The sequence below is a fragment of the Dendrobates tinctorius genome, unplaced genomic scaffold (genome assembly GCF_039654945.1).
Source record: "Dendrobates tinctorius isolate UK_male_01 unplaced genomic scaffold, ASM3965494v1 ptg000028l, whole genome shotgun sequence".
Classification (NCBI taxonomy): Eukaryota; Metazoa; Chordata; class Amphibia; order Anura; family Dendrobatidae; genus Dendrobates; species Dendrobates tinctorius.
Window position 1 is genome coordinate 73645114 of NW_027361696.1, and position 144179 is coordinate 73789292.

Below are 144179 nucleotides of genomic sequence, written 5' to 3' on the forward strand. Positions count from 1 at the left end.
TATACGCCAGTGGCCAATCAGATACTGGAAGCTGACTTCAGAGTATTTGTCATGTGATGGGTTGCGCATGGTAGTGATATCACTTGCCGGCTTCTGCGTCTGCTATGGAAAGGATGCCTCACATTGTGAGAATGGAGGAAGGTAAGAAGAACAATTTATGTTTTTTACATTTGTTGGAGAAGAGCTGCAGAACAGGGACATTATTACTGGAAGGGGCCCAGGATGGAGGATATTATACCAAGATAAAGGGCATTATATCAATATGGGGACATTATACCAGGTAGGGGCCCAGGATGAAGGACATTATAATAGGTTACGGGGGCATTTTACCAGGAAGGGGCCTAAGATGAAGGATATTATGCCTAGATGGGGAAATTATACCAGCATGGGGATATTATAGCAAAATGGAGGACATTACATCAGGATGGAAATATTGTACCAGGAAGGGACCCAAGAACAAGAAAATTGTTCCAGGATGATGCACATTATGGGTCATTATACCAGGATGGGGGACATTACACCAGGAAAGGGCCCAGGATGGAGGACATTATACTAGGATAGGGGGCATTATACCAGGAAGGGGCCTAAGATGAAGGATGTCATTCCAGAATGGAGGACATTATGCCAGGATGGGGGACATTATACAAAGATGGAGGACATTATATCAGGATGGGGACATTATACCAGGATGGAAGATATTATACCAGGAAGGGACCCAAGAAGAAGAAAATTGTTTCAAGATGATGCACATTATGGAACATTAACATTACACCAGGAAGGGGCCCAGGATAGAGGACGTTACACTAGGAAGGTAACCCAGAATGTGGTATATGATTACTGGAAGGGGCACCGAATGAGGGACATTATGTTGTTTATTCAGGATCTTTATGATTTGACTGTGAATATCATTATTCGTGGCAACAAAATTAATTTTCTTAAAGTCGGTATCATTTTCTGTATTTAATTGAAGCACTGAGAAAAGAAGGAAGAGAAAAGATCAATACAAGATCACAAGCATGCTAATCACATAGTGGCAGTCACGTGTGGAGAGTGAAACAGAGCACAATCCTAACACTTTGTCTGCTACACACTGTCAGGATTTCCAATGTTAGACTTTTTTAATTTTAGCTGCGAAAAACCCTTTCATGACCAAGTAATTGCTGTAAATTTTTTTGTCCTTGCATTCAAAAAATCATACCTTTTTTGTTTTTGCTAGCCAATGCTGCTGTGTGAGGACATCCTTCAATGGTATCATGTTCTGTAAATTACAATTTGTCTATTGCTCTTTATTTTCTTTTTTTCCTTTTTTTTATATAAATTATATATTTTTCTTGAGCCACGGGTTGTTAAATTAAACTTTTATTCAAAATAAATTCATCTTTTGATCACATTTACAAAGCTACGGACTACATAGAATTTCAAAGAATTATTGCCTTCAGTGTTACTGCAATTTCCAGCACAGCCTAGCCGACAAATTCCAAAGGCAGACCTACGGTAGCTTTGACCCCATTGATTGGGAAGGTCATGTGGCTGTTCATTACAACCATGCTCCCACTACAATCTTGTGAGGTCTATCCATCATAATGCAAAAACTTCACTCAATGATGTATACATCCTTCATTTATTGTTAAGGGGATAAGATGTTTATTCCATTCTAAAGCTGATGATCTATTGTGAAGATTGGCCATTTATCATAGATTGGTGGGGGTCCAACTCTCGTAATGCCTGCCGATCAGCTATTAGGATAGCATAAAATACCATAGCAGTTAAAAAAAATTTGCATTGCCGAAAGTTTGAGTGATTGCGTTGTTTGGTCCATCATAAAACTCAGCGCTGTCAGCAGCACATGGCCCCGAGAAAACAGTGGACATGCTTCCAATAACATGGTGCCATACTGGACACAGAACGATTGCTCTATTCCTATGATGTAAAAGTATATAGTCGATCAACACTTGTTAACAGGCTGGGACTGACCCATCTGAATGCATTTTGTGGATTGGTGTAGAGATGGGTCCCAATGAATATGATACTAATACCATTTCCAAGGAAAAGTCCTTTTAAAAAACTGTAGAAATCCCTTTAAAGAGATTTTTTTTTTTCATAAATCAATATTACATGTGAAAATAAGAAACTTCTTACCTTATTAGGCTGGGATCACACATGCAAGAAACACGGCCGAGTCTCGCATGTTAATACCCAGCACTGCCGCCGTCACTCGGGAGCGGAGAGTGCGGATCCATGTATTGCTATGCAGCCGCACGCTCCCTGCTGAGTGCCGGGTATTAAATAACATGCGAGACTTGGCCATGTTTCTTGCATGTGTGATCCTGGCCTTACAAAAATCCTCTTCTTTCTCCTCCCGGACTCATCGTTCATTCTCAAAATTCTCAGTTCATGGGTAAAATCTGCTTTCAGTGAAGACAGATTGTCCAATTACTGAGTTTTGAGATGACAGTTGGTGCTCGTAAACTTCTATGAAGAGGTGTAACTGTTATTTCAGGAGAAAGTCTGTGTCCTCCCTCCTCCATAAAGTTTCAAAAGCACCAACTGTTATCTTCACTAATGAGACAATCTGTCTTCACTGAAAGTGTATTTTGATAAGATATATTACCAAGTTGCTTATTTTCATGTGTACTATTTATTCATTAAATCAAAATTAAAATAATGGATACTCTTTGTAAGTGACTTTATCTGGCCCCTAGCTGGTTTGTCACTGCCATACTCTAGTTGATTGACTGGTCTCCACGTATGTATCAACTGGAGCGGGATGAAGGAGAAGCCAGTATGTCATCGTAGTCAGGTCTCTCCGTATAGTCCCCAGCCGGCTTTTCAAACTACCTGACTGCAATCACACAACCAGATTCTTCTTGACACTCATGGTTCAGGTAGTAGGAATCTAATGGCAGGTTCCCTTAAGGTTTTATCTGACTGTCCTCATCAGGTTTATAGATATATTAGTCAAAGGTGAGTAGCTTATTAGTGCCCTATTTCAATTCCTCCTTACCCCAGCCCCCAACACAAAGGGACAGTTGCCCTTAAGAATTTCTATAGCTTAGGGTTCCCTAACAAAGATCTTGTATGCAAATTGTAACCATGACAACCAAAGTTTGAAAAAATACACATCACAATATTTAACCCCTTAGGAACCGAGCCACTTTGTAGGTTAACTCCTTCACGACATGCGCCGTACTCCCCCCTTTGATGTGGGCTCCGGCGGTGAGCCCATATCTTTCCCGACACATGTCAGCTGTTTTGAACAGCTAACATGTGCCCGGAACAGCCGCGGGTGGAATCACGATCCACCCACGGCTATTAACCCGTTAAATGCGGCATTTAACACACGCTTCCGGCCATGGGGCCCGAAATCTGACCACCGGTGACCCCCAGTCACCAATGGGTTGGCATAACAACAGAGGTCTTCTGGAGACCTCTATGGCTGTCATAGCCAGATTTCTGTGAGCGCCGCCTGGTGGTCAGCGCTCTTAGCAAGTGAGTAATTCTACTACATGCAGGCGATCTGATCAACGTCTCTATGTAGCAGAGCCGATCAGGTTGTGGCAGCTTCTAGTCTCCCATTGAGACTATTGAAGCAAGCCAAAAGTAAAAAAATGGTTTTAAAAATATTTAAAAAAATAAAAAAAATAAAAGTTCAAATCATCCCCCTTTCGACCCATTCAAATAAAACAATAAAAAAAATCAAGCATGCACATATTTGGTATCACTGCATTCAGAATCGCCCAATATATCAGTATAAAAAAAGAATTAACCCAATCGCTAAACGGCGTAATGAGAAAAATGTAAAAACGCCAGAATTACTTTTTTTGGTCGCTACAACATTGCATTAAAATGCAATAATGGGCGATCAAAATATCTTATTTACACCAAAATGGTATCATTAAAAATGTCAGATCGGCGCGCCAAAAATAAGCCCTCACCCGATGTCACGATCCATGCTGGATTGTGACAGATAAAAGCACATGTAACTTTTTTTTTTTCTTTAAGCTGTTTGCTTAAAGTTAGTTTTGCCCCCGCTGGCCATTAGGGTCATTACACAGTGGTGTCTTTAGTTCTAGTTTTGCCCCCGGTTGTGGCTAGTATTATTACATGGGAATCACTAGCAGGTGTGATGGCTCTGGCTCTTGCCTATAAAGGAGAGTCAGGTGGTCTCACTCACTGTTGGTGATATTGGTCATTTCCAACCATCCTTGGTGGAGGAAGGAGCTAGAGAAGAGTTCCTTGCAGCTCAGACAGAGTCCTGGTGTGGAAGGAGCAACAGTGAGGAGTTCCTTACAGCTCTGACAGAGCTTTGGTGAAGTAGCAGCTATTCAGGAGGAAAGCTGCACTCAGGTGCTGGACTCTGTTGCTGGGAGCAATAGCAACAGAGCAAAGCTAAGTGGCTTTTCCCTGTTTGTAACTTTCCTTATGTGTGTTTTAGTGCAGTGGTGAGATTAGTTTCTGCACCGTCCAATTCATTAGAAAGGGATAGGTGCAGGGCGAGCTAGGGTTTTTAGGTATCCTGCTCATCGCCAGGTGCGGAACCTGCCTAGGGACGGTCAGGAGTGTAGAGACACTGACTCAGGGGAGTGCAGGAGGTCTCCACGTCCCTGTTCCGTATTGCAGGGCCCTCCATTGTATCGGTTTCCCTGGTGTTTCCCTTATCTCTGTAAATTCACCCTGCTGGAGGCGGTGTATTCAGATACACGTGTAACTACTGAAATTCGCCTGCTGGAGGAGGTGTATCCGGCTGCACGTTTCTTTGTTTAAATTCGCACTGCTGGAGGCGGTGTATCCAGGGCCACGGGTGTCATAGAAATTCGCCCTGCTGGAGGCGGAGTGTCCAGTCACCCGTGATATCACACCCGACCTGAGATCACTAAAAATGGCGATGCTACGAGTCTCGGAAAATGATGCAATTTTTTTTTTTTTTTTTACAAACTTTGGATTTTTTTCAACACTTAAATAAAAAAGAACCTAGAAATGTTTGGTGTCTATGAACTCGTAATGACCTGGAGAATCATAATGGCAGGTCAGTTTTAGCACTTGGTGAAGATGGTAAAAAAACAAAAAACCGTCGTGGAATTTTTGTAATTTCATTACACTTGGAATTTTTTTTCCTATTTTTGAATACACAATATAATAAAACCAATTGTGTCATTCAAAAGTACAACTCATCCCGCAAAGAAACAAGCCCTCCCATGGCCATATTGATGGAAAAATAAAAAAGTTATGGCTCTGGGGAGCAAAAAACAGAAACGCTTGGCTCCATCATGACGGGGTTAATGGCCGGGCCTCATTTTTTTAATGTGATATGAGATAATAACTCTGGAACACGTCAACGGATTCCACTGATTCTGAGATTGTTTTTTATGACATATTATACTTCATGATAGTGGTAAAATTTATTCGACATGACTTGCGTTAATTTGTGAAAAAAATCGGAAATTTGGCAAAAATTTTGAAATTTTCAAAATTTAATTTTTATGCCCCTACATCAGAGAGTTACGTCACACAAAATAGTTCATAAATAACATTTCCCACATGTCTACTTTACACCAGCATGATTTTTAGATATATTTTTGTTGTTGTTAGGAAGTTATAAGGGTTAAAAGTTGATCAGCAATTTCTCATTTTTACAACAAAATTAAAAAAAACAAAACACTTTTTTTTTTAGGGACCACCTCAAATTTGAATTGACTTTGAGGGGCCTATATCATAGAAAACACTCAAAAGTGACAGCATTCTAAAAACTTTGGTGTAATTTTTACCCATTTCCCAATGTGAAAATGTGTCGTGTGCCCAAACAGTGGTTTTCTCCCACATAGGGGGTATAATCAAGCTCAGGAGACATTTCACAACAAATTTTGCAATCCATTTTTTCCTGTTACTGTTGCGTAACTAAAACATTTTAGGTGTAAAGTAAATAGTTTATTACAAAAACTTAAATGTTCATTTTTATCTTCCACATTCCAAAAAGTCCTGTGAAGCACCTCTGAAGGGTTAATAAACTTCTTGACTGTGGTTTTGAGCACCTTGAGGTGTGCAGTTTTTAGAAAGATATCACTTTTGAGTATTTTCTATCATATAGACCCCGAAAAGTCACTTCAAATGTGATGTGGGTCCTAAACAAAACGGTGTTGTAAATTTTGTTGGAAAAATGAGGAATCGCTAGTTACATTTTAACCCTTATAACGTCCTAACGAGAAAAAAAAAATGTATGCTTCAAAAATTGTGCTGATGTAAAGTGGGCATGTGGGAAATGCTAGTCATTAACTATTTTGTGAGACATAACTCTGATTTAAGGGCATGAAAATTAAAACTTTGAAAATTGCCAAATTTTCACCAAATTTCCAATTTTTTCACAAGTAAACACAAGTCATGTTGAAGAAATTTTACCACTGTCGGGAAGGACAATATGTCAGGAAAAAACAGTCTAAGAATCAGTGGGATCCATTGAAGTGTTCCAGGGTTTATTACTACATAAAGTGACACTGGTCAGAATTGTAAAATTTTGCCCGGTCATGAAGGTGAAAACAGGCTCGGGGGTGAAGGGTTTAAATGAGAAAATTGCCAAGTTTGCTCATACTGTATACTGCTTCCAAAAGTTAATATTTTACAGATTCTAGAACTAGTGCGAATTTCCAGCTCAGTTTGCCTTTTAAATAGTATATACAGTACCTCTTTCAACCATTTGGCTCATTGCAGTTTTTAACACTAAATGGCATCTGTCCAGTAATTAGAATATGAAAGCGTTTCACATCACCTGCCATGGTTTGCTGCCTAATGTGAACTATTCCTATGTATTTCTCTAGCTGCACTCCCTTTCCTGATATAGATAGCTCAGGTTCATTTCAAATGAATTTATTCCATTTTGCTGCAGCCAAAGCTGAGAACATGTATCACATTTTCAGAGGTATTTGTAAACCAATACAAAATACAATGAATATTTTTGCTCCTGCGAATGTGAATATGGCTTTATGTGTTTCACTAGAAGTGTCTTTCTTTCACCTTTGTGACATCACAACGACCCAAAATGTGAACGCGCCCTACAAATGTCAGCATTATATAAATGGACGTGGTAGGCAACAACCAAGCATTGACTTCTCTTTCGTGTAGATAGATCCAGTTTACATGGTTTCAGGTATGGCACAAATGTTCCAATTCCTATGTCTTGAATGCCACTAACAAGTCCCCAAAAATAGTTAAACAGCACTTTTTTTCCCCTTATCTTTAACCATTGAGGGTTCATGTTATTTTTGTCTCCTTGCTCCATTTCCCCGTTTGCTTTGCTGTGCTGAAAAACATCATTGATTCCTATGAAGAAGTCTTCTATCTTTCCTTCCAGTTACAAGATGGACGCAGCGTTTGAGGTTATAACTTATAAATGTAAGCTGAGAAAAAAGTGCATGTCGTACAAAGTCATAATATTCAAGATAGTCCAGCTGTGAGAAAGCAATACAGCTGAGATCTTTACGGTGTTAGAGAAAGATCTAAAGATAAAGACATAGAAACCACAGATTAACGGGGGAAACACAATAAAGTTGTAAAAACACATACTTTGCAAAATGATGGGGTATATACCTTTATATAAATAATATTATACATCAATTATCTAAACATCTGCCAATAAATTTTATATTTTTTTTGTCCCTTTAAAGGGAACCTGTCACCCCCCCAGGGCGTTTTTAAGTAAAAGATCCACCTTCAGCAGCACTAAGGCTGCATTCTGTGAAGGTGGCTCTTCTGTTTCTGACCCCTAGTAACGCAGAAATATTGACTTTTTTAAATAGCTCCTCATACCTGTAATGCGTCCCATAGGTATGGTGTGTCCCCCTGTATCAGCCGTCTGCCAGCCGTCCATCATGCCCCTGTTGTGTCTGGGAGCCGCCTCCTCCTGTGTAGTATGCCTGAGCTGGGACAACTCTAGCTGCTTCTTCCCCATCCCCATCCCCCTCCTCCTCTTTCTTTTTCCTCCCTCAGCACCCAGGGTCTGATGAGCTGATCCTTCCAGTGACCTGCTTGTGTGCCGAGAGAGGAAAAAGAAAGAGGAGGGGATGGGGGAAGAAGCAGATAGAGTTGTCCCAGCACAGGCATACTACACAGGAGGAGGCGACGCCCAGACACAGGACAGAGGCATGATGGACGACTGGCAGACGGCTGATGCAGGGGGACACACCATACCTATGGGACGCATTACAGGTATGAGGAGCTATTTATAAAAGTCAATATTTTTGCGTTACTGGGGGTCAGAAACAGAAGAGCCTCCTTCACAGAATGCAGCCTTAGTGCTGCTGAAGGTGGCTCTTTTACTTAAAAACACCCTGGGGGGGTGACAGGTTCCCTTTAAGTGCCTCTAGATCTAAGAGGATTCTGGTCCTGAAATCCCCACCGATTGCTCAAGAGACCCCTGAGAAGTGTGAGGATTAGAAGATAACAGCTCACGGCTCCTGCCTGAGCACACACACTCCTGCCTGTGCATACACATTTCTGTGAGCATGCACACCTACCTGAGCGCACACACACACTTTTGGGAGCATACACTCCTGCCTGAACACACACATTTCTGTGAGCACGCACTACTGACCACACACACGTTTGAAAGCACACACTCGTTTCTGTGCACACACTCCTCCCTAACCATACACATTCCTACCTAAGCACACACCATTGCTTGAGAACACACACTTCTGTAAGTACACACTCCTGCCTTAGCAAGCACACTTCTGCATGCACACACTCCTGTCTGAGCATGCACCCTTCTGTGAGTACACACTCCTGCCTTATAAAGCACCCTCCTGTGAGCACACACTTCTACCTGAGCATGCACCCTTCTGCGAGCACACACTCCTGCCTGAGCACGCACTTCCGTGAGCACACACTCTTGCTTGTTAACACACTCCTCAAAGCACACACTCCTGCCGACCATACACACTTTTGAGAGCACACACTCCTACCTAAGCGCACACTCTTGAGAGCACACACTCCTACCTAAGTGGACACTCTTGAGAGCACACACTTCTGCAAACACACACTCCTGCCTGAGCATACACCCTTCTGCGAGCACACACTCCAGCCTGAGCACACGCACTTCTGAGAGCACACACTCTCCTACCTGAGCACACACTCCTGTTTAGTACACATTCACCCTCTTAGGTTACTTCAGAGCACTACTAAAGTTCAAGAATGTGAAGTCGAAATAATTCTAGAGACTTTTATTTGTTTCATCACAGTTTGAGTGGCCCAGAAGTTTAACCCCTTAATGTCTATGGACGTGCACAGTCCGTCATGGCAGGAGGTAACTTCCCGCACCAGGACGGACTGTGCACGTCATTCCTTTGAACTGTCACTGCGTGTAAACACGCAGTGACAGTTCAGTGCCGACAGCTGTCAGGCACGGCAAGGGGTGCAGGGACCCTTGCAGTCGGTCCCTTCACCCCAAGCGCTGTGATTGGTCAGTCAATCTGACCAACCAAACACAGCAACGATCGAGCAGGTGAGGCTGAAATTTCAGCATCTCCTGCCTGATCTCAGTGCCGGAGCTCAGCGCTGCAGTGGCTGAGCGTGCTGCACTGACAGTCAGGAGCGGCGCCCCCCGCTTTTAACCCCCTGAGTGCTGCGATCAAGCGCGATCGCAGCTTTCAGAGGGGGGAGGCAGAGGGTAGGGGGCTCCCTCTGCCTCAGGTCGGCGTCCCCGCGATGGAATCACGGGGCCCGACCTGTGCCATGATGACCTGGAGGTGTCATGACAACCTCCTGGTCATTCAGCTACAGAAAGCTGCTGAGACCATTCTCACAGCATGGTGTCAGCAGCTTTCAGCATAAGTATAATGCAATACAATGCTGGAGCATTGTAATATACCGAAAGTGAAAGTCCCATGAAAAGACAAGGTAAAAAAACATTTTTTAAAAATAAAAAAAATCCCCTAAAAATACACATTTTTATGTAAAAAAATAAAATAAACAAAAAAATACACGTTTGGTATTGCCGCGTCCGTAAAAATCCCATCTATAAAAGCATCACCCTAGTTAACCCCTTCAGTGAACGCTGCAAAAAAAACCCACAAAAAAGTAGCACATTATACCTTTTCTAAGCGGTATCATCATACCGCTTGGAAAAAATGCAATAACATGCAATCAAAAAGACGGATATAAATAAACATGGTACCACTGAAAACGTAATTTTGTCCCGCAAAAAAACGAGCCACCATACAGCTCCATCAGTGGAAAAATAAAAAATTTATAGCTCGCAGGATAAAGTGATGCAAAAATAATGATTTGTTCTATAAAAGTTTTTATTGTGTAAAAACCACCAAAACATAAATAAACGATATAAATGAGGTATCGTTGTAATCGTAGTGACCCGAATAATAAAGCTGCCATACTAATTTTACCATATGCGGAACGGAGGGGAAAAAAAACAACAACAAAACAATTCCTGAATTTTTAAGTTTTTGTTCATTCTGCCTCCACAAAAATCAGAATAGAAAGCGATCAAAAATCGTTATGTGCCCGAAAATGGTACCAATAAAAAAGTCAACTCGTCCCGCAAAAAACAAGCCCACACTTGACTCTGTCGGCCAGAATACGGAAAAATTATAGCTTTCAAAATACGGCGATGCAAAAATTTCTTACAAAAAATTCTTCCAAAAAAAAGCGTCTTTTAGTGTGTGACAGAAGCTAAACATGAATAAAGGATATAAATATGGTATTGCTGTAATCGTACCGACCCGAGGAATAAAGTCGCCATATCACTAATACCGCACGAGAAACGGCATTAAAAATAAAACCAATTCTTCACCTTTTGTGGATTTGTCCATTGTGCCTCCGAAGGATCGCAGTAAGGCGATCACAGTGGTTCCCCCCCACATATGGGGTATGAGCGTACTCAGGACAAATTTCACAACAACTTTTGGGGTCCTATTTCTCCTGTTACCATTGTGAAAATAAAAACTTGTGGGCAAAAATATCATTTTTGTGGAAAAAAAATGATTTTTATTTTCGCGGCTCTACGTTATAAACTTCTGTGAAGCACTTGGGTGTTCAAAGTGCTCACCATACATCTTGATAAGCTCCTTGGGGGGGGGGTCTAGTTTCCAAAATGGTGTCATTTGTGGGGAGTTTTGACTGTTTAGGCACATCAGGGTCTCTCCAAACGGGACATGGCGTCCAATCTCAATTCCAGCCAATTTTGCGTTGAAAAAGTCAAACAGCACTCCTTCCCTTCTGAGCTCTGCCATGCACCCACACAGTGGTTTACCCCCACATATGGGGTATCTGCGTACTCAGGACAAATTGCACAACAACTTTTGGGGTTCTTTTACTCTTGGGAAAAAAAAAATTGGGGATGAAAAGATCATTTTGTGGAAAGAATATGACTTTTTAATTTTACGCCTCTACGTTATAACCTTCTGTGAAGCCCTTGGGGGTTCAAAGTGCTCACCACACATTTAGATAAGATCCTTGGGGGGTCTAGTTTCCAAAATGGGGTCACTAAAGGGGGGTTTCCACTGTTTAGGTGCATCAGGGCCTCTCCAAATGCGACATGGCGTCCGCTCTCGATTCCAGCCAATTTGACATTCAAAATCTCAAATGATGCTCCGTCCCTTCCGAGCCCTGCCGTGCACCTAAAAATTGGTCTTCCTCCACCCATGGGGTATTGGTGTACTCAGGAGAAGTTGCACAACGAATATTGTGATTCATTTTCTCGTGAAACCCTTGACAAAATTAAAAAAAAATGTGTCCAAAGAAAAAAATTTTATGGAAAAAGAGTTAAATGTTAATTTTTTCCTTCCACATTGCTTCAATTCTTGTGAAGTACCTAAAGGGTTAATAATCATCTTGAATGTGGTTTTGAACAGCTTGAGGGGTGCAGTTTTTAGAATGGTGTCACCTTTGGGTATTTTCTGTCACATTGACCCCTCAAAGTGACTTCAGGTGGTGAGGTGGTCCCTAAAAAAATGGTTTTGTAAAAATGAGAAATCGCTGGTCAACTTTTAACCCTTATAACTTCCTAACAGAAAAAAATGTTGGTTCCAAAATTGTGCTGATATAAAATAGACAAGTGGGAAATGTTATTGATTAACTATTTTTTGTGACGTATGTCTCTGATTTAAGGGCATAAAAATTAAAAGTTTAAAAATTGAAAAATTTTAACATTTTTTGCCATATTTCATTTTTTTCATAAATAAATGCAAGTTATATTGAAGAAATTTTACCACTGTCATGAAGTACAATATGTCACGAAAAAACAATGTCAGAATCAGCGGGATCCGTTGAAGCGTTCCAGAGTTATAAGCACATAAAGTTACAGTGGTCTGATTTCAAAATTAAGGCCTGGTCATTAACCTACAAAATGGCTTGGTCGCTAAGGGGTTAAAAATATGTGGCTAGTATTTGTTAGAATTGGCTTTAAATTGTCTAACGTGGGTAAGACTATTTAGGCTGTCTTCCAATAATTGCTGGAATTTTGGACCATTTCTCAGTTGGGTTTGTAGGAGTCTTTGCTCACTTATGGTTTTTCTATTCTGCTCATACATTTTCTTTGGGATTGAGGTCAGGGCTTTATAACGGCCATTCCATTGCTTTCACTTTGATCTTAACCCCTTCCTGACCAGGCAATTTGCCACAACTTTTTTTATTTTTTGTCGACATCGTAAAATGGCACCATTCATCTTACGATTCAATGTACTGGAAAACGATAATAAAAATCCAAGTGCGGTGGGTGATATTACAAAAAATGCAATTACACAATTTTATCTTTGTATTTTGTTTTTTTTTCAACGTTTATTAAACTGACGTGGTAGTATGAATCTGCGTATTATCAGTTTGTAATATGGTACCAAACTTTAACATTTTTATTTACAGTTTATCAGTAATGAAAAATAATTCATAAAATCCAAGACCAGTAATATTCCATTTTTTGTCGATAGAGATGTGTGAGGTCTTGTTTTTTGCACCTGGAGCACATTTTAATTGGATAGATATGATATTGTGATAATTCCTTATTGCATTTTTTTTCTTGCGGTATTGCAGCGACTGAAAAAAACGCTGTTGTGGTGTTTTGATATTGTTTTCTTATTACACCATTTTCAGGTTACCGTAATTAACTTTATTTTTAAATAGATGAAAATTGTATTTTGTTACTGTTAAAGAGGTAAAAGTGCGGATGATTCAAACTTTTCTATTTTTAAATGTATTTTTTATACTTTTTTTTTTTAGTATTTACTGTACTTTGTATTCCCCTTAGGGAACTTGAACCTGAGATCATCCAATCACTTTTACCACAGTGTTGCCGTTTGTATTACAAATCATGGTCTCCTGTGAAGACCAGCTCCATGATCGCATTAATAGAAGAACAGTCATGACAGTCAAGATGGACTTAAGCAGGTTGCAAGCTGTTATGGTAACCCATCGTGGCTCCGGAATCAAGTTGCAGAGGGGATGATGGGCATTTAGAATAGAGTGGCCTCCCAGCCCTGCACTCCCCCTCTTGAATGACACAGCCATCATCTGAAGGCAATACAGTAGGCTCAGTTTCTGAGGCTCCTTCAAAGAAGGGGATCTCATATATGACGAAACAGTATGTCATATATTGGGAAAGGGTTAAACCATTTTGACATAACTTTGAAAGTATGCCTGGTGTCATTGTCTATTGGGAAGGCCAATTTGCTCCCAGGCATTACCGTAATTTTCTGGCCAATGTCTTTAGGTGTTGATTCAATATCTCTACAAAACTTAACTTCCTAATAATGCCATCTTTGTAAAGTGCACTAGTGTCCTCTGATGCACACTACCTCCAAATCGTAATGTCACCATGATTCTTCATGGTGGGCATGGTGTTATTTGACTTGCAAGCCTCTATCTTTTTATCTCAAAACTTGACAATGGTCATTATGGCCAAACAGTTTTATTGAGGGAAGCTGCTCATTGGAACAGGTGAAGGCCAGGTGGCTATAATTTTTGTATTTTTTTTTTTATACATGTTAAATATGCCTTGGGCAAGGGCATAATTATGGCGCTTGCAGAGGGTGCCACAGGACCCTTGCCAATGCTGGAGGGGGACCCAGCTACGGAATTGGCTATTTAAGCTAGATGTGCATCCAAGGACTCACATTCAGCTGACATGTAATGCAGCACAAAGACTTGCCAGCTTTATGAGGTGCAATACAAGCCGCTGGCCAATCAGAGGCCGGCAGCTGTCGGTATGCCTATCATAAATGGCACATGGCATTGACGTCATGTGCTTGCTGTTGCTTGCTTGCCTAAGTCATTGGCCGGTTTCTGCATTGGCTATTGATGAGGACACTGCACGTTGTGGGAGCTGGGGAAGGTAAGAAGAATAGTTTATTTCTTTTATCTTACATTTGTTGCTGAAGAGCCGCAGAACAGGGAAATTATTACTGGAAGGGATAAAGGATATAGGATATTATACCAGGATGGAGGACATTATAGCAGGAAAGGAGACATTATACCAGGAAAGGTCCCAGAATGGAGGGTATTATACATTGGGGGACATTATTACTTGAGGGGGCATAGGATGGAGGACATTAAACCAAAATGGGGGACATTATACCATGAAAGGGAGACATAACAGTGAGAGGTCTAGGATGGTGGATATTATACCAGGAACAGGCACAGGATGCAGGATATTATACTAGGAAAGGGCAAGGATTGGGGACATTATTACAGGACCGGGGGCATTATTACATGGGGGGTGAACATTTATGTCTTCGTAGGATCTTGACCACTATAAGGGCAAACACATCAGACAAAAATGCAGATGGAAGTCCAAGTCCAAATTTTGCAGAGGCCAATCGGACTCGTTACACCACTGACTTTGGAGTTGGCAGAGCATAATAATGTACATTGGATTCACAACTAATAAATATGATGCAAATTTAATTTTTTTGCCAAATTTGATTGAACTGTCCACTACTTGGACAACACCTTCTCATTCCCCATGCTTGGTCCCGATAAAATAAAAAAGCTTATACTCGCCTCCCATGCCAGCACCAATCCAGCGTTGTCTTTACTTGTGGTCCCGGGGATCCTGTATGGTTGTTGTGACACGTGAGCCCTGTGCCCAATCAGTACTGGCATCACTGTCATTGTACGAATTGAACATGAAGAGGAAGTCAGAGCTGCTGCTGCTCTCCAACTTCCTCTTCAAGTTCAATTCATATGAAAGTGGAGACAGTAATGCCAGCGCTGAATGGGCACCAGGGTCACGTGTCACAAGAACCAAAGGAGCGCCCAGGGACCGAGAGTGTCGACACCATTTGACCGGCGTCGGCATGGGAGGTGAGTATCGGCTTTTTTATTTTATCGAAGCCAAACATTTAGATCAGGAAGGGGTTATCCTAGTAGTGTACAACTATTTTAATCTGACTTCTAGCCAACATTTTGAGTAATTACCTTGACTTCGACTTTTCCAGCATGTTACAAATACCTATTAAAATCAGAGGACCAACATCAGTATATTTTATTAGATCTGATCCAGATGTATAATAAGTGCTCAATACTAGAGGCAAAACAAAACTTTAAAATGGTGAGAATTTGCAGAATAAAGAAATGCTCCAGGCCATCTGCACCTGTTTTATTTTAGGCCGGTTTCACATTTGCGTTAAAGGCCGCAGCGTCGGCTTGTGCACGGCCACCGCTAAGCCCCGCCCCCTGCTGCGCCTCCGCCGGTAGCTCCGCCTCCAGACGCATGACGCTGCATGCGTCATGCGTCCCCTATCTTTATCACTGAGGACGCAGGCGCCACCAAACGCATACTGTGCACGGCCTGCGTCCTCAGTGATAAAGATAGGGGACGCATGACGCATGCAGCGTCATGCGTCCGGAGGCGGAGCTACCGGCGGAGGCGCGACAGGGGCGGGGCTTAGCGGCGGCCGTGCGCAGGCCAACACTGCGGCCTTTAACGCAAATGTGAAACCGGCCTTACTATGCATTGTTAACCAACTGATCTTAGTAAAGAGATTTTCCAAATCATAGATATAACTGTACAGTACAAAGGTTCATAGACACATTACTGCACTGCATACATACATATACTGTTGTAATTTATGTTTGACCGGAGAGAGTTCCAAAGAACAAAGAGAAATCCAACTGTTGCACTAAAGAGGTAGCAACATATACATGGTCACTAGAGATGAGTGGATTGATCCGCAGAGGATCAAGTTTCAGTGAAATTTCCTGACATTTGCGGTTCCATGAATTCAAACACTTTGAGATTTCGTTTTCAGAAAAAAAACAAAAAACTTGACAAGCATCATTTCTCACATTGCGGAAGCATCAGGGAGCAGACAAATGTATTTTTAAGTGTGGTCGTGTAGACTTCCCCATAATGCCCTGCAGCTAAGATATCTAGCAGATTCTCACACCTTGTACAGTGGTGGTCAGTACCAGAGCCATCACAGATCAGCGGTTCCCAGTGGAGCACAGTTTGTACAGCAGAGTTGTTTTTTATCTCCAGAGTCACTGGGTAAGTTTCTCTATCCGGTGGAGTGTAAGCTCTCATGGTCACTGGGTCTTCTCTCTCTCTTGCCTGTAGAGTGTAAGCTCTTATGGTCAGTAGGGGCCTCTCTCTCTCTCCTGTAGAGTGTAAGCTCTTATGACCAGTGGGGTCCTCTCTCTACTGCACAGTGTAAGCTCTTATTGTCAGCGAAGTCCTCTCTCTCTCCTGTAGGGTGAAAGCTCGAATGAAAAGCGGGGACCTCGCTTGCTCTGTCTCCTATAGAGTGTAAGCTCTTATGGTCAGCAGGGTCCCCTCTCTCTCCTGTAGAGTGTAAGCTCTTATGGTCAGCAGGGTCCCCTCTCTCTCCTGTAGAGTGTAAGATCTTATGATCAGCAATATCCTCTCTCTCTCCTGTAGGGTGCAAGCTCTAATGAAAAGCGGGGTCCTCGCTCACTCTGTCTCCTATGTAGTGTAGGCTCTTATGGTCAGCAAGGTCCTCTCTCTCTCCTCACTCCTGTAGAGTGTAAGCTCTTATGGTCAGTGGGGTACTCTCTCTCACTCCTGTAGAGTGTAAGCTCGTATGGTCAGTAGGGTCCTCTCTCTTTATCTCTCTCACTTCTCCCCATGAGCAATTACCAGCATTCCAGTATTGAGGGTTGCAAAAATTATTAGCCGAAAATGAAATTTTGGGGAAAAATTCTGACTTCAAAAGATCGGCTCATCTCTAAAGATGTCCTTCGATTCTACTGAGAAACCAGTGTTTGAATTTATATGAAAATGAGGCTGAACATCTATTTGTATATTTTGAAGCCTCTTTCACTCCAGCTCTATTCCCTGCTCAGCATCTCCTGCTCCCGCTTTATGGACGTCTCCTTTGCCTAAAGTCACTAGGCATAGAGGTTTTCAGTTAGGCAGGAAAAGGCGGTATGGGTGAATAGAGCTGGAGTGACAGAGGCTTCAGATCTACCACAGATCTTCAGCCTCATTCATATCAATTCAATCACTGATTTGTCAAAACAGACGAAAGGACTGACCATGTAAAGGTATCAATGGACTTATCTTTAAAAGAGTTACATGCGCATACAAATAGTTTAGGGGGTGAAATCCTGAAGACAGATTCTTTTTAGGAAAATAGAGCGTAAAAGTGTATATTGACCATTTCTCTGTAAAGGGGAATTACATGGCAGAGGTGAGGGTGCCAGATGTCGGACCTCCACCGACTGGATATTAATTACCTATGCAGAAGTTAAGTCATCAAAATGGTGGAAAACCTCTTTAAGGGCCCTGTCACACATAGCGACGCACCAGCGATCCTGACAACGATATTACCTTGTCAGGATCGCTGGTGTGTCGCTACATGATCGCTGGTGAGCTGCCAAACAGGCAGCTTCACAAGCGATCAGCACCAGCGACACGCGGGTAACAAGCGACGCACGTCGCTTAGTTACCCACTGTGTACCTTAGTTACCAGCGCGCTGGCGCAGGGAGCTGGTAACCAAGGTACACATCGGGTTTCTAAGCAGCGCGCGGCACTAAGAATCCCGATGTGTACCTTGGTTACTAGCTCCCTGCACCAGCGCGCTGGTAACTAAGGTACACATCGGGTTTCTAAGCGCTGCATGCCGCTTAGAAACCCTCTGTTTACATTAGTTACCAGCTGCTGCTCGCTGGTCTCCCGCCTGCCACACGCAGCGATGCGTGCTGGCCAGCGGGAGACCAGTGATCAAAAAAATGTCCTGGCCATTCCAGGATGATCGGCGATACCCGGCAGGGGGGCCGATCGCTGGTAAGTGTCACACACAGCGTTCTCGCTGGTGAGATCGCTGTTGCATTGTAGGGTCGGTGGGCCAGGCTGGGGGGGGTCCCTCTTCTTACCGCGCAGAGACGAAACAGAGACAAGATGGAGGCAGATTCTGGGTGCAACAGGTCCAAGTTTATTTCACTTGCCGTCCGTCTGACGGCCTCAGAGCACACCGCACTTTCTTTACCTCACGGCCCTCCGTTTCCAGGGCCGCTTCTCACACACCGTACTCTGAACTGGGGACGCGTGTGCGTACACTGTCCCCTCTTCACTCGTCGACGCTCCTGACAGGTCCGTCACTGTGGCCGCCTTAGGCCCGTAAACCAACAGCGCTTCCACTGATCAGTCGTCGTGTCAAATATGGTGTCTCACACCCAGTGCCTCGTCCCTTCTGCGGTCCTTCCTGTCAGGACCACCCCCCTGACGTTCTCTCTCCTCAGTCCCCCTGGTTTAGATTCTCCTCACAGCACACAGACTGTCGCAGTCCTCCTGTCACTGGAGCTCCCCCTGGGGACTGGAACCTTCTGGAACCCTCCCTCAGTATTTATAACCAACCCGGTTCCTTGAAACTGTCACTCCGCCCCCCATGACCAACGGTTTCTAAAGCCCTAAGCTGTTGTCAAGTCCTTTGCTCACACTCCTCCCTGCCATCTAATGGTCAACCCAAGGTACTGCACGTCCACTACACTTTCCTAGTTGTTTCCCCACTGTAATAACTGACCCCTACCTACACTGTGCAAACCTTTCCTTCTTCACTCTGACTAGGCCGTCCGTCCGTCAGGTCACCTTCCCTACAGCATCACAAAACTTGTGACTCAGCAGCGATCTCGCTAGCGAGATCGCTATGTGTGACGGGCGCTTAAGTAAGGAATATAATTCAATTTACGGCTTACCATAATACTTACTACAAACAATGTGAGTAATCCGCTGAGTAACAACCAAGTATGAAGTCTTGAACTGGACTGTTTTGCTGGGTCAATGATATGATCAGAATTACCTAGAAAAAGAGTAGAAAATGACCATGTGTAGTATATGAGCAAAATGTAATTTTTTTTAATGTATTGCATTAGATACACTCCATTTTACAAAATAAAAGTTAAGAGATGAGGATAATTTATTATTTATAAGCATTGCATCTAAAGGTCCTGATTTCTCATTTGCAGTGATTTTTAAAGTTTTTCTGTCTTGTGATATTCACTGACGTTTATTGTGCAAAATTCACCAAAATGGTGCAAGCATTTCATAAATTAGCGCAAAGTAATACAAAACTTTTGCGACATTTTGAGCAAAATGCTATGTCTTTTTCAAAAGATGCAATTTTTTAAATACATGCGTAAAATCACTCCAGGATAGGAATGAGTGGGGAGCTGACATGGAGTTTGCACAAAAATGTTGTGACTTTTTAAAAAGTTGCAATTGAAAAATCCGCCCAAAACATCTGGAATTGTTAAACTCTGCCCACAAAGCGGGGGGAAAAAAAACAGGCAATAGAATATATATATGTAGAATAGCTTAAAAAAGGCAGAAATGGAATAATATTTTACAAAGGCACAAAGTACACAAAACTACACAAAAAAACCTGGCACAAAAGCAATGATGAATCAGAGCTAAAGTGTGGATTTTACAAATTGGATCCATTATTCCTTCGAATCATGTACCGTATATACTCGTGTATAAGCCGAGTTTCTCAGCACATTTTTTTGTGCTGAAAATGCCCCCTTGGCTTAAACACAAGTCAATAGTCCCAGAAAGCCAGCAGGGGGAGGTGGAGTGGCGGAGCAGCGGGTTACAGAGGCAGGAGAGTTGTGGCTACAGCCTGTGCCGCTGCTAAAGAGAAATGAATATTCATTTCTCTTATAGCGCGCACAGTGACAGCCGCAGCCGCCAGCTTCCAGAAGACATCCTACTCACCCTCCAGTATGCCCTGCATCTCATTGGTCCCGGCGCCCTTGCAGCATCTCGTTGTTGCCGGCTTCCTGCAGCTTTTCCTGTGCTGAGCGATCACGTGGCGCCACTCATTAAGATAATGAATATGCACGCGTCTCTACTCCCATAGGCATGGAGGGAATATTCATTACCTTAATGAGCAGTGCCACGTGATCGCTCGGCAGGAAGAGTTGCTGGAAACCGGGTTTTTTTTTGTAATAGGAATCATACATACAAGGACGGGTGGGGGGGGAGTCAAGCATACCAGGACAGCTATGTGGAGAGCCACGCATACCAAGGCAGCTATGGGGGGAGCCATACATACCAGGACAGCTATGGGGGAGCCACGCATACTAGGATAGCGACGGGGGGAGCCACCATACCAGGACAGTGATGGGGGAGCCACGCATACCAGGACAGCAATGGGGGGAGCCACCATATCAGGACAGCGACGGTGAGAGCCACGCATACCAGGAAAGCGACAGGGGGAGCCACGCATACCAGGACACTGGCGGGGGGAACCAAGCATACCAGGACAGGAAGGGGGAGCCATGCATACTAGGACAGGGATGAGGGGACAATGCATACCTGGCTTATACTCGAGTCAATAGGCTTACCAAGTTTTCCGTGGCAAAATTAAGTGCCACGGCTTATACTCAGGTCGGCTTATACTTGAGTATATACGGTACAAAGCTACTGCTCTCTCACTTCCTCCGAATGTATGGGATTTGTCGAAAGGCGGGGAGAGTGAAGCGACCGTTAATTGGCAGCAGGGATCACGTGACATAATAATGTCATGCAAGCCCCGGGAAAGCCAGACAAATTCATACAGGCTGTGACAGATGTCATTGGGTCCACAGGCTGCAGGGATCCAAATAAATACAGTAAAACATTGCAGTTGATTCCTGCGTGGATGACACTAATATCTATCTTTCAGAAGCTCTAGCAATAACAAGGTTCTATTTCTTTCTTAGCTATGGGTCTATATATATATATTTTCAATTTGAATTATTTTTTGCATTAGACAGTCAGCTACACCCAAAACGTATGGAGCATACCATTAATATTTAATGTAGAAGCTGTGTGATCTTCAATAGTACTTTTCATTGTACTGACGGGCTTATCTGCGGGAAAAAAATTGTATTTGCAATCATATATCCTTACAGTATATAAATTAAAGTAAAATGCCACATTGGTGTAAATGGTCACCAACATTTTAGCTTTACTATATGAAATATGTCTTAGACATTTGTTGCAACAAAGGGGGTGCCGCATGGGATTTTATCATATGACACTGCTGAAATCACCTTTTTCCCAAGGCACCAACATTTGTCTTTAAATAGAATTATAAAACACATGTGGGATCCCGAGTATTGCACATTTGATAATGTCCGTTTCCAGTCACATGACCGCAGCAGTCAATCACAAGCCTCAGTGGTCAGGTGACCCAAGATCAGCACATCATTTGTTCCTGTCCAAACAGAGACCACCAGAGCATACTTCACTGGAGTTATCAGGTTTAGAACCGGTGAGAATTGTTTTTTATATTAAACATCTTGTTGTATAGCAGAACGACCACTGCTGCTTTTTAGACACTGAAGCTGGCCAAGATTAGGAAGTAAAAATGAACTCCTGTGATCCTGGTCAGCTTCAGAACATTGCTTACACGCTCAGGGGCAGGCTGGGCCGGGTGGCAGGGAGGCACATGCCCCCCGGGCCGCTCCCCCAGCAGCTGTGCAGGGTCGGCCGCCTGATGGCCCTGCATAGTGAACTGCGTGCGGCCGACTGGCTGCTGTGCTGTGACACGGCCGTGCACATCACAGTCTGTCTCACTCTCACAAGTTGCGGCTGAGACATCAGCGTACTCTGAGTGGTACACTGATGTCAGCCCCGAGCTCCTGCTGGCCGCGGTCTGCGGCTTATGAGACAGACTGTGATGTGCACGCAGGCGGCACGTTGACGTCATTGTCTCGCGCCGCTCCAGTTCTCTACAGGCCAGAAGAGGACACGGAGGCCGCGGTGCCAGGAATCAAGATGAGGTGAGTATAAACTTTATTATTTTTTATATGAACGGACTGTGGGGCCATCATACTATATATATGGGGGGGAAACTTCGGCCATCCTACTATATATATGGGGGGGAAACTACGGCCATCCTACTATATATATGGGGGGGAAACTGCGGCAATCCTACTATATATATGGGGGGGAAACTGCGGCCATCCTACTATATATATGGGGGGGAAACTGCGGCCATCCTACTATATATATGGGGGGGAAACTGCGGCCATCCTACTATATATATCGGGGGGAAACTGCGGCCATCCTACTATATATATGGGGGGGAAACTGCGGCAATCCTACTATATATATGGGGGGGAAACTGCGGCCATCCTACTATATATATGGGGGGGAAACTGCGGCCATCCTACTATATATATGGGGGGGAAACTGCGGCCATCCTACTATATATACGGGGGGGAAACTGCGGCCATCCTACTATATATATGGGGGGGAAACTGAGGCCATCCTACTATATATATGGGGGGGAAACTGCGGCAATCCTACTATATATATGGGGGGAAACTGCGGCCATCCTACTATATATATATGGGGGGGAAACTGCGGCCATCCTTCTATATACATGGGGGCAACTGGGGCCATCCTAGTATATATATGGGGGGAAACTGCGGCCATCCTACTATATATAAGGGGGGGAAACTGCGGCCATCCTACTGTATATATGGGGGGGAAACTGCGGCCATCCTACTGTATATATGGGGGGGGAAACTGCGGCCATCCTACTGTATATATGGGGGGGAAACTGCGGCCATCCTACTGTATATATGGGTTGGAAACTGCGGCCATCCTACTGTATATATGGGAGGGAAACTGCGGCCATCCTACTGTATATATGGGGGGGAAACTGCGGCAATCCTACTGTACATATGGGTTGGAAACTGCAGCCATCCTACTGTATATATGGGGGGAAACTGCGACCATCCTACTGTATATATGGGGGGAAACTGCGACCATCCCACTGTATATATGGGGGGGAAACTGCGACCATCCCACTGTATATATGGGGGGGGAAACTGCGGCCATCCTACTGTATATATGGTGGGGGGAAAACTGCGGCCATCCTACTGTATATATGGGGGGGAAACTGCGGCCATCCTACTGTATATATGGGGGGGAAACTGCGGCCATCCTACTGTATATATGGGGGGGAAACTGCGGCCATCCTACTGTATATATGGGGGGGAAACTGCGGTCATCCTACTGTATATATGGGGGGGAACTGCGGCCATCCTACTGTACATATGGGGGGAAACTGCGGCCATCCTACTGTATATATAGGGGAAACTGCTGCCATCCTACTGTAAATATGGGGGGGAAAACTGCGGCCATCCTACTGTATATATGGGGGGGAAACTGCGGCCATCCTACTATATACAAGGGGGCAACTGGGGCCATCCTACTATATATATGGGGGGGAAACTGCGGCCATCCTACTGTATATATGGGGGTGAAACTGAGGCCATCCTACTGTATATATGAGGGGGAAATTGCGGCCATCCTACTGTATACATGGGGGGGAAATTGCGGCCATCCTACTGCATATATGGGGAGGAAACTGCGGCCATCCTACTGTATATATGGGGACTGGAGCCATCCTACTATGTATATGGTGTGGTACTGGGACCACCATACTGTATATATTGGGGCTGGGGTCATCATACTATATATATATGAGTGAACTGGGGCTATCATCCTTTATATGTAAGGAAACTGGGGTCATCCTACTATATATATATGAGGGAAATGGGGCCATCCTACTATATATATGGGGGAACTGGGGCCATCATACTATATTCAGGGGGGGTCTGAGACTATCATACTATATACAGGGGGGTCTGGGGCTATCATATTATATACATGGGGAACTGTGGCCATCCTACTATATATGTGGGGGAACTGGGGCCATCCTACTATATATGTGGGGGAACTGGGGCCATCCTACTATATATGTGGGGGAACTGGGGCCATCCTACTATATAGGTTGGGGAACTTGGGCCATCCTAATATATATGTGGGGGAACTGGGGCCATCATACTATATATATGGGAGAACTGGGGCCATCTTACTATATACATGGGGGAACTGGAGCCATTCTTTATATATGAACTGGGGTCATCATATATAGGGGGTGAGCTGGGGATATCTTTCTATATATATGGGGAGAACTGATGCCTTCACACTATATATATGGGGCTGTGGGGCCATCATACTTTATATATGAGGGAACTGGGGTCATCATACTTTATATATGAGGGAACTGGGGTCATCATACTATATATATGGGGGAACTGGGACCATCCTACTATATACATGGGGGCAACTGGGGCCACCAAACTATTTATTTGGTGCAGTGGGGACCTTTATACTATATATACAGGGCAGTGGGGCCATCATACTGTACAGTTGAAACCAGAAGTTCTCATACACTATATAAAAAGACACATATGACCTAAAACGGGAAAGATTTATTCTGATTTCATGTCAGATAGAGAAAAACATGCAGATTTGTGTTTTTATACAGTATATAGTGGATGTAAACTTCTGGTTTCAACTGTATATACAGTACATAGGGGGCAGTGGGGATTTCATACTACATACAGAGAGCAGTGGGGACCTTCATACTATATATCGGGGGCAGGGGGACCTTCATGCTGTATATAGGGGCAGTGGGGGCCATCATACTATATTTAGGGGCAATGGGAACATCTTATTTTATATAGGGGCTATGTAGCCATTTTACCATATATAAGGAGATCTGGGGTCCTCAATGTATAATAAAGGGCTTTGGGGACCATCGTATTGTGTTTTGTGGTATGTAGGGCCATCATTCTGTATATTCAGAGCTTTGTGGGCACTGAGAGGACATTATTTGTTATAAATGGGGACATTATTAGTTAGTGATAAGAGCACCCAGGTTCCATTATTTTTTCTTAGGGCTCGGTTCTGCTCCAATATCTCTGTAGTAAGCTTGGTTCTCCTCCCATATCTCTGTAGTAAGCTCCGTTCTGCTCCCATATCTCTGTAGTAAGCTCCGTTCTGCTCCCATAGCTCTATAGTAAGCTCCGTTTTGCTCCTATATTTCTGTAGTAAGCTCGGTTCTGCTCCCATATCTCTGTAGTAGGCTCGGATCTGCTCCCATATCTCTGCAGTAAGCTCTGTTCTGCTCCAATATCTCTGTAGTAAGCTCGGTTCTGTTTCCATATGTCTGGAGTAAGCTCGGTTCTGCTCCCATATCTCTGGAGTAAGCTTTGTTCTGCTCCCATATCTCTGTAGTAAGCTTGGTTCTGCTCCAAATCTCTGTAGGTAGCTAGGTTCTGCTCCCTTATCTTTGTAGTAAGCTTGTTTCTGCTCCCATACAGCTGTAGTAATCTCGGTTCTGCTCTCATATCTCAGTAGTAAGCTCGGTTTTGCGCCCATATATCTGTAGTATGCTCCTTTCTGCTCCCATATCTCTGGAGTATTCTCCATTCTGATCTATATCTCCGCAGTAAGCTTGGTTCTGCTCCCATATCTTTGTTGTAAGCTTAGTTCTGCTCCCATAGCTCTATAGTAAGCACCGTTCTGCTCCCATATCTCTGTAGTAAGCTCCGTTCTGCTCCTATATTTCTGTTGTAAGCTCAGTTCTGCTCCTATATCTCTGTAGTAAGCTCGGTTCTGCTCCTCTATCTCTGTAGTAAGCTCAGTTCTGCTTCCATATCTTTGTAGTAAGCTCTGTTCTGCTCCCATATCTCTGTAGTAAGCTCAATTCTGCTGCCATATCTCTGTAGTAAGCTCTTTTCTGCTCCCATATCTCTGTAGTAAGCTTGGTTCTGCTCCCATATCTCTGTAGTAAGCTCGGTTCTGCTCCCATATCTCTGTAGTAAGCTCGGTTCTGCTCCCATATCTCTGTAGTAAGCTCCGTTCTGCTCCCATATCTCTGTAGTAAGCTCGGTTCTGCTCCCATATCTTTGTAGTAAGCTTGGTTCAGCTCCCATATCTCTGTAGTAAGCTCGGTTCTGCTCCCATATCTCTGTAGTAAGCTCGGTTCAGCTCCCATATATCTGGAGTAAACTTGGTTCTGCTCCCATATCTCTGTAGTAAGCTTGATTCTGCTCCCTTATCTCTGTAGTAAGCTCGGTTCTGCTCCCATATCTTTGTAGTAAGCTTGGTTCTGCTCCCATTTCTCTGTAGTAAGCTAGGTTCTGCTCCCATAGCTCTGTAGTAAGCTTGGTTCTGCTCCCATATCTCTGTAGTAAGCTCGATTATGCTCCCATATCTCTGTAGTAAGCTTGGTTCTGTTCCCATAAGTAACAGTCCGTTTCCTTATCTACTTAACAATCTTGGTTCCGGTCTCGTGTCTATGTAGTCAGCTTGCTTCTGTTACAGTATCTATGTAGGCAGTAAGCTTGGTTCTGCTTCCATATATATGCGGCTAGCTCTGTTCTGTTCCCATATCTATGTACCACTCTGTTTTTAAAGTCTGTTTTCTCTGCTTCTTTAATGCAGCGGCCAAAGATAAGCAGGGCAAAAGCACCGAAACTGGAGGGCCACTGCCTTGTGATTGCCCCCCAGGCTGAAAAGTGCTAGCCAGCCCCTGTATACGCTCAACAAAAAGGAGCTTGTAAGTACTGTGCATGTTCTGCTGTCTAGCAGAAGTGATTGGTCTCCAAAGCAACCAGTTGTAAACAAAAGAAAAGTGTTGCTATCTCAGGAATGACTGAAAAATGTAACAAACAGTAAATTGCCGCTAGGTGACTGTTCATGAAACCCTTCTGACTCAGTATCCCAGCCGGCAACGAGCTGCTCAATCTTCGTGATGATATACACTAGATGGTTGAGACAAGAGCGCAATAGGGTCTTATCCGGGTAAAATGTATAAATAATAGGAGTAATTATACTCACCTTTTAAGAAAAAAAGTAAAGCCTGTATAATATGTCAGCCTGCTGCACGTCCAACGGCCCACAGCGGAACCGCAACAAAGTTACTTAGGAATAAATTCATGGACTTTGAGTGCGCTGCCAGACAAATTTCATGATCACACAAGGTTACAAAAGTTAACCCTTTAATCCCTACGCGTTTCGAAGCATAACACTTCTTCTTCAGGGGTTGACACATGAATACAAAGAGCTGTCATAGCATTCATACATCCTGAATTCAAATTTGGCGCCATGAAAGACACGAGGTGCGCCGCAAAGGTCAAAGATCACAGTAGTATATCAAAGTTAACTGTTCAAAACCGACAAGACTCTGGAGCCCTTATGGAGTGAACCATTCTTCTAGACAGCTGGGGCCAGCTGTCTAGAAGAATGGTTCACTCCATAAGGGCTCCAGAGTCTTGTCGGTTTTGAACAGTTAACTTTGATATACTACTGTGATCTTTGACCTTTGCGGCGCACCTCGTGTCTTTCATGGCGCCAAATTTGAATTCAGGATGTATGAATGCTATGACAGCTCTTTGTATTCATGTGTCAACCCCTGAAGAAGAAGTGTTATGCTTCGAAATGCGTAGGGATTAAAGGGTTAACTTTTGTAACCTTGTGTGATCATGAAATTTGTCTGGCAGCGCACTCAAAGTCCATGAATTTATTCCTAAGTAATCTTTGTGATGACTCACATGAACAACATGCCACTATGTTTTGTGTTCTTTTTGTTAACAAAAAAAAAAAAGGATAGGAGACGGTCGTTATGAAGAGGTCCAAAAAAAAATAAATAATAATTAATTTACAAGTAATAGCACACGTTTCGTAACTTCAGTTTCAAAATAATCTCTGTTCACACCCAGGCGATTGTCTCACCGGTCAGGGATGAGCAGGCAAAAATTTTGCCACAGCTTGTTTCATGCCCAATGCCGAAATTAAAAATTGCTCACAGGAACTTCACAAAATCCCAGATAACTCCATGAATGGTCTAACGCCGATCTCCCAGCATGACTGGACAAATTTTTATCACATTTTCGATAAAAAAAAAAAATAATAGAATAGGCAAAAGATTATACAACTCAACGAAAAAAAAAACATCACTGAATCCAGATGCAACGTTCCCCCACAATAGTTTGGCATAATGGCTCGGAAGAGAATATACACGTGATGGCAGAAGCCCGTACTACAAGCGCCCACAAAAAGACAATTTCTGATTTTTGGGGGGATTACCCCCTCATATTTCCATTGGATGTTCGGAATGGATCCTCATAAGAAAAATGGATATGCCGAGCTTGGCAATGATTGTGTCACTTACCTGTCTCGCACTTCACATGCAAGCAGTGCGTAAAGTTGCTTTCGATATTTGTTTTAAGTGCAGTGAGAGACTCATCTAGATTCCGTAAAACGCTGGACATGCTAACTGTTTTATTAGAACATGATAATGGAATCTGAAAAAGAGAATTTCACGTCAATCAATTTTAAATAAGTCACTGTAAGGCTGTGTGCCCACGATGATTTTTTGGTGAGTTTTGAAACAAATTTAACTAACCTTAATGGGTGCAGAAATGTTGCAACATCGAAAACTCACCAAAAACATCATCGTGGGAATAGAGACTTATAGCAACCTGGATACAAAAAATAGGTGGAAATTTAAGACAAATCTCAGCTGCTGTTTTTTTGCCATTTGGGGCACACTTTTTTATTTCAATAGACCAAAATGAATGGGACAACTAACAAAAAATATTATGTGTTTTTAAGGCTATGGTCCCACAATGAGCTTTTGGTATTTTCGAATAAATGCAAGTAACCTATTTTACTCAACGGATGCAGAAATGGTGCAAAAAATCCGCAACATCAAAAACTCATCGTGGGAACATAGCCTAATTACTTACTCAAGGCTGTCTCCTAACCAATGTAAAAAAATACAGCTTTATATAATAACTGATCACAATGTAAGATTTGATACCCATCAAAATGAATGGTTTCAATAAAAAAAAAAAAAAAAATAAGAAAAAAAAACCCTGTTTAAACTAAAGCTGCTCACAAGTATAAAAGTCGACAATAGTTTGGAAATGATACAAGAACAATCATTCGTGATGGAGCACTGAATTCTGTCAGCCAAAAATGTGATCTGTCATGTTGGATTTTTTTTGGTGCTGTCAACTGAAACTACAAATATATGGCATAAGTGGCCAAATGCCACTTAGTACAAGACTATACTATGAACGTTACATATAAATGCTTACAAGGGTTTAAAAAAACTGTGCATAACTCAATAGTACAAGCAAATATAAGCATTTTTGTAATATATGGTATCTGAGAAATTTGCTTCTTTTTGCACTTATGAGCCACTTCTCGCTTAGCCACCCCCTTGACTCTTGAACTCATCATCCATTCTGAAAACAAACACTCATCTTAGCCTTGGTAAAAGAAAAACAGTCTGCCAGAATAGTGAGGCATCAGATTTTCACTTTCTATTATATTCTATGCAGTGGAGGGGTGATGAGCACTTAGCACAGAGACAGAGCGGTAACACACAGGCAAATCGATCTGCAACTTCTAAAAATTTTACTTAAGTGCTGGATTCACGGCCACACAGCTCAGTATTTTTGTTCAAAGATTTCCATTCTGTTTCTGTCTGTTCGCTACAGAAAAAGAAGAACAGCAATCTATTTCGATATGGATCCTAGCAGCTAATCTCCACCCAATAGCTCAGAAACAACTGAAAATTAAGATAGATGCCGCAGATAAGAAAACTAGTGAAAAATGCAGGATGCAAGGCAGACAGGGGTGGCTTTAAAGGAAACATATCATTATGAAATGACATATTATTTGAATCTAGTTTTCTAATATCCACACCAAAAAATAACCTCGAAATGTTATAGTTTTTAAGCCTAGTTGAAATTAAATGGCATTAGTGATGAGCGAACGTGCTGGGATAAGGTGTTATCCAAACATGCTCGTGTGTCTTTGTGCTGTTAGACAGCTGCAACACATACAGGGATTGCGTGTTTGTTAGACATGCAGCTGCTTGGACTTAAACGTATGTTTCGAGCATGCCGAAGACCCTCGGTTAGCACACGAACATGCTCAGATAACACCTTATCCCAGCACGTTCACTCATCACTAAATGGCATGCATTTCCATGTGAGAAAGAATAGTGTGCTGGTGTCCCCCATTGTGACCTTCCCCGCAAAAATAGACACATACCTTAAATAAACATTCCTGAATGAAGTGAATTTCAATTTGTAAGTTTAAAATTATTTTGCTCAACTCGCGTCCTCCGGTCATCTGTCCCAGCTGGGAATTGATTAAAAACAATCTCAATAAGTGCTGGCAGTTTTGGTCCTGAAAATAAAATATAAAAGACGAGAAATGTAAAAGTTTTATAAAAGTTTTATCACTTTAAATTCAACCTGTCAGCAGGATTGTGCTTCGTAACCTACAGGCAGTGTCAGGTCAGCGCCGTTGTACTGATTACAATGATATCTGGTGATAAAATTCGTCTTGTGGTTGATTAATCTTTATTTGTAGCTTACAGTAAATGAGATTCTCATGCTCTGGGGCGGCCTGTGGGCGTGGTTGTGGGCTGAGTAGTGGGTGGGTTTGTGGGCGGGGCTTTATGTGGTGCTCTGCTTACATATCCATCATGGCTCATGACAGGTCACTGATCCCTCAGTGACAGGCCCCCTTTTTTACATACTGCATATCTTATTGTTTGAAAAAAAAAAATACATTCATCATTCAGGCACTGGTGGAGGCGCTTGAGCTGTATTCTCGTGCTTCGGGACAGAGCTGTGGGCGGCCTGTGGGCAGGGCTTTATGTTGACCTGCTCCCTATTTTACATACTGCATATCTTATTGTTTGTAAAAAAAAATTACATTCATCATGCAGGTGTCGGTTGCGGCGCCTGTTCTGTAGCATGACACAGTCTGTAATATCTAGATTTAAATTTGATTTTGTCATATAAATTTCTTCAGAAAAAAAATATATCTTAATCAAAATGGGGCCTAACTAAAATTTTTCTGGTGGTCTTGGAACAACCAATCGCTGCAATATTCCATTGTTAGCACCATTCCAAACAACATCCGTAACATGTGCCCTGCCTTGCAAAGTAGTCGGCTCAGACAATTGTCTTTGTGGACCAAAAGTCCCTTTTTCAATACATTCCTATTACCAATTGAGAAAGTGGCTTGTAGTGCAGATGCGGACCAGATGGCCATTGGTAAATTAACACCAGCACTTAGAATCACATAACAGACCATAAAAAAAGGACTAAGAGTCCGATTTATCACTTGGGATTTCCTGAAGTCACTTTTTTGCGCCAAAATAAAAACTGCTCTTTAATTTTATCTTTAACTGTTTTTTGCCCAACTGTTTAGCACCAAAATTTGCCAACTTTTAAAAGAGTAACACGTTTGTCTAAAAATATATCAAAATGAAAACTCCGCCTGAAACATTACTCCAGGCAGGAATTGGAGCTGAGATGCACAAAAAAAGGGACATTTGGTAAAAGTCGCATTTTATTAATCTGTCTAAAATAGCTGACTAAAAAGTTGTCAAGGAAAAATAAAAAGATTAAAAAAGAAAGACATCCTAATACAAAGGCCACTAATAAAAAGCAAATGACTGCAGAAAACTTGAGAAAAAGCAATGATAAATTGGGGCCATAAAGTGCAACATTTTTATTGGAGTGCTACTTTAAAGTGAACCTATAAGGAGACTCATGCAGGCAGCACGATTGCCGCCAGGTATATTTCTCTAAAGATCTGGTCGTGATTCATGGCCTAAGATGAGACTAGTCCAGCGTCGCTCAAGGCCAGTTTTGCCCACAGTTTTGCAGCAGATGATTGACAGGTCTCTCCTATGTGTGTACAAAGGTAAAGACTTATAAATCCCCCAAGGTGTGTGGAAGAAGTCAGCGGATTAGTCTCGTTTCCAGTTATGGTCCCCAGTAGAGTTGAGCGAATGTTTCAAAATTCCGTTCCGATTACGATCGGCGGTGAGTATTTTATTTACAGTATTCGCCGAATACAGCCAAACGTCTTTGGAGTCAATGGGAGTAGAAATGACAGCATGTATTCGGAATCGATCGTCAAACATAAATTCGGCACGAATAAGGTACCAATATGGCATGAATATGACCAATTCCGAACATATTTCCTCAACTCTAGTCCCCAGCCGGATTGTTACATTATATTTATAAATAATAATATACATGGCTGCGATTCATGCTCCATCTGTATGGACGTCTGAATGGTAATATGCACCTCCTTCTGCGAGCTGCATAAATCTTTCTACAGCTATCTAATCTTCCTGTCTAAATTTTTTGACACAGAAATCAGCAACAGAGATTTATGTTTCAGTCTTATGTTTGCCTTGCTAATCAGAGCTGGGTACAGGCACACTTTATGCCATGGGTCCTCAAACTAGGGCCCGCGGGCCACATGCGGCCCGCCAAGGACTTTTATCCGGCCCCCCGCCAGGCCGACATTGAACTCATGAACTGCCTGTGTGCCTGTGCAGGAAGAAGACTGAGATGAGCGGGCGCCTCTTCAGAGCAGTGGGGGACATAGGTGAGTACTTTTCTTTTTTTTTTTTTAACGCCGGGTCCTATTGGGGTCATTTACCTGCCTAATGGGGACATGTGCTGCCTAATGGGGACCTGTGCTGCCTAATGAGGACCTGTGCTGCCTATTGGGGACATTTACCTGCCTAATGGGGACATTTACCTGCCTAATGGGGACCTGTGCTGCCTATTGGGGACATTTACCTGCCTATTGGGGACATTTATCTGCCTAATGGGGACATCTACCTGCCTATTGGGGACCTGTGCTGCCTATTTGAGGACATTTACCTGCCTATTGGGGACATGTGCTGCCTAATGGAATGGGGACCTGTGCTGCCTATTGGGGACATTTACCTGCCTATTGGGGACATTTACCTGCCTATTGGGGACCCGTGCTGCCGAATGGGGACCTGTGCTGCCAATTGGAGACATTTACCTGCCAATTGGGGACCTGTGCTGCCTAATGGGGACATTTACCTGCCTATTGGGGACCTATGCTGCCTATTGGGGACATTTACCTGTCTATTGGGGACCTGTGCTGCCTATTGGGGACATTTACCTGCCTATTGGAGACGTATGCTGCCTATTGGGGACATTTACCTGCCTTTTAGGGACCAATGCTGCCTATTGGGGATTCTTGCACCACACCAGTCTGAGCCTGAGGTAAAAGTGGAGTTCCACCAATATGGGCACTGGTGAGGCTGCATTGATAGGCACTGATCAGGCTGCATTGATGGGCACTGATCAGACTGCATTGATGTGCACTGATCAGGCTGCGCTGATGGGCACTGATCAGGCTGCATTGATGGGCACTGATCAGGCTGCATTGATGGGCACTGATCAGGCTGCATTGATGTGCACTGATCAGGCTGCGCTGATGGGCACTGATCAGGCGGCATTGATGGGCACTGATCAGGCTGCATTGATGGGCACTGATCAGGCTGCATTGATGGGCACTGATCAGGCTGCATTGATGGGCACTGATCAGGCTGCATTGATGGGCACTGATCAGACTGCATTGATGTGCACTGATCAGGCTGCGCTGATGGGCACTGATCAGGCTGCATTGATGGGCACTGATCAGGCTGCATTGATGGGCACTGATCAGGCTGCATTGATGGGCGCTGATCAGGCTGCATTGATGGGCGCTGATCAGGCTGCATTGATGGGCGCTGATCAGGCTGCATTGATGTGCACTGATCAGGCTGCATTGATGGGCACTGATCAGGCTGCATTGATGGGCACTGATCAGGCTGCATTGATGGGCACTGATCAGGCTGCATTGATGGGCACTGATCAGGCTGCATTGATGGGCACTGATAAGGCTGCATTGATGGTCAGTGCAGTCTGTATGTCTCTGTGTGGGCAATTTTATTGCTGGTATATTGTTTTTGTAGCGCTGTATATATCTTGGTATTTTACTAATAGCAATTTTGAATCCCTAGGTAACAATGATATCAAGAAGAAAAAATTGACTCGAAGTGTGGGATATTCGAAGAACCCAAAAAATCGGTAAGTTTGATGATTTAACTTCATTTTAATATTGTATTTGTTCCTATTTTTGTTTTATTACTTCTAAATAAGATATGTGCAGTGTGCACAGGAATTTATTCATTATTTCTTTTTAAACTATATTCCGGCCCTCCAACGGTCCGAGGGACCCCCTGTTTAAAAAGTTTGAGGACCCCTGCTTTATGCATTCATTCTCCACTCCTTGAGATTCCAGGAAATGTACAGTTACTGACCAGAAGCTAAATATTGAGGCAGAGCACTTTATAGCTCTTTGCTAGATTACTAAAGACAAAATCACAGGGGTCTAGCACTGTTGGTCTTACTTGACTTTGGACTATAAGATGCATATACTTTTTAGCAAGATTTATTTTCTTGCTAAAAAGTGCATCTTACAGTTTGAAAATTATGGTAAAATGCAAAGTTACTGTCGCATAAAACTGTGTGTGGAAAATGAAAATGAAAGTAAAATATTTAAAGAGGTATCCCCATTTATGGACGGTGTTAAAAGGGACCACTGTCTGTATATATAGCATTACAAGTTGCGTATGCGCTGCAAATTTTGCTGCGGAAAGTTCTGAAGTTGGTATTTTCATTTGGTATTACCCTGTTTAGATGATTGGGACCAATTTTCAGTTACAACAACTTCTGCAATGGAATTTGCTTTGTGGAAATTTACCCGTGCATGTTACAAGCATGTAATGTGGGAAGTCAGGGATGATTTTAGAAATAAGTAGTAAACCGCCTCTCCCTGGTTGTAAAGCCCCAGAAGATGCCAGCGTATCCTATACAAATGGTTGGTATAATCCTGCAAAATGATGAGATATGCTGAGTACACCCAAGACTTGTCAACCATCTTGGGGTACGACTTGATCACCAGGACTCAACAGATATTGAACACTGTCCAACACTCTGCCCTTCAGGTGTGAAAGTAACGTTATACTTGGAGGGCAGCACAAGGCACTGAGCTTGGTGATTGGCTGCAGAGCTGTCGATGTCCTCGCCTATAGTCTAATTCATAGACTGTTACAGGAAAACAGCAGTGGTAAAACGTTAAGTTACAATACCTTTTCCTCTTCAGGAACCATCCTTGGCAAATCCACGTTATAGTAATTTGGTAAATAATCTGCCTTAAAAAAGCAAAAACAAAATAAATTATTGATTTTTTTCTATTTTATGAGGTATGCAAAAATATATTGCTAACACAATCTGTGTTATAATGGGGTCCGTTGTGTTATTCTATTACAACGTTTTATGAAATCTGGAATAAAGAACCCATTAAAAATAATCAAAATATTTAGAAATGGAAAATAATTCACAATCCTACATGTTTTGTCGGTGGATGTGGCCCCATTACCTCGTTGGTTACACCAACGGTCTGTCCGCCCATGGACGTGTTCATCTAATTAAACCCGTACACCCTATTCACCATTATTTTAGTGCATTTTATCGGGGGTTAGGGTGTGAGTTTGCTTTTTAGACATTTTTATAGTTGGACAAATTTATTATCTATTTTGCATCATTTTTTAACCGGTTTTTCAGCCCTTGTTATTTTTGGGTTTGCCGGACCATGCAGGCATTGTTTTAGATGTTTTGACTAATTCATTCTTTTTAGAAAGTCACAAAAATTTGGCGCAATTGCACAATCTAATTCTTTTTTTTTTTTGCACAATTAAAAACTAACATGTAACACTTTAAAGCTTAGTGAAAGGCTAAGTTCATACGAGTATATTAAAAAATCTTTTGGTTATCATCCCCAAAAAAATGGATATTTAATTTGTTTTGTCATCAATATGGCATTCATTTTTATGCATTAGCACTTATTAAAATCCAATTTTTTTTTTCGCACCCATAGATATGAATAAGTGAGTCTTATCCGATGTATGGAAGCAAATAGCACTTTTTTTTTACGTGGACTTTTAACTCTTTAAAAAAAATGGTCAACTGAACAGACCTATTGAATAACATTTGTGTGAACGCTGTCAATTTTTTAATAGGACCAAAAATACGATTCTATGAATATCAGTGACAGGACAGTGTCACATTTTATTCCAAACAGGTGCAAATAAAACAAAAGAGAAGAAAATATCCTTGCATTTGCACCAAATTAATCAAACACACTGAGCCATTTTGACGAGTTTGCTGCAAAATTTGCCAGTGTGATAAGAAAGACAACAAAAAAAAATTACTTAAAAATAATCTGCTAATTAAAAATCAGGATCAAGTAACCCCAACTTTGCTCAGTTGAAAACAAAAAGATAAAAATTACACAAAAGATCACACTATTAATGGTGCCATTTAGAAATCCCCAAAAGAGCTCACCAGTGTTTGGGTTTTCCGCATATATTCATCCGATATCGGATCGTTTTCAAAGATACAGCTGTTGCCAAGTTCCAACCAAATCACCAGCCAGAAAAATACAATATCCTACAAGAAACAGCAAGAATAAGAATGTAAAGGTTCTACAACTCTTCATAATTTATATTCAAAGGGTATGTGCACACAACAGCTTCTTCAGGTGATTCCGTTCTGTAGCCCTCCTGAAAAAAGCGCTAACGAAACGGTAAATAGAATGAACATATCCACTGCAATGTAAAAATGATTCGATAATGGTTTAACAGCCTTTTAACCACTTCACGCTTGTAAAGATGTGAAATTATTAAAAATAATGACTAGTTGATACATTTGAGCCCCAAAAAATAAGGCTGGTGGCTATAAAAAAAGAAACGAAGAGACACTAAGAAGACGCTACAGGAAAAACATTGTCAGTGTCTTCCTGTAGCGAAACTCGCTGGGTACTCTGGTATCTAAAAGATGTCATGTGCACATATCCTGAAAATAAAAATCATAAAAAATTTTCCATGATTAAATCTTTATCCTTGGTGTTTCAACATTGTAGCAAACTGTCTAACTTGTCAAACCTATCATTCAGTCACTGGTCTATAATAAATAATTGTGGTTAGAGATAAGCGAAGCAGCAAATCAATTCAAGGTAAATTGAATTTGCCTAAATTTTACCAAAAAATTAGCATTTTCCTTAATTTGAATTACTGTGATTTCCACTCAAAAAAATAGGCAAAAAGACTCACAAGGCCCTCAAACTTTTTAGACTACTGTTGACAGAACCTGCCAATATCGACTGGCTTGGTCAACAGTTTAATGTGTATTGGGACATCGGCCAAGTACTCGTCAGGGGAGATGTCAATATGACATGCCCCATTTTGGACTGCTGATTGCATTGTTCTCCCGGAGATAAGCTCCGCAACACAAGTCTAACTGAATCTGCCCCATAATCTTTTTACTGAGTTTTTGGAGCGCAAACTGAATGGAAACTCTAAGTTTTTGAAGTGAGTGTAGGTGTGTGCATGCAACGTCTTTGATAAGTGAATTCCAACTGGAATCTGTTTCAAAAAGTATCACAAAAAAAACTAATAATAATGCAGAGTAATCCAAAAACGACTTGCTGTGCATAAGTCATTTCCTCTAAAATTGCAATTCTGATGTATATTCAATGTCATATGAAAAAAAACGGATATTTACCTTTACCCTTAAAACATGACAATTAATCATATCTTCATAGCTGAATTTTGAGGCTGGAGGTGAAAAAGAAGGCCGTGATTTCCTGTAAGAGAATATTATTAGTTAATAAAAATGATTTAAAAAAATCTTCAAAATAATCAAATTCACATTTTTGGCTTTTGAAATTTAAAAATGGAATTCATTGTAAAATTACGTAGATTAGGATATTTGGGAACATTACACATTGCAAGCATGGACACTGGAAAGAACATAGTCACTGATCCCATTAGGCACACTTAAGGGCATGTCACACTAAGAGATATCGCTAGCAATATCGCTATAACTTGTGACGTCTGATACTTACCTCCGGCCGGCTCCCCCGCTGGTTATCGCTGATCGCGCGAGAACAGGCTGGACTGTTTCTCGTCGCCAGCTTCCTGCGGCGCTTCCTGCTGTGACGACGAGCGACGCGTGGAGCCGGGCGGGAGGACGTCAGGATCGCCTGGTGTGACAGGTAAGTAGCGATCCCCGTCCCTAGCGATGTCGCTGGTGAGATCTGCCTGTGTGGCAGCTCACTAGCGACCACTTAGCGATGCACCAGCGATCCTGACCGCGTCATATCGCTGGTCAGGATCGCTGGTACATCGCTAAGTGTGACAGTACCTTTAGGCTTTTCTCTAGAAACAAAGCCACTATTATTCATTGGTTGCCTCTTTTATTTGCAGCTCAGCTTCTTTCAAGTGCCACTGACCTTTATTCTAATATATAGTCCCTTCATACGAATGATAGTATCTTTGGCTTTACCAAACCCCTTAAAGATACTCCATGTACATGTACAGAAGATACGTAACACAAGCCTTATGGAGTGGCCTTAGGAGCTGAGTCTTCCTCCATTCACCAAAGATGCCAGCTATATTATTGTCAAGAGCGTATCAAGTCCCCATGGGAGACCTCTAGTTATAAGGTTACAACAGGTAATGAATCACAGGTTGTCAGGATCCTAGGACTTTCCGGTCTGTTTTGAATGAACTTTTGCCCTTGGTTAAGATGGAGTTTTCGGTCCTGTCGCATCACTTCCTCTTAGCTGCCCTTAGTTAAGATGGAGTTTTCGTTTACATCACTTCCTCCCCAGCTGCATAAAAACCCGCCCCTAAGCACAAGCAAATCGCTTGAGTACATTGATTCCTGGTGTGCTCCTGCCCTGCCACTCTCCCAGATCTTGTGACTCTGGAACAACCCTGCTTCCTTCTTGAAACTTCACCTCTCTGGACCTCTGGATACCGCTGGACTTCTGGCTACCGTACCCGGTTAGTGTTTGTGCCCACTGAAGGTCCCCTTACTGGATCTCCACCGGACTCATCATACCAGAGGCTCGCTACAACTGGACTTCTGTTTGCTATACTGGTTAGTAGCTGTTACCCGGTGCCCGCTGAACATTATCCTGCTGGACATTTGTTATACTCTGGACTTTGCCTGCAATACCCGGTTATATTCCGTACTCAGTGACTCTTAATAACTTACCATCCTTGCTGAACCTTTTGCTATGTGCTGCTGTATGTCTGTGCTCTGAACCCGTTACGTATTTCCACGTTTATTGTGCACAATTATATATAAATCACTTGCTTCACTAAGTGTGTCTCTGCCGTCATTGCCCTACGCCATTGAAGTCCTTATACCATACATAAGTATTATATTGGTTCTCTTTAGAGACTGTGATTCGTGTCCTATTTTAAATGGCTTTCCTTTCCACTACTGCTGAAATGGTTAACGACCTTTCCCATGCTGACTGGGAGAATAGAAGCTGCTGATATAATTTCCTCTCCCTACATATACTATCTCTGGGAGTGTCTTCCTTGCAGGTGAAAGAACCTTCTTCCTGGAAGTGTTGAACTGTGTACTGTTTGAGTTGGTGTAATAATGAGCAGGTGCTGCGTATATCTCCACGGAACAGACGGACCAACAGTTAAAGGGGAGTGTTGTGAATTCGCTTTCTGGCCTACCTCTGGTTACTAGTGAAGGTAGTGGAGCTGGTTATATTGACAGAGGGGTCGCGAGTTCTCTTTCCGGGCTCCCTCTGGTGGTTACAGGAGGTAATGGAGCTGATCTAATTAACAGAGGCCTGCCACCTGATAATGAGGATGACTGGAGATCTGGAGTTTTTGGCTGGATTTTTTCCTGCCTCCTGAGGTCTTAGTTTCCAGCTCAGTCCCTGCATGCTCAGCTAAGTGTTCTTTTGCTATTGTTCACATTTGATCTGGTTTTGTCTATTTCAGTTTTGTGTGGTCAGCCAGCTCCGGTTGGGCCTGTGCTGAATTTCCATCCTTATGTTACTGCTTGTGCCAGTTTGTTTTTGTCCTTTATTAGATTTGCCTCTGTTTGTCTAGTGACTTCAGTATTTTCTATCAGACGTGTTGGGCATTTTTTGAAGGTTTTTTTGCGTGACTGCAGACAGAGTCTTTCCTTTCCTGTCTAGTTAGTGTGGGCCCCATTGTTTGCTCAGTCTATTTTCCTACCTGCGTTTGTGTTTTCATCTTGTCTCACCGACAATATATGTCTGGGGGCTATATATTCCTTTGGAGTCTGCTCTGGGGCAGTTTAAATTTCCCTTTTCTTGCTTTAGGCTTATTTAGTTCTCCGGCTGTGTCGAGGCATCTAGGATCATCGTAGGTACGCTCCACGGCTACTGCTAGTTGTGTGGATAGGATCAGGGGTCTGCAATCCGCTTAGTTACCAACCTCTCTGGTTTTCTGTGGCTTAGCTTGGTCTTGCTTTCCTCCTCGGTGACCCAATCATAACAGGGGAGGTTTATTTACAAGGATTGATACTGACAAAATAACCATGCAGTATTGGTATAGTGAGAACAAGTACTGAAAACAGTCAAAAAGGCATAAACAGTATTGAACAATAATATAAGGCGTTTTCCTATGAAGGCACTTATCAGTCTGAAGGGGCTCTTGATTGAAGGGTCGAGCTTCTCCCATGTTGGCGCCGAATCACCAGCCGCGCTTGTCGTCTGAAGACTCTCTCTGTACTCTGTGGTCTTTCCAATCCTGCGCTGTGGTCTCAAGGGTTACTGCAGGAGGCAAAGGGGGTACTGGACCAATGGGGTCCCCTCTGCTCTGAGTCTTTTGTCTAAGCACAACAGCCTCTCCCAGGGGAAACAAGACAACGTCCATTGTTAGATCTCTCAGCAGGAGTCAGTGGCTCTGCACCAGCAGCGGGTACCAGAGCTATGCATGGGGGTCACGGTCCTTGCACGGATCACTGTCTCTACACAGGCTGCTGTCTTTGCAGTAGCTGCTGTCTCTGCACAGGCTGCTGTCTCTGTACTAGCTGCTGTCTTTGCACGAGCTGTTGTCTCTGCACTGGACACAGTCTTCACACAGGGGTCAGGCCACACCTCATCTGTCACTGCAGACTCCAGCTTCACGTAGTCACGGGCTCCGGTCTCTGCACTGGCCTCTGTCTCTATACAGGCCTCTGCCTCTGCACAGGTCTCAGTCTTTCCACAGAGATCAGGACGCACCTTTGCTGTCACTGCAGTACCCGGTCTCACGTACTCACGGTCTACAGTCTCTGTGCACGGTACCCCGGTCTATACCCAGTGAACGGGAGCTCTGTCTCTCTCTCCGTCTGCATCAGAATCCTCTCCTGACTGCTGCCCAGGCTGCTCTGAGGAAAGGAGCGCCCTTTTCCCGCCCTCTGCTCGGCACTCTTCCTGTACCCGGCTCTCCTTTTCTGTCCCCCCGGGGAACCTGCTGCCCTGCTCACTGGTTCCGGGCACAGAGCAAAGGAAGCAAACCCTTTCTTGTCCTCCTTATGCTTCACCCCCTTACATTGGGAGTAGTTGCTGGAGTGTTTCTTGTGCAGTTATTTTTGTGAGTATTTATCTCCTTATTCCTATTTAATTTGTTTATTCCCCTCTTTCCAGTCCCTCCTCTTTATTTTTGATGAGTGCTTTGTATGTTAGTGGTTTTCAGCTACCCCTGTCTGTCTTTGTGTCCTGTTTCCCTTACATTTCTGTCCCATGAATCATGGGGTGGGGAAGGGGACAGCTTAGGGTTTAAAAGGAGCATAATAAGTTTGGAGACCCAGGCCTCTCTACTATCAAGGGTACCCCTGGGACAGTGATAGTTAGGGTCCAAGTTCCAGGGACAGTTTTAGGCCACTTTACCTTACTTCAGACCATCACATTGTGACTATTATACAACTGACATCCGCTTATAACTGCTGTAGTCATGGCATCTAACCGCAGACAAAGAGGGGGGCTCTAAAATTCATGATAGACCTATACCTGTGCTAGAGATTAAAAAAAAATGTAATTTGTATGCAAATGAGGGGACTTCGGTGCACAATGGCCAAAAGTTCAGTGTATCATTACACTGCCTAATTTGCATTTTCTGAACCATCCTCAGCTTCTGATCAACAGTGCTCGCTTCCCAAAGCAAGCACTGTCAGAATTTTACCACCATGTGTACTCTACTTTGGTCCCTCTGCTCCTTACCGCCACTTATCATCACATCTTCTCATTGCTGCGGTGGGCATTGGTGTCCCTAATTGCTCACAGCACTTGTCCTGACATTTCACATGCTTGCACAGAATCCTACCCAGCCTCATCAGAGCCTAATGTCCCAGCCTAACATGAGGGAGAGATTTCAGTGCTCATAGCTGTGATCAGAAGATACGGAGGCACCTGTGTAACAAGGTGGCACATGGTTGTAGTTGCAGGCGAGTCCACTTAAAGCAGCAGTCCACAAACACCCCGGCCTCTTGCACATGAAACAGACAGGATAGATGCAACCCCAGACGATTTTCCTCTTCTCCACAGTCGCTGCAGTAAAGGAAATCAGGATCCAGGAACACAGTTATTATCCAACAGGAAAACTATTAATTTTGGAATAATCGAGGTAGGAAAAAAAGGTAGAAAAAAGTAGTTGCAGCAAATCTGATAAAACTTCCTGCTCTTTCCCTATTACTCTTCACCACCATATCAGCGGCAGCAATAGTTACAGTCACAGTCCTCAGTGACAGTCCACAGAAACAGTCCACAGGAACAGTTCCCAGTTTCTGGACACTTATAGTCCTTAGCGGGGCACCATGCAGTCCTGTGGCCACCTCACTGCCCGTGGGTCCAGGGCAGCAGTCTCTGTTCCCTCCAGGGGTCCAACAAGTTCCCGGTCGTTGCTGAACGCCTGCCCCAGGGCAAGCATGCCCGGGGCACTGACTGGAAGAAGAAGCTTCCTGCCACCTTTTTTGTCTGCTACTCCAGTCCAGACCTTAACTCTTTGCTATCCCTACGCTAATGCAATATAAACAATTTATTGGGAACTTCACACAAGAATACATTACAAACATAACACATCATAGCAAGACATTAAGACACAGGTACACCATCCGGGTACCGCACAAAGTGCACAGGATCAGCACCAAGGAGAGAGGGGAAGCAATGAGGTTCTCTGTCACCTCCTTAGAACTGGACGGGTGACGGTGACGAGCGGTGGGGTCGGAGAAAGGAGCGGTGAGGTGAATGTAAGGATTTCTTTAATTTTTTACATTTATTAAATTATGTGTTTGAAGCTTTCCCAGAGCATAATAAAGGACATTACTACAGTTGTGGCCAAAAGTATTGACACCCCTGCAAATCTGTCAGATAATACTGTTTCTTCCTGAAAATGATTGCAATCACAAATTCTTTGGTATTATTATCTTCATTTAATTTGTCTTAAATGAAAAAACACAAAAGTGAATGAAGCAAAAAGCAAACCAATGATCATTTCACACAAAACTCCAAAAATGGGCCAGACAAAAGTATTGGCACCCTCAGCCTAATACTTGGTTGCACAACCTTTAGCCAAAATAACTGCGACCAACCGCTTCCGGTAACCATCAATGAGTTTCTTACAATGCTCTGCTGGAATTTTAGACCATTCTTCTTTGTCAAACTGCTCCAGGTCCCTGATATTTGAAGGGTGCCTTCTCCAAACTGCCATTTTTAGATTTCTACACAGGTGTTCTATGGAATTCAGGTCTGGACTCATTGCTGGCCACCTTAGAAGTCTCCAGTGCTTTCTCTCAAACCATTTTCTAGTGCTGTTTGAAGTGTGTTTTGGGTCATTGTCCTGCTGGAAGACTCATGACCTCTGAGGGGAGACCCAGCTTTCTCACACTGGGCCCTACATTATGCTGCAAAATTTGTTGGTAGTCTTCAGACTTCATAATGCCATGCACACGGTCAAGCAGTCCAGTGCCAGAGGCAGCAAAGCAACCCCAAAACATCAGGGAACCTCCGCCATGTTTGACTGTAGGGACCGTGTTTTTTTTCTTTGAATGCCTCTTTTTTTCTCCTGTAAACTCTATGTTGATGCCTTTGCCCAAAAAGCTCTACTTTTGTCTCATCTGACCAGAGAACCTTCTTCCAAAACGTTTTAGGCTTTTTCAGGTAAGTTTTGGCAAACTCCAGCCTGGCTTTTTTATGTGTCGGGGTAAGAAGTGGGGTCTTCCTGGGTCTCCTGCCATACAGTCCCTTTTCATTCAGACGCCGACGGATAGTACGGGTTGACACTGTTGTACCCTCAGACTGCAGGGCAGCTTGAACTTGTTTGGATGTTAGTCGAGTGTTATGATGAGTCACCAAAGGAGGAAAAAACAAAATACAAGCTAAGGTTGGCAGCTATCGGATTGCAGACCCCTGGACCTATCCACAACAACTAGCAGTAGCCATGGGGGGTTCCTACGGTGCCCTAGACCCCTCGATCACAGCCGGAGAACTACATAGCCTAAAGACAGGGGAAAAACTAAACTGCCCCAGAGCAGACCCCAAAGCGATAGGCAGCCCCCAACATATAATGACGGTGAAGCAAGATGAAAACACTAACACAGATAGAAAGATAGGTTGAGCAAATGATGGGGCCCAAGCTAACTACATAGGATAGGAAAGCTGCTGTCTGCCATCCGCAAAAACCCTATCAAAATGAGCCAACCGACTGATAGGAAAATCAGGCCCTGAAGTCGCTATGCTTCAAAAGACTATACCAGCACTCAGGCATATTCTGAAGACAGAGCAAAAGATCAACAGATCAGAGACAAAAATGGAATTCAGCTCACCCCCGGCCGGGGATGGCAGAACTCCCAAAAAACAAGGCAAAACAAAAACAAAACTGAAGAGTACAAAGCAGAGCAGAAAAACTTAGCTTTGAGATGCAGGAATCAGACTGGTCTCCAAGAATCCAGCAGGAAAATCACCAGCAAAGAAGAAGGGCATCGGCAGACTTATATCCAGTCCTCAATTCCAGCCACCCAGTCATCATCTAGCTGCCCAGGTGTTTGGTAATCAGCCTCACTACCTTCCTTCACCAGAGGAGGGAGTTCATCAGACCTCAATGGTGAAGGGAAAAATGAACTCACAACAGTACCTCCCCCTTGAGGAGGGGTCACCGAACCCTCATCCATGCCACCAGGGCGATCCGGGTGAGCCCGATGAAAGGCACGCACCAATCTTTCGGCATGAATATCAGAGGCAGAGACCCAGGAATTATCCTCCTGACCATAACCCTTCCACTTAACCAAATACTGGAGTCTCCGTCTAGCCAGACGGGAATCCAGTATCTTCTCTACCTCATATTCCATGTTACCTTCAACCAATACAGGGTCCGGAGGTGCCACCCCAGGAACTACTGGTTCAACAAACCTCTTCAACAAGGACTTATGAAACACATTATGAATTTTAAATGTGACAGGAAGAGCCAACCGAAAAGAGACCGGATTAATAATCTCCAAAATCTTGTAAGGTCCAATAAATCTAGGCTTAAACTTAGGAGAAGCCACCTTCATAGCGATATTTTTGGATGACAACCAAACCATATCACCCACCTCAAACTGGGGACCAACGGTCCTACGCCGGTTGGAAAACCGCTGGGCCTTTTCCGGGGAGAGAGACAACTTATCCACTACTTGGTCCCAGATCTGGTGAATTCTCTCCACCACAGTGTCAACACCTGGGCAGGCAGAAGGCTCCACCTGCCCTGAAGAAAATCGAGGGTGAAAACCAAAGTTACAAAAAAAGGTGACATCAAAGTGGCAGAACTAGCTCTATTATTTAAAGCAAATTCGGCCAAGGGCAAAAATGAAACCCAATCATCCTGATCGGCAGAAATAAAACATCTCAAATACGACTCCAAAGTCTGGTTTGTTCTCTCCGTCTGCCCATTGGTCTGAGGGTGAAACGCAGAGGAGAAGGACAACTGAATTCCCAGCTTGGAACAGAAAGTCCTCCAAAATCTAGACACAAACTGAACTCCTCTGTCAGATACAATGTTCTCAGGAACCCCGTGCAAGCGAACCACCTGTTGCAAAAACAAGGGCACCAACTCAGAGGAAGATGTCAACTTAGGGAGTGGTACAAGATGGACCATCTTAGAGAATCTATCACAAATCACCCAAATAACAGTCATTCTCTGAGAGACAGGCATATCAAAGATAAAATCCATTGAAATATGGGTCCATGGCCTCCTGGGCACCGGCAAAGGCATCAACAAGCCACTAGAGCGAGAACAAGGTTTAGAGCAGGAGCAAGTCCCACAGGACTGCACAAAATTCCTGACATCATGAGACAAGGCGGGCCACCAAAAAGACCGACTCACCAGATCTCTAGTACCAAAAATACCTGGATGACCAGCCAATGCAGAGCAATGAACTTCAGACATCACTCTCTTCCTCCACTGGTCAGGAACATACAACTTTCCACTGGGACAATGCTCAGGTTTGTGTCCTCCTGAAACTCTTCCAGAGCACGTCTCAAATCGGGCGAGATGGCAGAAAGAACTACCCCCTCGCCTAAGATGGTAGCAGGCTTAGTCACAACAGGAGAATCAGCAAGGAAACTCCTAGAGAGGGCGTCTGCCTTGACATTCTTAGTGCCCGGAAGAAAAGAGACCACAAAATCAAAACGTGTGAAAAACAAGGCCCACCTAGCCTGTCTAGGATTCAAGCGCTTGGCCGACTCCAGGTAAATCAAATTCTTGTGGTCAGTAAGGACCACAACTTGGTGTTTGGCTCCCTCCAACCAATGTCTCCACTCCTCAAATGCCCATTTCATGGCCAACAGTTCCCGATTCCCCACATCATAGTTACGTTCGGATGGGGAGAACTTTCGGGAAAAGAAAGCACAAGGATTCATTTTAGATGTCACAGGATCTTTTTGGGACAACACCGCTCCAGCACCAATCTCAGAAGCGTCCACCTCCACCTGAAACGGGAGTGAGACATCAGGTTGCCGCAAAACCGGAGCAGAAGTGAATCTTCGCTTCAGCTCCTGAAAGGAAGAAACAGCCTCCGGAGACCAATTCAGCACATCAGCACCCTTCCTAGTCAAATCCGTCAATGGCTTGGCAATACCAAAAAAATTAGCTATAAATTTCCAATAAAAATTAGCAAAACCCAAAAACTTCTGGAGGGCCTTCAAAGAAGTGGGCTGAACACAATCATAAATGGCCTGCACCTTGGCCGGGTCCATTTCAATAGTTGACGGAGACAAAATAAATCCCAAAAGTGAAATCCTCTGTACCCCAAAAAGGCATTTCGATCCCTTGACATACAGGGAATTCTCCCTCAAAATCCGGAACACAGTCCGAACATGTTCCACATGAGAGTCCCAATTCTTGGAGAAGATCAAAATATCATCCAGATAGATAATCAAAAATTTATCCACAAAGTCTCGGAATATATCGTTCATGAAGCACTGGAAGACAGAAGGGGCATTAGTGAGCCTAAAAGGCATCACCAGGTACTCAAAATGTCCCTCCGGAGTATTAAACGCCATCTTCCATTCATCCCCATGCTTAATGCGAATAAGATTATACGCCCCCCTGAGGTCAAGCTTGGTAAACCAGCAAGCACCTTTAACTCTGGAGAATAGATCAGAAATCAAGGGTAACGGATACTGATATTTAACAGTAATTTTGTTGAGGGCATGATAGTCAATACAAGGCCTTAATGAACCATCCTTTTTAGCCACGAAAAAAAAAACAGCACCTAAGGGTGAAGAGGATGGTCTAATATGACCCTTCTCCAATGCCTCCTTAATATAGGATCGCATAGCCTCGTGCTCGGGTACAGATAAATTGAAAAGCCAACCCTTGGGGAATTTACACCCCGGGTTCAGCTCAATTGCACAGTCATAACTCCTATGAGGAGGCAAAGACGCAGACTCATTCTCACTAAATACATCATAAAAGTCAGCCAAATAGTCAGGAACTTCATGCGACTGGGGAGAGGTGGAGAAAACAGGAGCATCACTAAGGGCACACCGACAACCCCAACTCACCACAGACAAAGATTTCCAATCCAGAACTGGATTATGGATTTGCAACCAGGGAAACCCCAGAACAATGGTATCATGCAAATTATGCAACACCAAAAATCTGCAATTTTCTTGATGGTCTGGGGCGACCCGCATTACCACCTGGGTCCAAAACTGAGGTTTATTCTTCGCCAAAGGAGTAGCATCAATACCCCTCAAAGGGATAGGCGTCCGCAGAGGTGTCATAGGAAATCCACAACGTTTAGCAAAATCCAAGTCTATCAGGTTAAGAGCTGCTCCTGAATCCACAAAAGCCTTGGCGGAAAATGTGGACAGGGAGCAGATCAGAGTAATTGCCAGAAGAAACTTAGGTTGAACACCACCCACAGAAAACGTGTGTGCACAACATTTCTCTAGTTTAGGGCAGACAGAAATAATATGCGAGGCATCTCCACAAACAAACACAGCTTATTACGCCTTCTGAACTCCTGACGTTGCGCCCTAGACAAAACTCTATCACATTGCATAGGTTCAGACATTTGTTCAACAGGTGGCAACATCTCACGTAAACGCCGATCCACCTGAATGGCTAATGACATAGAATCGTCAAGACCAGAGGGAACAGGAAATCCCACCATAGTATCTTTTACAGTTTCTGACAAACCCTTCCAAAAGAGGGCTGCCAAGGCACCATCATTCCAGGTAGTAAGGACCTCCCACTTTCGGAATTTCTGACAGTACAACTCTGCCGAATCCCGACCCTGGTTTAATGCCAACAGGGTCTTTTCAGCCTGATCAATAGCATTAGGTTCATCATACAACAACCCCAAGGTTTGAAAAAATGCGTTCACATTATTCAGAATAGGATCATCAGGTTTCAAAGAAAACGCCCAATCCTGGGGATCGCCGCGCAGCAAAGAGATGACAATTTTAACCTGCTGCGCGGAGTTCCCCGACGAGTTAGGCTTCAAGGCAAAAAATAATTTACAATTATTCTTGAAATTCAAGAATTTAGACCGATCCCCAAAAAACACATCAGGAGTGGGAATCTTTGGTTCAGCAGCATGTGAATGAGCAAGATAGGCGGAAATTCCCCGCACTTCAGCAGCGAGCTGCTCCACACGATCAGACAATTGCTTCATCTCCATTGAGAGAAAAATTCCCCCTACGGCCTCAGAGATATAGAGGAAAAAATATGCACACAAAAAAAAAAAAAATTCTGACACTTTTTTTTTTTTTTTTTTTTTTACAATTCTCTCCTGCTATTGAGTACCCTAGGATCTGCGGTATGGCTGGTGATTCTGTTATGATGAGTCACCGAAGGAGGAAAAAACAAAATACCAGCTGTCTAGAAAAAACAGAGAGGTTGGCAGCTATCGGATTGCAAACCCCTGGACCTATCCACAACAACTAGCAGTAGCCGTGGGGGGTTCCTACGGTGCCCTAGACCCCTCGATCACAGCCGGAGAACTACATAGCCTAAAGACAGAAAGGGGAAAAACTAAACTGCCCCAGGGCAGACCCCAAAGTGATAGGCAGCCCCCAACATATAATGACGGTGAAGCAAGATGAAAACACTAAGGCCGGTTTCACATTAGCGCATTTTCAGCGCGCGCACGGCCGGGGGTAGCTCCGCCCCCGAGCCGGCTCTCTGCCCGGCGTGCCCGCCCCTTCCTTGTAGCGCCGCCTCCTAGCGGACAGCGGCGCCTGTGATCGGCGCACCCTATCTTTAGCATAGGGTGCGTCGATCGTGCGCAGGCCGTGCGCTAGTTGCGCTTTGACCTGCGCTGCGCACTTTTGACGGTGCGCCGTGCGCGCCAAAATCAAACTTTTCGGATTTTTTTGCTAAAGATAGGGTGCGCCGATCGCAGGCGCCGCTGTCCGCTAGGAGGCGGCGCTACAAGGAAGGGGCGGGCACGCCGGGCAGAGAGCCGGCTCGGGGGCGGAGCTACCCCCGGCCGTGCGCGCGCTGAAAATGCGCTAATGTGAAACCGGCCTAACACAGATAGAAAGATAGGTTGAGCAAATGATGGGGCCCAAGCTAACTACATAGGACAGGATAGGAAAGCTGCTGTCTGCCATCCGCAAAAACCCTATCAAAATGAGCCAACCAACTGATAGGAAAAACAGGCCCTGAAGTCGCTAGGCTTCAAAAGACTATATCAGCACTCAGGTATATTCTGAAGACAGAGCAAAAGATCAACAGATCAGAGACAAAAATGGAATTCAGCTCACCCCCGGCCGGGGATGGCAGAACTCCCAAAAAACAAGGCAAAACAAAAACAAAACTGAAGAGTACAAAGCAGAGCAGAAAAACTTAGCTTTGAGATGCAGGAATCAGACTGGTCTCCAAGAATCCAGCAGGAAAATCACCAGCCAGGAAGAAGGGCGTCGGCAGCCTTATATCCAGTCCTCAATTCCAGCCACCCAGTCATCATCTAGCTGCCCAGGTGTTTGGTAATCAGCCTCACTGCCTTCCTTCACCAGAGGAGGGAGTTCATCAGACCTCAATGGTGAAGGGAAAAATGAACTCACAACAGTCGAGGTTCTTTATCCAAATCTGCACAATCTTGCGTTGAAATCTCTTGTCAATTTTTCTTTTCTGTCCACATGTAGGGAGGTTAGCCACAGTGCCATGGGCTTTAAACTTCTTGATGACACTGCACACGGTAGACACAGGAACATTCAGGTCTTTGGAGATGGAATTGTAGCCTTGAGATTGTTCATGCTTCCTCACAATTTGGTTTCTCAAGTCCTCAGACACTTCTTTGGTCTTCTTTCTTTTCTCCATGCTCAATGTGGTACACACAAGGACACAGGACAGAGGTTGAGTCAACTTTAATCCATGTCAACTGGCTGCAAGTGTGATTTAGTTATTGCCAACACCTGTTAGGTGCCACAGGTAAGTTACAGGTGCTGTTATTTACACAAATTAGAGAAGCATCACATGATTTTTCAAACAGTGCCAATACTTTTGTCCACCCTCTTTTTTATGTTTGGTGTGGAATTATATCCAATTTGGCTTTAGGACAATTCTTTTTGTGTTTTTTCATTTAAGACAAATTAAAAGAAGATAATAATACCAAAGAATTTGTGTTTGCAATCATTTTCAGGAAGAAACTGAGTATTATCTGACAGAATTGCAGGGGTGTCAATACTTTTGGCCACAACTGTACATTTGTGGAGAAAAACTTCTCCATGTATCGAATTTCCCAGGAAAATCCATTCTAACAGGTGAATTTGAATTCTGCCAGATCCACTCGCATTTAGTGAACACAAAGTGTGAAAAATCCAAATGATTTGAAGAAAAAAATTTTTTGTTCAAGTAGTAAAACAGAAAACGGTAAGTAAACTATATAAATTCAGTATCACCACTGTGGTACTAAAACACGGAAAAACCTAGCATGTCAATTTAAAAATTTGTTGTAAACAAAACTCAAAAAGGAATTGTGTAATTGACAGGTTTTTTTTTTAATTCTATCTCACAAAGAACTTTTTTCTGCTTTGTAATATATTACACATAATATTAAATAACGTCATCGCAAAACACAACTCACCATGAAAAATACATTCTCTCACACGACTTTGTTGACAGAGAAAAACACAATTTGTTCTCTTGGTAAAAAGTGAAAACCGAAAGTGAAAAGAAAAATAGAGTTGGTCATGACACAGGTTGCCACTTGCCAGCTTTCTAGAGTATATACAGTGGGTACAGAAAGCATTCAGACCTCATTAAATTTTTCACTCTTCGTTTCATTGCAGCCACTTGGTAAAGTCAAAGAAGTTCATTTTTTCTCATTAATGTACACTCTGCACCCCATCTTGACTAAAAAAACAAATGTAGAAATTTTTGCAAATTTATTAAAAGAGAAAAACCAAAATATCACATGGTCATAAGTATTCAGACCCTTTGCTCAGTATTGAGTAGAAGCACCCTTTTGAGCTAGTACAGCCATGAGTCTACTTGGGAATGATGCAAGAAGTTTTTCACACCTGGATTTGGGGATCCTCTGCCATTCTTCTTTGCAGATCCTCTCCAGTTCCATCAAGTTGGATGGAGGTCAGAGCTCTGGCTGGGCCAGACAAGAATGGTCACAGAGTTGTTCTGAAGCCATTCCTTTGTTATTTTAGCTGTGTGCTTAGGGTCATTGTCTTGTTGGAAGGTGAACCTTCGGCCAAGTCTGAGGTGTAGAACACTCGGGAAGAGGTTTTGATCCAGGATATCTCTGTTCTTGGCCGCATTCATGCTTCCTTCAATGGCAACCAGTCCTGTCCCTGCAGCTGAAAAACACCCCCATGTTTCACTGTTGGGATTGTATTGGGCAGGTGATGAGCAGTGCCTAGTTTTCTCCACACGTACAGCTTAGAATTATAACCGAAAAGGTCTATCTTCATCTCATCAGACAAGAGAATCTTATTTTTCATAGTCTAGGAGTCCTTCATGTGTTTTTTAGTGAACTCTATGCGGATTTTCTTATGTCTTGCACTGGGGAGAGACTTCCGTCGGGCCACCCTGCCATAAAGGCCCGACTGGTGGAGGGCTGCAGTGATAGTTGACTTTGTGGAACTTTCTCCCATCTCCCTACTGCATCTGTGGAGCTAAGCCACACTGATTTTGGGATTCTTCTTTATGTCTCTCACCAAGGCTCTCCTCCCACGATTGCTCAGTTTGGCTGGACGGCCAGGTCTAGGAAGACTTCTGATGGTCCCAAACTTCTTCCATTTAAGGAATATAGAGGCCACTGTGCTCTTAGGAACCTTGAGTACTGCAGAAATTCTTTTGTAACCTTGGCCAGGTGTGTGCCTTGCCACAATTCTGTCTCTGAGCTCCTTGGCCAGTTCCTTTGACCTCATGATTCTCATTTGGTCTGACATGCACTGTGAGCTGTGAGGTCTTATATAGACAGGTGTGTGCCTTTCCAAATCAAGTCCTATCAGTTTAATTAAACATAGCTGGACTCCAATGAAGTAGTAGAACCATCTCAATGAGGATCACAAGGAAATGGACAGAATGTGACTTAAATAAGGGTGTCTGAGCAAAGAGTCTGAAAATTTATGACCATGTGATATTTCATTTTTTCTTTTTTAATAAATTTGCAAACATTTCTACATTTCTGTTGTTTTTAGTCAAGATGGGGTGCAGAGTGTACATTAATGAGAAAAAAATGAACTTTCTTGAATTTAACAAATGGCTGCAATGGAACAAAGAGTGAAAAATTTAAAGGGGTCTGAATACCTTCCATACCCACTACATACATAGCCCAGTGACTAGATAACAGGGCCCCATTACCAAATCAGATTTTCACATACATCTGATATCCATTTTTTTCAGAAAAAAGGAGACCTTTGTCCTCTATATGCCTTTCACGTTCCCAAAGAAGTGTACAATTTGTATCCAATTTGCAGATTAAATTTACCCATTCCAGTGAATGGGTTTGAGAAAAATGGACGGCACATGGCATCCCTGTTCTGCCAGACTAAGGAACCTTTCAGATGTCCATGAGCTTCGGTCCAATCTCGAATCACAACGCACGGAATGACCGCACACCTCCTGAGCCGAACATGACGGTCTCGTATATGTCTATGAAGCTGTCAAGCTCGGGTCAGATGTGCGGTCAGTCCGTGCATTGTGATCTGAGATCGGACGATGATCGCGGATGTCTTGAAGAGCCCTAATACTCGGAGACACCTCCAAAACTTCTATCAGTTTTATTCTCATACTGGAAAATGATAGATTGATGCCAAAAACTAACACAAAGACCAAAATTGATGAAGATTGGTACATTTTTTGCAAACTAGAAAAAATTTACACGTGAAAATAGTCTTGAATATTACAGAGTTGAATGTAACAGATATTTTACATAAAGTCAGTCGTGATCTGGACAAAGATATAATCAGCTCACCATTTCATAAGGCAAGAGACCAATTTCCTAAGAAAGGAAAATAGTAGACAAAATCCAATGCATATTTAAAAAAATCCACTGTGCAATCCTGCGCTGGGTAGCTTTTATATGTCACACAAAGTCCTTACTCTTGCAACTGTATGAGATCACTCAAGTCCAAAAAAAGTAAAGCAGATCACAAGACATCTAAAAATGTACTAGTATTAAAAGGGACAGCAAAAGAGCGCTGTAGATAACTGGACAAATGTAAAGTGCACACAAACAGTAAGGGTTCTTGTAGACATCCATGAAACTCCCGATATGTGGGCTGCTGTTTGCGCGGTGTCGGATGTTGGATTCCCACCAATGTAATATTGATAACATAAGGTCATCAATTAGATACTGCGTAGTTATTCAATTTAGTGGCGTATGTAGTTGCTTGATTATTTGCATTAATGAGAACACACGTTGGGCAGATTTTTTGATGTACATGCGTTATACATGTTTACATTAATAGGCATAAGTTTTTTCTAATTGTTCCACAAAAAAGTAAAAAGAATTATAATAAGTAATAGTCTGTTATGAAAAAATAGTATTTAGATAGGGTAGTGTAATTTTATTGTCTCTCCACATGATGAATTTTTATCCCGCAGTTTTGCCGTCAATGGAATGTGTATTTCATGGTCATATGGTTTTAATTCACTTGTCACTTAATCAACAGCTGTAGCAGGAGGAGAGACGAGATGAGGTGAGCAGCATATGAGTCTGTCATTTCTTCCTGCTCTTTGACCCGTGGAAGCGCTAGAACAGCGCCAAACGGCCGTTGTCAGCTTATAACACTCATGCCACCCTTTCTCCGACTTGACATATATTGTATGTGTCAATAAATGAGTTATACTTCATCCTGCTGAGTGCGGCCTTTTCTCTACATGGATTCAAAGATTTGATTGCTGCGAGGTCAAGCACCCGGGAGTCCAGGACGACAGCTTGCTGCCAGACACACACCATCAGTTGATATATGGTAATAGCGGTGCCGTCTGCCTTTTCTACTTTGTCACATTCATAAGAGTATCGCGGCACACAAACAATTTTTTAACACATACAATTGTGGAACTTATTAATTTTCCAGGATCTACAGTGGGTACGGAAAGTATTCAGACCCCTTTGAATTTTTCACTCTTTGTTTCCTTGCAGCCATTTGGTAAATTCAAAAAAGTTCATTTTTTTCTCATTAATGTACACCTTGCTGGAAAAAAAAACAGAAATGTAGAAATTTTTGCAAATTTATTAAAGAAAAACTGAAATATTACATTGTCATAAGTATTCAGACCCTTTGCTCAGACACTCATATTTAACCCCTTCACTACCAAGGGTGGTTTGCACGTTAACTCCCGGGCCAATTTTTACAATTCTGACCACTGTACCTTTATGAGGTCATAACTCTGGAACGCTTCCATGGATCCCAGTGATTCTGACATTGTTTTCTCGTGACATATTGTACTTCATGTTAGTGGTAAAATTGCATTCAAATAACTTGCGTTTATTTGTGAAAAAAACGGAAATTTGGCGAAAATTTGGAAAATTTCGCAATTTTCCAACTTTGAATTTTTATGCCCTTAAATCACAGCGATACGGCACACAAAAAACTTAATACATAACATTTCCCACATGTTTACTTTACATCAGCACAATTTTGGAACCAAAATTTTTTTTTGTTAGGAAGTTATAAGGGTTAAAAATTGACCAGCGATTTCTCATTTTTGCAACACCATTTTATTTTTAGGGACCACTTCACATTTGAAGCCACTTTGAGGGGTCTATATGATAGAAAATACCCAAAAGTGACACCATTCTAAAAAAAACTGCGCCCCTTAAGGTGCTTAAAACCACATTCAAGAAGTTTATTAACCCTTTAGGTGCGTCACAGGAATTTTTTGAATATTAAAAAAAAATGAACATTTAACTTTTTTTCACAAAAAAAATACTTCAGGTTCAATTTTCTTTATTTTACCAAGGGTAACAGGAGAAATTGTACTGCAAAAGTTATTGTACAATTTGTCCTGAGTAAGCTGATACCTGATATGTGGGGGGGAACCACTGTTTCGGCGCATGGCAGACCTCAGTAGGGAAGGAGCGCCGTTTGACTTTTTCAATGCAAAATTGGCTGGAATTCAGATCGGACGCCATGTCACGTTTGGAGAGCCCCTGATGTACCTAAACAGTGGAAACCCCCCAAGTGACCCCATTTTGGAAACTAGACCCCCCAAGGAACTTATCTAGATATGTGGTGAGAACTTTGAACCCACAAGGGCTTCACAGAAGTTTATAACGTACAGCGGTACAATTAAAAAATCATATTTTTTCCACAAAAATGATCTTTTCACCCCCAATTTTTATTTTTCCAAGGGTAACAGGACCCTAAAAGTTATTGTGCAATTTGTCCTGAGTACGCTGATACCCCACATGTGGGTGTAAACCACTATTTGGGCGCATGGCAGAGCTCGGAAGGGAAGCAGCGCCATTTGACATTTTTGGCTGGAATTGAGATCGGACACCATGTCGCGTTAGGAAAGCCCCGATGTACCAAAACAGTAGAAACCCCCCACAAATGACACCATTTTGGAAACTAGACCCCCTAATGAACTTATCTAGATGTGTGGTGAGCACTTTGAACCCCCCAGTGCTTCACTGAAGTTTATAACGTCCGGGCGTGAAAATAAAAAAATTGTATCTTTTCCACAAACATCATCTTTTAGTCCCCATTTTTTTATTTTCCCAAGGATAACAGGAGAAATTGGGCCCCAAAAGTTGTTGTCCAATTGGTCCTGAGTACGCTGACACCCCATATGTGGGAGAAAACTACTGTATGGGGACACGTTGGGGCTCGGAAGGGAAGTAGTGACGTTTTGGAATGCAGACTTTGATGGAATGGTCTGTGGGTGTCATGTTGCCTTTGGAGAGTCCCTAATGTACCTAAACAGTGGAAACCCCCCACAAATGATCCCATTTTGGAAACTAGACCCCCTGAGGAACTTATCTAGATGTGTGGTGAGCACTTTGAACCCCCAAGGGCTTCACAGAAGTTTATAATGCCCAGGCATGAAAATAAAAAAATCGTATTTTTTCCACAAACATGATCAATTAGTCCCCAATTTTTTTATTTTCCCAAGGGTAACAGGAGAAATTGGACCCCAAAAGTTGTTGTCCAATTTGTCCTGAGTACGCTGATACCTCATATGTGGGAGAAAACTACTGTATGGGCACACGTCGGGGCTCGGAAGGGAAGTAGTGACGTTTTGGAATGCAGACTTTGATGGATTGGTCTGCGGTGTCATGTGCGTTTGGAGAGCCCCTGATGTACCTAAACAGTGGAAACCCCCCACAAGTGACCCCATTTTGGAAACTAGACCCCCTAATGAACTTATCTAGATGTGTGGTGAGCACTTTGAACCCCCCAGTGCTTCACAGAAGTTTATAACGACCGGGCGTGAAAATAAAAAAATTGTATTTTTTCCACAAACATCATCTTTTAGTCCCCATTTTTTTATTTTCCCAAGGATAACAGGAGAAATTGGGCCCCAAAAGTTGTTGTCCAATTGGTCCTGAGTACGCTGACACCCCATATGTGGGAGAAAACTACTGTATGGGGACACGTTGGGGCTCGGAAGGGAAGTAGTGACGTTTTGGAATGCAGACTTTGATGGAATGGTCTGTGGGTGTCATGTTGCCTTTGGAGAGTCCCTAATGTACCTAAACAGTGGAAACCCCCCACAAATGATCCCATTTTGGAAACTAGACCCCCTGAGGAACTTATCTAGATGTGTGGTGAGCACTTTGAACCCCCAAGGGCTTCACAGAAGTTTATAATGCCCAGGCATGAAAATAAAAAAATCGTATTTTTTCCACAAACATGATCAATTAGTCCCCAATTTTTTTATTTTCCCAAGGGTAACAGGAGAAATTGGACCCCAAAAGTTGTTGTCCAATTTGTCCTGAGTACGCTGATACCTCATATGTGGGAGAAAACTACTGTATGGGCACACGTCGGGGCTCGGAAGGGAAGTAGTGACGTTTTGGAATGCAGACTTTGATGGATTGGTCTGCGGGTGTCATGTGCGTTTGGAGAGCCCCTGATGTACCTAAACAGTGGAAACCCCCCACAAGTGACCCCATTTTGGAAACTAGACCCCCTAATGAACTTATCTAGATGTGTGGTGAGCACTTTGAACCCCCCAGTGCTTCACAGAAGTTTATAACGACCGGGCGTGAAAATAAAAATATCGTATTTTTTCAACAAACATCATCTTTTAGTCCCCATTTTTTTTATTTTCCCAAGGGTAACAGGAGAAATTGGACCCCAAAAGTTGTTGTCCAATTTGTCCTGAGTACGCTGATACCTCATATGTGGGAGAAAACTACTGTATGGGCACACGTCGGGGCTCGGAAGGGAAGTAGTGACGTTTTGGAATGCAGACTTTGATGGATTGGTCTGCGGGTGTCATGTGCGTTTGGAGAGCCTTTGATGTACCTAAACTATTGAAACTCCCCACAAGTGACCCCATTTTGGAAACTAGACCCCCCACGGAGCTTATCTAGATGTGTGGAGAGCACTTTGAACCCCCAAGTGCTTCACAGAAGTGTATGACGCCTGGGCGTGAAAATAAAAAAAACATTTTTTTCCGCAAAATTATATTTTTGCCCCCAATTTTTTATTTTCCTAAGGGTTACAGGAGAAATTGGACCCCAAAAGTTGTTTTGTAATTTGTCCTGAGTAGGCTGATACCCTACATGTGGGGGTAAAACACTGTTTGGGCGCATGGCAGAGCTTGGAAGGGAAGGAGCACCATTTGACTTTTTCAACGCAGAATTGGCTGGAATTGAGATCAGACGCCATGTTGCCTTTGGAGAGCACCTGATGTGCCCAAACAGTGGAAACCCCCCAATTATAACTCCAACCCTAACCTCAACACACCCCTAACCCTAATCTGAGCCCTAACCCTAGCCCTAACCCTAACCCTAGCCCTAGCCCTAACCCTACCCTAACCCTAGCGGGAAAATGGAAATAAATACATTTTCTTTTAGTTTTATTATTTTTCCCTAACTAAGGGGGTGATAACCGGGGGTTTGATTTACGATTTATGGCGGTTTTTATGTTTGGCGGCTGTCGCACGGTAAAAGACGCTTTTTATTGTAAAAATAGTTTTTGCATCACCACATATTGTGAGCTATAATTTTTCCGTATTTTGACCCACCGAGTCATGTGAGGTCTTATTTTTTGCGGGACGAGTTGACGTTTTTATTGGTACCATTTTCGGGCACGTGACATTTTTTGATCGCTTTTTATTCCGATTTTTGGGACACAGAATGAACAAAAACCAGCGTTTCATGAATTTCTTTTGGGGGGTGCGTTTACACCGTTCCGCGTGCGGTAAAATTGATAAAGCGTTTTTATTCTTCGGGTCAGTACGGTTACAGCGATACCTCATTTAGGTCGTTTTTTTATGTTTTGTCGTTTTTTTGCAATGAAAACAATTTTATATAAAAAATAATTATTTTTGTATCGCTTTATTCTGCGAGCTATAACTTTTTTATTTTTTTGCGGATGATGCTGTATGGTGGCTCGTTTTTTGAGGGACAAGATGACGTTTTCAGCAGAACCATGGATATTTATATGCGTCTTTTTGATCACGCGTTATTGCACTTTTTGTTCGGTGGTATGATAATAAATCATTATTTTTTGCTTCGTTTTTTATTTTTATTTTTTAAGGGGTTCGCTAAAGGGGTTAACTAATGGGACAGTTTTATAGGGCAGGTCATTACGGACGTGGCGATACCAAATATGTGTACTTTTATTGTTTTTGTTTTTGTTTTATTTTGAAAAAATGGATTTATTGGGGAATATTTTTTTTTTTTTTACTAATTTATTTAGCGATTTTTTTTAATTATTTTTAACACTTTTTTTTTTTTTACTTTATTACCTTGTCCCAGGTGGGACATCACTGTCCTGTGACAGATCAGCCATCTGTCACAGGCACTACTGCAGACTTCCTCATGCCTGCGCTTTGCAGGCAGTGAGGAAGTCAGCTCCCTGCAGGCCCCCGTCGCCATCTTTGATCCGGGGGCCTGTAGGGAAAGAGCCCCCCCGCAGCAGCGCTGCACACTGCGCTGCCGTGGGGAGCTCAGGGAAGCACGCAGGGAGCCCCCTCCCTGCCGATGCTTCCCTTTAACCCCCGGTACACCGCGATCGCGTTTGATCTGACATTGTGCCTCGTGTCAGCTATGATAATTAGCTGACACCCGGCCGCGATCAGCGGCGCTCACCACGTGGGCGCCGCTGATCGCTGGGACGTAATATTCCGTCCATGGTAGTTAGGTCCAGGGTCACATGGACGGAATATTACGTCCTTTGTAGGTAAGGGGTTAAGTCACATGCTGTCCATTTCCTTGTGATCCTCCTTGAGATGGTTCTACTCCTTCATTGGAGTCCAGCTGTGTTTAATTAAACTGATAGGACTTGATTTGTAAAGGCATACACCTGTCTATATAAGACCTCACAGTGCGTGTCAGACCAAATGAGAATCATGAGGTCAAAAGAACTGGCCAAGGAGCTCAGAAACAGAATTGTGGCAAGTCACAGGTCTGGTCAAGGTTACAAAAGAATTTATGCAGCACTCAAGGTTCCTAAGAGCACAGTGGCCTCCATAATCCTTCAATGGAAGAAGTTTGGGACAATCAGAAGTCATCCTAGACCTGGCTGTCCAGCCAAACTTAGCAATCGTAGGAGAAGAGCCTTGGTGAGAGAGGTAAAGAAAAACCCCAAGATCAGTGTGGCTGAGCTCCACAGATGCAGTAAGGAGATGGGAGAAAGTTCCACAAAGTCAACTATCACTGCAGCCCTCCACCAGGCAGGCCTTTATGGCAGAGTGGCTCAACAGAAGCCTCTCCTCAGTGCCAGAAATATGAAAGCCAGCATAGAGTTTGCTAAAAAACACATGAAGGACTCCCAGACTATGAGAAATCAGATTCTCTTGTCTAATGAGACGAAGATAGAACTTTTTAGTGATAATTCTAAGTGGTATGTGTGGAGAAAACCAGGCACTGCTCACCATCACCTGTCCAATACAATCCCAACAGTGAAGCATGGTGGTGGCAGCATCATGCTATGGGGGTGTTTTTCAGCTGCAGGGACAGGAAGACTGGTTGCCATTAAAGGAAACATGAATGCGGTCAAGTACAGGGATTTCCTGGATGAAAACCTCTTCCAGAGTGCTGTAGACCTCATACTTGGCCGAAGGTTCACCTTCCAACAAGACAATGACCCTAAGCACACAGCTAAAATAACAAATGAGTGGCTTCAGAACAACTCTGTCACCATTCTTGAATGACCTAGCCAGTGCCCTGACCTAAACCCAATTGAGCATCTCTGGAGAAACTTGAAAATGGTTGTTCACCAACGATCATCATCCAATCTGACGGAACTGGAGAGGATCTGCAAGGAAGAAAGGAAGAGGATGCCCAAAAACTTGATGCATCATTCCCAAGACGACTCATGGCTGTACGAGCTCAAAAGGGTGCTTCTACTCAGTACTGAGCAAAGGGTCTGAATACTTATGACTATGTGATATTTCAGTTTTTCTTTTTTAATAAATTTGCAAAAATTTCTACATTTCTTTTTTTTCTTCAGTCAACATGGGTTTCAGAGTGTACATTAAATTAATGAGAAAAAAAATGAACTTTTTTTGAATTTACCAAATGGCTGCAATAAAACAAAGAGTGAAAAATTTAAATGGGTCTGAATACTTTCCATACCCACTGCTTTGATTAAAATGCACTTTTTGTTAGGACAGATTCGTCGCCCCTGCTTGAGTCCTCTTCCTCCACTCAACAGACACTGGCATGTTCACTTACACTCTCACACTAGTCAGTACCTGCAGCGTCTGCTTCCTCCCAGGACCTCAGCACGGTATGCAGGTCTCCTCGGAGTGTCCTTCTTAGTTGGGCAGCGTGCGCTTCTGAAAATGTCCCCAGTCAATGGCTGGGAGACATTAGGTATTTAAGACACCCTACCCTATAGGGAGGGGTCTTAGCTACTCTAGTCAATTAGTATTGTTCATGTCCATCTAAGTAGTAATGTCTCTGTACCCATGCTTCCTTATTCTGATCCTGTCCATCCTATCTGTAACCTGATCTTGCCCATTCTCCTGATCATGATCCAGTCCATCCTGTCTGAACCCGCTCCTGATACCATCCTGCCTATACCTCCAGTCCTGATTATGACCTGCCTGGTCCTCACCTGTTACCTCCCTCATCCATCTAGTTTGAACCAAGTCCTGTGTACCTGTAACCTGACCCATTTGTTCCTGTGTTTCAGTTCCCATCCTGTCTACCAGCCGTGCAGTATCCATCATCCTGCTATCCAGTTCCTGGCCGTCCTGATTCTCCGAGTCCATCCCTGCTTCCCCACACTCCTTATGGGGACATCGGCTGCGGCGCCAGAGTCTGTACTGGAGTGGTACCTGGCATCCACCTGGGACCAAGTCTATTCACATCATCAGGAGCTGTAGAATCAGATAGCCATTTAGTTACACCCCTCCAGGCTCTTCCCTGACCATGCAACAGTGGTTCCAGAACAACATGCGCAACACTTTTTGTAGTCAGACAATGCCTTTAAATACTGATACAATTTCTGTAAGCATATCAATGTATAGAGTTTGGTTCTATTACTATACTGTATTTAAGTACTGAGTCTGATTATTTTGCTGAATCCAAGCAGTGAGCTTACTTCTGATAGCATGTCTACGTACTGAGCTTGACTATTGCTGTATCTATGTACTGCGCTTGTCTCTATTACTGTATCCATGTAATGAGCTTGACTCTATTGCTGCATCTATATACTGAGTTTGGCTCTATTATTGTATCTATCTACTGAGCTTGGCTCTACTACTGCATCTACTGTATGTATTGATCTTAGCTCTATTACTGTACCTATGTACTTAATTTGGCTCTATTACTGAATCTATGTACTGAGCTTGGCTCTATAATGGGTTTTATATAGTTGGCTCTATTACTGTATCTATGCAGTAGTTTTGCTTCTATTACTGTGTCTATGAAGTAAACCTGGTTCTGTAATCATATCTATGCAGCAAGCTTACTTCAGTTACTGTATCTACGTAGCATACCTGGTTCTTGGTACACACCTGTCTCGGCTTTGGTGTCAGCCCATTATCCTTTCATTTATGACAAGACTCCTTTGCTGTGTTCCACAACAGGTTTCGCAAGTGGGCCAGCGAACTCTAGTGACATCATTGGCCAAGGACCTTTTAAGGCTGTTCAGTTTCCCTGTGCTTTGGAGTAGCCTAATTAGTTTTCCCACCTGGTTATCTTCTCTGCAAGCTCTTATGGTTTTTATAATTTGCATCTATTTCCTGACTCAGACCTACTGATTAACCCTTCTTGTACTGCAGGCATAGCAAATTCCTCACTGGACTTGTTTGTATCACACACGCTGCTGCATCCAACTGTATCTTCCTTTGGAACTAATTATCCTCTTCATCTCTACAGCCATTGGCTAGCAATTTAGAATCATAGAATCGTAGAGTTGGAGGGGACCTCCTGGGTTATCTGGTCCAACCCCCTGCTCAAAGCAGGATTCACTAAATCATCCCAGACAGATGTCTGCCCAGGCTCTGTTTGAAGACTTCTATTGAAGGAGAGCTCACCACCTCTTGTGGCAGCCTGTTCCACTCATTGATCACTCTAACTGTCAAAACGTTTTTTCTAATATCTAATCTGTGTCTCCTCCCATTCAGTTTCATCCCATTGCTTCTAGTTTTTCCTTGTGCAAATGAGAATAAAGATGATCCTTCTATAATGTGACAGTCCTTGAGATATTTGTAGACAGCTAATAAGTCTCCTCTTAGTCTTCTCTTTCGCAAGCTAAATATTCCCAAATCCTGCAACCTTTCCTCATAAGACATGGTTTGCAGACCGGTCACCATTCTGGTTGCTCTTTCCTGAACTTGCTCCAGTTTGTTGATGTCTTTATTAAAATGTGGCACCCAAAACTGGACAGAGTATTCCAGATGAGGCCTGACCAAAGGAGTAGAGGGCAATAATGACTTCACATGATCTACACTGTATGCTTCTGTTAATACATCCTAGAATTGCATTTGCCATTTTTGCTGCTGCACCACACTGTTGACTCATATTCAGTCTGTGATCTATTAGTATAACCAAGCCTTTTTCACATGTGCTGTTGCTTAGCCCTAGTCCTCCCATTCTGTGTATGCTTTTTTCATTTTTATTGCCCAGATGTAGTACTTTGCATTTTTCCCCGTTAAAAACCATTATGTTAATTGCTGCCCACAGCTCCAGTTTATTTATATATTTTTGAATCTTCTCTCTCTCTTCTCTAGTATTAGCTATCCCTCCTAGCTTTGTGTCATCAGCAAATTTAATCAGTTTACCCTCAATTCCTTCATCTAAATAATTGATAAAGATGTTGAACAATACAGGGCCCAGGACAGAGCCCTGTGGTACCCCACTTGAGACATTCTTCCAACTGGATGTGCAGCCATTTACGACCACTCTTTGAGTCCGATCACTAAGCCAGTTATGAATCCACCTAACAGTTGCCTTGTCCATTCCATACTTAGTAATTTTTTCAAAAAGGATGGTGTGAGATACTTTGTCAAATGCTTTGCTGAAGTCAAGATATACTATATCTACAGCATTTCCCTGATCCACCCAGTCAGTGATTCTGTCATAGAAGGGAATTAAGTTAGTCTGACATGACTTATTAGCTACAAACCCATGCTGACTGTCTAATCACTTCATTCTTATCCAGGTACTTACACACATGTTGTTTAATAATTTGTTCAAAGATCTTTCCTGGTATTGAAGTCAGACTCACTGGCCTATAGCTGCCTGGGTCCACCTTTTTCCCCTTTTTGAAGATGGGAACAACATTTGCTCTTCTCCAGTCTTCTGGGACTTCTCCTGTTCTCCAAGAATTTTCAAAGATTATGGAGAGTGGTTCAAAAATTTCTTCTGCTATCTCCTTCAGTACTCTGGGGTGTAATTCATCTGGACCTGGAGACTTTAATTCATTTAGGTTAGCTAAGTTGTTTCCTCACTATCTTTCTGTTTATAGATATCCTGTATTCTTCTATTCCCTTAATCCCTCTTTCTGAGAGAAAACAGATGCAAAATAGGAATTTAAAAGTTCGGCCTTCTCAACATCCTGTCTTACCATTTCATCATTTTCATCCTGTAAAAATCCTACAGCATCTTTGACTTTTCTTTTACTTTTGACATATCCCCAAAATCCTTTTTTTATTGCTTTTGACGTCTCTTGCAAGCCTCAATTCATGTCAGCTTTACTAATCTGATTCGTGCACTGCAGGTTCTGCAGACAGCATTATATTCTTCTTTAGACATGCCTCTCTCTTTCCATTTTATAAATCCTGGTTTCCTTAAATGCTTCCTATTCTTCCCTCTTTTAGGAATTAACAATTGTGCTTTGAGAATTTTATTTTTCAAGATTTCCCATCCTTCCTGGACATTTTTTTTCCTTAAAGATATCCAGCCATTGGATCCCTCCAATTCTCTTTCTGAATCCCTTAAAATCTGCCTTTCTGAAATCTAACCTTGACGTCTGAGTCTTCACAGCTCTTCCTCCTCTAGTTATCCAAAATTCTAAAATAGCATGGTTGCTACCTCCTAAGGTCCCAGCCACTCTTACCTCCTCAACCATTTTCTCCCTGTTTATGAGGATTAGATCCAAGGTAGCAGATCCCCTTGTTTTCTCCCCTACCTTTTGGAAGATAAAGGTGTCAGCAAGAGAGGATAAGAATTTCCTTGACCTGTTAGTATTGCCTGAGAGAGATTCCCAACAAATGTCTGGATAGTTGAAATCTCCTATGACAACTATGTCATAATTTTTGGAGAACTTGGCCATTTAATGCATAAAGAGTTCATCCATATCTTCAGCTTGCAGAGGCGGCCTGTAGTAAATGCCTACAATGGTGTCCTTTCCGTTGTTCTGTCCTTGTATTCTTACTAGTGTTGAGCATTCCGGTACTGCAAATATTGGGTATCGGCAGATATTCGCTGTATCGGAATTCTGATACCGAGTACCCATATATTTTTTTTTTTTTAAACACAAACTTTATTTCAAATTTTCAAATTTTCATTAACAATGCACCGTTTCATATATCAAAACGTATTTCCAATAAACAGGCAATAACTCAGCCTATCCTCCTCCCATCCAACCCTCCCTTAAGCAAACCCTAGTCATCGTACATTTTCGGTAACCCCCTTCGCAACTTCGCACACACTTTATGCCTAGACCACTTGGAAAACACAGATTATAAGCACCACCTCTGTGATATAGCATCACATGTTTCATCCCCCGTCCCCACCCAGACCTTACATCTCACCTTCATTAATCACCTTCAATTTCCCCAAATTGCCATGGATATCTTCCAATATATACCATTCTGTATACTTAAAGGGAGTTACTATTTTCCTTATTTCCTCTTCACCGCACTGTTGTACTATGAAATTCCTCCATTTTTTGAAAAATTTACTCGTCAGGCCCTCCTTATTCCTTTCCGCCTCCAGCTGTTCGATTCTGAGTAATGATTTAATCTGCCTCAACACCTCTTCCTCTGACGGCACACTTCCTTCCAGCCATTTGGACAATAAAGCCCTTTTGCCTATCATAGCCACTCCATGAAACAATTTTGGTAATTTGGACCTCTGGTCACCCCCTCCTGCTATTATTTGCCCCTTGTTCCTATAATGGAAGATCCACAGCAATGGATCCATTTCGACTTCCACACTCCCCACTTTTTGTATAAATGTTTGCAATCTTTTCCAGAATTTCTGGCTCGCTGGGCAATGCCAGATCCCATGAAACAAGTCCGTTTTTGGCCATTTACATTTGGGACAGTGGATCACTCTGCTTATCTGTTGTGTGATTGGGATGCTAAAACCATAGATTGCTCTATGTATCAACCGAAATTGTGTATCCCTCCACCCTTCATTAATCACCTCCTTCCTCATTGTCATCCACCCCTGCAATATCTTGTCCCCCACTTCGACGTCCTCTAATTGTCTTGCCCATGCTCTCCAGATTTGTTCTGGGCATATTGGAATCAAAACCTCTCTCATAGCTTTATATAAAGCTGAAATAGTATTCTCATGTCTATCTTTCATAATAATTCGGTCCATGTCATTTGTCACCTGTTCCATACTAACATCCCTCAATTGTGACATTAACCCTTTTTCTATCTGTTTGTATTGAAGGATTTGGAATGTGGATAGCCCATATTTTGTCACTATTTCCTGGTATGTCAGCCACCTGTTCTCCGTTTCATGTAATAGATCCGTCACCCCTTCTATCCCCTTACTCCTCCATTCTGAAAATAATTTATTGTCCCTTCCCGCTGGGAAATCTGGGAATTTCCATATATTTAGATGTTTGGAGATTCTCCAGGACAAACCGAATTTTTTCCTTACTGCTTTCCAAGCCATCACCGTATCTCTACAAACCAGTGAGTGTTTGATTTTCTTCGGTATGTTAGCCAATGACGTGTGAAGTAGTGCCCCCAAATCCCAGGGTCTACAGAACTCACTCTCTAAACGTATGTCTGAGTGTCCGTTTGTCTTCCTTAACCAGTCTATGACGTGGCTCATCAGGCATGCCAAGTTATACCCTCTAATATTTGGCATTTTGATGCCTCCTTTTTCCAAAGATTGCATTAATTTTTCCGTTTTGATTCTCGGTCTTTTCCCCCTCCACAAGAATGTCGAGAATGCTTTATTCAGTCTATTTATGTCTGTATGCTTCAATAACATGGGGATTGTCTGCATTGGGTACAGTAATTTTGGAAAACTCATCATCTTCAAAAGGTGATTTCTACCTAGTAATGATAGCGGCAGCCCCTCCCACATCCTTAATTCCCGTTCTATTTTTTGTATCAAAGGTTTGTAGTTCAATTCGTATATTGACGCTGTTGTACGTCCCATCTGTATTCCCAAATATTTAAGGTGAGACCGTGCTATCGGAATCCCAGAGATGCCATCTCTTGTTCCCTTGGCAACCATCAGTTTCATCTTTTGCTCACACAGAATCAAAATTTCACACTTTGCTCTGTTCAATTTAAAGCCTGATAGTCCCCCAAACTCCTCTATCTGTTGTGTCACTTTTGGGAGATCCCTCTGAGGGTTGTTCATAAATAGTATGATATCATCTGCAAATAGGGCTGAACGCAATTGTTCCTTCCCGACCTTAATACCTTCAAAACAATCTCCTTCATTTAACAGTCTAGACAAAGGCTCAATGGCCAGATTAAACAGGAGGGGTGACAGTGGACATCCCTGTCTAGTCCCTTTGCTCAATGGGAAAGATCTCGACAGGAACCCGGGCGTCGCCACCCTCGCCTGAAGATTCGCATACAATACCCCTATGAATGTACGAAAGGCCCCCCGTATCCCCATATTGTCTAGTACCGTCTCCAGCCATGACCACCTCACGCTATTAAACGCTTTCTCAGCATCAAGTGTGACCATGGCTGGACACTCCTCCCTTTGAAGATCCCTATGTCTAATGGCATCCATTACCAGCATAGCCCTCCGCACATTCGTCACCGCTGCCCTCCCCTTAACGAACCCCGATTGTGCCGGTGATATTAAGTTTGGTAGTATCTCCGCCAATCTATTGGCCATCAATTTGGCCAAGATTTTGAGATCTTGGTTTATCAATGAGATTGGCCTATAGTTTGCTGGGTTATCTAGATTTCTGTCTCCCTTGGGTATCAATTTTATGTACGCAGTGTTAAGGTGTCCCGAAATTCCCCCTCCTCCCATTATTTTGTTATACATTCTAGTCAGGATCGGTGCTACCTGCTCTCTCATTACTTTATAAAATTCCCCATTGAACCCGTCAGGTCCCGGTGCCTTGTGTACGTTCAGATCCCCTATTACCATCTGTACTTCTTCTAATGTTATTTCTGCGTTCAATCTAGACAGCTCTTCCGCATTAATTTGCGTGAGTTTTATGTTTTTCAACCAGTCATTTTCCCTGCCAACCGTCTCTTCCCCCTTACTATATAATTTTGCATAATAATCCCCCAGAATCTCGGTAATCTCTTGTGGGCTTGTGGATTTGCTCCTGTCCGGTCTAGTCATGTTAGTTATCAAAGTCATTGGTCGTCGCCCTTTTGCCAGATTGGCCAACAGTCTCCCTGCCTTATTGCTAAATTTGTGTAAATCAACTTCCTGCTGTGATCGTATCAGATCCTCCCTTTTCCCAGCCCAGGATTGAAATTCCTGTCTTGCTGCTTTCCACTCCTCCTATGCCTCTTGTGTCTTGTTTTCTAAATACCATGTATACTTCTCTCTGAGGGTCTCACTTGCAACCTGGTATTGTTTGTGGGTATGTTTCCTAAGTTTAGCTACATGTCCCATCAATCTTCCCCTTAATACTGTTTTTGCTGCTTCCCAGAACAACATTATATCCGCCTCATGTTCACTATTGTTTCTGCTATAGTCTTCCCACCAATCGTTCAGTGTTTTGGCAAATTCCTTGTCTCTAAGTAGAAACGACGGAAACCTCCACAAGTAGTCCGTCCCCCTCAGTGTTGTATCAGTAATTTCTAGAAGCACCGGGCTGTGATCCGATATCACCATATCTCCAATAGCCACATCCCTTACCCTATGCATCAGAAATTGGTCTACCAAAATGTAATCAATCCTGGACCACGCTTCGTGTGGATGCGAGTAATGAGAGTATTCCCGGTCATTTGGGTGAAGCATTCTCCAACTATCTTTTAAATTTGTGTCCTCCAAAAGCTTGACCATTAATCCTTTTACCTCCCTAATCGGTCTGCCGTCATCTCTACTGTATCTCTTATCTTCCCCCCTTGAAACCACTGCATTGAAGTCCCCTCCGACTATCCATTTGAGTTCTGTGTCTTTTCCCAATTCAGTAGTGATAAAGTTAAAAAATGAAGTTTGTTCATTGTTAGGGGCGTATATGTTATATATATCAAACTCTCCCTGTGGACTGGTAAGCTTGATGTGAATATACCTCCCTTCTTCATCATTGTTCTGAGACACTATCGTGTGATTAAAATTTTTGTTAATTAGAATCATCACCCCTGCCTTTCGTCCCAGGGAGCCTGACCCAACTACTATTCCCACCCATAGTTTCTGCATACGGAAGAAATCCCCCTGGGGTAGGTGTGTCTCCTGTAGTAATGCTATATCGACTTTCAGTCTTTTGAGTTGCCTCAATATCATCATGCGTTTATGTGGTGACTTCAGTCCTTTCACATTCCATGTCACTATTTTAACCATTGTCCCAATTTCTCAAGTATTTCACGTCGACATGTGGTCTTTCATATGTGTGGTATTGTGATCCCTCCAAGCATTCGGTGTGTCCATAACGTTGCTTTCCCTGAACCCATCTGCTCATCCTAAATCTATTATCAACTATCAACCCCTCAACTATCCCCCCCTTTACAGTCAGTCGTCTCTTCACTTCCATTTTTTCTGTGATGCTCCTGGCTCCGCAATTCCCTTTCAGCTCACTGATTAGTAATTACCCATAGCCTATCCCCCATTCTTCTCCCCACCATATCAAGGCAAGGCCTTCTTGGTCAATAATCTTGTCAACATACAATACCCCCTCCCTCCTTTCCCATACACCTTATTCAGTGCCTCTGAACCCAATCTCCCTCTCCTTCCTTCCGGTATGGTCCTCCCAGCACCCAAAAGAGATACTCGGGAGAGGAGCCCGAACCCCCCTGAACGCCAAAGCTCCTCCACCCCCCAAAGTACGTAGGATCTCGAGATCCATAGAGACCATATAGCAGGGAAATTATCCACCTCTACTTTCCATCATTCCCCCCCCCCCCCACCAATCCCCCAGTTCAGTCCAAAGTGATATATCTTCTCCTGAAAATCTCTCTCAAGGCGCTCCTCTGCCTCGGTCTCCAGATTTGCGTGACGGCGATCTTCTTTCCTTGGGATTCTTCGTATGGAGCTCCGTCCCCTCCTCTCTCCTCTCCCTCCATTCGTTCTGTCCCTCTTCTCGAACCTCCCCCTCACTTTCTCCACATCGACCATCCCTCCTCCCCGAAGATTTTCTTGTCTGGTCACTTTCCACTGCCTCCTCCATCCATCTCTCCGCCTCTTTAAAGTCCTTTGTCACAAAAAAAGATCCATCTTATCTTGTCACTCTCAGTAGGGCAGGGTAGAGCAACTGGAACTTTATACCTTTGCAGTACAGTGTAGTGCAGATCTTCCTGAAGGTCTTCCTTTTCCGGGTGACCTCTGCCGAATAATCTCCGAATATCAATACTTTATGTCCTTGTAAAAACAATGGGATCCTCCTTCCTCTAAATGCTCGCAGTAACTCTTCTTTGTCCTTATATTCCAGGTATTTTATTATGACTTGGCGCGGTCTGGCTGTGCCAGTCGTCCCCACGTTGTCTTCCTTTCCGCTCGTTCTCCACATGCCTGGACTCTCTCTTACAGGACCCACTCTGAGCGCTCTTTCCACTCTGCACTTATGTGTCAGACCCAGCACCTTGGGGAGTTCTATTTCACAAATGTTATCCAATTGTCGCATGCTTATAGATTCCGGCAACCCCACCAGCCTTAAATTGCTCCTCCTTGATCAGTTTTCCAAATCTTCTAATTTGTCTTTTATAGCCTGGGAGCCCTCCACCATCTCCTTCAACTGCTCCTTTAATGTTATCACCTTGTCCTCTGCAGTTGATATTCTTTGTTCCGCCTCTGCCATCCTGGTTCCCTGCTGTGTGACCTGCTCTTTAATGGATAGCGCAGCCCCCACCATAGCCTCCAGGGACTCTTTTATTCTGTCTGCCAGGTGCGTTGCCACTGCCCCAGCCAAACGATCATAGTCTATATGAATGCCTGTTATCTGGCTGCTCTGCTGGGCTGCCGACTTTTCGATCTGCCTCTCCCCCTCCTCCTCCACCAGGCTCTGCTCACCTTCCTGCAGACCGCTGTTTCCCGCGTCTGCCGCCATTTTATGGTCCCGTGCTGTGTGGTCTCCCTCTGCAGCTCCTTGCTTTAAGTGCTTGCCACCACTTCGGAGAAGGTACCGCTCCATACACCGATATCTCCTGCTCCCTGCCTCTCACTTTCCACTTTCTCTCACGGCCGTGGGGTGTTCTATGCCGGTCTTTGTAGCTGAGGGTTGCACGGAGCTCTGTCTCCCGCGTCCTCACATCACAGCGCCGGAACCGGAAGTCGTACCGATATTTTTACAATATCGGATACCGGAATCGGAAGTTCCCATAATGCAATGAGCCATTGTTTTGGCTATGACTGGCTGCTGAAATGATGTCATCATGATGCGCGGTCTGTGCGCATCATGATGCGCGGTCTGTGCGGGCCTGCCGGGGGTCTGTGCGGACTGCCGGGGGTCTGTATGGGCCTGCCGGGGGTCTGTGCCGGCTGCCGGGGGTCTGTGCGGGCCTGCCGGGGGTCTGTACGGGCCTGCCGGGGGTCTGTGCAGACTGCTGGGGGTCTGTACGGGCCTGCCGGGGGTCTGTGCCGGCTGCCGGGGGTCTGTGCGGACTGCTGGGGGTCTGTGCGGGCCTGCCGGGGGTTGTGTGTGTGTGCAGGCATCGTCCGATGGGACTACAAGTCCCATCGGGCTATGCCTGCTACAATGACAGTGATTGACACATTAGCCAATGATGGGACAGTAGTAGTCGCATCATCCGGCTAATGTGTTGAATGTAAAAAAAAATATACATACTACATACATACTACATTCATACAACATACATACATACATACTGCATACATACTACATATATACTACATTCATACAGCATACATACTACATATATACAATATTCATACAACATACATACTACATACATACTACATATATACAACATTCATACAACATACATACATACTACATATATACTACATTCACACAGCATAGATACATACTACATATATACCACATTCATACAACATACATACATACTACATACATACTTCATATATACTACATTCATACAACATACATACTACATATGTACTACATTCATACAACATTCATACAACATACATGCATACGACATACATACTTCATATATACTACATTCATACAACATTCATACATACTATATACATACTTCATATATACTACATTCATACATACTACATACATGCTACATATATACTACATTCATACAACATACATACATGCATACTACATATATACTACATTCATACAACATACTACATACATACTTCATATATACTACATTCATACAACATACATACTACATATATACTACATTCATACAACATTCATACAACATACATATATACTACATTCATACAACATACATGCATACGACATATATACTTCACATATACTACATTCATACAACATACATACATACTACATACAAACTACATATATACTACATTCATACAACATACATACATGCATACTACATACATACTACATTCATACAACATACATACATACAACATACTACATACATACTTCATATATACTACATTCATACAACATGCATACATACATACTACATATATACTAGATTCATACAGCATACATACATACATAATACATGCATACTACATTCATACAACATACATGCATACTACATACATACTACATTCATACAACATACATACATACTGCATACATACTACATATATACTACATTCATACAGCATACATACTACATATATACAATATTCATACAACATACATACTACATACATACTACATATATACAACATTCATACAACATACATACATACTACATATATACTACATTCACACAGCATAGATACATACTACATATATACCACATTCATACAACATACATACATACTACATACATACTTCATATATACTACATTCATACAACATACATACTACATATGTACTACATTCATACAACATTCATACAACATACATACATACTACATATATACTACATTCATACAACATACATGCATACGACATACATACTTCATATATACTACATTCATACAACATTCATACATACTATATACATACTTCATATATACTACATTCATACATACTACATACATGCTACATATATACTACATTCATACAACATACATACATGCATACTACATATATACTACATTCATACAACATACTACATACATACTTCATATATACTACATTCATACAACATACATACTACATATATACAACATTCATACAACATTCATACAACATACATACATACTACATATATACTACATTCATACAACATACATGCATACGACATATATACTTCACATATACTACATTCATACAACATACATACATACTACATACAAACTACATATATACTACATTCATACAACATACATACATGCATACTACATACATACTACATTCATACAACATACATACATACAACATACTACATACATACTTCATATATACTACATTCATACAACATGCATACATACATACTACATATATACTAGATTCATACAGCATACATACATACATAATACATGCATACTACATATATACAACATTCATACAACATACATGCATACTACATACATACTTCATATATACTACATTCATACAACATTCATACATACTATATACATACTTCATATATACTACATTCATACATACTACATACATGCTACATATATACTACATTCATACAACATACATACATGCATACTACATATATACTACATTCATACAACATACTACATACATACTTCATATATACTACATTCATACAACATACATACATACTACATATATACTACATTCATACAGCATACATACATACATAATACATGCATACTACATATATACAACATTCAAACAACATACATGCATACTACATACATACTACATATATACTACATTCATACAACATACATAAATACATAGTACATACTACATACATACTACATACAATACATTCATACATTCATACAATACATGCATATAGACATACAGTACATATAACATAGAGTATATACTCACCATCACTTGTCACTTTGATCCCCGAAGCCAGTGTCATCTCACTGTGAAAAATATGAAAAAAAACAAACAAGCAATATACTCCCTGATCCGCAGAAATCCACGAGTGTCCCACGACTATCTCCTGCACTGCATCACTGAGATGTTACTGTTATGAATGGGAAACCGAGGAGGAAAAAAAGACAACAAGCTAAGTCTCAGAAAACCAGAGAAGTTGGTAACTATGCAGATCCCTGATCTTACCCGCACAACTAGCAGCAGTCGTGGCGCGTTCCTACGTTGGTCCTAGACGCCTCGTCACAACCGGAGAACTACATAAGCCTAAAGCAGGAAAAGAGGAAAACTAACTGCCCCAGAGCAGACCCCAAAGGAAAGACAGCCCCCCACATGTATTGACGGTGAAACAAGATGAGAACACAAACAAAGGCAGGAAAATAGGCTGAGCAAACGATGGGGCCCGGCTAACTAAAAAGGACAGAAAAAGAAAGACACTGTCTGCAATCTGCCCAAAAAAACCTACAAAAATATTGTCCAACACGTCTGATAGCAAAATTAACCCTGAAGTCACTAGACTTCTAAACCTATATCAGCACTCTGAAATATTCTGAGACAGAGCAAAAAAGAGGCCAATCTAATAAGGGACAAAAGGCAGATTGGCAAATACTGATTAATAAGAGTGGAATTTCAGCATAGCCCCAGCAAGGGCAGGCTGATTACACAAAAAACTGAATTGACCAACAAGCGCAAGTGTGAACAATAGCAAAAAACAAACTTAACTTGAAAAGACTGGAAGAGAGCTGAAGTCCAGGACCTGAGAAGCAGACTGAATCACCAGCACCCGGATAGGGCGTCGGCTGTCTTTTATATCCAGTCTGATACTCCAGAGATCCAATCGTTATCTTCCTCATCAGGTGGCAGATCACTACCACTTAAACCAACCGCACTACCTCCTGTCACCACCAGAGGGAGAACGGAAGGGGAACTCTCAACTGATGGAGCAGAAAATGAGTTCATAACAGGTTACTATAGTTCACTGGTCTCACTTTATGGCAAAAGCTGCGTGGGAACTTTCTCACACAGCAATGCCAAAAGTGAGACTAGGGACTATTTTTTTACAGTGGCGGAGGAATACAGTGCGGGAGGATACCTACCTCCCGTCATTGTATTCCTGGGGCCCTTAGAGAGCGGTGGCATCAGCTGATGCTGCTGTTCTCCACGGGAGATCGTCATGGGACACTCGTGGATTTCTGCGGATAAGGGAGTATATCTCTTGTTTGTTATTTTCATATTTTTTATAGACGACACTGGCTTCGGGGAACAAAGTGACAAGTGATTGTGAGTATATACTCTGTTATATCTACTGTATGTCTATATGTATGTATTGTATGAATGTATGAATGTATTGTATGTAGTATGTATGTAGTATGTATTTTGTATGTCTGTAGCATGTTGCATGTACTATGTATGTATGTTGTATGAACGTAGTATATATGTAGTATGTATGTAGTATGCATGTATGTATGTTGTATGAATGTAGTATATATGTAGTATGCATGTATGTATTATGAATGTAGTATATATGAAGTATCTATGTAGTATGTATGTTGTATGAATGTAGTATATATGAAGTATGTATGCAGTGTGCAGTATGTATGTATGTTGTATGAATGTAGTATATATGTAGTATGCACTATGTATGTATGTTGCATGAATGTAGTATATATGTAGTATGTATGTATGTTGTATGAATGTTGTATGAATGTAGTATATATGTAGTATGTATGTTGTATGAATGTTGTATATATGTAGTATGTATGTAGTATGTATGTTGTATGAATGTTGTATATATGTAGTATGTATGTATGCTGTATGAATGTAGTATATTTCTAGTACGTATGTAGTATGTATGTATGTTGTATGAATGTAGTATATATGAAGTATGTATGTAGTATGTATGTATGTTGCATGAATGTTGTATATATGTAGTATGTATGTATGCTGTATGAATGTAGTATGTATGTAGTATGTATGTATGCTGTATGAATGTAGTATATATGAAGTATGTATGTAGTATGTATGTATGTTGTATGAATGTTGTATATATGTAGTATGTATATATTTTTTTTTTACATTCAACACATTAGCCGGATGATGGGACTACTACTGTCCCATCATTGGCTAATGTGTCAATCACTGTCATTGTAGCAGGCATCGCCCGATGGGACTTGTAGTCCCATCGGACGATGCCTGCACACACACACACAACCCCCCGGCAGTCCGCACAGACCCCGGCAGCCGGCACAGACCCCCGACAGGCCCGCACAGACCTCCGGCAGTCCGCACAGACCCCCGGCAGGCCCGTACAGACCCCCGGCAGGCCCGCACAGACCCCCGGCAGTCCGCACAGACCCCCGTCAGCCGGCACAGACCCCCGGCAGGCCCGCACAGACCCTCGGCAGCCGGCACAGACCCCCGGCAGGCCCGCACAGACCCCCGGCAGGCCCGCACAGACCCCCGGCAGGCCCGCACAGACCCCCGGCAGGCCCGCACAGACCCCTGGCAGGCCCGTACAGATCCCCGGCAGGCCCGCACAGACCCCCGGCAGGCCCGCACAGACCCCCGGCAGGCCCGCACAGACACCGCCCGCACACACAGACACGCACAGTGTCCGCCCACGCACCGCCCACACTCTTCCCCCCTCCCAAAGTGGATGTACAAGAAAGGGTTTTTTTTAATTCCGATATTTCTGTCCCATTGACTTGAATGGGGCTTCCGGTATCGGAATCGGCGATACCCGATACTTTTTGGGTATCGGCCGATCCAATCCGATCTGATATTTCTCAATATCGGATGGTATCGCTCAACACTAATTCTTACCCAAACAGTTTCCACAGAACTCCCAGTCTCTGAAGCTTCAATCTCTGTGCAGATATACGCGTTTCTAATATACAATGCGACACCTTCTCCTCGTTTATCAAGTCTGTTTCTTGCAAATAAGTTGTATCCTTCTAGCCTTGTATTTCAATCATGTGTATTGTCCCACCAAGTTTCAGTGATTCCAATGACATCATATTTCTTTTCCTGCGTTAGTAGTTCCAATTCTCCTTGTTTGTTGCCCATGCTTTGTGCATTAGTATAGAAACATTTTAGTTTGTGATTGGTTTCTCTTTCGCCAATATTTTTATTATTTAGATTCTTTTGTCTTTGTTCTTCCTTTCCACTTCTAATAGCAGAGTTCTCAACAGCATTTGTCAGGTGTATGGCTTTTTCTGGCCTTTTGCTTCCCTTCCCACATTATTCTAGTTTAAAACTCTTCTTATGATGAGTGTAGCAAGGCGACTTCCAAATACATGTTTTCTTAATTTGTTTGCTGATCTACGCTTCGTCTGCTATAAGTATAACAAACTCTCCTTATAACTTGATCACATTATGCTGCAGCAATTTCTAGATTTGCTATATATCTTCAGATACAGTGTTTGTCTGTACCAGGGGTCTCAAACATACGGCCCGTATTCTGAAACTTCAGCTAGGAATCAATATTTCATGAAAGGGGACAACCGCTTTAACAGAAGCTCATGCAAGATGGCTGCTCCCATAATCATGAACAGAAAATACAATTTTTAAAACGATCTATAATGGGAAAATCAAAATAGATTACAAAACAAAAAAATTGCATCACTATTTGGTGTTAAATATTAAAAAAATACTAGATACTAACTATGCTGTCTTTAAAGGGTGGGATTATTTCCAACTTTCCATTATTTTAACTCTCATATTCAAAAGGTCAAAACTGAATTTCCGTGTTAGGATCTTCAGGAAAAAGTCTACCTGCACTGTGGTTCTGGTTTCAAATCCAACCAAGGACAACATCTGCAAGGAATTTGTATGTTCTAAACGTGTTTGAGTGAGTTTCCTCTGACACTCCAAAGAAATACTGATAGGGAATTTAGATTGTGAGCCCCAATGGGGACAGTAATCCAATGGGGATGTGAGTGCACCTAATGTTACAAGGCAGAAATCATGTCCAAGAGGAAGGGGTGCACAGCTTTTCTCCAGTTACACCCCTGCTGCACACCTTGTGTGCCAGGCCCCCAGGAACCTATGGCTGTGACACCAATAGTTAAACCTCTGGATATGATAACTATTATGGAAAATCAAGTCCAAAGTGCATGTGAAACTAAAAGGCAAATTAACTTTTATAGGTGTTAATTAATTATAGAAAGTTATTTTCTGGCATGCAAAAAGTATAATCATTTTTATCCATTTTGTAATATGAACAGAGCATGCTGCATTTGTAAAAATATAAAAATAATTAAAATAAAAAGATGGAACCCATTTGTCGATTGACAGCACACCATTGTACAGAATGAGCGCTGCCTAAAATGAAAGTTCAGGCGAGCGAGCACACAGTATTACTGCAGGAGAGCGCAGCACTTTCTAGTCTCTGCTGTGGCCGCCCACTACATTGCCTCCCCCTCAGGGCAGCTAACAGCCGCATCAGAGATGAGAAATTCATTTTTTTTTTATGAGTATACAAAGTGGACAATTCACTTATTTCCAGTTTTTTGAATGAACTCATGGAGATCAACATCCCATAAGGGATGGGGGCATTGCTCTAGAATCACCGCGTTGAGAAACATGTGATGGTGTCTCCGCAGTGTTGGATGTTGATCTCCATGAGGTCACATCCTCATTTTCACAGTCTTTTACTAGGCATTGCTCTACTAGCCAGTTTTCTACTCCACACTGAGGAGGGGCATTACCCCAAAACAGCTGTCTGTGGATGGATACCATGTTTTGGCATAGGTGGTTTCCTTCATTGGAGACTGCCCTTCCCGTGGTTGTTCCTTCCCAGGGAAAGACCTGGCTGGTCATTGCTTGTGCTGAGAAACAAGTGATGGTGTCTCCGCGGCTTGTGTTTTGCATGTTTTTGCATATTTCCCATAAGGGATGGGGGCATTGCTCTAGAATCAATGCATGGAGAAACATGTGATGGTGTCTCCGCAGTGTTGGATGTTGATCTCCATGAGTTCATTCATCCTCATTTTTCACAGTCTTTTACTAGGCATTGCTCCTACTAGCCAGTTTCCTACTCCACACTGATGAGGGGCAATACCCAAAAACAGCTGTCTGTGGATGGATACCATGTTTTGGCATAGGTGGTTTCCTTCTTTGGAGACTGCACTTCCCGTGGTTGTTCCATCCCGGGGAAAGACCTGGCTAGTCATTGCTTATGTTGAGAAACATGTGATGGTGTCTCCGCGGCTTGTGTTTTGCATGATCCTGATATTATCAACTAACAAGGAATCTCACATGGGTCATCTGCGTGCAGTTCTTCAGAGGATACGGCAGAACTTACTGTTCTAATAAACCTGAGAAGTGTGTACTTTTGTCCAAGAACTGTCCTTTCTGGGGGTCATTCTGTCTACTAAGGGGTTTCGCATGGACCCTGGAAAGGTACAGGCCATTGTTGATTGGGTGCAACCCAAAGACCTTAAAGGTATTCAGCGTTTTTTGGGGTTTGCCAAGTACTATCGTAAATTTGTTAAACAGTTTTCTCAGGCAGTCAAGCCACTCACTGATCTCACTCATAAGGGGGATGATCTTAAAAACTGGTCAGTCCTGGCAGTTGCAGCCTTTTCTTCATTGAAAAAATGTTTCATGTCATGTCCTGTATTGGTTCAGCCTGATCCGTCTGAACTATTCATTGTTAAGGTAGATGCATCAGAGGTGGGGGTAGGGACAGTGTTGTCGCAGGGACCCGCCACTTTGACTAACTTAAGACCTTGTGCCTTCTTAAGTGTATGCTTTATATATCCATCAGATAAGACCCTATCTGCGCTGATCTCTCCTGCAGTTTTATCGATGTCTTTCCTGGGATGGTTAGGGTGTTGTAGAGGGAAGGGCTTAAATCTCCACTGAAATGTTGGTAACTATGATTAGGACATAAAACATCAAAAGACACATAATTGTGTTTTACACTTGATTTATTGTGTTTCAACTTCAATAAATCTGTGCTATTTAACTGCTCAAAACAGGATAATAATAATAATAATAATTTTTATTTATAATAATAATTTTTATTTATATAGCGCCAACATATTCCGCAGCACTTTACAATTAAGCGGGGACATGTACAGACAATAAATTCAATACAAGTTAAGACAATTCAAACAATGACATTAGGAGTGAGGTCCCTGCTCGCAAGCTTACAATCTACAAGGAAATGGGGGGACACAGTAGGTGAGAAATGCTTGTTAATTCAGGTCTGGCAATTATAATAGGGATTTTCATATAAAGCTGCATAATCCGGTCATCAGCCCGTGTGTTTAAGTGCAATAGACAAGTATCAAGTGCAGTTATGTGCATGAAGGGTGTGGAGACAGATGAATAGTAGGGTGCAGATTCAGAATAATATTTGGAAGGAGGGAACAGGGCAAAGTTAGCTTGCTGAGTAGTTGATGTGATAGGCTTCTTTGAAGAGATGGGTTTTCAAAGCGCGCTTGAATAGGTCAGGGCTAGGTATCAGTCTGATCGTCTGGGGAAGTGCATTCCAGAGAGCTGGAGCAGCACGAGAGAAGTCTTGGAGACGGAGGTGCGAGGTTCGGATTACGGGGGATGTTAGTCTTAGGTCATTTGTAGAACGGAGGGCACGTGTAGGGCGATAGACAGAGATGAGAGAGGAGATATAAGGCGGTGCAGAACAGTGGAGAGCTTTATGGGTGAGAGAGATGAGTTTATACTGGACCCTGTAGCGAATAGGTAGCCAGTGTAATGACTGGCATAAGATGGAGGCATCGGTGAAGCGGCTGGACAGAAATATGACCCTGGCTGCCGCATTCAAGATGGATTGGAGAGGAGAAAGTTTGGTAAGAGGGAGACCGATCAGAAGAGAGTTGCAGTAGTCCAGACGAGAATGAATAAGAGCGACAGTAAGAGTCTTAGCAGTTTCAAAGGTGAGAAAAGGTCGGATTCTGGAGATGTTTTTAAGATGCAGGTGACAAGAGCGACTGAGTGATCGGATGTACGGAGTAAAGGAAAGTTCAGTGTCGAATATGACCCCAAGACAGCGGGCATGCTGCTTGGGAGTTATGGTTGAACCCTCCAGGGTTATTTCGATGTTAGGTAGAGTGAGGTTAGTAGAGGGGAGAAACACAAGAAGTTCAGTTTTAGAGAGATTTAGTTTCAGATAGAGGGAGGACATGATGCTAGAGACAGCAGACAGACAATCCTTGGTATTTTGAATTAGGGTAGGGGTGATGTCAGGGGAAGAAGTGTATAATTGGGTGTCATCAGCATAGAGATGATACTGGAACCCAAATCTGCTGATTGTTTGTCCAATAGGGGCAGTGTATAAAGAGAAGAGGAGAGGGCCTAGGACTGAGCCCTGCGGGACCCCGATAGTAAGGGGACGAAAAGAGGAAGAGGAGCCGGAAAAAGATACAGTGAAGGAGCGGTCAGAGAGGTAGGAGGAGAACCAGGAGAGGGCTGTGTCCTTGAGGCCTATAGAGCGGAGCATAGTGAGGAGGAGCTGGTGATCCACAGTGTCAAATGCGGCAGAGAGATCCAGGAGAATCAGCAGGGAGCAATGACCTTTCGATTTAGCTGTTATTAAATCATTAGAGACTTTAGTGAGGGCAGTTTCAGTAGAGTGTAAAGAGCGGAAACCAGATTGTAAGGGGTCGAGAAGAGAGTTATCTGAGAGATAGCGGATCACAAATTACTTTAATTCCACTGCTTTCAAGAGAATGACTGTTGTCAAAAAGCTTTTAACTTTCTACTTTAGAGATGGGCGAACCTGAACAGTAAAGTGTGGCGTCCCTACCGAACTCTTTATATTCGGGCACGGACACCGAACACAGATATCACCAGGAAGTCCGTGTTACTCTTCGGGTTCAGACATCTGAACACTGGGTGTTTGTCACTCTATCATATGCATGACAGTGCAGCAAACACCACTTGTGAATGGCGGAAAAATCATCACCGCCGGTCAGACAGACGCTATTCAACTGCGTGAGCGAGTAGGTGTCTTTTATGCTGATAAGTTCAAACAGGTGCCATTACTACAGGTAATGAGTGGAGGACAGTGGAGCCTCTTAAAGAAGAAGTTACAGGTCTGTGAGAGACAGAAATCTTGCATGTTTTTAGGTGACCAAATACTTCTTTTCCACCATAATTTGAAAAATAAATCTTGCCAAATCAGACACGGTGATTTGTTTTCTCATTTTGACTTGCATAGTTGAAGTCTACCTGTGATGTCAATTACAGGCCTCTCTCATCTATTTAAGTGGGAGAACTTGCACAATTGGTGGCTGACTAAATACTTTTTTTCCCACTATATATATATATATATATATATATATATATATATATATATATGTACGGTGTGTATATATATATATATATATATATATATATACACACACACACACACACAGGTGCATCTCACAAAATCAGAATATCATCAAAAAATCAAAAGTTAATTTATTTCAGTTCTTCAATACAAAGAGTGAAACTCATTATATATGTATTTCAAGTGTTTATTTGTGTTAATGTTGTTGATTATGGCTTACAGCCAATGAAAACTCAAACGTCATTATCTCAGTGAATTAGAATTCTTTATAACAGCAGCTTCTGTTTCTCCACTCTTCCTCCAGGCTCTGGGACCTTGATTTCCAAGGCCTAGTGTGAAGTATCCACAATCAATGATGGTTTCGGGAGCCAAATTATCTGCTGATGTAGGTCCACTGTGTTTTATCAAGACCAAAGTCAGCGCAGCAGTCTACCAGGAAATTTTAAAGCACTTCATGCTTCCCCTCTGCAGAAAAGCTTATTGGAGATGGAAATTTCATTCTCCATCAGGAATTGGCACCTGTCCACACTGCCAAAAGTACCAATACCTGGTTTACAAACAACAGTAGCACTGCTTGATAGGCCAGCAAACTTGTCTGACCTTGACCCCAAAAAGAATCTATGGCAGCGGTTCTCAACCTGTGGGTCGCGACCCTGGCGGGGGTCGAACAACCAAAACACAGGGGTCGCCTAAAGCCATTGGAAAATACATATTTCCGATAGCTTTAGCCGCTGAGAAGTCATGCTACCATCTGCGGCAGCGATATTCAGCTAGAACGCAAGCCGTTATGAATGCGCGTTCCAAACTGAATGCCTGCGTGCATGCGCAGACATGATTGCATCATCCGTCCGGGGCCTAAGGGGCGGGGGGGAACGCTCCACAGTCCATAGCAGTGCATTACGTGTGTTCAGCGCTTGCTGACGTCATAAGTGGGCGGACACAGCAAGCGCCGGAGGACAGAAGCCTAGGAGGCGGAGAGGCAAGAGGTGGAGAGCCAAGAGAGCCTGCAAGACAGCCTGCTGGTGTAAAAAAGGTTCATAATGTAAAAATTACAGTTTTAAAGTAGCCACCAAAATTATTTTTTGGTTTGGGGTCACCACAACATGAGGAACTGTATTGCGGGGTCACGGCATTAGAATGGTTGAGAACCACTGATCTATGGGGTATTGTCAAGAGGAAGATGAGGGACACCAGACCCAACAATGCAGACGAGCTGAAGGCTACTATCAAAGCAACCTGGGCTTCCATAGCACCTCAGCAGTGTCACAGGCTGATCGCCTCCATGCCATGCTGCATTGATGCAGTAATTGATGCCAAAGGAGGCACGACCAAGTATTGCGTGCATTTACTGAACATACATTTCAGTAGGCCAACATTTTTGATTTTAAAATCATTTTTTCAAGCTGTTGTTATAAAGTATTCTAATTTACTGAGATAATGACTTTTGGGTTTTCATTGGCTGTAAGTAGGGATGAGCGGGTGTGCTCGTTACTCAAGATTTCTGAACATGCTTGGGTGTTCTCCGAGTATTTTGGGTGTGCTCGGAGATTTAGTTTGTGTTGCCGCAGCTGCATGATTTGCGGCTGCTAGACAGCCTGAATACATGTGGGGATTTCCTAACAAACAGGCAATCCCCACATGTATTCATGCTGTCTCACAGTGTTAGCACCACGCCGGAGTCCTGCTCTGACAGGAAGGGTCCCCGTTGTGTCTCTTCACTCACCCGTGTTGCGGTCAGTTCTTCCTTTTCCCATGCTCTGCATGCTTCCAGCTGGTTCTCTAGCCGTGTCCTTAGGGCATGCGTGCGTGCACTCCCGCCCACTTAAAGGGTCAGCGCGTGCACGTGCTATTTCCTCCCCAGCCAATAGCTGTGGGATATTATGTATATATTGCTTCCTCCCCACTGGGGAGGTGCCTGAGCAGCCTTCTTTTTTTGCAGTCTAAGTTTTGTAAGGTTGCATACCAGTCCCCGCTGCACTGTACTGCAGACCCTGCCTGTTGCACTCTATTGCAGACCCTGCCTGCTGAACTCTAATGCAGACCCTGCCTGCTGCACTCTAATGCAGACCCTGCCTGCTGCACTCCAATACAAACACTGCCTGTCCTCTGGGTCCAGCTGCTGCGTGTCCGTTGGTCTGTCCTGGAGTGGCACCTGGCGTTCATCGAGAGCCAAGTCTAACCTCACCATCAGAGGCTCTAGTGAATAGTCAGGTGTTTGCTTATTCACTCCCCTCCAGGCTCTCCATAGTCCATGGTACAGTGGTGTAAGGAGAAGAATCGGGCTGTGGGTACCTGTGTTGAGCCGGGTCCGGAACTGTCGAGGCTGCGTCCTATGTTGCCCGAGAGAAGGAATAGGGGACTGGATGGACCCCATGACCTGGGAAGTGGAGGCGTGGTTAGGCCAAAAGCAAGCGCGGAAGGTGTCAGAGTCCCACCGACGGAGAAGGTATAGGAGGGTGCTCTGCGTGCTTCGCACCCTGAGAGCATACCCTGGTTCCGCAGGCAAACTAGTGAATGCAAGGTGCGCAGCATGCCCCATGTTAGTGAAGACCGCACACGTGCAGAGGAGCCCGGATCAGCCACTGGACAGTAAACAGCACGCTTCATCCGACTCCGGATCCCAAAATTGCTGCAGCACGTTGTTTCGGCTGCTCAGGCTCATGGACTAGGGGCTCAACGGGTACAGCTGGAGACCGCACGCTGCCGCCAGAAATTGGAACGTGTACGGAGGAGCTACCTCTGAGGACATTTGGCCGGCCGTTGCTGGAACTACAACCCTTCAACTGATCACCTGAGGCAGAGAAAGCCTCAGACACGATAAGTTTACTGAGTGAACTGTTGTTATATTGCTACTCCTTCATTTTCCCTGTTACCCATTTAGCTGTTTATCTTCCTGCAAGGAGCATTACCATTGTTAATTAAATTGTTATCCCTTGCTCTGCCTTCCTTGTGTCACTGCATCCCGCAACCTGCTAACAGTGGTTCCACAAACCACGTCCGTGACAAGCAGCCGCAAATCATGCAGCTGTGGCGACACAAACTAAATCTCCGAGCACGCCCAAAATACTCGAAGAACACCCGAGCATGCTCGGAAGTTTCGAGTAACAACTAACGAGGATACTCGCTCATCACTAGCTGTAAGCCGTAATCATCAACATTAACAGAAATAAACACTTGAAATAGATCACTCTTGTTTGTAATGACTCTATATAATATATGAGTTTCACTTTTTGTACTGAAAAACTGAAATAAATTAACTTTTTGAGGATATTCTAATTTTGCGAGATGCATATATATATTATATTTTAATTATTTTGGGCTGTTTGAATTTAATTTACTATTACATCATTTATGAGTTTCAACTGTTTGAGTTGTATTTTGATTAAGAAAGATAAATCCTATCTTGATCAAACGTTTATAAACCACATGAAATCTGTCTCCTGTAGAAAATGCCAAAAACAATCCTATAAAGGCAGGATGCCGTCAGCGCTCTTGACTTGGTTAACCACCACACTTTACTCCAGTCTCCTCCTGAAATATGTACTCCCTTCCAAATGATTCTTGTGGTTCCTTAATTATTGACTGTAAAGAGATTTTTGAGGGATTATCTATTCTTTGCAGGATTAGTTCCAATCCTACTAAAAAGTCTAAATAGAGCTCCTGTTTCCAGTGTAAACTTCATTATTAGCCGTTGCCAGGACTCTGTTTTTTTCCTTTCTGTATAAAATCTGATATAAAGACCTGAGTAGTCCTGTAGCAGAAACCATGTGATTGCTGGGAAAATATGGTTGCCAGAAGTACGTTTCTCCTCTGGTGAAACACGTTCCTTTAATATAGCTTAATCAATAATATGCACGACCAGTCTTTATTTATTATATTTAACATAGGTGATTCTAGTGGAGGTCGTGTAAGAATGCGGAAAAAAAAGAAACACCCTCCTGAAGACCTTATAGTGCAATGTTACTATTCGGACCACTCTGCACATACTCAGTCTACTATGTACATGATCAACTTTCACTGCACATTTTTAGCCTACTTTGCGTATGCTCAGTCTACTCTGCAAATGATCGATCCACTCTGTGCATGCTCAGTTTATTCTTCAGCTGCTTAGTCTATTGTTTGAACGCTCACTCTACTTTGCAAATGCTTGGTCTATTCTACACATGCTCAGTCCACTTTGTGGACCTCTCTTCGAAATACTCTGCTCCATGCATGTCTACTACGTGGACCACTCTTCGGACTACTGTGTGCAATCTAAGTCTACTATGCACCTGTTTGGTCTTCAGTGCACATTTTCAGTCTACTTTGCACATGCTCAATCTACTCTGCAAATAATCGATCCACTCTGTGAGTGCTCAGTCTACTCTATGAATGCTTGGTTTACTCTGTACATGCTCAATCTGCTACATGGACCAGTCTTCAGACCACAATCTCAGTCTACTATTCCTCAGATTCTCAGTCTATTCTCCGTATGCTCAGTCTATTCTTTGAACGCTCTTCTCTGCGAATGCTTGGTCTGTTCTGCACATGCTCAGTCCACTTTATGGTCCACTCTTTGAAACACTTTGCTCTATGCATGCTCAGCCTTCTATGTGGACCACTCTTCAGACCAGTCTACTTCATTGCTTAGTCTACTATGCACCAGTTTGGTCTTCACTGCACATTTTCAGTCTACTTTCCACATGTTCAATCTACTCTGCAAATAATCGATCCACTCTGTGCATGCTCAGTTTATTCTTTGCATGCTCAGTCTAGTCTGTGAATGTTTGGTTTACCTTATGTATGCTCAATCTGCTACGTGGACCACTCTTTGGACCGCTCAGTGCAATCTCAGTCTACTATGTACATGATCGGTCTTCACTGCTCATTTTCAGTCTACTTTGCTCAGTAGACAATTTTCAGTAGACTACACGCATGTTAGAGCCTCTCTGCACATGTTTTTATAGTCTTTACCCTATACAAAATATGTGGGCCCTTATGTCATGTTAATTAATATATTACTTTTTGGGGGATTATTCTAGAAGATATCACATATTGGGGATCATGTATTTTTACTGCTTTATTTAGTATTTTGACACATAATAATTAGTCCCAGATCCAAGTATTCTCTATTGGGAGTTTGGAATTATGGCAAACTTACTGTAGTGTAAAACAAAACTCCAAAAACTTATCATATTGTCCACCCTTAAATTTGTTAGGTTTAGTATAGATCTCCAATTTCTCACTAAAAAAAAAAACAAAAATTGAATACACTCTATAATAGGCTGCAGTTCACAACACAACCACTGGGTGGCCCATGTAGACACATGGCCTACACATCTCCAGACAGAGTACCATGAAATTGTGTTGGTCTCTTTTTTACTTTTATAAACCTTTCAATCTCATGCCATGATACATGTTATAAAGATACTCAAATATTTTGTCTCCAAGAGCCAAAATATGTTGTTTTAGATCTAAACATTGGTTGCATTAGGAAACAGTTATTGAACTAGTGATATGATATTACATATTTCTTTAAGCTATGAAAGGTATTAGGACTAGAGCCAACATTCTTGAACTACACAGACAGGAGGGTGTTGGTATACAGAATCCTTTGAATTTCTACATTTAGTACTTATCACACTTGGATCTGTTCTCCATGACTGTTGCCAGGGGTAGACATAAGGCCCCTTTACATTTAGCGATGCACCAGCGATCCCGACCACGATACGACCCGGTCAGGATCGCTGGTGCATCGCTAAATGGTCGCTAGTGAGCTGCCACACAGGCAGATCTCACAATGATGCAGCAGCGATACAGCGGTCGTTACTTACCTTTCAGACGAGGTGATCCTGACGTCCGCGTCCACGCGTCGCTCGTCAGTGCCAGCAGGAAGCGCCCGACGAGAAATGGAGCTGCGCGTTCAGCGACAGACAGCGGGGGAGCCGGTCGGAGGTAAGTATCACACATAGCGATATTGCTAGCAATATCGCTGCTGCGTCACCAAATCGGTGATGCTTTAGCGATATTGCTAGCGATATCGCTATGTGTAAAACCCCCTATATAATTGACACAACCAGAGCAGCCTCCCAGGAGGTAAGGAGGCCACTATCACCTCCAAAGTAGGTGGGATTGTGCATTAGCATGAGCTCTTGGGCAGCAAAGGCCCATATTGGGCAGGAAAGGGCCCATACAGTATATTGTTCTTGCACAGGGGCCCCTTTAACAGGAAATATGTCAGGAGAGATGAGGAGTCCTCTTTAATGCATTTACTCAACTAGGTCAAGTGAGGTCTGCTCAGTCAGTCAAACTTATCAAACCAATTGATTGAATGTAATCTAAGTAATAATGGATAAAGCTACTGTTCAAGGAGGAAAAAAAGAGGTCAATTTTAGAGTTAATCAATAAATCCATAGATTTGGTAGTCTGATTCTGTGATCTTATACTGGACTCGCATCTGACTTAAGCATTAAGTCACTGTCTGATGACACATTCCCGTTAATATCAAGGAGCCTAGTACCGGTATCTGCTTACTTCTTGCCATACATCACTCTGGTGAACTCTGCAGTGGTTATGCTGGCAGAGACAGACACTGATGATGTCCCCATCTGGATATAGCTTGCGACCTGCTAGTTGAAGATCCCTGGTCTTATAAAGTACTAGGTTAGTTGTTTTTTTTTTAATGATTTTGATAATATCGGCCTCTTTTTTCCCTATCTCTTTACCTCCAACTACTAGAAGAGTAGGGTAGAGTAAATATAGGGACACCTGGCATAGCGGGAAATAAACTATTTTTTAATATAGGAAGTCTCTTGGGAATAGTAATTAGTGATGATCAAATCGTTTGGGATTCAAAGTCGCTGACTTTGCCAAATTTTTCCAAAAGTATAACTAAATAAATGTGGTGCAAATTGAGTATTCCTTATTATGCTCTGAGATTTCTCCAGACCTCAAAGCATAATAAATGTAAGATGCAAAAAACAAAAAATACCTCACCGCTACCTCTTGGGGGTGACTCTCTACCAGGCATACAGCCATCTTCTTGCATTTCCAGCTTCTTTGTTATAAGCCAGAGCTTTCAGAAGAGTCACTGCGTGTTTTACAAAAGAAAGAGGGTGGTACTCCAGTGAAAACAAATCCAATTAAAAGTGAAAAAAGAACCTTCTTTATAAAAATAGTAAAAAATGAAAAACTGCACTGGTCACCATGAAAGCCCACAATACATAACCAATGTGTTTCTGCTAGAAGCCTTAATCATGGGCACTGCACATTGTAAGGTCGCGGTGCAAGTCATGATATCCCAACTTCACGACCTTATGATGCGACACCATGACAATGATGCCCAAGACCCAATCATGGATGGAAGTCCTGACCTATAATGAAGTAGCCCTGGAAGTGGTGCATGAAGATGGAAACAAGATAACAAGCAGCAGACAGATCGAAGAGGTGAGCAGTGAGGTGAGAATTAGATTTCTTTTTCTTTTTTTCCATTTGCCAGACCTAAACGGTCATCAAAATCGAAGCCAGACATTTTTTTTTAATTACAAATCAAATTGCAAAGTGTTAAAATTCGCATGGAATAGTGAATTTCAGGAAATTTGACTCAAACTTAATCTTCTATGGATTGATCCCCTCATCTCTTAGTAATTTTATTTTAGTTAGTACTAAATATTAACTTGCATCCCTGATCTAAGCGAAAATGCTAAATGAGTTTACAGTTTAGTGTAAAAGCTGCCACCGGTCAGTCCATAGTCTATTATATAGACAACAAAAAAAAAACTATTTGGTTCTTAAATTTCAAGACTTAAGGTACTGTCACACTTAGCGATGTACCAGCGATCCCGACTAGCGATATGACGCGGTCAGGATCGCTGGTACATCGCTAAGTGGTCGCTAGTGAACTGCCACACAGGCAGATCTCACCAGCGACATCGCTGGGGATGGGGGTCGCTACTTACCTGTCACACCAGGCGATCCTGCGTCCTCCCGCCCGGCTCCACGCGTCGCTCGTCGTCACAGCAGGAAGCTGACGACGAGAAACAGTCCTGGACGTTCTCGCGCGATCAGCGATAACCAGCGGGGGAGCGGGTTGTAGGTAAGTATCACACACAGCGATATCGCTAGCAATATCGCTATAACGTCACAAGTTATAGCGATATTGCTAGCGATATCAATCAATCAAATTTATTATCGCCAAGTACATATTACATATATACAAGGAATTCTTTGTGGCAAAGAGGCAACATAATATATAACAACAGATACAACAAGTAACATCTAACAAGACAGATACAGTACATAGTCTACACATGACGATTTAATTGTTGAACAGAGAATGGATAGAAGCTGTTCATATGGCGGTTGGTGCTGCATTTGGGGACTCTGAAGCGACGTCCTGAAGGGAGTAGTTGGAATGAGGAGTGTCCCAGGTGAGAGGGATTGGATGAAATTTTCAATGCGTGGGATCGAATACTCTTATCATAAAGATACTGGATTTTAGGCAGGGGGGAACCTATAATTCTCTCTGCTGTTCTGAAAGTCCATTGTAAGCGGAGTTTGTCATGCGCAGTGGCTCCCCCATACCAGACTATCAGAGAGGAACAAATCACAGATCTGATGACAGCATTAAAGAATAAGATCAGCAGATTCTTAGACAAACCATATCTTTTCAGCTGACGCAGGAAGAACATCCTCTGTTGTGCTTTTCTTATAACAGCATCCACGTTTTTCCCCCATTTAAGATCATGAGAGCTGATAACACCAAGGAATTTGGTCTCTGTGACCCTAAGAACCACTTCGTCATGGATGTAGATTGGAAGTATCTCATGTTGATCTTTCCTAAAATCCACAACCATCTCAGCAGTTTTTTTTAGTGTTGAGTACAAGATTATTGGCTTTACACCAGTCACATATTCTTTTCACCTCACTCCAATACAAGTCTTCAGCATTTCCCCTGATGAGACCAATATCGCTTAGTGTGACAGGCCCTTCAGGATCAAATTGTCTCTTCAGAGAGGAAGAGGACTAGAGCTCTAGAATTCCAATAGTTGGTGCTAGAGTTCTAGTCCTCTTCCTCTCTGAAGAGACAATTTGCCTATTTAATTTCCCAGATGAGCATGCATGGCTTATAAGTTTCCTCACTCTGACATACCAGGCCTAGCTTGTCACTCTCCTCATAGAGCAATGTTACCCTTTAGACCCATGACTTAGGAGCCCAAGGCATCCAAGAGATTTATTGTTTTTTAATTTGTTGAGCCTTGAAACTTTTGTTTCAATATATTAATTATCTGAATGCAGAGACCCCAGTTCGTCTACTAATCTTGTCTTAGGACGTGGTGTTTTCCCTAAAATCCAGCTCAGGATCATTCATATTTTGAAGGTCAAGAAAACATTTCCGTGTTTGACAAAGTATATTTTATATCTTTGTAATGGCTGACATGAAAATTAAAACTTATGTACAAAATTTTTTAAAAAATATAGAAAATAAAATAACCCTTTCCCATATTTCTCTTTCCAGTTCTCCGTATATTAATGTTTTCCTCCAGGATTTGCATGTGGCTGCTATAAAACTATACAATACAATTGGAATCTCTCTACTTACTATTTCTAGTTATTGTGCAGAGAACAGAATTTGGAGAAAATTTTGCAAAATTAGTGCTGCAGAAAACGCTGCTGATAACTTAGTTCTTGACCTCTCTCAACTCTCGTGCTTTCTTCTTGCCTAGCAAATGCGGTAGTACATGCAGTGATCGAGGAAATGAAGCGGAAGGAGGATTTATGATTTTACTATAATAAAAAAATAACACAAAAGGGAAGTCCTCAACGGTAGACACCTTTAAACTAAAAGGTGACAGCAATTTGTCATCACCATCTCAGCCATTAAAAGGGGAGAGAGGGAGAGAATTTTCCAGCTGAAATGTTCAGGTCCCTATTCTTTTCGATGGGGTTGGGTTCGGGTAGCCAAACTGAACTTTGGAATAAAGTTCGGGTCGGGTGCCAGAACTCGAACTTCCAAGGGTCCGCTCAACCAGAACGCAAACTTCCAAGGGTCCCCTCATCCAGAACTTGAACTTCCAAAAGTCTGCTCAACCAGAACTCGTACTTCCTCATTTCCATCATGGTTGCCATGGGGTTGCGCATGCGCAGGTGGCTTCCGCAGCTCACGTTGCCGAAGGCTTCCAGAGAATTGCAATGCGGGTCACTGACGTCACAGGAAACTTTTCCTTGACCCGCATCGTCATTGGAAGGCCGGAAGTGACGATGATGCAGTGGAGTGTCCGCCCCTCATGCGCCGACATACCACGGCTAATTCATTACTCACACCTGAGCATTATACTATTTATAACCGGTAGGCATGCCAGTCCACACTGCCCCCTGAAGAAGCCTGACGAGCGAAACGTACGTCGGGGTACATTCCTGGTTGTCTATACTCACCCAGATGGGTAAGCACTTATGGTACTTTATTCTGCACACTTCCTGGCACTTTCAGGACGGACTAGCTAATACGTTTTGCACAATCATTCAGTTTCTTGCTTTCATTGTTGTTGCTCCTGTTTCTTTGAGAGGGTCATACAATTGTGCATGTCTCTTGGTTCTAACACCATCATTCGCCTATTCTAATTTTGACATTGGGGATTTTTTCATTAGATATATATACATATATTTTGAATGTTGGCTAATGATAGGTCGAACAGAGATTTTTTTTTTGCATCTGACGTACAAATATTCCACTGTTTTCAGGGCAGTTTACAGGGATTATTGTGCTAATTATGTGCCTTATATGAGTTTGCACCAGGCGTTGTTTGCATCCTCTATTTACACTCATCTGTGATTACTGTTTTGCTTTGTTTTTAACTATAACCATAATAAACTGGTATTTTTTTGTCATCTATACAGTTGTTTCCATTTTTTTTAGGCTATATGCTCTCATGATTTAGTAGGTTGTGTTTTCTATGATATAAGACTCATCTGACCACTGTCCATACATGTAGAGTTACGTAAGCACTGCAGCTTAGGCAGGGTGGTAAAACTCCAGACAAAGCATCAGGTTTCAGAGTTGGGAATCATGACTAAGGGTGCGAAGTCACCAGAAAAGCATTGAGAACGCAAGCCTTGTTTTTCTATGCTGGCCTTTTAACCTCACCTTTGAAGTGACTAAGTGAATAAAAAAATATTCAGGATTGAGAGTCCTCAGTAGTTGATACCTTTTAATGGCTAACTGAAAAGATGGTAACACATTGCAAGCTTTCGAGACTACTCAGGTCTCTTCATCAGGCTAGACTAATACAAAATCTGAAGTCACATATTTATGCACAATACAGCCTAGAAAAAATGCAATAGATAAGACAAGTGACGTGAAGCAGAACTATCAATATGGGAGAGGGAGAAACATAAATATAAACATTGGACCAGTTCATAGATAAGGAGTCTGGATGTTTTATGGTCCTCTGATTGGGGTCTAGTTCTGTTTAAATGATTTATGTATTCACTACATTGGAGCTGGAAATTCCTTTCTTCATTGTTTTAAATCAAGCGCTTTGACACAGCAGTCTCGAGCTCCGATGTCAGGATGCTGTCTCTGGTGAGCTGGATCTTTTCATTGAATCTCCGACTTTCACAGCACAGAATCCAGCTACTTGGAAGGCTATGTTGTTCAGGGACACCTGTTGTTATGACTTTCCCTCTAGCTGAATTGCCAAAGGTGGTGGCTAAAATAAGATGTTAACTACGATAACTCCACAAACCTAACGTGAAACCTGAGCCTGGACAGTGGCTGCTACCACACAAGATCACTCCAATATAAATGCCCCTTTTTTGAAACTAAGTGTAGGGGTGCAGCAGACTGCACACGCCAGGGGACGACAGAACAAGTCTTTCTTTTATGCTTTCTCTTTCTTTTATATGAAATTAGTACAAGTCTGTGCCGTGAAGAGGGCAGAACACATGCTCTTCATCAGGAGTACATAATAACCTTAGGGATTATTGTGGTTCTCCTGATGAAGACGTTGATCAAATTTCGAAACGCGTTGACAATAAACCGCATTGATCATCTTACATGATGTCCTCTGGATTTTTACTGGGAATATCTCATCAGCAGCGCAGATCGCCACTCATATCTTCTAAGCCCTTGTTTTACATGGGTCGCCATGGTCCTCAATGGGAGATGTCACGGCAGCGGGGACCCAGCCCGTGGCCCTGGGTGCCCATTGTAAATGTTCAGTGTGAATGAATAAGTCGTGACGCCACCTGTGGTGTTCGGCAATGTAGACGTTAAGCCGACGCTGCAGACAGTTCCTCTGGGACAGATGGTGTGGTGCAGCAGTGATGGTATAGCCCTCCACAGGCTGGGCTGAAGTCCCAGGGCAGAGCAGATGTAGTGACACTGACATGGTGTAGTGTCAGGCGCAGGGGATGTAGCAGTGCCGGGCAGGTTGACGCAGGAATAAGTGGAGGACACCATGGCATGTAGTTCCAAAGCTTTACTCAGTCTGTAGTGGCTCAAGAGCCCACATCGGTGCCGTGTCCTCCGGGTCAGGAGCTCAGCCAACCTCCAGGCAAGATGAAGTACTCCTTTCTAACACTCCGCCAACATATGTGCCTTTTCTGAACGTCTCCCTTTTAGCGCCTTTAGTGAAGTACTTACAGTACTGAGTTACACTGGAGTTCCTCCTGTCCGATGTTCCTATGAACTCTACTTGTACGGCAGACAGCTGTAGCCTGCTTCGGGGACTCTCTGCTACCAAGTCCCGGCTCTCTATCTCGTTGCTGTTGTGCCTCCAAGTCTGGTGTGGGAATAAAGTGATCACAAACTTCTATTCCTCTGGTGTCTGTTGCGGGACCATAAGCATCCAAACAACCTCGGGGACCGGACCCCGGCCTTGCGCTTAGAACTTCAGAAGGGTTCTCCTCTAACCCTCAATCCTCTGTTCTCTTCCTCTCCTCACGTTCCATACTAATCCTTTCCTTCTTATGGAGAGTCAGGCTTTCTTTCAGTGTTCCTTTCCTGTGCCAGCGGACCCAGATCACTGAGGTCGGCTGCAGCACTTTCCTTTCTCCATCCCACTCAGGGGATCTCCTTACACATGTCAGACTCCTGTGACTAACTAACTACTTCCTATCCTCTTCCCGCTCTTTTGTACAATCTAAACTCCACCCGCCTCCCAGCACACTTCGTGTTCCAAGCAGGGAGCCACCAAAGGGTGCTTTGCTACACTACTCTATTGTGTGGGATGCAGGTGTTGGAGTGTGGTCAGGGGTCTCCACCTTACCTGGATGGTGGGGCACCACACCTCAGGAGGAGTTGCAGTACCTCTGTGGTGACTGAACCCTCAGGGGCACCACATACACAGCAGACATCCCTGTCCCAAAGGTGCTGCAGCCTTGATTCCTCAGTTGTGGGCTATACAACCCTTAAAGGTGAGCAGGTAACTTAACTGTTTCTTCACCTTTCACTTCCTTACCGGCTAAAATATTATTGCACTTGTTGTCCTCTCTTCTTTACGAAGAGGGTAGACAAACTCTTGACACCGTGTGAGCTACACTGTCTTTGCACACAGACCTCGGAACAGGAAAGCTCCGGTGAGCACTGTGTGCCCATGTATGGGCAGTGATCTCACTGGAGCTTCCCAAGGTATATGCTTCAGAAATGCTATACATGCCACGCACAGGCTTTTATGGAAGTCATACCATTGTCAGAACATAGTCTAGTGCCTTCCTTACTGACATATACCGGCTAGACAGAGGTCAAAAGGACACTTTTTGTCCTCCAACTCCCAATGAAATGCTTTGGACATAATTAGCATGTATGTCTAGATTTTGGATGTACAACATACAGTGGACAAACTGAACATAGAATAAATGTTATGTACCCAAAGGCCTTATCTGCATGATGTATGACACTTATATCTGTTTTATGTCTAGACTTCTTCCAAGAGTGTGAAGAAGACATTCTAGGATCTAAAGGGTAACATTTCTCCTTGTGGAGAGTGACAAGCCAGGCCTGGCCTCTCAGAGCGAGGAGAGTTAAACAACATGCATGCTCCTTCGGGAAAATAAATATGCTAAGTGCCTCTTCAGAGAAGAAGAGGACAAGAATTCTAGTGCCACCTAGATCCCTGTCTTAAGCCTCTCAACTAGCCAAATCATATGTCATACTTAGCACTGATGAGGGGCAACAACACCCCCGAAACATGTGTCTGCAAATTGAGATTCTGGTTTAGCTTTTATCCTAAGTCATATTGCAAGGCTCGTTAACGCGTTACTTCCAATAGGTGGTGCTAGAATTCTAGTCCTTTTCCTCCCTGAAGTGGCAATTTGCATACAGAAGACATTCTATAATATAAATTGAACAAAAACGGGAAATAGCACTAAAAAAATTTGGTGAAGAAAAGAGTAGATTGTAATACAAAAAAACTGATTCAATTTTTCGGGTCCATTGTAGCTTTTAAAACGTAGCTTTTATAGTCAAAACATCACATCAATTTTTGGATTACAGTGTATTTGGTTCAGGAAAGATGTATATCTTTGTACCGTGTTAGCCAGTAGATAGAAAAATATTCAGGATTGAGAGTCCTCAGTAGTTGATACCTTTTAATGGCTAACTGAAAAGATGGTAATACATTGCAAGCTTTCGAGACTACTCAGGTCTCGAAACCTGAGACCTGAGTAGTCTCGAAAGCTTGCAATGTATTACCATCTTTTCAGTTAGCCATTAAAAGGTATCAACTACTGAGGACTCTCAATCCTGAGTGTATTTGGTTTTCACTGTATTTGCAGTGCTGCCTCTCCTTCGTCTTTATTAATCCAAGAGTGGTCAAAATGAATGGAGGGTTGAAAAGCCAAATGATCCACGTTTCGATCTGGAGATGATATCAGCCTTCTACATACTTGCTTTATATGTTTTCATTTAAAGTAGATGATGATGATTTCCTTTTGACAATACATATAGATTATATCACTTTTGTAACATGGACAAGATTCAAATTCTTCAAATTGCTCAAATTTTTACCAGGAAATTAGATTTGCAACTAATTAATTCTTCATTAATTGATTGTCTCTTATTATGCACCAGGTCTGGAGAGACGGCAGGGAATAAACGCAAGATGCAGAAAAACTACTAGCACCCTCTTCCGCTATTCACTGCCCGCGTACTGTCCTTGGCGCATTTTCCTACCACGGTGGCTCACTGCATCTTCATAGACTGCAACTAGGCTTGGGACGTTTTATTGCATGCACATTGTAAGGTCGTGGCAACATCATGATGTCACAACATGCTCCGCAATCTTACTCCGTTCACGCTAAGCTAGGCCTTCTGGCAGAGTCGTCATAGACCGAGTCACAGCCGAAAGTCGCAGCCATGCGTGAAGATGAAGAGTGTGGCAACAGTTAGAAGAGGCGCCCAGGACAGTATGGGAGAGAGCGAACAGTGTAGGTATCCGGAGAGGTAAGCATTACTTTTTTTTTCTTTTTTTAAACCTCCTACCAGCCCTCTTGTTCAGCAGCCGCCATTTTGTTGAATTTACAAGGAGAAAAATCCAAAAATTCACATACAAATGTTTGTAAAAATCCAATTTCACGTGAATTAACTTCTCCATTTCTAATCATTAGAAAAAAAGATATTTAGGCAGTGTTCACACATAATCTCTGCAGAACAAGGAGGCTACACCTTAAAGGGGTATTCTGTATTAATCAAATAAAATGGTTAGATAGTTTTCCAGTATACATTCTATATGAATTCTTTATTCATTTCAAGATCTGCTTTTGATGTAGTTTAAAGGGGATATCCAAGACTTTGCTTATTTTTTTGCTACTCTGATAAACTCAGAGTCAGGCAAAACGGAGGTCATACACAGTACGGGCAAGCGAGGTACAGGAGGTATATACCGATGGGAGGTCAGACAAAGCCAAAGGTCATACACAATACGGGCAAGCGCGGTACAGGAGGGATATTCAGGAGGGAGGTCAGACAAAGCCAAGGGTCATACACAGTACATGCAAAGCAGGTACAGAGTCAGCAAACCAGAGACGTAAACCGTAACAGAGCAGGGTCAGAATACCAGGCAGACGGACAATGAATGGCGTGACGCACGGACAGAGCAGGGTCGGGCACACTCAGATAGGAGTATAAGTGACAGGGGACGGCTCTCCCCTGAAGCTATAAAAACCAACCCCAGATCCACAGGGAGGCTCTCAGAGTTAACTCCTTCACCACCTACCCAAAACACACCATGACAGAGGGTTATTACGGTTGCCGAAAAGGAAACATATTTACTGTATCCAAAACGTTCCAATGTTTCTAATACACTTTATCAATTCTTTAGGGTTTTTAAGATCCCTTTTTATAGAAAATGAACTTTACATTCATTGTTTCTTGCCAGATGTATAGTTGTGTGAAAAAGTGTTTGCCCCCTTCCTGATTTTTGCATGTTTATCACACTGAAATGTTCCAGATCACCAAACAAATGTAAATATTAGACAAAGCTAACACAAGTAAACACAAAATGCAGGTATTGTTAACTTGTTACATGACGTGCGTGTCATTAACTCTGCCCATCGATGCGCCCATGACGTGACGGTTAATTGAAGGTATTAACTTGTTACATGACGTGCATGTCATTAACTCTGCCCATCGATGCACCCGTGACGTGATGGTGATGGCGTGTCACCGATGGGTTGTCAGGGGTCAGCTGATGACCCCCGTGCCTGTCATTATGGAGCTCTTTTGAAATCCTGTCTGTGGCCGGGCTTCAAAAGGAGACCGTGAGTTCTGCTAAATGCAGTGATGGCATAGCATATAACACAAGCGATCGAATAATCACATATTCAAGCCCCCTAAGGCGACTAACAACAATTAAAGGTTAAAATAAAAGTTCAAATCAACCCTCGTTTTCCCCATTGAAAATAAAGATATTAAAAATATCTTTAAAAAAATACACATGATATCACCGAGTACAGAAAAGTCCGAGCGATCAAAATATAAAAACAATTAACCCGATCGGGAAACACCACAGAATTCAAAATTACGTTTTTTACGTTGTAGCTCCTCAAAAAAGGCTGTAACAAGGCTGTAACAAGCGATCAGAAAGTCACATCTATCCCAAAACGGTACTAATAAAAACATTGTCTCACCCCGCAAAAATTAAGCTATTACACAACTCCATTGGCTGAAAAATAACAATGTTGCGAATCGATCTCAGAATATGGCAACACAAACCCGAAAAAAATTTTTTGCAAACTTCTGATTTTCTTCACTACTAAAATAATTAAAAAAGGGACATGTTTGGTATTGCCGTCATCGAATTGATGAGGAGAATCATATTGAATGTTAATTTTTACCACAAAATGTACTCTGCAAAAACAATTCCCAAAAAACTGTCAGAATTGGGTTTTTTTCCACAAATTCACTGCACTTTTTACCGTTTTTGAGTACTCTATATGGTAAAATGAACGGTGTCACTCAAAAGTACAACTCGTCCCGCAAAAAACAAGTCCTCATATGTCTATGTGGACAGAAAAGTAAAAGAGTTATGGCTCTGGGAAGAAGGGAAGGAAACAATGGATATTGGCTGTGGCATGAAGGGATTAAATCGGGTTTTCAGCCAATCAAAATTATTTGGGCTGACACTAGTTCAAAACAATAGAAGAAATTATTCTGATCCTACACCGTACCCCACAGGTTCAGCTCTGGCGCTTAAGGCCTGTTTCACACTTCAGTTTTTTCAAATCAGTCAAAATCTGCCAAAAAGTGAAAATGGCGGATCCGCTTTTCTTGTGGCGGATCCGCCATTTTTTCCCATTGAGATACATTAGTGGCGGATTGTGGCGGATGGTCGTCCGTTACGTCCGCTATTCGGCGGATCCGCCATATTCCAGGCGGATTCTGTCTGAGGTGGACGGAGCTTGCAAAGTTTTTTGGTGCCGTCAAAATGGCGGACAACGGCAGATCCGCCGTCATCCGCCATGCGATAGAATGGGCGCCTATGGACGGCGGATCCACTAGGATCCGCGATTTTGCGGAATCCGCCGGTGGAATCCACTTTTTCGCACTGAGCATGCTCAGAAAAAAAGATACTTTTCCAGACAGTCCCAAAACTATATAAGGTGGGCTAATTAATCATTGGGCCCAGACATTCGGCACCAGCCACATTGATAACATCAAGAAGGAGAGAGACAGATCCAGCCAGTCAGCTATAAAACCTGCCAGCTATATAATCCTGTGCCCAGCTGCAAGACCCCTGGATCAAGACCCCTGTAGGAAGAGGCCTTCCAGCATCTGCCCAGCACCAAGACAGGACGGAGAGGCCTGCTAGCAAAACCTGCAATTGTGTGAGTATAAACTATTTGTGTGGGGCATGTATGTATGGCCTGTGTGTGTGTGGCATGTGTGTTTGTGTGTGGTCTGACTTCCTGCATGTATGTCTGTGGTCTACCAGTGTTGCATGTCTGTGTGTGTGTATTTTATTCTGCTTTTTTTTCATACTTTAATTGTTTTTCTGTTGCATGTGTACAGAATTTTATTTTCATAGTAATGTAATGTTTTTCCATATTTGCAATTGTGCTAATCTATTTGCGTGGGGCATGTCTGTGTGTCTGTAGCTTGTCTGCATGTGTGTGTGGCCTGTCTGTGTGTGTGTGTGGCCTGTCTGTGTGTGTGGTTTTTTTTCATACTTTAATTGTTTTTCTGTTGCATGTGTATTGCATTTTATTTTCATATTTGCAATTGTGGTGTGATTGTGTTGTGTATTGTATGTGGTATATCTGTTGTATATCACTGTTTTTTTATTTTTTATTTATTGTGGTATTTTAAATAAAGAGCAGAGTAGCTCCTACTTGTGAAAATAAATAAAAATTAAAAAAAAAATTAATAAAAACTGTTTTTAAAAACTGTCCGTTGTATTATTTAAAAACCAGGTAAAATTAAGTATGGGTATATGAAGTGTTGGTTTTTGGTATACAAGTGTGTTACTCTCAAGTGAGAGTTTTTCAGGGAATTTACTCATGAAAACACTTTATACTTTCAGTGAGAGTTGGAATTTACACACATTAAAACACTTTCAATTTTACACACATGAAAAGACTTGGGTATACTCTCAGTGAGAGTTTAAGGGAATTTTACACAAATGAAAACACTTGGGTATACTCTCAGTGAGAGTTGGAATTTATACACATTAAAACACTTTGAATTTTACACACATGGAAAGACTTGGGTATGCTCTCAGTTGGAGTTTAAGGGAATTTTACACACATGAAAACACTTGGGTATACTCTCAGTGAGAGTTTAGGGGAATGTACACACATGAAAATACAAGGGTATACTATATGACTTTTGGGGAATTACTCACCCAATCACAGTGTGCTACTCTCAGTGAGAGATTGTAAGGGAATTTACACACATCCAAACACTAAAAGTGTGGGTATACTCAGGAATTACACACATGCAATCACAGTGTGGTTACTGTCAGTGAGAGATTTTCAGGGAATTTAGACACATTAATACCAATGAAGGTTTTATTTTTTATGTTATGATAATTTTCTTTATACTTGCAGATCCGTTCAGGAAGCAGCAGCACCTCCTGGAAGAACACAGCAGCAGCAGAAGAAATCTGCCAGCTAGGCCGCAGCAGTTAGCAAAGCACTTCTATTTTCCTGTAAGTATATTGACCTGAATGCTTTGATATCCTTTGTATAGTAGCTTTACAAGTGTCTTTTATACTTGCAGATCCTTTCAGGAAGCAGCAGTACCTCCTGGAAGAACACAGCAGCAGCAGAAGAAATCCGCCAGCTAGGCCGCAGCAGTTAGCAAAGCACTTCTATTTTCCTGTAAGTATATTGACCTGAAAGCTTTGATATCCTTTGTATAGTAGCTTTACAAGTGTCTTTTATACTTGCAGATCCGTTCAGGAAGCAGCAGCACCTCCTGGAAGAACAAAGCAGCAGCAGAAGAAATCCGCCAGCTAGGCCGCAGCAGTTAGCAAAGCACTTCTATTTTCCTGTAAGTATATTGACCTGAATGCTTTGATATCCTTTGTATAGTAGCTTTAGGCTAAGTGCACACGTACCGGAACTCTCGCGGAAATTACCGCGAGAATTCCGGAATTCCATTCCGCGGGAAAATCGCATTTTAAATTCCTGCGATTTTCCCGCGGAAAAGCTAGCATTTTGCAAGCGTAATTAGCTTGCAAAATGCTAGCGTTTTCCAAGCAATCTGTAGCATCGCTTGGAGAACTGATTGACAGGTTGGTCACACTCGTCAAACATAGTGTTTGACGAGTGTGACCAACTTTTTACTACTGAGGCCGCCTATGCGGCATCAGTAGTAAAAGATAGAATGTAAAAAAAAAATAAAAAATAATGTTATTCTCACCTTCCGACATCCCGCGCATCCGTTCCCAGTAATCCTTTGCGAAAATGCCCGCGATGACGTACGTTCTCGTGGGATCGCGATGTCTCGCGGTCATTCGCGATGACGTCGCGCGAATGACCGTGAGACTTCGCGATCCCGCGAGAACGGACGCCATCGCGGGCATTTTCACAAAGGCTTACTGGGACTGGGAGCGTGGAGAGAGGCGGGAATGCTGCGCGGGACGCCGAAAGGTAAGAATAACAATATTTTTTATTTTAAATTCTATTTTTTACAGGGATATGGTACCCAAAGCCCGGAGGACAGTCTCCTCTCCTCCGGACCGTGGGTACCATCCGCAATGGTTCTGCTTACTTTCCGTATGGTGTGCACAGCCACATGCGGGAAGTAAGCAGAACAATGCATTCCTATGGGTGCAGGATCACCGCGATTCCGCAAATTAATGAGCATGCTGCGTTTTTTACCGCGAAGCGATTCCGCCGCGGTAAAAACTGCAGCATTAGCACAGCATTGCGGAATCCCATAGGAATGCATGGGATGCTTATTTTTCGCGTTTTCGCTGCAAAATCGCGCAGTTAAAACCGCCGTGGAAACGCGAAAAAAATGCCACGTGTGAACTCAGCCTTCCAAGTGTCTTTTATACTTTCAGATCCGTTCAGGAAGCAGCAGCGCCTCCTGGAAGAACACAGCAACAGCAGAAGAAATCCGCCAGCTAGGCCGCAGCAGTTTGAGAAATATCTTCTTCTGGGAGCTCCCCCTCACAGCAACAGCCAACTGAGGTTAGATAAATGTTTTTATTTAACTATTATTTCACAGGTTTTTTTTTTGTTTTTTTTTACAATATATACATTTATTATGTATTCACAGGAACCTGAATCTGAGGAGCTTCCAGGAGGAGACATGCAGGGTGGAGAGACGCAAGGAGGGGGCGCGCAGAGTGTAAGTTTAGCACATATATACATACATACATACATAATGCTACACCCAACACAAACATTCATCACAGCACACACAATAACTACGCATCCATCCAACCCAAATTTTTCTTATTTTTGTTTTTACATTCTTCACAATCTGGTGCCCGCACAAGAGCGACTCCCAGGACATCCCAGCGTCGTCGAGGTGCTGGCTCTGGTGGTCGGTGAACGGTAAGTAACCCATAGCTAATTGATTAATGAACCTCATGTGTTTGAATTGAATGTAAATTTTTTTTTTTCTTCACAGCGTGCTCCCCAGAGACTGTTTGAGGAGGGTCTCATAATAGAGACGGACGACCTCATCCAGGCAGTGCAATCACAGGAGCCGCTGTGGAATATGGCAGACCGTTTACATGCCGACCAACCGACCACCCGACGGCTCTGGGATGAGGTGTGTTCGGAGGTAGTAAACAACTGGGAGTTGCTCGATGCGAGGGCCAGGGATTTTGTGCGTAAGTATTCCAATTTCAGTATCTTGATTTACAGCATGTGAAGTGTTGAATACTAACCACTTTGTTTTTTTCCTTCACAGGTGAGAGGGTTATCACACGGTGGCGGTCGCTCAGGGATCGCTTCAAGAGGGACTTCAACAAGGAGATGCAGGCCCCGAGTGGATCAGGAAGACGCCGGAGCACCCAGTACAAAAATTACAGAGCCCTGGCGTTCCTCCGGTCGACGATGGTGAGCAGAAGGTAAATATTCCACACACCATTTCTGTAGTACAAATGTTGACATGTTTAACCTAATTTTTTTTTTCAGCAATGCTAAATGAAATATAAAGATATTAATATATTTTTTTTCTCTTTTTTTAGCACTGTCTGCAGCACTAGGGAGCCTGCTTCTGTGTTGCCTCCCTCTGGAGGGATCCCTTCGGAGACCGCCACCGGTGACCACATCGAGGTATCCGACCCCTCCCTACCTTCCCTCTTGTCTCATCCCTCTATCCCCTCCACCAGCACTGGAGCAGCAGGGCAGACTTCATCACATGAAGCTGCTGTTGACAACTTACAGTACCCTTTACCCCACCCCTCTGACACTGCCGCAACATCTCAACCAACTTTTGGTTCTGGCCGACAGCGTCTGAGGAGTCAGGAAAGGATGACCTTGTCTGACTGTTTGAGTCTGAACACATCTGTCCAGCATGGTTTCCATACTTATGGAGAACGGTTACCTTCTGGGTTGACCATGATCAATCAAAGCATCATGGAACTCAGAAGATACATGGAACAGATGAATTCAGAGTCAAACCAGACGCCGAGACATATCTTTTTTCAATCTGATGTCCGGCAAATGGAAGGTTTAAGTACTCACCAGCAGATGCGTGTGATGCAAGCCTGTCACAATACTCTAGTGGAGGTACTCTCAGAAGCATCCCATCCTCCCTCTGTCCATCCTTCCCCCGTCTATCCTTCCACCGTGCATCCTTCCACCACCATCCATCATACAATCATCCCTCCTCCTACCACTCCCTCTCCTATCTCTAGTTCCCCATTCCATTCTTCCCAGTACCTTCCTTCCCCATTGCATTATACCCCAATGCCCTCACCATACCCACCCCCACACACACCTCCAATGTTCCCACAAACCTTGTCTGTCCATCCACTCCCGTCCCAACCTCATGTTTTCAACCCCCCTTCCACTTCTGATCCTCAACAACTCCCTTCCCGGTCCCCCCCCCCCGATGTGGTCAACCCTGTTATCCCCTTCAATAGTATCTCCACCCAACAATACCAACAGTTGTAAGGTGTTTGTAATAAAAATAATTTTTGTATTTAAAAAAAAAAAAAAATTTGTACAAAAAAATTTTTATTTTCCAATAAAAAAAGTTTAAAAAAATTTGACAAATAAAATTTTTTTGTTAAAAAGAGCTTTATTGTGTAGTTTATTTTTTTTATTTAATTATTGGTAAAGGTTGAAAGTACACCGGTGGTGTAAAAGGGAAAAAAACCACAACACTTGGTAACATTTTAAAGTAAACTGGTGGTGAGGTAAAAAAAAAAACACAACACAAAAAGTACACTGGTGGTGAGGTTAAAAAAAAAAACAACACTTGGTAACATTTAAAAGTACACTGGTGGTGTACAAGGTAAAAAAACACAACACTTGGTAACATTTTACAGTAAACCGTTGGTGAAAACACAACACTGTTATTACCCACAATTGGTATAAAAAAACAAAATTATACCATGTCATCTTGCCAGGCAAGTTTTCCCTCTAGTGTCAGAAAATAATCTGCAAATGTGTCCCTCATTCTTACCACTGACCCAGTACTCCGAACAGTTGGCTGCTGATAATCCCACAATGTGGTTTCAGATAGATTTTCTTCTATGGAAACAGGTTCCTTTGAAAGTACAAAATTGTGCAGGATGACACACACCTTCACCACCTCATCCAGTGTCTCTGTTTTCATTTTTATGGCCATTAACAGGACTCTCCATTTTGCAGTTAAAATGCAAAAAGCACACTCCACCACTCTGCGCGCTCTGGTCAATCGATAGTTATATATTTTTTTGCGGTGTGTCAATCCACGACTACCATATGGCTTGAGTAGGTGTTTGGTTAGCTGAAATGCGTCATCACCAACGCACACAAATGGCATTGGTGGGCCTGTTGTTCCAGGGAGTGGTCTGGGAGGTGGGAAAGCAAAACTGTCTCCATACAAACGACGGCCCATTGCGGACATCTTGAAGACCTGAGAGTCATTTGAACGACCATATGCACCAATGTCCATAGCAATGAATTTGCATTTTGCGTCTGCAATGGCCATAAGTACAATAGAAAAGAATTTCTTGTAGTTGTAAAATTCTGATCCAGATCCAATGGGTTTCACAATCCGAATATGCTTCCCATCCACGGCACCAATGCAATTTGGAAACTGGCAGATTTGTTGAAAGTTGTCAGCAATCTCCAACCACCTCTCCTGTGTTGGCTGTGGGATCTATTCCTCCTGTAGACAATCCCACAATGCACGGCAGGTTTGTTGTACAATTCCAGATACAGTTGAAATCCAAAGGCGGAACTGGTAATGGAGGGAGGTGAATGATTCTCCAGTTGCTAGGAAACTTGTAAAAAAAAAAAAGGGAAAAAAGTTAAATTAATACAAAATACAAGCCATAACATAACAATAAAAGTATGCTGAATCTGAAACCTTTTAAAAAATAGATAACTTACCGAAGGGTCACCATCAAACGCTCCGCCGGTGAAATAGAAAACCACATGTAGGTGTCCCTTCTCCGGATTTGTTCTCCAACACACTCCACCAATTTCTCAAACAAGTCCTACCTCATGTGCACATAGTTGAAGAACTTGTCCGGGTTATCCTTCAATTCCAGGTATAGTGTTGAAAACACGCCACGGGTAAACCTCTGCGCATTAATCGGATGAATCCACTGCCGTCGTCACCTCAGACGTAGGATTTGCAGTCTTCTTTTCTCCCTCTGGAGAGCAATAATTGCCAACCGATTGCAGTGGAGATCAAATTCCACACAGAAGCTGTCAATACTCGCACTAACTCCTTCCATCGCTGCCACTAGCTCTAAAACCTTTCAAAGATATTGTATTACAACACCCTAGATATAGTTTTCCCTAGTTTCCAGTATCCAATCACAATTGGGAGCATTTTCTAAGAGCCAATCATATTTGGGAGCATCCCATTTTGGAGGTGTGGAAAAACGGATCCGCAAGAAAACGGATCCAACGGATGGAAAAACGGATGCCAGCTGATGGTACGGATCCGTTTTTTTACGGATCCGTACAAAATCCGTATAGCGGATCCGTAAAAAACCGGATCCGTACCAACAGCTGGCATCCGTTTTTTACACATTTTTTGCGGATCCACCAATTTCACTTTTTGGCGGATTTTGACTGATTTGAAAAAACTGAAGTGTGAAACAGGCCTAAGTTGGCTTTGCTTCTATCCTAGAAACCACAGAAATAGCCAAACTAAGCCAATAACTGACTGCAGCGGTGGTGGTTTCTAACAGTCAGTGATTGGCTTAGCAGGTATTTCCTTTGTGTTTGGGCTGTGACTAGGGATCAAAGGCCAGCAGAAATAGAGTAAGTGATGGAACAAACTCTATGTTGACCAGTCTGTGCCCTTTTAAGTATAATTTTAAGTGGCCAGATAATCCCTCCAAGGGGTCAAAAGACACAGCTGTGATAACGGTATCCTAAAGCCCCCTTCACACATAGCGAGATCGCTAGCGATATCACTAAAGCGTCACCGATTTTGTGACGCAACAGCGATATCGGTAGCGATCTCGCTACATGTGATACTTCCCTCCGACCCGGCTCCCTGCTGGATATTGCTGATCATGCGAGATCGGCCTGGTCCATTTCTCGTCGTTGGCTTCCTGCTGGCGGCGACGAGCGACTCCATGGACGCGAGCGGAAGACGTCACTCTCGCTTGCGTGACAGGTAAGTATCGACCACCGACCGCTACTGCATCGCTAGTGAGATCTGCCTGTTTGGCAGCTCACTAGCGACCATTTAGCGAGGCACCAGCGATCCTGACCGGGTCGTATCGTTGTCAGGATCGCTGGTGCATCGCTAAATGTAACGGGACCTTAACTGTACCAGGCAGTGCACCTCTGTCATTCATCATTCAGATGTACGTCTGAGGGCAGGTCGTAGTTTTCAGTTGTTTGCTTTCCTCATTGACACAATTTGAGCCCATACAACAAGGGGTTTAGCAGTTTACACCACCCTGCTGAGGGTATGTCAAAATTACTCAACAACCGGCTTCTCATACAACTGTCTCGCCCTGCCATGTGCCCTAAGCTGGGTTCACACAAGTGTATAAAAAAATTTTTTTAAAAAAATCAGAAAACTCGGATGATTTTTTTTTATCTCACTTGTCACCTGTTAATCCTTTTTTTTTTTTGGTTTACTAGCAGCTATTAGCCATTTACAGTTTCCTTTGTTACAGAACTGCAATGTATCCATAAAAATCGGATGCTTTACTGTGGCTCCGTACTACATTCTTTTTTTATTTATTTTCTTTTTTTCAGGCTTGAATAGATGAATTCCATCTAATTTATGGGGAAAAAAAGAGTGCATTTTTTCCACAGGCAGATTCCATCATTGAAAAAAATTGCACATTTGCATTGCCCCATTGAATAACATCGGTCCGAGCGCGTCCGTTTTCTTTCACTGACAGCACTCAGACCTTAGAGGGTTAAAAATGAAAGAGGATAATGACCTTGCACTTTGTTACCGATAATGAGCTGCTTCCAACAAAAAATACAAACACCCCCCCAAAAAAATACTTCCTATAATGCCACTCTTTCAGTATTTGGTCAGTATTTTGCACTAGTATTTGTAAGCCAAAACCAGGAGTGTGGTGATAAATACTGTAGAGAAGTGGTGACGTGTTTCTATTGTACTTTTCATCTGATTTTTCCACTTCTGATTTTGGCTTACAAATACTGATGTAAAAATCTGACCAAATACTGAAGGTGTGAACATGGTTTAATCCCTTCCTGACATCTGACGTACTATCCCGTCCATGGGACCCGGGCCCCTATGCCTATGGACGGGATAGTACGTCATAGCGATCAGCGCCACTCCCGAGGGGAGCGCCGCTGATCGCGGCTGGGTGTCAGCTGATTATCACAGCTGACACCTGGTACTATGTGTCAGGGGCGGTCACGGACCGCCCCCGGCACATTGCGATCAAACATGATCGCAGTGTACCGGGGATTTAGGGAAGCATCGGCAGGGAGGGGGCTCCCTCCATGGTTCTCTGAGACCCCCGCAGCAGCGTGATGTGCAGCGCTGCTGCAGCGGCCTCCTTCCCTGCATGTCCCCGGATCCAATATGGTGGCAGTGACCTTCGGGGGCCTGCAGGGAGCCGGCTTCCTCAGTGCCTGCAAAGCACAGGCATGAGGAAGCCTTCTGCAGTGCCTGTGTCAGATCGCTGATCTGGCACAGCGATCTGTGATGTGTCAGATCAGCGATCTGTCACAGGACAGTGATGTCCCCCCTGGGACAGTGTAATAAAGTTAAAAAAAAAAAAAAAGAAGTGTAAAAATAATTTATATTAAAAAAAAAAAAAAAATCGCTAAATAAATAAAAAAAAAAAAAAATTCCCTAATAAATTCATGTTTTTGAAATAACAACAAAAAAAACCAATAAAAGTACACATATTTAGTATCGCCGCGTCCGCAACGACCCGCCATATAAAACTGTACCATTAGTTAACCCCTTTAGTGAACCCCTTCAAAAATAAAAATAAAAAACAAAGCAAAAAAATAATGCTTTATTATCATACCGCCGAACAAAAAGTGCAATAATGCGCGATCAAAAAGACAGATATAAATAACCAGGGTACCGCTGAAATCATCATCTTGTCCTGCAAAAAAGGAGCCACCACTCAGCGTCATCAGCGAAAAAATAAAAAAAGTTATAGCTCGCAGAATAAAGCTATGCAAAAATAATTATTTTTTATATAAAATTGTTTTCATTGCATAAAAGCACCAAAACATAAAAAAAGACATAAATGAGGTATCGCTGTAACCGTACTGACCCGAAGAATAAAACCGCTTTATCAATTTTACCACACACGGAACGGTGTAAACGCACCCCCCCAAAAGAAATTCTTGAAATGCTGTTTTTTTTTCATTCTGCATCCCAAAAATCGGAATAACAAGCGATCAAAAAATGTCACATGCCTGAAAATTGTACCAATAAAAACGTCAACTCGTCCCGCAAAAAATAAGACCTCACATGACTCGGTAGGTCAAAATATGGAAAAATTATAGCTCTCAAAATGTGGTGAAGCAAAAACTATTTTTACAATAAAAAGCGTCTTTTAGCGTATGACAGCTGCCATACATAAAAATCCGCCATAAATAGTAAATCAAACCCCCCGTTATCACCCCCTTAGTTAGGGAGAAATAATAAAATTAAAAAATGTATTTATTTCCATTTTCCCATTAGGGTTAGGGCTAGGGTTAGGGCTGAGATTAGGGTTAGGGGTGTGTTGGGGTTAGGGTTGGAGTTAGAATTGGGGGGTTTCCACTGTTTGGGCACATCAGGTGCTCTCCAAACGCAACATGGCATCTGATCTCAATTCCAGCCAATTCTGCGTTGAAAAAGTCAAATGGTGCTCCTTCCCTTCCAAGCTCTGCCATGTGCCCAAACAGTGTTTTACCCCCACATATGGGGTATCAGCCTACACAGGACAAATTGCAAAACAACTTTCGGGGTCCAATTTCTCCTGTTACCCTTAGGAAAATAAAAAATTGGGGGCAAAAATACCATTTTTGCGGAAAGAAAATATGATTTTTTTTATTTTCACCCCCGGGCGTTATAAACTTCTGTGAAGCACTTGGGGATTCAAAGTGCTCACCACACATCTAGATAAGTTCCGTGGGGGGTCTAGTTTCCAAAATGGAGTCACTTGTGGGGAGTTTCAACAGATTAGGCACATCAGTGGCTCTCCAAAGGCAACATGACACCCGCAGATCATTTCATCAAAGTCTGCATTCCAAAACGTCACTACTTCCCTTCCGAGACCCGACGTGTGCCCATACAGTAGTTTTCTCCCACATATGGGGTATCAGCGTACTCAGGACAAATTGAACAACTTTTGGGGTCCAATTTCTCCTGTTACTCTTGGGAAAATAAAAAAAATTGGGGACTAAAAGATCATGCTTGTGGAAAAAATATGATTTTTTTATTTTCACGCCCGGGCGTTATAAACTTCTGTGAAGCACTGGGGGGTTCAAAGTGCACACCACACATCTAGATAAGTTCCCTAGGGGTCTAGATTCCAAAATAGTGTCATCTGTGGGGTGTTTCCACTGTTTAGGCACATCTGGGGCTTTCCAAACGCGACATGGTGTCCAATCCCAATTCCAGCCAAAAAAGCCAAATGGCACTGCTTCCCTTCCGAGCTCTGCCATGTGCCCAAATAGTGGTTTACCCCCACATGAGGGGTATCAGCGTACTCAGGAGAAATTGCACAATAACTTTTAGGGTCCAGTTACCCTTGGAAAAATAAAAATTGAGGGTGAAAAGTTCATTTTTGTGGAAAAAATATGATTTTTTAAATGTACGGCTGTACTTTATAAACTTCTGTGAAGCCCTTGTGGGTTCAAAGTTCTCACCACATATCTAGATAAGTTCCTTGGGGGGTCTAGTTTCCACAATGGGGTTATTTGTGGGGGGTTTTCATTGTTTAGGCACATCAGGGGCTCTCCAAACATGACATGGCGTCCGATCTGAATTCCAGCCAATTTTGCAAAAAAAAAAAGTCAAACGGCGCTCCTCCCCTTCTGAACTCTGCCATGGACCGAAACAGTGGTTCCCCCCCCACATATCAGGTATCAGCGTACTCAGGGCAAATTGCACAATAACTTTTGCAGTCCAATTTCTCCTGTTACCCTTGGTAAAATAAAAAAAATGGACCTGAAGTAAGTTTTTGTGTAAAAAAGTTAAATGTTCATTTTTTTTTAAACATTCAAAAAATTCCTGTGAAGGGTCCCTGAAGGGTTAATAAACTTCTTGAATGTGGTTTTGAGCACCTTGAGGGGTGCAGTTTTTAGAATGGTGTCACTTTTGGGTATTTTCTATCATATAGACCCCTCAAAGTGACTTCAAATGTGATGTGGTCCGTAAAAATAAAATGGTGTTCCAAAAATGAGAAATCGCTGGTCAACTTTTAACCCTTATAATTTCCTAATAAAAAAAAAAAATTGGTTCCATAATTGTGCTGATGTAAAGTAAACATGTGGGAAATGTTACTTATTAAGTTTTTTGTATGCCATATCTCTGTGATTTAAGGGCATAAAAATTCAAAGTTGGAAAATTGCAAAATTTTAAACATTTTCACCAAATTTACGTTTTTTTCACATATAAACGCAAGTTATATGAATTAAATTTTACCACTAACATGAAGTACAATATGTCACGAGAAAACAATGTCAGAATCACCGGGATCCATGGAAGCGTTTCAGAGTTATTACCTCATAAAGGGACAGTGGTCAGAATTGTAAAAATTGGCCTGGGCATTAACATGCAAACCACCCTTGGGGGTAAAGGGGTTAAAATAGAGGAACGTTCTTGATGGCTGTTTGCTTAAGAACTCAGTATTATTATCATGACTCGTGCAATAGGTTAACAAAAAAAAATTAAGAACATATACGTAACACTCCTCAAAGGAAAAGCAAAGTCATAAGAAAAAAAAAGTAAAAAAGTAACAAAGTCAAAATGCAAAAATTCTACAACACCCCCAATAAATGTTAACCAACCATGGTAGTATGGAGAACAGACCCCCAAAGTACAGAGATGCAAAGAGAACGACCTCCATACATACAGAATGTTTCCATATGTAATGGATTATTGACACTTTGTATTTGTAAACGACATGAAAGGCAGAAAAGAAACCGCAGCCTGGGAACAAAGTCCAATCCCTGGCGTTTTGGGAAGGATAGAGCACATATCACTTGCTGTAATCCCAGAAACCTACCCTGGTCGTATCTGGCGCAGATGAGGAGTCACACTGCGACCTTTCTGCTGTGCATGGCTCTCAGGAGGCAGAAATGGTTCTGTATGAAGCTCCCAGCATGTTATAGCAATGTCGACACCCACGAGTCAATAGGTCCTACTCCTTTGGAAATCCCCTTGCGACTTTTCTGTGGGTAGTTGGCGCACGAGCCCTGTGCTGCAACTGTTGGTCTTCTGCAGCCTGACAAGGAGCCTGGAAAGCATGGAGAATGATTTCTGGGAAATCAATCGAAAGTGAAAACTTTCATTCAGATCCCTCTCTGCAGAAAAAGGGGTTTGGTATGCACAGTGACTTAAGCCAAGAATTAGTAACCCCTTCATGTCTGTGCAGCATAGGAAAGCAATGCAGCTGATGCACGCAAAGCTGTCAGCTATTTATTCCCATGGGAAAGTCCCCAATGTGGGAAAGCCCCCAATATTGACCTTAGGCCTCATTCAGATGTCCCTGTCTCCGGTACGTGTGGTGACACTTAGGCTGGGTTCACATAGCGTTAATGGGCTGCGTTTAACGCATCCGTTAGGCTAGTTTCACACTTGCTTTTTTTTGCAGCGTGTTTTTCCCGCAAAAAAACGCATTGAAAAAACGCATACAAAAGCATACAACTGCTGCGTTTTTTTCAAGCATTTTTATGAGCATGCATGAAAAAAACGCAGCGTTTTTATGCGTTTGTATGCGTTTTTAGTGCGTTTTTACCGCGTTTGCGTTTTTTTCCAACATTAGGTGGCCCCTCACACTAACCCAAACCATGACCCTAACCCTTAACCAAATCATACTTAACCCTAACCCAAACCCTAAACCCTAACTAACCCTAACCCTAACCCTGACCCTAACCCTAACCCTGACCCTAACCCTAACCCTTAACCAAATCATACTTAACCCTAACCCAAACCCTAAACCCTAACTAACCCTAACCCTAACCCTGACCCTAACCCTAACCCTGACCCTAACCCTAACCCTGACCCTAACCCTTAACCAAACCATACTTAACCCTAATCCTGACCCTAACCCTGACCCTAACCCTTAACCAAACCATACTTAACCCTAACCCTGACCCAAACCCTAACCCTGACCCTGACCCTAACCCTAACCCTAAACCCCCTTAACTAACCCTAACTCTAACCCAAACCCCTAAATTCCATGGTTAAAAAAAAAACGCATATGCAAAAAAACGCATACATGAGCATGCCAGTGCGCACATATGCGCATCCATAGGCTATAATGGCCATTTTTAGCGCAAAACGTGCGCATATGTGCGCATGCGCTTTTTTGCAGGGCCAAAAAATGCAACATGCTGCGTCTGGAAAATACAAACGCACACCCCAAAAAAACGCAGCGCATGAAAATCGCATACATGCGCTTACAAGCGCGCAGGTATGCGCACCCATGTTAAATATAGGGGAAAAAACGCATGCGCACATATGCGTTTTTTTCCAGCGCTAAAAAACGCAAATGTGAAACCAGCCTAACATAGTGGCATTAACTCTATGTAACGGATGCGCTAACGCACCCATACACTGCTATAGACGAGCGCATCGCTAACGCATGCCTTAATCGGCATGCGTTAGCGATGTGCCATCATTCTGTGACGGAGCCTCGGACCCAGGCTGCAGCATCTGAGGATCCGTCACAGCTAGCACAGATGAAGCAGCTGCGCTAGCGGGAGGACATAACGCGACCGCGTTACGCCATAGCCTTGACGCAGTCCGTCAGCGCTTTGAGTTGAACGTACTGCTGTTAATGCTATGTGAACCTGGCCTTACACACATGTAGACCCATTCAGGTGAATAGGTCTGTGCACATGTCAGTGTGCTTCCACGGGCTGTGTGTCCTCATTCAAAATACGCTCACATGTCCGTTGTTTAGCAGCATGTCCCACACATGTGCACAGGGATGACATCCATGTGTCATCAGTGTGACATGTCTCGGCGCCTGAGAAGCAGCGGTACAGTTAGCGCTGTTCCCCAGCACCGGGTGCCGAAGACGGCGCTCATCATTCTCCCCTACAATCAGAGCGAGCAGGGGAGAGAGATGAGAGTTATATTCAAGTGATAATAGTGAGAGCAGATGGCGGCTGATGGGAGTATTCATCAGCCACCGCCTGAGCTATAAATAAATTTAAAAAATGGCGTGGGTTCCCCCATATTTTTGAGAACCAGCAAGGCAAAACTGTCAGCTGAACCCTGCAACCCTCAGCTGTCAGCGTTAGCAAGGTTGGTTATCAAAAATAGAGGGGTCCCAACACTGTTTTTTAATAATTTAAATAAATAATTAAAAAACCGGCGTGGGGTCCCCCCAATTTTGACAACCAGCCTTGCTAAAGCAGACAGCTGGGGGCTGGTATTCTCAGGCTGTTAAGGGGCCATGGATATTGACCCCCCAAGCCTAAAAATAGCAGCCTACAGCCACACAGAGACGGCACGTCTATTAGATGCTCCGATTCTGGTGCTTTGCCCGGCTCTTCCCACTTGCCCTGTAGCGGTGGCAAGTGGGGTTCATATTTGTGGGGCTAATGTCACCTCTGTATTGTAAGGTGACATTAAGCCCATGGCTTAGTAATGTAGAGGCGTCTATAAGGGTGTTTTTCCACATTCCGGATTGCCATCGCTTTGGACGCAGCAGAAAGCCTGCTCCACCCAAAGCGCCGCCTCCTTTCTACGCGCGGTGATTCCGTAAGTGTTCACTTAACACATGCGGAATCACCACATCATATCCGTAGCACTGCCACAGAAAAGGAATGTAGGGACAAGAACGGGCACCAGGGGAAGAAGCTCCATAGCCCCATTCTCTGTATTCCAGAGCCGATCAGTTGGACCTTCAATAACAAACAAGTTTTCCACCCTCACACTTCAACTTTTGGGAATCACCATACCATTTTGGACATCTATAGTTGCCGACTTGGTGGGAATAATTTGGAGAAGGCCCTTTTCTGTTCTCCAAAGTGCACAAAATCCAAATAGACTGGGTTAGAGGATGTTTATGGGAGAATATGACCGGGCACAGAGTCTGAACTTCAACCCCATACATGACGTTGGTATTGTCGAGCAGTTTACCTCAGGGGAGACCAAGCAACTATGCCTTCCCCCGTCACCCCTGTGTGATCATAAAACCCCACCACCCCATTACCGGCGCCCACTAAGACGCGGACACAAGTATTTCCTTTGGAATTTTATGGCGACAGCAGCCTTTTATTAAACCAACAAAATAACAATAAACACGTATCATAAATAACATAAGTACAATGACTTGAACACTGAAAGGCGGAGTCCTTGAAGCCACAAGATCATGGTGAAGTAGTCCAAAAATATTGTGGACAAGCCCCATCAATTTGCTCCCAGCCGTTACCCCACAGGCTCAGGAGCACCAGCACACCAATAAATATTGTCCACAAACTACTTGGAGATCCGCCCACTTCTGACGGAAACTCCCCATCCACCTCTCACCAGATCACGACCAACATACCTTTAAACAGAGGAGACCCTACACACAGTCTCCAACACTAATTTCCTCCGACTTCAAGGACTCCCCCCTCCTCCAAAACCGCCACAACGAGGGGGCCTTGAACACCTCAACGACCCGAGACCCCCCCAACCCACCAAGCGACGGCCCTCTCGATGCCGTCCTGAAGGGCGAGGGCCCAAATATCAGAACCCACTGCATTTAAATGAATCCCGTCCACCAACCAGAAATCACCCTCGCCCTTCTCCAAGTCAAAATGCCACACTGCAACTCCCCCGTTCCTGACAATAAAAGCTGACACCGCCCTGTTGACTTTTATCCTTGCCCGATTAACCTTCTCCAATGATCTCATGGACCGCCAGCGCCTGCGTGGCACAATCTCAGACCACACGATAGTGACCCCCCCAGTATAACAGCCACAACCTTAAGCAGTCCTGCTTAATGTCTTTGACAAGCTCCCGAAACGGCAGAACCGCCAGATCGTTACCCCCAGCGTGAATAACGAGAATATCCGGTGCCCGGTCCAATCGTGCGCATTCGTGGATCTCTGGCAACACCCTTCGCCACACCAGGCCCCTGAAACCGAGCCACCGTACCACCGCCACGGCCCTGGGAATCCCCAGCTGTCTACCTTCGTTCCTGACATTGGCCCGCAATGCTCCCCAATAAACGAAGGAGTGACCAAAAATCCAGACCAGGAGCGGCTCAGCACCTGAAACAGAAAAGCAACACTAACTGAAAAATATACCTGCAGCAATAAATTTAAACACCAAACCACCCAGGTTACTATGCGACCCATGACCAAGACCACCCTTACCCCCCTCCCCATTACGAAATTAAGGACGAACATAACTGCGGTACCGATCAGACCTCCACCCGCCAATGCGCCGTATTAAAGCCGGACCCAGACCACGTACAGCCGCTTCGGTCGCCGCCCCTATCCGGAATGAATGAGAAGCAAAGTGGGAGTCATCCAATCCCAAATACCGAATGGATTTTTTAAAAACTGCGCCAAACTGATACCGAGACAAACTGCCCCCGTCTGAGTGGCGCAACAAAGAACCGCTCAAACTGGGACGAAGCTCCCAAAAACTCCGCGCAAACACTGAACGGGACACATTAAGGAACCCGACACGCCACCCAGCACCACTCGGCGGCCTCTCCCGGACTGGTCCGTTTTGGACCGCCGCAGCCAAAATTCCTCACCCCGTGAAGTCAATACCACATCCCTGGCTAATAAGCCACCCATCGACTTTTTGTTAGGAGACACAAGCTCCCCCACTCGCAAAGCCCCAAAAAATGCGAACAAGAAAGCCAGGCGAAACAACAAAACTTTGTATCGGACCGAACAAACCGACTCCAGGACACGTCCTAATTGCTCCAATAAATTGAACGACACTGGCCGTCTTAAATCGCCCCCACCTCTGAAACGGCAAAAACCTATTACGGCCTGCTTAACCAAAAATGACTTCGTCAAATCCCTGCTCCCGCGCAACCGAAAACCAAAAGACAAACCCGCTAATAAGCGCGTTACCTTTGCACGAGACCATCCCTCACTCGCACCTCGCCCTAACCAAGCCAACAACGTTCCCTCCTGGTCAAGCCCGGCCCAACTAGTTTGGCCGGCCGTAAGGACCTCCTCCCACATCTGCCACACTGTCCGATATGCCTCCCAAGTTTTTGGTGCCAGAGATGATTCAATCAGCGCCTTCGCGGCCATTAAGCCACACTCCACAGTTCCTCCGGACAGGTTAGACCCTCGATCTCTGCATCAGGAGCCAAAGAACGAAAATGATCCCACTGCGAACGAGAGAGTCAGCTATCTCATTCTTGACGCCAGGAACATGCTCCGCGGTCACATGGGCATTCAAAGACAAACACAATAGCACCAATTGCTGTAACACTCGAACAACTGGAGGGGACGACGCGGTAAGGCCATTAATCGTGCTCACAACGCCCATGTTATCGCAATTAAAACGCACCCGCCGGTTCTTGAAATCCTGCCCCCACAAATGAACCGCCACCAGTATTGGAAAAATCTCCAACAACATAATGTTACGCACCAGACCACCAGAGACCCAATTTTTGGGCCATTGAACCGCACACCATTGTCTTCTGAAATAGGCACCAAAACCTATCCCGCCAGCCGCGTCCGTAAACAAATCCAATGCATCATTACCAACCACCTCATCCATTACCAAAGAGCGACCGTTGTACTTCTCCAAAAAAGACTCCCAGACCGCCAAATCCGCCCTGAGCTCCGACGACAATCTAACAAAATGGTGGGGGGCCCGAATCCCGGCAGTAGCGCTAGCTAGCCTACGCAAAAAGACTCACCCCATCGGCATAACACGACAAGCAAAGTTCAACTTCCCTAACAGCGACTGAAGATCGCGTAACGATAATTTTTTCATGCGACGTGCTCGCACCACTTCAAACCGCAAATCCGCCAGCTTGTCTTCGGGCAACCTGAACTCCCACTCAACTGTATCGATGACGATCCCCAGAAAACACAGACATGTGCTAGGGCCCTCCGTTTTACCGGGCGCCAACGGGACACCGAAACACTCCACCACCCACTCAATGGCTTTCAAAATCCTGAAACAACGCGAAGAATCCGCCGGACCAACACACAAAAAGTCGTCCAAATAATGAATAACCGAATCGAAACCGGAAACGTCACACACGACCCACTCGAGAAAAGAACTAAACGCCTTGAAATACGCGCATGACAACAAACAACCCATAGGTAAACACCTATTCACAAAAAACCTGCCTTCCCAAAAACATCCCAGCAGCTTCGCGCTCTCAGGGTGAACCGGTAACAGACGAAAAGCGGATTCGACATCTGTTTTCGCCAAAAGGGCCCCACGACCACACTTCTGCACCCACCGAGCCGCCTCGTCAAATGAAGAGTATACCACCGACCAAATCTCCAGATCAATACCGTCGTTAAACGACCTCCCCCAAGGGTAAGACAAGTGTTGAATAAGCCGAAACTTATTCGGCTCCTTCTTCGGAACCACTCCCAAAGGGGAAACCACCAAGTCTGGAAAAGGAAGAGAAACGAAAGGGCCTGCCATGCGGCCCAACGAAACTTCTTTTTGGAGTTTCTCCGAAACTACTGCGGTATGCTCCAGAGCTGAGCGCAAATTTTTAAAACTAACAGAATCTCAAACGGAGGACCCGGTATACAAAACCCATCCCTAAAACCTGCGTACAGCAACCTCGCTTTTTCCCTATCCGGGTACCTATTTAGAGAGGGAACCATCCTTTCCAGATTCACCGGAGTCTCCCCCTTGTGAATTACCACCCCCGGTTCTGGGCTTCCCTTTCTTAAAACACTTCGACGCTCCATGTGAGGCGCCATTACAATTAGAGCAGAAGTGTTTGAATTTACAACTGGCCCCGAACTTACACTGGCCGTCATTAAGCTGCCAACACACCCCCGCCTTGTGCGTTCCTCCTTGCCCTTGACTTCTGCCACCAGAAGAACCGTCGCTACTCTGGACGGTGCTTCCAGCCCCCCCCATGAAAGGAGCTCCCAAACTTATTTTGAGCAATCACCCGCATCCACAATCCAATATCTTTCTGGTCCCAGCGAATAGCCGGACGCACAGCCTTCCTCTGACGGAATTGCTCTTCATACCTCAGCCATGCCTGGCCGCCATACACTCTGTAAGCCTCCCCTATCGCATCCAGGTAACAAAACAGCGTTGAACAATTGTCAGGGGCCTTTTCCCTGATAACGCTTGCCAAAACGGCAAAAGCTTGTTGCCAATTCACAAACGTCTGAGGAATCAGACGCCACCTGCGCTTTTCTTCTTCCTCTTTCTTGCTGTCCTCTTTTTTGCTTTTATCTAAATTAAACTTCTCAAGAGGCAGCAGCGAAAATATTTTGACAAATTCATCCTTCCAAATCCGCTCCTTCACCTCTTTTTTTAAGTGAGCACCCAACTAACCTTCAAAGCAAACGTACACCTCGCCATGTGCCCGATCATCCAAATGCACACGACACTCCTTCTCCTTCTCAGTTTGCACCGACACGGACACCGCCTCGCCTGAGCGGGGGCCCGTCTCCGACCCGCTCTGGCCGGACGACACCCCAACCTGCGCCCCGACCCAAGCTGCTACGGGCGACGACCCGCCCAAGCCCTGCTCTAAGCGTGACAGCAAGCTACGCACGTCCGCAAGCATACCACACCACACCCCCAGCCGAACCTGGGCTGCTCAACCCCGCCCCCACCCCGACACTACTAGCTTCAGCTAAGGGCCCTCTTTCTACCATTGACGATAACCCAAACGGATGACACACAGGGGACACTGAAGCATACTCACCAGGCTGCGAGGGGGCTGTGTGCCTCCAGCCGGAAAGCCAGAATCCCTCGAAGCCTCCAGACCCTCACGACTCCCGGTGGCGGACTCGCCGGCGCGTTGCTGACCCTCGAAGCTCCCAGCAGGGAGGCACGGGGTGGGAGGTCTGAGCCCCTGGACTGACCCAGGCTGCGGAACCCCGAAACCAGATGACGCCTGGCTCCCCCCACCGCAGGCTCCTGCCGGTGTGCCGTGCTGTCGCTGCTGGTCGTCCTGGGCCCCCCACGGTAATTGGGAGCCCGACAGTGTCCTTCTTTCTCCTCTTCTCGCAGCAGGCGCTGACCCCGCCGTGCTGCCCGTCACATCTGCCGCGGTGGATCTGAGAGCCCCAGTCACCATTTCCGGGGCAGGCGCAGCCGCGGGCCCAGCACTGTGGCACCCCCCACCAAATCTGATGCCCCCACACCGCTGGGGGACACTGGAACAGGCCCTGCCACCCGGCAGGCCGCCACACTGCCGGCGGCTAACATCAAAGTAGCAGGGGAGGCAGGCTGCGCGGCCTGAAGATCACCACCGTGGCCCCCCGAAGCTCCAGGAGAGACATGCTGCCTGGCGCGCGCTGGCTCCGCCCCCCTCCTAGACTGAGGCGGAGGCCCAGACACCGCCGCAGGGCCTCGCCGCACCCGTGGATTCCTCCCAGGTCGCTCCCTCCCGGGAGGAGCTCCTGCAGCGACGCGAGGCCCGGGGAGCGGTGTCAGGTGAGAGCCGTTCCGGAGGCCTCACCCGACGAGCTCTGCGCTCCCTCACCTCAGCCTGCGCGGAGGGTCCAGGGAGCAGGCTGGTGACTTGACTCTCCAGCCACCCAGGTGGCTGCAACAGCGGTGCGGCCCGCAGCCGGTTCAAAGCGTCCTCCACTCCAGCCATCCCGGTGAGTATCCCTGACTGCGTTGCTGCTGTGGAAGCGGGAACAGAGGGCTGGCACACCCCCGCCCCACAGTTAAATACCCCTTGGCTCCCCCTCCCTGCTAGCAGCTCCCCCCACTAAACTCTGCACCCCCCCGTCATGATGGCTTCCGCCCACGCCTCCTATGGGGGGCTTGGGAGGCTCACTCCGGCCATTCTCTAAAGCTTTGGAATGAACTAGACAGGAGATTGTGAACCCGGCCTCTTCGCCAACATCAATATTTTACCTCACAAATGCTCTTCTGGGTAAATAGATAAATATTCGCAGCAGCAGTGTGCATGTTTGATCACTGCTTCATTCAACCGGTGCCCTCCAAAGTTCTGTTCTCAGGATTAGTGGGGATACTAGATGTTAAACCAAAATTTTATCCTGTCCTGACTTCAAAACCCTTTAATACCCGTCATGCAAGAAAGGTATAAAATCCTGCCTAGAAGTTGCAGTACAGATTTAAAAAAATAGAATTAGTCTTACTGGTAATTCGGTTTCTAGGAACCTTCCATGACAGCAGTATCGGAGGATGTCTCCCCGCCCTAATAGAGGACAGAAAATGCACAAGAGGTTAAATAACCCTCCCCTTCCTATTACCTCCAGTGTTTTTTCTGTACACACTAGCATGTATAGTTACCACTAAGGTGCAGGAATCATCCGGTAGAGCATCAGGTAGGGAGGGAAATTAGTGCTGTCGTGGAAGGTTCCTAGAAACCGAATTACCGGTAAGACTAATTCTATTTTCTCTAGTCACCTTCCACGACAGCAGTATCGGAGAAATACCAACAGCTAATTTCTTAGGGAGGGACAACAGCCTGCAGAACACGTCTGCCAAACGTTAAATCCCTGTTGAAATTTAGTCTATAGTGTCTTGTGAATGTGTGGACAGACGACCAGGTGGCAGCTCTGCATATCTGCTCTGTAGATGCGTCCCCTCTTCCTGCCCATGATGTTGCTACGGAACGACTAGAGTGGGCTTTTAATGATGTAGGAGGGAAAACGTTCTGTGGCGAGTAGGCGAGGCTGATCGCTTGCTTGATTCTGCTTGATCCAATTGGCGATTTGTATTTTTTGCTGCCTTTTTGTCTCTATTTTGGCCTGAAATTTGAATGAATAGGTCATGGTCAATTCTCCAACTTTCCGTCTGCTGTAGGTAGAAGAGGACTACTCTGCGGACATTGAGGGTATGGAACCCGTCTTCTGTCGCGTTGGAGGGATTTGGACAGAAGGAGGGTAATACGATGTCCTGGCACCTATGAAAGTTCGAGACTACCTTAGGCATAAAGGAGGGATCTAATCTTAGGATGATGCTATCCTCCATGATGGTTAAATATGGCTCCTGTATCGAAAGGGCCTGTAGTACTCCTATGCGCCTTGCGGTAGTGATTGCTACCAGGAACACTGTTTTTAGTGTCAAGTTTCTCAAAGTCGTGGAAGTCAGAGGTTCATACGGTTCGGCTATCAAGCGTTTGAGAACCAGGTTCAAGTCCCAGGGGGAATCCGGCTACGAAGTCTGGGATGGATCCTAGATGCCGAGGTCATGAACCATTTAATCCATCGATGGCTCGCCAAGTCCTGATCGTAGAATGAGTTAAGGGCTGATACTTGTACCCAGTAGCGTAGCTACTGGGGGGGCAGAGGGGGCGGTGGCCCTGGGCCCCATGCTCTGATGGGGCCCACCCAAGCTATGCTATGTAACTATATCGGCGTGCAGATCGCGCCGATACAATTACATGCTGCAGCAGGGAGTGAGTCATGTGACCGCTCTTCTGCAGTCTGTGGAGTGTGGAGGAGAGGGGGAGGGGAGGTCACTCACCCAATCCTGGCTGAGTGCACTCTCCTTGAAAGCTCCCTGCTGCAGAGAAGACATCAGCTCCAGCAGCAGCCTGGATGCAGGGGGCTCTGCCTCTGCCTGTGAGCTGAGTTCACTGTCTGCTCTGCCCTTGATTGCTTCTGACTGAGAGGAGCCTGAAAGCTGAGGAGCGTGCTGCTCCAGGACAGTGGACACTGCACACAGCATGGGAATTGATGAGTATCTATGTTAATTACTATTTGAAGTGTCTAATCTGTTGCTTTGGATATACACATACAACTTACTGCTATTTGGGTGCAATATTCATTACATGATGCTCTCCTTACGTGTTACATAGTTTTCAGGCACTTTGCAGCGGTCATTGATGCGCTATATGGCGATGCTTTATCTTGGCCTGGGAATTTACTGCACTTTGGGACTGAGAGAAAACCAGGAAAAGTGCAAACTAGAGATCGCACTGATGGCTGCATTCATTGAGCTGTGCAGAGAAAGCGGCGCATCCTCCCTGGCAGGCAGAGGGAGGGTTCAACCAGTGTATCGATCACCTAATCTCGCTGTTTGTGCTGGTGTGTAATTATTAACCTACCCGTTACCAGGCTGACAGCGAGTCCTAGAGGATTAGGGTATGTGCACACGTTGTGGATTACTCTGCGGATTTTTCTGCGCGGATCTGGCCAAAACCACAGGTAAATCCGCAGGTTAAATTACCTGCGTTTTACCTGCGGATTTAGTGCAGATTTTGTGCGGATTTCCCCTGCGGATTCCTATAATGGAGCAGGTGTCAAAACGCTGCGGATTCCGCACAAAGAATTGACATACTGCAGATTTAAATCTGCAGCATGTGCACTGTGTTTTTAATTTCTCATAGACTGTACTGTACAACGCAGCAGAAACTGCTGCGGATCCGCAGGACCAAATCCACTTCGGATCCGCAGCAGAATCCACAACGTGTGCACACACCCTAACTAGTGTTTGCTGCTCCCAGAGTGCTCCTACTGGGAAGTTAAGTCTGGCACTTGTAGTGCCACAGCAGCAGTTAGTGCTTGATGACAAATAGCTGTGGAATAGTGTTTTCTATACAGCGATTGTTAGTGGCATGGACATTTTACTAGTGTGATATAATATATTAGTATCAGTAATGCAGGTGACTTATTGTTGGAGTGAATCCTACAATGTGGTGAGCTACAGGGGGGAGGGAGGTCACCCCGGGACCAGCGCTTTGAGGGGACCCTCCCACAGCATGCCGATAGTGTTACATTCTGCTGCAGATCAGGCAGAATCGATCTCCCTGATCTGCCACCAGGCCGCTATGGGGCCCCTGAGCAAGCGCAGGGGCCCTGCGCCAGCAGTGGGTCCCCACCTGTCATTGCAAAATCAACTGTGTTGGCCGGATGCCATTTCAGCTGACTACATTGATGAGAGAAGGAGCATTACGCTCCCTCTCCCATTATCCTCCTCTCATCAGCTTCTGATGTCACTAACGCCAACACTGACAGGGGGTCGCAATGACGTCACTGCTCGGAGCCTACAGTCCGGAGATGTGCGGGAGCTCGCAGCAGTGAAGAAACCAGGAAGAAAGGTGAGTTTTGGATTTATTTTTTATGAGGTTGCCTATGGGGTGCATTATATAAAGGGCTGCATTATTCTATAGGGTCTGCCTATGGGGAGTGCATTATACGATATTGAGGACTATAGTGAACTTGTCTGGCACATTATACTATATGGAGGCTATCTAGCGGGCCATCATACAGTGTGGAGATTACAGTGTTGGAGCTATCAAACAATTTGGGGAATGCTAAGCGGTCAGTATATATACAGTGAGGGGGGATTAGACTGTGTATAAGAGAGCATCATACTGTGTATAGGGGAGCATCATACAGTGTATAGGGGAGCTGTTCCGGGGGGAGACTCATGACATTAAATGTAAAGTGAGCACTTATTGTTATAGGGAACTCAGGTAACTGACTGTCAAAGGGGCACAAATGGCGCTATTACTTTCTAGGGGACAAAATATGGGCACTGTTTTCGAGAGTTGCTTTAGAATTTAGAGGGCACAGAGAACAACACAGCAGGTACAGTTAAAGGGACACATGCAGTGGCTCAGCATTGGGGTATCAGCAGGGTAAGGAGTTTGTGCAGGTAGGGAGTAGTCCCATTGGTGACAGTGCTGAAAATATGAGACATGAAATGTGTCTTTGTTGTAATCTCTGCAGACGAGTCCTGGCTGGAAGAAGTTGTCATGTTGGTCTGGGCCAGATGGAAAAGTGAACGATTCCATCAGAAAGAACGTCAGCTGTAAGTTACCATCTGTAACTGTGCTGTGATCTCTTTTGCGGTATGTTGTGTAGGACGGGTATCTACTACTCACTATATGGCGGTAATATCAATATTGGTCTTTATTTAGAAATTATATTCAGCAACAGCGCGGTCCTCTGCTGAGGTCCTCCTCCACTATTATTGTGCGTCACCGAATTGTAATCAGTTACCTGGTGGGGGGCCCACTCAGAAGTTTCGCACCCCTGAACCAAAACCCTAGCTACGCCTCTGCTTGTACCTTTAAGGTACTGGGTGTAAAGCCCAGATCTAGGCCATCTTGCAGGAACTCTAAGATTTGTGCAATCTTAGGATGGAAGTGATCTGGAGGATTTGGGGAACACCAGGATGAGAACTTCTTCCAAACTTTCCCGTAAATGGCGTTAGTCACTGGTTTCCTACTTTTTTGTAGGGTTTGGATTACCTTGTCGGATAAGCCCTTAGCTTTTAGAATTCTGGCTTCAGTAGCCAGGCCGTCAGATTCAGCTTGCGCGGGTCTGGGTGCAGTAGAGGGCCCTGGCGAAGGAGATTGTCCCTCTGGGGCAGAAGTATTGGACCATCCTGAGCCATGTTTTGCAGGGCTCCGTACCAGCTCCTTCCTAGCCACAAGGGCGCTATCAGGATTGTAGTAACTTGTTCTGTCCGTACTTTCTGTAGCGTTTTTGCTATCATGGGGATTGGCGGAAAGGCGTAGGCTAGATCGAAGTGCCACGGGTGGGAGAAGGCGTCTACTTCCCACGCTCCGTCGGTGGGGCTGAGGGAGAAATATTTTCCACCTTTGCATTCTGACCGCTGGCGAACAGGTCCACCTCGGGATATCCCCATCTTGAGACCAGTGATGAAAATACCGACTGGTCCAGGCTCCATTCTCCAGGATGAACGTCCCTCCTGCTGAGGAAGTCCGCTTCCACATTGTTCACTGCCCTTAGATGCACTGCTGATATGGACAGCAGATGTTTCTCTGCCCAGGAGAAGATCCTTGCAGCCACCCGCTTTAGGTTGAAGAATTTTGTGCCTCCCTGGTGGCGGACGTAGGACACCGTAGTCATATTGTCTGAGTAGACGCATACGTGATGGTTTTGGACGAGGGTCGCTGCTGCCTTTAGTGCCTCCTCTACCGCTATTAGTTCTCTTGTATTTGAGGAGCTGGAACTGACGTCTGGGCCCCATAACCCCTGGAAGTGCGATTTTTCCCACTGTCGCGCCCCAGCCTCTCTGACTGGCATCCGTGGTGATAATCTTTAGAGGAAGCTGATCCCACCTGACCCCCCGCTGAAGGTTCTGGTGGTTCAGCCACCATAGAAGAGGCTTTGAAATGACCGAGAAGAGGAGTTCTCCTGGTCAATATATTCAGGTGCTTCCTTGAACACCGAAGAACGTAGGACTGCAGGGTACGAGTATGGGCTTGGGCCCAGGAGATAGCATGGATACATGCCGTCAGTGATCCCAGCATGGACATTGAGTCTCTCAGGGTCGGTGCTCCTTGGTCCCTGAACTTGGAGATCCTCTGAGCCAGGTCGAGTTGCCGTTCCCTGGGTAAAAAGGATGTTCGCTCTCCTGAGTCCAGGAGAATCCCTAGGAATTTTTTCCTTGAAGGTTTGACTTCTCTAGGTTGGGGATCCAACCCAAGGATTTCAGAATCGCTAGAGATTTGTCTATGTCCTGGTTCAGACGAGACCTGGATGGAGCTACTATTAGAAGGTCGTCCAGATATGGGACAATGCAGATCCCCTGTTGGCGAATGAAGATTATTGCCTCCGCCATCACCTTGGTAAATACCAGAGGGGCTGACGATACCCCAAACGGCAGGATGCTGAATTGGTAGTGTTTGACCTGTGACCCCTGAGATACCGCAAACCTGAGGAATCTTCTGTGGTCTGGATGGATCGGGACGTGATAATAGGTGTCCCTTAGATCTATTGTAGCCATCACCCAATTCTGTCCTATAAGGGGGATTTCAGTCTTGACCGACTCCATCTTGAACTATCTGTATTTTACCACTTGGTTTAAAGGATTCAAGTTTATAATGACCCTGTGTTTCCCTGAGGGTTTTACCACTATGAAGAGGCGAGAGTAGTGGCCTCTGCCTTTTTCTCGTTGTGGAACCGGGGAGAATGCTCTTGCTTGCAGGAGTGATTTTATGTCTGACAGCAAAGATTTTTGGAGGTGTGCTTGCAGGGAGGTTATTCTCAGGCATTGAGGGGGAGGACTCTCGAATTCCAGCCTTAGTCCATCGCGAATGGTGTGAAGAACCCACTGGTTTGAGGTTATGGACTGCCATTGATCTATGAAATTCTAGAGTCGACCCCCGACCGGAATACCATCATTGCTTATTTGTGGGATTTTGTTGCTGCTGGGAGTCCAGAATATTTCTGCTTTTACCTCCCTTCGGATAGCTCCACCTGCCCGTTTTAGCCTTCCCTTTGAACTCTCTCTGGGAGGGTTGGTCACGGGGTGAACAAAAAAACCGTCTTCTAGGTTTCCGCTGTTCCGGTAGCGAAAGAATCTAATTAATAAAAATATTGGAGAAAGAGAAACCAATCACAAACTAAAATGTTTCTATACTAATGCACAAAGCATGGGCAACAAACAAGGAGAATTGGAACTACTAACACAGGAAAAGAAATATGATGTCATTGGAATCACTGAAACTTGGTGGGACGATACACATGATTGGAATACAAGACTAGAAGGATACAACTTATTTGCAAGAAACAGACTTGATAAACGAGGAGGGGGTGTTGCATTGTATGTTAGAAACGCGTATTTCTGCACAGAGATTGAAGCTTCAGAGACTGGGAGTTCTGTGGAAACTGTTTGGGTAAGAATACAAGGACAGAACAATGGAAAGGACACCATTGTAGGCATTTACTACAGGCCGCCTGTGCAAGCTGAAGATATGGATGAACTCTTTATGCATCAAATGGCCAAGTTCTCCAAAAAATATGACATAGTTGTCATGGGAGATTTCAACTATCCAGACATTTGTTGGGAATCTCTCTCAGGCAAAACTAACAGGTCAAGGAAATTCTTATCCTCTCTTGCTGACAACTTTATCTTCCAAAAGGTAGGGGAGAAAACAAGGGGAACTGCTACCTTGGATCTAATCCTTATAAACAGGGAGGAAATGGTTGAGGAGGTAAAAGTGGCTGGAACCCTAGGAGGTAGCGACCATGCTATTTTAGAATTTTGGATAACTAGAGGCGGAAGACCTGTGAAGACTCAGACGTCAAGGTTAGATTTCAGAAAGGCAGATTTTAAGGGATTCAGAAAGATAATTGGAGGGATCCAATGGCTGGATATCCTTAAAGACAAAAATGTCCAGGAAGGATGGGAAATCTTGAAAAATGAAATTCTCAAAGCACAGTTGTTAACAATTCCGAAAAGAGGGAAGAATAGGAAGCATTTAAGGAAACCAGGATGGGTGAACACAGAACTTAAGCACATGCTAAAAAGGAAGAAAAAAATGTTTATAAAATGGAAAGAGGGAGGCATATCTAAAGAAGAATATAATGCTGTCTGCAGAATCTGCAGGGCACAAATCAGATTAGCTAAAGCTGAAAATGAATTGAGGCTTGCAAGAGATGTCAAAAGCAATAATAAAGGATTTTGGGGATATGTCAAAAGTAAAAGAAAAGTCAAAGATGCTATAGGATTTTTACAGGATGAAAATGATGAAATGGTAAGACAGGATGTTGAGAAGGCTGAACTTTTAAATTCCTATTTTGCATCTGTTTTCTCTCAGAAAGGAAATGTAACACCAACTGTTATTCACTGTCCTATTAAGGGAATAGAAGAATCCAGGATATCTATAAACAGAAAGATAGTGAGGAAACACTTAGCTAACCTAAATGAATTCAAGTCTCCAGGTCCAGATGAATTACACCCCAGAGTACTGAAGGAGATAGCAGAAGAAATTTCTGAACCACTCTCCATAATCTTTGAAAATTCTTGGAGAACAGGAGAAGTGCCAGAAGACTGGAGAAGAGCAAATGTTGTTCCTATCTTCAAAAAGGGGAAGAAGGTGGACCCAGGCAACTATAGGCCGGTGAGTCTGACTTCTATACCAGGAAAGATCTTTGAACAAATTATTAAACAATATGTAAGTCAATACCTGGATAAGAATGAAGTGATCAAACAGAGTCAGCATGGGTTTGTAGCTAATAAGTCATGTCAGACTAACTTAATTTCCTTCTATGACGGTATCACTGATTGGGTGGATCAAGGAAATGCTGTAGATATAGTATATCTTGACTTCAGCAAAGCATTTGACAAAGTCTCTCATACAATCCTTATTGAAAAAATGACTAAGTATGGAATGGACAAGGCAACTGTTAGGTGGATTCATAGCTGGCTTAGTGATCGGACCCAAAGAGTGGTCGTAAATGGCTGCACATCCAGTTGGAAGAATGTCTCAAGTGGGGTACCACAGGGCTCTGTCCTGGGCCCTGTATTGTTCAACATCTTTATCAACGATTTAGATGAAGGAATTGAGGGTAAACTGATTAAATTTGCTGATGACACAAAGCTAGGAGGGATAGCTAATACTAGAGAAGAGAGAGAGAGGATTCAAAAAGATTTAAATAAACTGGAGAAGTGGGCAGTAACTAACAGAATGGTTTTTAACAGGGAGAAATGCAAAGTACTACATCTGGGCAATAAAAATGAAAAAAGCATATATAAAATGGGAGGAATAGGGCTAAGTGACAGCACATGTAAAAAAGACTTGGGTATACTAATAGATCACAGACTGAATATGAGTCAACAGTGTGATGCAGCAGCAAAAAAGGCAAATGCAGTTCTAGGATGTATTAACAGAAGCATACAGTCTAGATCACGTGAAGTCATTATTTCCCTCTACTCCTCTTTGGTCAGACCTCATCTGGAATATTGTGTCCAGTTTTGGGCACCACATTTTAAAAAAGACATCAACAAACTGGAGCAAGTTCAGAAAAGAGCGACCAGAATGGTGACCGGTCTGCAAACCCTGTCTTATGAGGAAAGGTTGCAGGATTTGGGAATGTTTAGTTTGCAAAAGAGAAGACTGAGAGGAGACTTAATTGCTGTCTACAAATATCTAAAGGGCTGTCACATTGTAGAAGGATCAACTTTATTCTCATTTGCACAAGGAAAGACTAGAAGCAATGGGATGAAACTGAATGGGAGGAGACACAGATTAGATATTAGAAAAAACTTTTTGACAGTTAGAGTGATCAATGAGTGGAACAGGCTGCCACGAGAAGTGGTGAGTTCTCCTTCAATGGAAGTCTTCAAACAGAGGCTGGACAGACATCTGACTGGGATGATTTAGCGAATCCTGCTTTGAGCAGGGGGTTGGACCAGATGGCCCAGGAGGTCCCTTCCAACTCTACGATTCTATGATTCTATGATTCTATGATTCTATGACTTCTTTTTATCCGTGGCCTTCTCCAGGATATCATCCAGGGCTGGGCCCAATACGTACTTCCCCTGGAAGGGAATCACACAGAGTTTCGACTTTGACGTAATGTCTCCCCCCCATGATTTCAGCCACAGCGACCTTCTGGCTGAATTGGAGAGGACTGCCGATTTTGCTGCTACTCGAATGGATTCTGCAGAGGCATCGGCTAGGAACCCTGTTGCTTTTTGTAATAGAGGCAGAGAATCGAGGATCTCTTCTCTGGATGTTTCTTGAGAGAGGTGGTCCTCCAGTGTACGCAGCCAGTGAAATATGGACCTCGCTACACACGTAGAGGCTATATTAGCCTTAAGCAGGGTTGTGGAGGCATCCCAGGATTTCCTAAGCAGGCTCTCTGCTTTACGATCCATGGGGTCCTTGAGTTGAGACGAGTCTTCGAAGGGAAGAGCCGTCCTTTTCGTCACTCTGGATACCTGCACGTCTACTTTAGGGATTTCCCGTAGGGAGCAATCCCCCTCCAAAGGAAACCTGTTTCTCAGGTCTGATGGGGTAGTGAGCCTTTTTTCGGGAAAGGCCCATTCCTGCATAACCAAATTCCGGATGTTTTCATGGATGGGGAACCCCTTTTGGTCTTTGGGTCTCAACCCCCCAAACATTTCATCCTGAAGCGAGTATTCCACCTCCGTCTCTTCTAACCCCATGGTGCCCCTTACCATGCTAACTAAATCCCCCATGTCTTCCGATGAAAAGTAATATTTTTTGTATCGGGCCTGGGGGCGGAAGTGGAACTCTCGTTTTCCCATGCATCCTCTGAGTCAGAGGCATCAATTTCGCCTGAGTCTGAGTCCTACTCTGCAGGGAGCGCTTTCCTTTTCCTAGTCAGAGGGGGTTGTGGTGTCGGGGTCTGGGCACTCGTCATTATAGAAGATTGCATCTCTTGCTTGATGAGGGTTTTTATACTGTCCAGAAGGGAGGGTTGTTCTGCGCGGATTACGTCATCCGTGCAGGGCTGACATAGTTTTCTCCTGTATGTCGAGGAGAGTTTAGTACCACACACGCACTTGTGGCTTGGTTTCTTTATGGGGTCAGGGGCCTTGTCTCCCTAGAACAGAGAGAGAAGGCATACTAAGTCACCTCCACCACTTGGACAGAATAAAGGGGGACCTATCCTGCTACTTACAGTAGGAGGGTGCACGCTGGGCTCCGCAGAAGCAGAACGAGAGGGCTTCTCACTGTCCATGGTCAGTCTGTCACAGTCACTAGTGCAGAATTGGCCTTACCTGGACGCCCTCTGACCAGAGTCTAAATAGCCGAGGCTCCACAGCGTCTTCAGTGCTCCTCCTCCCCTGGTCCACAGGTGGGGGTAATCGTGATTACCCCTCCTTATGGCTACTTCCCCGCTGTCCGTCATCCTGGGATGCCGCTCCGCCTTAAACTTACAGCGACCGACTCTCAATGCCGCCCCTCTCCCCACCATCAGCCTATTACACAGGTGGACAGGCCGCGGGTGGACAGGCCGCGGGTGGGCGGGTGGCGGATGGACAGACGGCGGGTGGGCGGGCAAGGAGGGGGGCGACAGCTCTCAACGTCCCTGAGACGCCACCCGCTTCCCTCGGTGGCTCGCCTGAGCGTTCCCCCCGGGAACGCTGAAACCGGAAGTACGGCGCCGCTTGACTTCCGGTGCACAGGTGCACCGCCGTCATGGGGAGGAGGATGCCAGGGAGCTCAATGAGGACCCCGGCTGCTTGTCGCCGCCTTGCTTTACCCCACGAAGGGGGCACAGGAAAGGTGGGTCCCGAGTCGCGCCGCAGCGGAGACGGGAGCAGCCAGACCCACGGAGGAGGGAGCGGAGTCCCCGACCGTCGGCCGCCCGGCTTAAGGTATGAGATGCAGCGCTCCGGGCGCCGGCCATGGCAGCACTATCGGACCTCTCATGCCCCCATAGGGGACAAGAAAAACACTGGAGGTAATAGGAAGGGGAGCGTTATTTAACCTCTTGTGCATTTCCTGTCCCCTATTAGGGCGGGGAGACATCCTCCGATGCTGCTGTCGTGGAAGGTGACTAGAGAAAATAGATTTGATTAATTTTCATATTAAAGGTAATCTTTCAGCAGTATTTCACCCCCCCAAACTATTAACAGTCAGGACAAAAGTGTTGGCACCCTTAAAATTGTTCCAGAAAAAAGTATTTTTCCCAGAAAACTTGTGCAATTACACATTTTTTTTATACACATTTATATCATTTGTGTGTATTGGAACCACAAAAAACAGGCAAAAAAGGCAAATTGGACATAATTTCACACAAAACCTTAAAAATAGGCCGGACAAAATTGTGACAGCCTTTCCAAAATTGTGAGTACACAACTTTGTTTCAAGTATGTGATGCCTGTTCAAAGTCACCTGTGGCAAGTAACAGCTGTGGGCAATATGAAAATCACATCTGAAACCAGATAGAAAGGGAAGTTGACTCAATCTTTGCAGAAAGAGAAGGGAACTGTCTGAGGACTTTCGAACTAAAATTGTTGAACAATATCAACAATCTCCAAGTCCATATCTAGTGATCTTGATTTTCGTTTGTCCATTGTGCTCAAAATAATCAAGAAGTTTACAACCTATGGCACTGTAGCTAATATCCCTGGAGGTGGATGCCAGAGAAAAATTGATGAAAGGTTGCAACGCAGGATAGTCCGGATGGTGGATAAGTAGCCCCAATCAAGTTCCAAAGAAATTCAAGCTATCCTGCATGCTCAGGGTACATCAGTGTCAGCGCAAACTATCCATCAGCATTTGAATAAAATAAAATGCTTTGGCAGGAAACCCAGTAAGACCCCACTGTTAGCACAGAGACATAAAACAGCTGGACTGCAGATTGCCAAAATGTTCATAGAGTAAGCCAAAATCCTTCTGGGAAGTGTATTGTGGACAGATGAGACCAAAATAGAGCTTTTAGGTAAAGCACATCATTTTACTGTCTACTGAAAATGGAATGAGGCATACAAAGAAAAGAACACAGTACCTAGAGTCAAATATGGTTCAAAGATGTTTTGAGGTTGTTTCGCTTCCTCTGGCACTGGGTGCCTTGACTGTGTACAAGGCATCATGAAATCTGAACATTATCAAAGGATTTTGGGTTGCAATGTAGTGACCAGTGTTAGAAAGCTGGGTTTGCGTCCTAGATAATGGGTCTTCAAGCAGGACATTGACCCCAAACATACTTCAAGAAGCACCCAGAAATGGATGGAAACAAAGCGCTGGAGAGTCCTGAAGTGGTCAGCAATGAGTCCGGATCTAAATCTCATTGAATACCTGAGAGATCTTAACCCCTTTCTGCCATATGACGTACTATCCCGTGTTATGAACGGGTCACCGAGGAGGAGAGCGCAATAGGCTATGCCACCAGAACACCAGAGAGGTTGGTCACTCAGCGGATTGCAGACCCCTGATCTTAACAACACAACTAGCAGTAGCTGTGGAGCGTTCCTACGCTGCCCTAGACGCTTCGTCACAGCCGGAGGACTAACTAAGCCTAAAGACAGAAAGGTGAACTCTAAACTGCCCCGGAGCAGATCCCCAAAGGAATAGACTGCCACCAAACATATATTGTCGGTGCGACAAGATGAAGCAAAGACACAGACAGAAAATAGACTGAGCAAATGATGGGGCCCACACTGACTAGATAGGACAGGACAGAAAAGGCACTGTCTGCAATCACGCAAAAACCCTAAAAATTCCAACATGACTGATATACAAAAATACTGAGGTTTGCACAACCTCGCCCCCACTATATCAGCACTCAGATGTGAACTGGCGGCTAGCAACAGGCTAATACAGCAGGGCAGGGTTCCCCAACTCCAGTCCTCAAGACCCACCAACAGATCATGTTTTCAGGATTCCGTTAGTATTGCTCCGGTGATAATTGCTTCACCTGTGTAATACAAAGGAAATCCTGAAAACATGATCTGTTGGTGGGCCTTGAGGACTGGAGTTGGGGAACCCTGCAGCAGGGGACTGAGCAAACACAAGATACAAAAATACAGGGCAGGAGCCAGCAGCCCCAGGGGGAGCAAGCTGACCCCTGACAGCAAGGCAAAATCAGATGCAAAGGGTTTAGCAAATGACACTTAGCTGAAAAATGCAGGATCAGGCAGGAGACAGATATCCTCAATAAGCAAAGAGTATCACCGGCAGCCACTGAGAGAAACCTACTCGCTTATGTACTCCCAGTCACTACCCCCAATCCTCCAATCATCCTCTGCAGCTGTTGGATTAACATCATGTTGACCAGCTCCTCTACCAGCAGTATCCACCAGAGGGAGCCTGCCTCAAAAGTCGGATTAAGAGAGTTCACAACAATCCCATCCAAGTGCCCTGGGACTTAATTCCCAAGGATGGGATAGTACGTCATAGCGATCAGTGGCGCGATGTGCTGCATTGTTCTGAGGGTCTCCTGGGGGCCTGCAGAGAGGCGGCCTCGACAGTGCCTGCTGAGAGCAGGCACGAGGAAGCCTGCAGCAGCGCCTGTCAGATCGCTGATCTGACAGAGTGCTGTCCAAACTGTCAGATCAGCGATCTGACACCTTATAGTGATGTCGCCGCCTGGGACAATATAATAAATTTAAAAAAAAAAAAAACAAGTGTAAAAATAATTTATAAAAAATCCCCCCCAAAAAAAGAAATTACCCAATAAATTCTTTTTTTTTGTAAATAAAAAAAAAACATGAAAATGCACGTTTAGTATCGCCGTGTTTGTAATGACCCGCCCTGTAAAACTGTCCCATTATTTAACCCGTTTAGTTAACCCCTTAAAAAAAAATAAGCAAAAAACAATGCTTTATCATCATACCACCGAACAAAAAGCGCAATAATGCGCATTCAAAAAGACAAATATAAATAAACATGGTATCGCTGAAAACGTCATCTTGTCCGGCAAAAAAAACAAGCCGCCATTCAGCGTCATCAGCTAAAAAATAAAAAGTTATAGCTCGCAGAATAGAGCAATGCAAAAATAATTATTTTTTATATAAAATTGTTTTAATTGCTAAAAGCGCCAAAACATAAAAAAAGACATAAATGAGGTATCACTGTAATCGCACTGACCCAAAGAATAAAACCGCTTTATCAATTTTATCACATGCGGTACGGTGTAAACGCACCACCCAAAAGAAATTCATGAAATGCTGGTTTTTGTTCATTCTGTGTCACAAAAATCGGAATAACAAGCGATCAAAAAAGTCACGTGCCTGAAAATGGTACCAATAAAAACGTCAACTCGTCCCGCAAAAAAATAAGACCTCACATGACTCGGTGGGTCAAAATATGGAAAAAGGATAGCTCTCAAAATGTGGTGAAGCAAAAACTATTTTTACAATAAAAAGCGTCTTTTAACGTGTGACAGCTGCCAAACATAAAAACCACCATAAATCGTAAATCAAACCCCCCGTTATCACCCCCTTAGTTAGGGAAAAATAATAAAATTTAAAAAAATGTATTTATTTCCATTTTCCCATTAGGCTTAGGGCTAGAGTTAGAGCTAGGGTTAAGACTGTGTGCACACGATGCGGATTCTGCTGTGGATTTTTCTGCGCAGATTTAGCTAAATCTGCAGGTAAATCCGCAGTTCAAATGACCAGCGTAGATTTAGTGCGGATTAGCCTGTGGTTTTCCCCTGTGTTTTGACACCTGGTAAAGGAGCACGTGTCAAACCCCTGCGGATTCCGCACAAAGAAGTTACATGTTGCGGATTAAAACCGCAGCAAATCCGCGCGGAAAAATCCGCAGCATGTGCACTGCGTTTTTCATTTGCCATTGAATATAAAGATACTGTACAACGCAGCAGAAACTGTATAACACAGGGCCAAATCCGCTGCGGATCAGCAGCAGAATCCGCAACGTGTGCACACACCCTTAAGGCTCATTCACACATCAGTATTTGGTCAGTATTTTGCATCAGTGTTTGTATGCCAAAGCCAGGAATGGAACTTACTGAGAAAAAATATAATTGAAAGACTGACTCCTTTGTTTTGGAGACATTCCTGGTTTTGGCATACAAATACTGATGAAATACTGATCAAAAATACTGATGTGTGAAAGAGGCCTTAGGGTTAGGGCTGAGATTAGGGTTAGGGGTGTGTTGGGGTTAGGGTTGAAGTTAGAATTGAGGGTTTTCCACTGTTTGGGCACATCAGGTGCTCTCCAAATGCAACATGGTGTCTGACCTCAATTCCAGCCAATTCTGTGTTCAAAAAGTCAAACGGTGCTCCTTCCCTTCCAAGCTCTGCCATACGCCGAAACAGTGGTTTACCCCCACATATGGGGTATCAGCCTATTCAGGATAAATTGCACAACAAATTTTGGGGTCCAATTTCTCCGGTTACCCTTGGGAAAATAAAAAATTGGGGGCAAAAATATAATTATTGTGGAAATAAATAAGATTTTTTATTTTTATGGCTCTACGTTATAAACTTCTGTGAAGCACTTGAGGGTTCAAAGTGCTCACCACATATCTAGATAAGTTCCTTGGGGGTCTAGTTTCCAAAATGGGGTCACATGCTGGGGGTTTCCACATTTTAGGCGCATCAGGGGCTCTCCAAAGGCAGCATGACACCCGCAGTCCATTCCATCAAAGTCTGCATTCCAAAACATTACTACTTCCCTTCCGAGCCCCGACGTGTGTCCATACAGTAGTTTTCTCCCACATATGGGGTATCAGCATACTCAGGACAAATTGGAAAGCAACTTTTGAGGTCCAATTTCTCCTGTTACCCTTGGGAAAATAACAAAAATTGGGGACTATAAGATCATGTTTATACAGGAGGTTTGGGATATGCTTCTTCGCCATCTCACTAACACCTTCAACATTCGTTTTACATTATCTCCGAAATGGGCGTTATTTAATATTCTCCCACGGGATCAACTACTCGTACTCTCTGCTCAGCAATGACGTGTTTTAACTATTTGTGCAGCGGCTACCTGCAAGAGTATTCTGCATTTGTGGGCACAGGACGCAACCCCTTCACTAAATCTAATTTCTTTGAAGGTAACATATTAGTTTTAAATGGATTGGATTGAGTCCATACTTCATAAAGAAAGTCATACGGAACGTTTTTTCCTCACATGGTCCTCCTTTATTGATCTGCAGCCACTATCGGTGCGTCAAGCATTACATGGTTGCTTTCAATTCACCGATTGGTATATGAGAGAGCTTATAACTGGTAACACACCTATTAGGCTTACCTGATTAAACCTGCAGGATTTCAGACGTGCCTGGGGGGGATGGGGGAGTTGTAGTCGGGACTGACTGCTATACTGAATAACCCCGTCTTTGAGCCTTTGAGGCTGATTGCCCACGTAAGCATTTTTTAAGCGTTTTTACCTGCAAAAAACGCTTAAAAATCGCTCAAAAGAAGTATCCCATTCATTTTAATGCATTTTGCACTTTTTGTGCATATTGATGCGTTTTTCTACGCTAAAAAAAGCTTTGTGGTAAAAAACACAACATTCTCATTAATTTTGCGGAAAAGTCTGCGTTTTTAGCTATTTTCTGTGTGTCTGGGGATGCGCGGAAAAAAAAGCATCAAAAATACGCTGCGTTTTTTGCGCAAAAACGCAAGGAAAAAAACGCGCGTTTTCTGGGATTCTGGGAAGGAGTCCGGTTTTCATGCAGAAATTTTCTGCATACATGGGCACATAGCCTTAAGCTACACTTTCTGGAGCACTTGGGGGTTCAAAGTGCTCACCACACATCTAGATAAGTTCCTTGGGGTGTCGTTTCCAAAATGGGGTCACTTGTCGGGGGTTCCACAGTTTAGGCACATCAGGGGCTCTCCAAAGGCAACATGACACCCGCAGACTATTCCATCAAAGTCTGCATTCCAAAACATCACTACTTCCCTTCCGAGTCCTGACGTGTGCTCATACAGTAGTTTTCTCCCACATATGGGATATCAGCGTACTCAGGACAAATTGGACAACAACTTTTGGGGTCCAATTTTTCCTCTTACCCTTGAGAAAATTAAAAAATTTGGGACTAAAGGATCATGTTTGTGGAAAAAATATGATTTTTTTATTTTCAAGCCCAGGCGTTATAAACTTCTGGGAAGCGCTTTGGGGTTCAAAGTGCTCACCACACATATAGATAGGTTCCTTTGGGGGTCTAGTTTCCAAAATGGTGTCATTTGTGGGGGGTAATAAGGCACTTCTTCCTTTCTTAGCTTTGCACTATGCCTCAAAAGTAGTTTTCCCTCACACACATAGGGTATTGTCATACTCAGCAGATATTGCATAACAAATTTTGGGGTCCACGTTCTCTTGTTTCTCCTGAGAAAATAAAAAATTTGGGGCTAAAAGAAATTTTTTGTGGGAAAAATTTTATTTTTTTTTTTTAATTTTCTTAGCTCCATGTCATAAACTTCTGTGAAGCACTTGGGGGTTCAAAGTTCTCACCACACATCTAGATAAGTTCCTTGTGCTGATGTAAAGTAAACATGTGGGAAATGTTATTCATTAAGTTTTTTGTGTGCCATATCTCTGTGATTTAAGGGCATAAAAATTCAAAGTTGGAAAATTGCAAAATTTTCTAAATTTTCTCCAAATTTCTGTTTTTATCACAAATAAACACAAGCTATATGAATAAAATTTTACCACTAACATGAAGTAAAATATGTCACGAGAAAACAATGTCAGAATCCATGGCAGGGCTGTGGAGTCGGTAAGCCACAGTTGTGACTCCGACTCCGACTCCTGGATTTTATCAGGCTCCGACTCCGGCTCCGACTCCTTCATAAATGGCCAATTCATAACAACAAATTTACTGTTGTAAAATATTAAACATTGTGCTTATTCAGTTTCTCACCATCATATAAGTAATCAGACCACTTAGAGCAAAAACTACATTTATTAGAATACAATTAGAATATAGCAAATAACTTTTATAAACTTTTCTAAACTGTAAGTAAATATGCAATAAACACTTTTATGCAGTTAATAAGAAGAAATCTATAAATTTGTCCTCAGAAAAAGTATTGCCTCTGTCAGATCCTCCTTCATGGATGCCCTCAAATCTGATCTAATTATTTTGAGAGCAGAGAACAACCTCTCTACACTAACTTGTGTTGGTAGCAAAGCAGTAACCACTCGGGCAACATCTCTGACAATGTCAGGATACAGAGGAATCGCTTGTTGCACTGTTATTTTTGATGAACGGTCAAATTTCTCAATTTCTTTTAGTGCACATGAAAAATTCTGCTGAAATGTACTGGCTGTGTTCCTTGATGGGGATGACTCTTCTTCTATGCGGGAACGCTTTGCACGGTCCTTGTGATCCAAATATTTTTCGAAATTAAATTCTTCATCAGTTGATGATGAGGGTGAAGATGTGGCAGGACGACCAAATTCTTCTTGTTCCTCCTGACTCTTCTGCAACCCTTTCATCCTTACTGCTATTTCAAACAGAGCTTCTTTTCCTTTACTTAGCTGTTGATCATCTAGAAGAATCCGATGCATTGGGTCTATATAAACAGCTGCCAAAAGAATGTTATTTTGTAATAGTAGCTCCTCTCTCCGTTTCATTGATGTAGCTGTTATGATTGAGTCACCGTAGGAGGCAAAAACAGAAATGCTAGCTAAGTCCTGAAAACCAGAGAAGTTGGCAACTATCAGATTGCAGACCCCTGAACCTATCAACACAACTAGCAGTAGCCGTGGGGGGTTCCTACGATGACCTAGACTCCTCGATCACAGCCGGAGAGATACATAGGCCTAAAGAAGGAAAGGTGAAATCTAACTGCCCCAGAGCAGACCCCAAAGCAATAGGCAGCCCCCCACATATAATGACGGTGAAGCAAGATGAAAACACTTACACAGACAGAAAGACAGGCTGAGCAAAGACGGGGCCCAAAAACTACCTAGATAGGAATGGATAGGAAGGCTGCTGTCTGCAATCTGCCAAAACCCTATCAGAGACAAAAGCCAACAAGCTGATATAAAAATGGCCCTGAAGCAACTAAGCTTCAAAAACTAAATCAGCACTAAGGTACTTTCAGAAGACAGAGCTCACGGAACACTGCACACTCCAGCAGGGAGTGGCAGAATCCAAAAAGCAAGAAAAACAAAAACAAATCTTAGATGCAAAAAGGCAAAACAGAAAACTTAGCTTTAGGAGAGCAGGAATCAGACTGGTGTCCAAGAGTCCACAGAGAAATCACCCGCAGGGCAGAAAGGGCGTAGGCTGCCTTAAATCCAGTCAGTGACTCCACTCAGCCAATCGTCTTCATTAGTCCCAGGTGCCTGATATTCAGGCTCATTACCTTCCTTCACTAGAATAGGGAGTTCACCAGGCCTCAGTGACGGAGGGGAAAATGAACTCACAACAGTACCCCCCCCTTGAGGAGGGGGTCACCGAACCCTCAACAACGCTACCAGGGCGATCAGGGTGAGCCAATCTTTTGGCATGAATATCAGAGGCAGAGACCCAGGAATTATCCTCCTGACCATAACCCTTCCACTTAACCAAATACTGGAGTCTCCGTCTAGCCAGACGGGAATCCAGAGTTTTCTCTACCTCATATTCCAAGTTACCTTCAACCAATACAGGGTCCGGAGGTGCCACCTCAGTTACAACTGGCTCAACAAACCTCTTCAACAAGGACTTATGGAACACATTATGGATCTTAAATGTGACAGGAAGAGCCAAACGAAAAGAGACCGGATTAATAATCTCCAAAATCTTGTAAGGTCCAATAAATCTACGCTTAAACTTAGGAGAAGCCACCTTCATAGCAATATTTTTTGATGATAACCACACCATATCACCAATCTTAAACTGGGGACCAATGGTCCTATGTCAATTGGAAAACCGCTGGGCCTTTTCCTGGGAGAGAGATAACTTATCCACCACTTGGTCCCAGATCTGGTGCATTCTCTCCACCACAGTGTCAACACCTGGGCAGGCAGAAGGCTCCACCTGCCCTGAAGAAAATCGAGGGTGAAAACCAAAGTTACAAAAAAAAAGGTGACATCAAAGTGGCAGAACTAGCTCTATTATTTAAAGCAAATTCAGCCAAGGGCAAAAATGAAACCCAATCATCCTGATCAGCGGAAATAAAACATCTCAAATACGACTCCAAGGTCTGGTTTGTTCTCTCTGTCTGCCCATTGGTCTGAGGGTGAAAAGCAGAGGAGAAGGACAACTGAATTCCCAACTTGGAACAGAACGTCCTCCAAAATTTAGACACAAATTGAACTCCTCTGTCAGATACAATGTTCTCAGGAATCCCGTGCAAGCGAACCACCTGTTGCAAAAACAGAGGCACCAACTCAGAGGAAGATGGCAACTTAGGGAGTGGTACAAGATGAACCATCTTAGAGAACCTATCACAAATCACCCAAATAACAGTCATTCTTTGAGAGACCGGCATATCAGAGATGAAATCCATTGAAATATGGGTCCATGGCCTCCTGGGGACCGGCAAAGGCATCAACAACCCACTAGAGCGAGAACAAGATTTAGACCGGGAGCAAGTCCCACAGGACTGCACAAAATTTCTGACATCATGAGACAAGGTGGGCCACCAAAAAGAGCGACTCACCAGATCTCTAGTACCAAAAATACCTGGATGACCAGCCAATGCAGAGCAATGAACTTCAGACATCACTCTCTTCTTCCACTGGTCAGGAACATACAACTTTCCACTGGGGCAACGCTCAGGTTTGTCCTCCTGGAACTCTTGC

General features: G+C 43.7%; 1 protein-coding gene across 1 annotated transcript; it reads right to left on the bottom strand.

Moving 5' to 3' along the window:
• Positions 1-11624: 11624 nt before the first annotated feature.
• On the bottom strand, positions 11625-114292 carry FLT3LG (fms related receptor tyrosine kinase 3 ligand). The gene is made up of 10 exons (XM_073570993.1): positions 114168-114292; positions 37784-37865; positions 36566-36670; positions 35311-35373; positions 30375-30512; positions 28480-28612; positions 21242-21307; positions 19151-19254; positions 15412-15445; positions 11625-11946 (listed from the first exon to the last, which is right to left on the bottom strand). Exons 2-10 carry the CDS (start codon positions 37811-37813, stop codon positions 11873-11875), a joined length of 747 nt encoding a protein of 248 aa, XP_073427094.1. The 5' UTR covers positions 37814-37865; positions 114168-114292; the 3' UTR covers positions 11625-11872.
• Positions 114293-144179: the final 29887 nt, after the last annotated feature.

What these genes read in the sequence shown, in the direction of transcription:
- FLT3LG (XM_073570993.1), bottom strand. Translation starts at nt 37,813, where the DNA reads ATGATTAATTGTCATGTTTTAAGGGTAAAG. An exon ending in GCATGTGAAGTGCGAGACAG is followed by an intron (nt 21,308 to 28,479) that starts GTAAGTGACACA and finishes TTTTTCCCGCAG; the next exon opens with ATAAGCCCGTCAGTACAATG. An exon ending in TTCTACATTAAATATTAATG is followed by an intron (nt 19,255 to 21,241) that starts GTATGCTCCATA and finishes CTCTTTTTCTAG; the next exon opens with GTAATTCTGATCATATCATT.